Source organism: Falco cherrug, chromosome 7 (genome assembly GCF_023634085.1).
Source record: "Falco cherrug isolate bFalChe1 chromosome 7, bFalChe1.pri, whole genome shotgun sequence".
NCBI lineage: Eukaryota > Metazoa > Chordata > Aves > Falconiformes > Falconidae > Falco > Falco cherrug.
In genome coordinates, this window is record NC_073703.1 from 33,080,414 (window position 1) to 33,223,365 (window position 142,952).

General features: G+C 45.6%; 2 protein-coding genes across 4 annotated transcripts; one reads left to right on the forward strand and one right to left on the reverse strand.

Moving 5' to 3' along the window:
* Positions 1-5,599: 5,599 nt before the first annotated feature.
* On the reverse strand, positions 5,600-19,190 carry ACTR10 (actin related protein 10). The gene is made up of 13 exons (XM_055716607.1): positions 18,982-19,190; positions 16,715-16,787; positions 16,089-16,171; positions 14,940-15,048; positions 12,569-12,676; positions 12,138-12,205; positions 11,758-11,837; positions 11,316-11,351; positions 9,707-9,786; positions 9,543-9,616; positions 9,001-9,082; positions 7,371-7,572; positions 5,600-6,194 (listed from the first exon to the last, which is right to left on the reverse strand). The coding sequence occupies exons 1-13, from the start codon at positions 19,056-19,058 to the stop codon at positions 6,013-6,015; spliced, it is 1,254 nt and encodes a 417-aa protein (XP_055572582.1). The 5' UTR covers positions 19,059-19,190; the 3' UTR covers positions 5,600-6,012.
* Positions 19,191-30,087: 10,897 nt separating this feature from the next.
* Positions 30,088-103,789, forward strand: ARMH4 (armadillo like helical domain containing 4). 3 transcript variants are annotated; one of them, XM_055717231.1, is made up of 9 exons: positions 30,088-30,189; positions 36,387-37,770; positions 39,739-39,951; positions 41,167-41,382; positions 56,024-56,275; positions 93,701-93,732; positions 94,724-94,828; positions 98,316-98,450; positions 98,652-103,789. In XM_055717231.1, the coding sequence occupies exons 2-9, from the start codon at positions 36,444-36,446 to the stop codon at positions 98,718-98,720; spliced, it is 2,349 nt and encodes a 782-aa protein (XP_055573206.1). In that variant the 5' UTR covers positions 30,088-30,189; positions 36,387-36,443; the 3' UTR covers positions 98,721-103,789. The 3 variants fall into 3 exon arrangements, with proteins under 3 accessions (XP_055573206.1, XP_055573207.1, XP_055573208.1); XM_055717232.1 differs by having other exon boundaries at positions 98,655-103,789; XM_055717233.1 differs by lacking the exon at positions 94,724-94,828 and having other exon boundaries at positions 98,652-103,788.
* The last annotated feature ends 39,163 nt before the right edge of the window (positions 103,790-142,952 follow it).

Here is a 142,952-nt window from a genome sequence, read left to right on the forward strand (position 1 = left end):
GCTCCTTGCATCGGTCCCTTCCGCTGCATCGGGCCCCGCGCCCCACAGTGCGCTTTTGCTGTGGAGGAAAGGTGCGGCAGCAATTGCCGTTGCAAACAGAGCAGTGTGTTGTGCGTGTCCGATGCGCTCCGTTGTGCAGCACCAGCTCTCCGGGGAGTGTCTTGAGGACTGGCCCTGTGCATGAAGAACTGAACCTCTCCCATAGCACAGCTCTCTGGCTGCGTCCTGCTGCTGGCAACAGTGGCCTCTGCCTACCTGATGCTCAGGAAGATGTCCGTGTCATCCTGCTGCAACCCAAACATCATCTCAGTCAGGAGGGCAGCTTTGGAACCGGACATCAGCTGGACCTTGCAGGAGCGCCTGGAGGGCAGCACTGTCAGACTGCAGTGTTCCGACTTAGGCAAACGCTGCCAGGCTGCTTTTAGCAATATCTGGAACCAGCGGGTGGTTTTCTCCATGTCCAGGTAGGGGCCAGTGCAGAGGGTGCCTAGGAGGCTGGCACCCTGATTTTCCATCAGCTCCTCCTTGGGGTGGTGGATGAAGCACAGCGCGCCCGCCACCAGCTGCTCCTGCCCGCAGGTGCACTTCAGCTCTACGCGGAGCATGGGGTTCCTCAGCAGCTCCCCCTCTGTGGTGCCCCACTCCATATGGAAGGCATGTCCTTGGGGGGGCTCCAGGGGCACGAGCAAGCGGTAGACAGCGTAAGTCTTGTGGGGAATCGAGCCTTGTAAGGCAATGCCCACACTGATGGCTGGCTTCAGTCGTGGCATGAAACTGGTCCTGGGGAGTTCTTGGCAGACATAGAGCAGCTTATTCAACAGCTGCTGAAGCATCACAGACAGTTCTGACAGATCCGGGGGGCACTTGGTCGAAACTCTTGCCACATCCAGCGCAACACTGGGTTCCTCTTCTTGGTCCTCCTTACACGCCTTGTTTTGGGAGCTGCCCTCCTTGCTGCTGCTCTCTGGCTGATGGCTGCTTTTGCTGGGACAGCACCACAGCACTAAGCACAGGACCAGGGGTGCAGCAATGGCCCATAACCACCAGTGCTGCCGGGCAGCCGAGAGCAGGGCTCCCCAGGTAAAGCCGCTCTTCTGCTCCAGCTCCTGCAGCAGCCGAGACGTCTCCTGGTTCAGCTGCTGGGCACGCTGCTGCATGCGCTCATGTGTGGCATCATCCAGCTCATCACCAACCATCTGTTGTTGCTGGATGAGGTTTACTACCAACCAATAGCAGAACGTTGCAGCCATGGCCTGCAGGAGGAGAGAGAGAAGGGCTTCAGTGGGGCTGGGCAGGAGGGAGCTGGCTGTGGGAGCCGCAGGGAGCTGGGGGCAGGCAGGGGAGGGGGTGAGCCAGCTGGGCGGCAGCAAGGCCTGCGCCCAGCCCCAGCACCCGGGCGTCCCCATGCCCTGCCCAAGGCGCTCCCGCCAGTGGCTGGGCCCTCGATGCAGGGTGAAATAACTAAAACTTTGCACCCCGTAGTAGCAAACCCATATACGCTTTTAACAAAGTTGAGGATCACTTGATTTGGGTTACAGTGTTAGACTTAAAAGATGCCTTTTTCTGTCTACCCCGAGCTCAGGAAAGTCAAAAGCTTTTTGCTTTTGAATGGGAGTCTCTCAACAGAGGGAGAAAGGTGCAGCTAAGCTGGACGGTTTTACCACAGGGATTTAAAAATAGTCCCACTTTGTTTGGTAACCAACTAGCCAAAGAATCGGAACAATGGCAACAGCCACTGGGAGATGGCGTTCTTCTACAATCTGGAGATGACTTATTAATAGCGACCGAAACAGAAGAAGAATGTGTACAACGGACGATCTCTCTTGTAAACTTCTTGGGTTTAAGTGGCTATAGAGTCTCCCAACAGAAAGCACAGCTGGTGCAAGAAAAAGCGGCATACCTGGGATACGAAGTCTCCGCTGGGCAACGCTCCCTGGGAAGAACAAGGAAGGAGGCTGTCTGCCAGACACCCAGACTGGAAACGGTGAGAGATCTACGAACCTTTCTAGGAACGACAGGTTCGTGTCGTCTATGGCTATATCAGTATGGACTACCTGCAAAGCCTTTATCTGATCCGCTGAGCACAACCCGAATCAACGTAACATGGACTCCCGAGGCAGACAAAGCATTCAAGGCTGAAATGAGAAGGCAGGGTGAGAGCCCACCCGCGGGGGCCAGCCTTTCTCCCCCAGCCCTCGTCCAGCCCAGCCTCCCACCACGTGTGCACTCACGGTTGGCCCAGGCCTGCTGGCGCCCCTGGTAACTGTCCCCATTGTGACATCTGACATCCCAGGCCTGCTGGCGCCCCTGGTAACTGTCCCCATTGTGACATCTGACATCACCAGAGCGCATCACAGGCACGGCCACCGGCCAGCCCGGCCTTTGGCCCCAGCCCGCCTCAGCGGCTCACAGCTGCCCTGGTGTACTCCTTGAGGCTGGGCTAGAGTTAATTTCCTTCACAGCCGCTTGCCATGTGATACGCACGCTGCTATAGTTTGGACGTATTGTCATATAGAATCAGAGAGTCGTTTAGGTTGGAGAAGGCCTTTAAGATCACCGAGTCCAACCGCAAACCCAGCACTGCCAAGTCCACCAATAACCCATGCTGCGGTGCGCCACGTCTGCGCGTCTTTTAACTACCTCCAGGGATGGTGCCTCCACCACTTCCCTGGGCAGCCTCCTCCAGTGCTTGACAACCGTTTTGGTGAAGAAATCTTTCCCAGTATCAATCTAAACGTCCCCTGGTGCAACCTGGGGCCTTTTCCTCTTGTCCTAGCGCTTGTTACGTGGGACAAGAGACCGACATGCACCTCGCCACAACCTCCTTTCAGGCAGCTGCAGAGAGCGCTAAGGTCTCCCCTCAGCCTCCTTTTCTCCAGGCTCAACACCCCAGTTCCCTCAGCCGCTCCTCGTCAGACTTGAGCTCCAGAACCTTCACCAGCTCCGCTGCTCATCTTTGGACGCGCTCCAGCACCTCAGTATTTTTCTTGTAGTGAGGGGCCCAAAACTGATCGCGCTGCTCGAGGTGCGGCCTCAGCAGTGCCGAGCACAGGGGGACCATCATTCCCTAGCCCTGCTGGCCGCACTATTTCTGACACAGGCCAGGGCGCTCTTGGCCTTCCTGGCCACCTGGCCACACTGCTGGCTCATATGCAGCCGGCCGCTGACCAACACCCCCAGGGCCTTTTCCTCCAGGCAGCTTCCCAGCCACTCTGCCCCAGGCCTGTAGGGTGGCGTGGGGTTGCTGTGGCCCGAGTGCAGGGCCTGGCACTGAGCCTTGTTGAACCTCATGGAATTGGCTTTGGACATCAACCCAGCCTGTCCACACCCCCCTGCAGAGCCTTTCTGTCTTCAAGCAGATGAACGCTCCTGCCCAGCTTGCTGTCGCCTGCAAACTTACTGAGGGAGCACTCAAGGCCCCCGTCCAGATCGTCGAGAAAGAGATTAAACAGAACTGGCCCTGGGACTGAGCCCTGGGGAACACCGCTTGTGGCTGGCCACCAGCTGGATTTAACTCCTTTCGCTACCACTCCTTAGGCCTGGCCACCCAGCCAGCTTTTGGCCCCGCAAAGAGTGCAGCCGTCCAAGCCATAAGCAGCTCGTTTCTCAGCAGAATGCTGTGGGAAATGGCGTCAAAGGCTTGTCAGACGCTCACAGCTTTTGACCCAGGCGGCTCCCTTGGTGCTGACCACTGTGCTTGTGGTCGAGGGTGTGCTCTTGGTGCCTTTGGGACAGCAGCGGGTGCGGGGTGGTATATCTCCCGATATCCTGGTGGCGGGACGGGGCCTCTCCACGGCAGGATCTCTGTGCTGCTGTGCCACTGCGAGAGGACATTGCTTCCAAAGAGATGTTTCCCAAGGGGCATGACGGGGTGCGGGTGGACGTTTCCCAGCAGGCAACTCCCGCTGCCGAGAGAGCACCGTCTTCTCCATGTCCAGCATGTTCACTTCTGCGGTACCAGCTCCCTGGGGAGTGTCTGGCACGGGCAGATTCTCCAGCCGGACCCCAGTGAACACGTGGAGGCACATCAGCGGTGCCTCCCGCTTGGTCCCTGCCCAGCCGCAGCTGCCAGGGAGTTTCTGAGCCCGTGTGGCATTGCCACCGTGGCCGTGAAAGTGTGAAGGGGAAGCAGGGTGACTATCATCTTTGCAGCCACTGTGGTCTTCAGCGGCTATTGTATCCCATGTAATCCATGATTTAAGTTTCATGGTATAGGAATGACTCCAGCAGGAACTGCCTGAACCACTGGAGGACAAGCCTTACAAGAAGCAGCGCAGGTGTAGCAGTGATCTGACCTGAGCTGGCTTTGGTGCCTGATAACCCCATACCAACACAAAACCTCTCCTCTGCTGAATGACCACCATAATAGACTGTGTTCATTGACTAAATGAACCCAACGGATATTTTGTGGACATTTTTTAGACATTTTTACAGGGGTGGTCCATAGACTAGGGGAACGGTATCTGTGTATTTTATCAAAGGATGGGAAGGGTGATGGTGGTTAATGAGGTTGTATTGGAAAGTGTGGCATGATATAAATGGTATGGAATAATGGGTGGATACTGACCTGGCTTCAGCTACAATCAATTGGTTTTCTTCTTAGTAGCTAGTGCAGTGCTGTGTTGTGGACTTGGTGTGAGAGCAATGCTGATAAATGTCAGCATCCTTTAGTTGTTGCTTGACGTGGAAGGTTCAGATACAATCTGTCCTTCACAACAGCTGCAACTTGCTACAACTTTGGCCTGCTATTACAACACAGTTACTTGGTCTGGATTGCTCATAATATGCCCATTGTGTCTAGCCACTCCACAGTTGCTAGGTAACGTTTACACTAAATCTAGGACTTTTCAGTTCCTTGGGCTCTGCCAGCAAGAGGGCTGGATGGTCATGGAAAATTGGGAGGGGACACAGCTGGGACAGCTGACCCAAGCTAGCCATAGAGGTATTCCATACCATATGGCGCCATGCCCAGTGTATAAACTGGGGGAAGGAGGAGAAAGGCGGGGACATCTGGCATTATGGCGTTTGTCTTCCCGAGTAACTGTCAGGCGTGCTGGAGCCCTGCGCTCCCGGGGATGGCTGAACACCTGCCTGCCTGGGGGAAGCAGTGAATGAATTGTTTTGCTTTGCTTACATGTGTGGCTTTTGCTTTACCTATTAAATTGCTCTTATCTCAACCCTCAAGTTTCACATTCTGATTCTCCTGCCCATCCCTCTGAGTGAAGGCAGAGCGAGTGAGCGGCTGCATGGTGCTTGGCTGCTGGCTGGGGTTAAAACATGACAGAGCCAACAATTCCTAAATGTAGTGCTAATATCCAAATGTGTGACAATAAAGTTTAATATTTCTGATGGGGGGAAGGAGGGCAAAGAAGTGACTTCTGAAGTGGACATTTTAATAAGAGGTTAAAGATTTCCTCTTTATAAGTTTTACATGGTTGAAGTCTTGGAGGAGAGACACTGGGCGAGTTTCTAGCTTAGAACTGTGGGAATTACAGGCAGAAGAGTCCTCTGCTAAAACTCTAACAACAGGGCTGTGTCCAGGGGAAATATTGTTCCACCCCCTCTGCTAAAAAGCCCCAAAACATTTCCTCACACATGATTCAAGCTTGGAATATTTTAATATAGAACTTGGCAGAAAGAAGATCCATAGATGTTTCCCATAGTAGACTGCCCTTCATTCTTCTAAGCATATTTAAAATCAAAGTATCTTAAATTCCCCCAGCAATGCCATTTATTGTACACATAAATAAACAACTCAGTAGGCTACAACTCATGATGGTAAAGAATTTCTTCAGAACAGGACAAAACATCAGTTTCCAGAGTTAAGTTTTTAAACTGTAACTGGACATGGTTTTATATAGTGTTAGTAACCACCACCATACTGCCTGAAAACATTCACAGTGTTCATATTTAATAGTGTTACACACAAATTACTTTATTAATAAAATTCCCAAACCAATGCACATACACGTACTTGAAACAGAGGAGAATCCTTGTGTAGCATTTAGGTGCTTATTTCTCAGTAGAAAAGGCCCTCTTCATCAATGGTGGGGGTGCTTTTCCAACATCAAACATCATTTCCAGCAGAGGATTATTAAGGCAGCACCAGTCAGGTATGCGGCCTGTCTGGCTGTAATATTCTTTGGACACAGATCGACTCCCAAGTATGTCCTGAAGTGCTCCAAAAATGGCTCCTGCATTATTGGAGGTGGTGAGAAGTTGCATTAATTTGATGTACTGAATTTCTTTTTCTACTTCTTCCCACCAAGAATCCCAACAGTTTTTTTTCATTTCTGTCCCCAAAATTAAAGGAATGAAAGGATATAACCACTTTCCTTGTCAGTAGCCCAGCTAGTCCCAAATTGCTTCCATTTATGTCCCCGAAAGTAACTGAAAACAAAGAATCATGTAGTCTCTGCTGACAGCTAAACTGGCCTAGTTGACCTGCTTCTTATGACAAAGCTTCCTAGAAGTTTTTATTTTAAGCACTTCAAACAAACCACCTTGTGTTTAAGAAAACTTCCTCTCCCCAGAAAGTGCATCACACAATACGCATAAGAAGTTTACATGATTCAAGACTGCAGCAGCTGACTAGCACTGCCAGTAAAGAAAAGTATGAGAGAACTTGGTGCATAAGTCATTCTTGTTTGCTAATCTTAGAAGTGGACTCAAAAGGTTTTAAAACCAAAAGTTTATAAACATCTACCTTTCAAAGCATATAGAAATAAAATATCTACCTTTACAGTTAAGGTTAGTTTCTCACACATACCAGTTGGGCTCAACTTAGTAACCAAAAGCTTGGAAAAGCATGAATTCTTATCAACCTGAGAACATTTCTGAGGAGTTGCTAGCAATGCAAAGCCCTACCATTTCTCTGACTCACGAGTACAGCATCCAAAACCCATCACAGATGTGCTGTATTTGTTACTGGCACTTGCAAACAGCACAGGGAGTTAGCAGCCTCAGGTGTCTCCATAGCTCACAGCTCCTCAGTAATTAAACTTGCTTTTTCAATAGGCAGATCTTCCCACACGCAGAAGGTCTCTGGTCTAACTACTTTACTTGTGTCACAACATGGTGGTACCCCTGTACTGCACTTGAGTCAACACCTTATCTTCCACACCTCTTTCAAATTGCTCATCACCTATTTAAAGCTCCTATAACCTGCAGCACCATTCTGCGCTCCAAATGTCCCTGAGCGTGCTTTACTCCACACAATTTCTTTCAGAAGGGCGTAACGATTCCAAAGAGCTCCAGTGCAGCTTGATTTCAGTTCTACTAACTTTTACAGCTATTTATTCATTACAAATCTCACTTGGAAGGTCTGTTTTTCACTTTGTACCTTTGCTTAGTAGTGTTTTCATTCTTACCTCCCAGCCAGGCCACACAGTTGGGTTTTGCAGGTGGAGTATGAATTCTGAAGGTTTTAGTGGCAAGTGCTTCTTTGTATTTTGGTTTCTCTACCAGGTATCTAATTTCAGCCATAAGCCTGTGAAGGAATCCTGGCAACATAGCAGTGCCACCAGTAACTACCAAGTTCTCTGCCAGCTGCTTCCTGGTGTCTATTGGACACTAATGCAAAGAGGAATAATAATACAAAACCACACATTTTAACTCAAGTTGCACAAACCAGCATTCAGAGGTCTGTTAGAAATTCAGTCAGTCTTTCTGTGCACTTCCACTACCTGGCTGAAACATAACAAACATAATTTTTCCCCAGACTTCCCAAGAAAAGGCTTAGGAACTGCCCATCTGAGGCTTTCATGGGCACATTGCGAGTGCCTGTAAAGCCCTTCAGCTGAGAGAGGCCAAGACAACAGAGGACAGAGGTTATGGGTGCCAATAATTCCCAGAGTTCTGTGAGAAGATGTGTCAGAGAGAGGTGAAGCCTCAACCAGTGCTCTCAGAGAGGGAAAACACATACGAGACTGACCCTTTTTAGCTCCATGTCGGAAAAAGGTACTATAGAAGTCTCAGTGGCAGAAAAGGTTTCTGCTGGAGCTTGCTTTAGGCATCAGATAATCCAACCAGAAGACACAAAGGCATGAGAAGACCAAGCTTTGTCAGTTCTGCGCCTCACAAACAGATCTGCCCTATCCCTCTGAAAAATATTCCAGACTGCTGTGGTCCTCTTGTCCACAGGAAGTAACTGGATGCTATTTAACACTTTTTAATTTAACATTTCTCTCTGCCAAAGAGTGATGCAAGGTAAATGCCTAGAGGTACAGAGGTGAGGGGTCAAGGCACAGATTTAAACTATTTGTTTTCATAAGGATTTCTAATTGAAACGTTAGTTACATCATCCAAGCCTATGACTCTCCAACAAATTATATCTCAGCAAACTAATTTAAATGGCAGTGATAACTACAGGAAGTCAACTTTAATTAACACATGTACACCATCACATAATGAAAATTTCCATGTATAGTGTTTTCCTAATGCATTATTTTCCTAACAAGAAATGAAGTGTTTGTATATGCCAAGAACGAATCTAATATGCTGCCTGTAATAGAGATGTCCAAATTAATTTTATTCTGTCTTAGGAAAACCAGAAGTCTGCAGGACTCAGTCTAACTGAGGAAAACACCTTGAAAAAAGAAGAAAAAGAATTCCTGTGTCATTTCAGTTTAAGCAGCGTGATTCCTACAACACCAAGTATTAGTCACTCCATCATCATTACATATGTAGAGCCCCACCCCCAAACAAGCGCAAGCTAGGTTTTTACTTTTGCTGAGGAGTGAGCACTGCTTTCTTAGAAAACTGTCCTACACATGCTGCAGTACAACAAAGAGTAAGAAAACAATCACAGAGTGGATGACACATGGTGACTTACTACCCCGCAGAAATTCAAGTGGCAGAACGCTAGGAGTCATGCTGTGAAATGTTTTCAACCAACCGCAACCTGCAGTCAGAATGGTGTTACTCTAGAAAGAGTAATTTATAACAGCAGATTCTCTAAGGCTGAAGGCATTCAATAAATTGTTTATAATATATAGATACCTGAACAAGTGAATCTAAGATCAAAGTGGCAACAGATGTCTCTTCATTATCCTGTTCAAACAGTATTTCAACAACAGAGTCTCTGTTGAAGACAGGAAACAAGTGTTAATGAGAAGCAACACTACACTATGAGCTAACACTCATGAACAGCAGAGCTGGAAATAACCACAGACTTCCTGCTGACAAAACAACATCACCACATCTGTCATACAGTCCATGCACCAGGCAGTGCCAACAGGGAGGACACAATGAATGCCCCGTTCACTTCGTTAAACCTGTCTCATCATCATGCATTAAAACTCTGTTTCTGTTTCCCCCATCCCAGCAATCTGTTTACTCTCATCTTCAACTGTGAGCTCTCTGGAGAACCTGACACCTCTTGTCATGGGCTTGCACTGTGCCCAGCACAAACCCTTAATTTATGAGGCATTAAAAGCATATGCAAGTGTTTCATTGAAATTCAATTTTATGAAAATTAATGTGCTTTTAGAGTTGAAAACACACCCTCCTAAAAATAAATACTCTGCTACAGTATTTCTTACCTGATAGGGCCAACTACATGGAGAATCTTTTCTCCATCTAAAGGATAGTCCACATCTGGAGGTGGTGAAGGACGCTAGAAATAATAACATACGTGCATTATTTTAGAGGCCCAAAAGGCTACATCCACTTCAAAAGACCAGGATAAGCTTTATTTTCCACCCACCTCAGCACCGCCACCAATGTTGAACTTGGCTGCTTGGATTTTCAGTCCTCGTTGGAGATCACTCACAAAACAAGTGCGGACTTCATAAAAGAAAAGAAAGGGGCAGAAGACAGACTTTGCTGGATCCCTTCATTACCAATAAAGACAATAATTTTGCTTAATTTAGAGAACACACACCTTAGGCCCTTGCTGGTCCAAGACACCATCAGATAAATACAAAGAAAAAATGGTCTCTACACTTTAACAGAGTTCAGATGCTATCTAGACCATGAATTTAAATGAAGCCGACACTGAAACTATGCTAGGACAGGCAAGATTTCTTTCTCACACAAGGTACATAAGATTTTAAGACACAGCGATATTACTAATTGTGCTTTTGGCTACCACAATGTGCCAGGGTTTGTATTCTGCTGTCAAACATGCCACTGCAGGTCTTGCACCATGGCTTCAAATGAGACACTGCTCATTTTCTAAAGAAGCTGGAATCATACAATATTTTTCCTAAGGCAATTCTTCAGCACCCTAAGAATTCCAGAGGTTGGTTGTGGTGGGTTTTTTTCTTCAGGCAACACTGATAGAGCACAATTTAATTTGTATCCCAGCTGTTAGTGTTATTATATACTTATTTATTTGTATCTGGTCAAATAAGCATCTTCTTCATAAATGGATATCACAAAGAAACCACCCCTCAATACACAGACACTCACAATTCCAACCCTAGCATATTATATCTGGTTCCAAAAGACTGTGTAAAAGGACAACTGATCAGCAAATTGCGTTCAAGTCCAGGAATTAGAAATGCAACTTCCACTTGACATAGCACCAGCTTCATATTACTTATTTTGCATTTGACTGATGCATTTCTTCCTAATTTGGCCCAAGAGATACATACTCGTTGCTATTTCCTATGATTATATATATTTTTATATATGTTGCACATGAAACATTACATAGGAATTCATCCAAGTTCTGCCCAAAGATAGACTCTATTTTTTCTGGTGTAAATGTAGTCCTTGGCTCATCTTGCCTACCTGATTAACATGCCAAAATGTCTTTTCTACATAGGGTTTTTTTTTTTTCAAAATTGACTTTCAGGAAAATTGAGCCTTCCTAGTTAATTTATAAACAAACCTCACTTGAAATATTCTTGTGTCATGATGTTATGACTACTTAAATGCTGCGTTTGCAAACAAAACAGATTTATGGTAACAGGTTTTGAACATCTGCTAACTCTAAGTTCCATGTAGAGTACACACTGTACACATTCATATGCAAACAAAATGTCGGTAGTTAAAAAATGCAACACAACGTTAACCTGACCTCCTGGTCACAGGATACATACAATAGCGTAATACTCTTTCTGCACCGGTCTACCTAATGTGTCTGAGCTACATCTGAACAACACATAGGCTAAATGTGAAAGAGAAATTCAACATGATTTTGGTTTTGCTTTCAAAGAGGAAGAACACTGCAAGTTCTTCCAGTAGGTAAGAAACATGGTAAACAGAGAAGATAAAATAAATTCCTAAATATGAAGTATTGCACACTTGTTGTTATCACACCCTACTGAACAATATAAGAACTAGTTTCATGAAGCAGAAAATTTTACCTTTTATATCCTCTACTATGTCTTCTGGAACTGAGCCTGAAACAAAAAAAGTAAAAAGCTTTTGTTCTAGGTTGTTAAGTGTAGAAAGAGAACTTAAGAATGAAACTAAGTTTGAATTACATTTAATACATCAAAATTTCACTTTGACAAGAGCTTTTAAAGATTTCTAGGGAAGAAAGACTATTAAGAACAGAAATAAAAAGTATGTCTTCTCTCACAACAGGCTGAAAAATTACTACAGAACTTTTACCTCAGCCTTCATTCAAACCTGCTGCTATGAGTGGCTTATCATAAAAATAATATACCTGTTAAATACAGAGAAACAAATCCTGAAAGTAGATCACATAAGATGTGGTGAATACTAAAATAATTTTATTTACTGTTAATATTAACCCACTTTCCCCAGTGCAAGTTCACATATGCTACATCAAACAGACCTTACCCATCACGGATGGAAGGCTCTGTCCTTTGGCTAATCCTGTGTCAACTGTGCACTGCTCCAACAACTGATATTCCAGTTCCCTAAAACATGGCACGGGAAGTTAGTAGATAGTTATTAATTCAGGCTGATTCTCTGTATTATGCTTAAGGGACGTTATTTATTCCCTTCAGTTACATTCTTCTAAATATAAACTGAAACAGATTGATTTCTACAGCTTCTACTACATCAACAAAAGCCAAACAGCAGTAACTTTACAAATCAGACACTATCACAGTAACAGTTGTGATTTAAGTCAAGTTCAGCAGGAATCTTTGTTCATTAGTCAAAGATGAGCTTTCATAAATAAATCAGTAAAGTGGAATGTGTAACTGTGAACTTACTTGTGGATAGCCTTTCCTCCCAGGGGAAGAGAACCCCAGCAGCTCAGAATTGGAATTCCTTCATATATCTACATGACGCTCAGGAAATTCTCCTTTTTTGTTTAGGAGTTTTCAGTCTGCTGGAACTACATGTTTTTTCCTCTCAACAATCTCTTGCATTAGCTATTGGAAACACTTTCTAACTGCTTTTCTCTACAATTAATCTCTATTATATAAAGTCTGAAGTTATGAACCAGCCTTCCCAAGTTTTGAGGGAACACAGATTTAGCATGCCAGCTGTGAAAAGATTCCACACATCATGGTATCTTACAGTCAAAACCCAAACTGCCTGATCTGTTCCTATTACTTTTTAGCACACTTGAAGTCTATAAAAATATGTTGTCACAACAGCCCTACTGGTGAAAATTTTGTTTGCGTATTATGAAGGATACAGGCAGCACCAAGCTTTCTGCATATCCACAGTCTAGCACCATGGCAGAATTGATCCCAAGTGTCAGAAGAGACATTAGATGACTTGGAGCAAACAAAACGGAAGGTACCTACATGGAAACCAAAAGGACAATTAACAGAAGGGGGGAGTGGGGGGGAAGACAGAAACAAATCACCCAAAGCACTGATGTTTTCTCCAAATGTCATATTAAAAGAAAACCCAGGCAACTTTATCTTGAGGTAAGCATTTTTCATTTAGTTTTAAAGGTTGCATAATAACAAACAAAGCCCAACAGGATTCTACACTTGTCTGTGGTACGTACCAGTTACTTCACTAACAACGAACCTTGGAATGGGCTCGTAAGAAAAGTGTTAATTACTGAACTCATCTTAAGTCCTACACCAGGTTTCTTACTGCCATCGTCATTGAAAAGAAATCAAAGAAACTAAAAGAGCTACTTGAAATGTTGTAATAAGGACTTGAAGATGTGAACAAAGGTGCCAGAAAACCCATAAAAGCGTGCCTTTATGACAATGCACTGTTGCACACAAACTCACAGAAGAGGCCATTTTAAAACACTCTCCCAAAAGCAATGTGGAAACTCAAGTCCAAATTACACAAGAATTACTTTCTTCTCCCAGAATTCCATAAATCAAGTTTACTAGACAGAGACAGTTCCTTTAATGGAACACTTTGAAGCATGAATTAAACGAGCAGGTTCAGTAAATCTTGGATTTAAGGGCAACATCAACAATACTTAGCCCGAAGAAACAAGTTGTAATATTGAGGCTGTATTAATATGCCACCCTTATTATTTGCACCAAATGGAAATACTAGCCAGAGAGAACTAACCTCTGTCCTGGTTTCAGCTGGGATAGAGTTAATTTTCTTTTTAGTTGCTAGTGCAGTGCTGTGTTTTGGATTTGGTGTGAGAACAATGTTGATAACACACTGATGTTTTTGGTTGTTGCTGAGTGGTGTTTGTACTAGGTCAAGGACTCTGTAGTTTCTCAGACCTTGCCAGAGAGAGGGCTGAAGGAGCACGGGAAGTTGGGAGGAGACACAGCCAGGTCAGCTGACCTGAACTAGCCAAAAGGCCATTCCATAGGATGGCACATCATGCTTGGCATATAAACTAGGGGGGTTGGCCAGGGCCTGCCAATCATTGCTTGGGGACTGGGTGGGCATCAGTCAGCAGGTGGCAAGCAGCTGTACTATGTGTCACAAGTTTTCTTTTCTCCTTTCCCTTTGGATTTCATTCCTCTCTCCTTCTCCCTCCTCTTCATTCTGTTATTGTTATTACTATTATTATTGTTCCTTTGTTTTTATTTTATCTCAATTACTAAACTGTTCTTATCTCAACCCTCAAGTTTTACACTCTTTTCCAATTCTCCTCCTCACCCCCTTGGGTGAGTGGGCAATGAGCGAGCACTTAATTACCGGGTGACATTAAGCCACAACAACCTCACAGCAGTATTAGCTGGCTTAACAGGTTACGAAGTCTCTCCATCAAAATACAACTTTCCAAGTCACAAGTCATTTTCAACAACCAATTCTGCATGGGAGTGCTTTATCTGAGATGTGTTTTTTTCTTGTAAGGGGATTCGGAAAAAACCAATCCAAATCACTCAAATGTTTCAGCAATTTCAAGTCATCAGAAAACTTTATCTATAGTAGGAGAGAACTATGCAGAAGTTTAAGATTAGTTGGTAAACTGTGTTGTCGAAGCACAGTGAAGAAGTACTGCACACAAAGCAGTTTCACCACTTTTTACAGAAGAACCTTAATCTTTGTTCTACCTGAATTGAAGAATTATGGAATCATCTTCCAAAACATTTTCTGTTAGAACTAAGCAAGAATTAGGTTCAGACTTTTCTTCAAAAAGACCGATTAGCAGAAAAGAGAATGAATTTCAGGTAAGCTTTTATCTAAAAGGGTACAGCCAGGGGTTAGATCACATTAGGCAAAGACACTGACTCTGGTAGAAGTCATGAGATTTGCTGACGGAGCACCAACAAATGTTTAAATATATTCTGGCTTCAGGCAGTGCTCGATGGGGATTACTTGATCTGTCTGGAACAGTGCTATGTGAGCTGTATTTTTGTATGAACCAGAGAAACCTTTCAGATTCTTCTTAATAGCTCCTGTTTTGTGGCCTCATGAAGTCAGAATGGAACAAAAATGGCCTTCAGCTCAATTTCCAAGCCCTACCCCCCCAGATGACCACCTGCTTTTTTCCATCTTTTTTATGCCTCCCTCATTCTTTTGGCATTATTTTCATTTCTTTGTCTGCATCTGGTAGGGATTGTAAATAAAATTTCTACCAGCAAGTGCTATGCTGAGCATATACAGTAGTTAGGTAAAACACACACCTCAAAATGCTTGAAAAGAACTCTTGTGAGCGTGTCTCTGAAGTGTGAAGGGCACAAGACAGATTCTATGATCACAACACGCCGGTCTCTGGGATTCACCAGCAGATGTCTAAAACAGACAAGACACGTAAAACAAAACTGGTAAGATTAAGCACATATTATGACACCTACCTTGTTTTCATATTCCATTCTCCTCAAAAATCCTAAAAATATGCATTTAGGTAGCATTTCTACAGCAGATCCCCAAGTCTTTTTAATCTAAAAAACCTAACACTTTTCTAAAAGAAAGTTAGGAAGCTGAGTTACAGAAAGCAAGTTACAGAGCTATCTTCCAGCAGACTCTAGTTCTGAATACCTGTTATAACCTTCTAAATCAATATAAAGAAATGCAAAAATAGTCACGCATAATAGCCATTAATGCCTTGTCCAGTGTCATATAGTGTGCCTATAAAAGAGGAAGAATGACGATACAGATGTCCTCATTTCAGTGGAAGAAGATGGAATTGTCCTGATTTCAAATAGAAAGCAATGATCAAGGACAGGGGGAAAAAACCCCAAAACCAACCCTCACCAGAAGATCTGAGACACAGAAATTAAGTACTGGTTTCCCTGTGTCAAGTGATGATTCTTTACTGTGTGAAAATAAGGACTGGAAGTAAAGAGAAAAGACTAAGTCCAACTTCATTATTCATTAATCGTACTAAAAATACAAAAAAAAGAGGTAATGTTGGAGTAAAAACATTCCACGGGTTAAGATTCCTCCTTCCAAACCACTCTCACATGGAAAGAGCTCTGCACCAATATAAGATGAGCTTCAGCCCTACCAAAATCAGTGTAACTTCTTAGGTAATGACTCTTCTCTATCAAGTAGTTTATAAATGCCATAGTTAAAAGGCAACTTATAAAATACTTTCTATTTCTAGAGAGCAACTGATGCTGCAGAACATTAACTCTTTGTAATATAACCTGAATCTCAGCACCACTGAATTTCTCCTGCAAGAACACAGCCAGGCAGCCACCTGCAAAATCTTGTTTCTGTTTTCTTAATTCAACTAGACAGCAGCCTTCAGTCACGCTTCTAACACCTCCCAATTTACTCAGAAAAGAGCTGCAGAAGGCTTGCATAACTAACGTTCAAGTATCTGTTACCTGAAATACAGCATATGGATAAATTCCTTTAGATACGAATATAGCTCTTCCGTATTAATATTATACTGAACAACTTTGATAGGCTGTAAAGTAAAAATATCCACAGTTAGCTTAAATACTAGGCAGTGATTATACATAAATATATAAATGATATATAAATACATATATATGATAATATATATGAACGCATATAATCTGATACATACAAAGAAGTACTCACTCTTGCCTGATTTTGCTCTATGTCCTTAAAAATGCATCTCATAAACTCACGCTATAACTAAACTCCAGAATTTATTCATGCTAATTTTTCGTACTGGTATCTTATCTCAACATTAGTATTTCAAAGCTGCCATCCGCTACTAATGAAAAAAAACCCAAACACATAGCTAGGCAAAGAAATTTCTCAAGAAATGACCCAAACATAAGCTGCATGGGTGATGAGTATGTATTAACACCAGCACTGGTATCATGCTTACTTGTATCTAGTTATGATTTTTTAATAGCAGCAGTTACAAGATGATGAAAAATAGCCCACGATGGACAGAAAACATATCTGCAAATTCCTTCTATACCATAACATATATCAAACATTATAAAGGTAACACTGTTCAGGTAAAATAGTTTACCTTTGCAACATCAGGTTTCTTTATTTCACTAGGAATAATGCATCTTGGTCCTGTCTCTCCTGCAAAACCACACCTAAAAGAAAATATTGAAAACTTTATGATTTGGAGTCACTCTTTAATACACTGGGTCTAGCAATCAAAAGGCAATTAATTAGGGATATCTCTGTGACTGCAAAGAGGTGTCTTGTGTATTGCTTTTCTATCTAGCCTTTTTGAATGAGAAAGATTTTATATCTTTTTACTGACTCCCTCTCAGCTACATTAAACAAGTTTTCTTCACTTCTCTAAGGACTGTAATGCTCAGTTCTGATGCGCCTCCAAATTTCCACCGAGTAGTTTTCTGTTTATAACCATACACCTGCAACCTTCGTCATTGCCTATTAAATTTCCAAAGAACCATCTTCCTGTATCCCCCATACAGTCCCACAGTTTTCACTGAAACTCTCAGTAAGGCAAGATTAAGTTATCATGACATCTTTAAACCCTCATCTTCTATGACTCTTATTTCGAAGAAACAGAAGACAAAGACGTGATGATCACAATCATGCAGGTCCTATGGCCTATTTTGCTGCTGATCAGCAACATTTCACTGACACTTTTTTCCTACTTCCAGCACTGAAATGCATTACCTTCACAAGCATCCTGGGCGATACAAGGTATTACTGCCTCGAGATGACTGGTTAATACTCCAGGCCTCGACAAAACACGAGAGCTCTGCATCCAGCTTAGATGCAACATAATAAAAATAGCTGCAACCTCAAAACAAACTTTTCAGAAACCCATCCGGTTTTCATAAAGCAGTTGCACCTTAAATGGCACAAGAACCATGGACTGGAGAAGGCAAAACCAAAAGAAATTCAAGATTTGGTTTTAAGAAACTCAGTGCTTGACATTTGTTTCACCAGTGCCACCCCTATTAAGTACAAACCTCAGAAGAAAACTGCAGCAGAAAACACTAGTAGAAACCTACAAAGCTGCTGGACTTTGAGTATGTTTAATGTAAAAGGTCAATACTTTATTTTCATATTTGGCAACTATCAATGTGTTTCTTCAGGTCATTTCAGAAAAATAATCTGAAAATAGACACAAATCAGAATTTAATTTTTTAACTTAGTCTCCCAAAGACTTGTGTGGTCCCAGTATGTATAACTGTTGTCCCTGCCTGTCATCCTGACAACTTTTGAACTTTTGGTTAATTTCAGACTTATTTGGAAAAGAACAGACTTCTGTCATAATGAAGTTGATATCTCTTCTACAAGAATGAAGCCTGGAAACAGACCCTAAAAACAGACTATTCAGGGGAAATGCCTTTCCATGAGAGCATATTAATAGGCAAATAATGCCCATGGGATAAAACTTCACAAGTGCCCCAGATCTGAGAAAAGCCTGTGATCGACAATACGACATGAATCCACAAAAAGCCACTTCTGGAATTGCTCATGTCCATCCATGAAGGCTTTATTAAATCCTCTCCATAACCACACCATAGTGATTTCCAGGTAACAAAGCCTGCCTGCTGGTCTGCAATTACACAATCACTTGAAAGAAAGCAAGTACAACTTAATACAAAACAAAGTTTGACCAAGAAACCCTGTTCCTGCGACTCCTGCCTCTTTAGACAAGCAGAGAAATCCTCAGGGTTTCAAGGAGGTAAACACATCCACACCGCCACAGGCAGGGGCCTAGGATAGTAATATAGTACTATATTACTATATAGCAATATAGTATACATGTATATACATATGGTATACACCTGAATGTATGCTTTTGTTACAAGACAATCTTTTTTTCTGTATGCAGGTCACCTCTCCACACAGGCCACTGAAACCCTGGGAGCATTTCCACAGTATTTTAATTCCAGGCACTGGGCCGACTGCTTAAACAGCCCCTTTTTCACGAGGGCTGCACGGACCTTGGACACGAGTAAGGAGGTACCTGGAGGTTTCTAACATAACGGGGTATTTTAGCATTGGGCGGGCAGAGGCACGGCTACGTTTTTAGCCCACAACATAAATAACTAAAGACCGAGCACTTCTGCTTGCACCTCAAGTTTTACCCTTTCTTTATCTAAAACACGAGAGTACGAAAATAGGCATACTGTCGGCTTTGTACCACGCAGATCACCACAGAAAAGGGGCGAGGGGAAAAAAAGCCGCACAGTTATCCATCGCGACGGCAGGCCCGCCCCGCAGCCGCGACACTGGCTGCACGGCGAAGCCTGTCGCAACAGAAGGGGGGGGGGGGGCGGGAGGCGCAGCGCCACTCACTTGGTGAAGGCCTCGCCCAGGTCTATCACGACGGCGGTCTTCTCACCGCCGCTGCCTAGGCCCTCGTAGAGCGGCATCGCGGTCTCACTCCCCCTCAAACGGCGGCGCGGCGGGGCCTTCCTCCTCCCCGGCGCGGCGGGGCCTTCCTCCTCCCCGGCGCGGCGGGCTGTCCGCGGCGCCTGCTCGGACCCGCGCCGCCGCCCGCCCTGCAGCGCTCCGGGAGGGCCAGGCGCGCAGCGGTCTCCCCTCCGCTCCGGCGGCGGGCGGGGAGGGGCGGTTTTCCCGCCGGACGAGGTCCCTGAGGCACAGCCCGGGTGGCGCCGTTGCTGGCTTGAAGGCGGGGCGGGGGGAGCGGGCGGCCTCGCTGCGGTGAGGAGATCAGCGCTTGGGCTTGCCCTGCCCCAGGGAAATGGCTGTGGTGCTCGGAGCTGGTGGAGGGTAAAGGCACGCTGGGGCGGCCGTGCTGTAGGGGTGCGTTAATTTACACCGCACAGCTCATTTCAGAGGGACCAAGCATCGCCTGTCTGTGCCTTCCAGCCATACATCGAACCATTTCTTGTATTCTAAAGCCCTCGCGAAAACTTAAAGCTACCACGAGCCCTGCAGCGTGTGCTCTGGCTGCCGTCAGATTTAATGCAAGAGCCATTTACTACAAGGCCAAATGCATAGGTACCCTCAGGGTGTAGTGTCCTTCCTCTCAAACAGAAATGAATGTTGTCTCAGGGGAGCAAAAAAGCCCCATCTCTTTACTGGTCCGAGAGAGCAGTGGTTCAAGAGTGAAGAAAGAAGCCCACAAATACAGTGAGGATAGAAATGATAACCACCATGGTAACCCATGCTTTCAAGACTGGCTCACCTGCGTCTCATGATCAGAGAGAGAGGTAGATCAGCTGTGGTGGTAGCCAACTGGTGGGGCACAAGTGCTAAAAATCTAATTCAAATTGGCTCAATTTCACCCATTTTCATGAAAGTATCATCGTGCTGGTTCAGCTGCAGTTTGCCTTCACCTGTGTTTTTTAAAGAAGGGAATATTGCTGTCCAGGCTTTCAAGATCACAGAGCCCCACAACAAACCACATTTCACAAAGTTTGCGAGAACACTATTATTTCAAATCCTGACAAAATTACAGGCTCTCAAAACCAAGATCTTAGTCCTGGAGCAAAGAAAAAACTCTGTAGAAAAGCATGCATGTGCCCACATACTAAAATAAAAGACTTTGAGTCAATGCTGAGGTTTTAATTCCATCAGGCTTAGAAAATGTTAAGTTTTTCTGAATAATCTTCATCTCTGTATTATAAGTGAATGTGAGCTCTGCTGCAGGTAAGGTCAGTCACCACTTGTTCACAAGTTACTCAAACTGAAATGCACATCCTTGCTTAGATGGTATTGACATTTCTGGTTTGAAGTAGCTGTGTCATGAAAGCACCTTAGCATGAGTTTGTGGGAATGGGCTCTAGAAGCACCTCAGGGTGTGGACGGAGAGACAGTTATCCAAAGCCAGACTGAAGAGAGGAAAAGCACATGCCAAAAGGCAGCACATGAAAGTCTCCCAAGAATTAATAATCCCCACAGGCTAGTAGTCCTGCTGAATCTGCCGGTGATAAACTCAGGAGTCCAAGAGTTTGGTGCATTCGTGCAAGGCTCTCAGCGTCAGCAATGGGTTGTCTGACTCCAACTGCATCCACAAAGGCAGTGGCTGTGCTATGCTGACAGAGACAAAATGATTATCTATACACCCAAAAAAACCAAGGCACCCTTTGAGGGACTTGGTGAACACCCACCTAGAAGCATTGGCACGTCAGTACGAGCCTCTATTTCTGGGTAAATAGCTGGGGTTGGCCTTCCAACTGTCTCTCCAGCTGGAACACAGAAAGAACATCTGTATGTGACTGAAGTGTGCGATCAGTTATCTACTATTAATAATAACAGATGGACTCTATTAATAGTAAGAGCTTAATAAATAAAAGGTGTTCTAATTAATATTGTTTGTGATACGTGTCTCCCTGTGACTTGATCCCCTAGTGGGGAAAAGTGATTTTATAACAGATGTTGGCTAGTGTAATGACGATCTGGGATCACTTGAGAGGGATTTCTAATGTAGCGCTTATCCAACTCCTAACAACCAGCTACTTTCCCCTACCAGTCTTCTTCTTCTTCTTTCCTCACAATAACCACACCTGTGAAATCAGCTCTCTTCAGGCATTGTCAGTGCCTGCCCAGGTGTGCAACTGTGGCCCTAATCACGTCCCAAAAGATCTGTCACAGAGTGTCTATATCAGCTAAGTGCATGAGACTCATTTCTTCTTCAGGGAAGCAAAATGAATATTAAAAAAGCGATTAACTGGTGACTTGGGTCTAGACGTTTGCTTATTGCTAGACAGGCAAGCCAAAGAGACTGAGTGCAGGAGGGCAAGAGCACTAATGAAGCAACAGGATTTCAAAGTAGTCTGTCATGACACTGATGTGCTCTGTTGCCACTGAACCCAAACCACCTGAGCTGTGAGCCACTGTAGTAGTTCATAGATGCTGTGTTTTTCAGGTACTCTGCAGCAGTGCTGTTTGTCCCACATCCATACGTTCTATTTAGGATCTGTGAAGGTGGAGGAGTGTGCGAGAGTTGGATGATGAGTGAGAGTGATATCAGACACCGAAAGCTGTCGCTGCCACCATCTGCTCTGTCACCTGAGCAAACCTCTGCACTAGCCCACTGTTGGACTAGCAGCTCTGCATAACTGCTTTCTCCTTGGCTCCTGTCACAGCCTTGTCACCTCCCCCGCTTCTGGTTTCTCTAAAGTCACCTGGGTTACAACCTGGGGTCAAGAGTGCAGAGCTAAGATGAGAAGGTCCATATATGTGCGGAGCAGGAGTGCAGGCTAGAGGAGCTGAAGCAAATGGGCATCCTGGAAGGGCTCCGTATATCTGGAGGACACATGAGGAATCCAGGCAGTGCAGAGGGAGTGCAAGAAGGGTGTGAAGGGGAAATCTGCAGTGAAGTCGTCAGGGGAGACTCTTTGCAAAGCCCTTGCATCCCTCAAAAACCCTTATATCTCTCCTTCAGGTACTATCCCACAACTCAATATAAGTCCATGCACTCTCCGTACGACCCATCACCAGCTTCCCATCCTGTCAGCTACCTCTCCTTGGAGAGAAAAACTGAGGATCAGGAACAAGGCTGTAGTGGTGATGTGAGATGCAGAAGTAGTGATGGGACCAGCACACAACCAGTGAATTCTGGAGGAGGAGGAATCATTGCCAAGGCAGCAGTGGAGGGTGCCAACACACGAACAAATAAACAAACAAAAGCCTGTAGCAATTAAATATTCTAATAGAGATCAAATTGCCTTGTGATTTTGTGTGGGTTTATGTTTTTAATGTTTTTGTAATTTTTTATGGTTAGTATTTTATGCCCTTCCAGAATATGGAAATGCAGCTGAACTTTAAAACATATGCAAACAACAATGCCCAAAAATATGTTTAAATGTCATTCTCACAATAGAACCTTAACTCTGCCATAGTTGAGCCATACCCCAGTGTACCAAGGATATGTGCTCAGTTAGAATTAACACCTGACAGAGCTGGGACTTATATTCAAGGAAGTGTTCTCTATTTGGGCTTTCTTGCCCCAGAGTTCCCAAGTTTTCCTGGAGAGATAGCAACTGGACACAAAAGGAAAATTTTTCACAATGAGAACAATCAGCCATTGGAATGGTCTCCCTAGGGAAGTGGTGGATAGCCCAACACTGGACACTTTTAAGACTTAGCTGGACAAGGTGCTGGGCCATCTTGTCTAGTTTGTGCTTTTGCCAAGAAAAGTTGGACCAGATGATCCTTGAGGTCCTTTCCAATCTGCCATTCCATGATTCTATGATGAGTGACTAACTGGAGTGCTGTCTGCCATCACTGTTCAAGGACAGCAGGAGGAAAGTTGAGCAGTTTCTGTGCCTGGTGAGAATATGCTCTTGCCGGCATGTGAATTTTCATGCTTTAAAATTCTGTAAAATGCTCCCAAATCTCTCTGTGATAGGGGTCTTATAAAGACTAATATAAGATACTAAATTTTGTTGCTCTTGAAATACTTAAGGTCTAAAAATTGGAGTAAAGGTTTAGATATTATATGATTAAAGTACAATGTTTTCATCACCTGTTTTCATCCCAAATCTTACCTGTTTGTGATACCTTATCATGCCATAATTACATGCTTTCAGAACTGTGCTTATGTTTTAAATTAAATGTCTTATGTAAAAATAATTACTTAGATATGTTTTACAAAAATACTTGAAATACACAGCCCATCGCTTCCTCCTAATTATCACTGGGTTAGGAAAGATCATAGTTTACTGCTAATCACATCACCATCTTTATAGTCCATTGGAAATGTTTTCTTAAATGACATTAATCAATCAATCACAGTTAACATGAGTTCTGAAATGCAAGCTGCAGCTTAGAAGTGGCTTAATTTAATGGATGATCTTTCCAGAGCCTAGAATTTATTGATAATAGAAGCCAGAGACTTAGAAGTGTGCCAGCGTTTCATAACAAAATCCATCCATGCTGTGCTGGTTTAATCAAGGAAGCTGCTTGCATAATGGGAAAAGTGCTCACGCTCTCCCAGATATGCAACTGTTGAAGAAACAGATGGTAATGTTAACCTGTAAGAATCAGACTATAAACACATTCAAGATAACAATATAAATTAAGATAATTATTCACAGTCTAAGGAGATGGTAGGACAATTAAGCCAGCTAGTAAGCAGAAGGTTGAGGGGAGTAAGAAGCAGGATCTCCCTAATACAATAAAAAATTGTTCCCTGAATGCAGCCGGTTCCTTCAACTCTTGGGAGCGGTGGTGTCCTCTGACAAGCAAGGAAGAGGTCGCATAAGTATATAGAAATACAAGAAATAACAGTAGCCTGTTGAAATCAGTGAAGACTGTGATTTATATAGTATTTGTCGGACAGTTCCTTTCAGCTAATGCAGTCCTTTTCTTTTTTCCTTTTTTTTTTCAAGACCCTGTTGGTATTGAAGCCACTGGCAGCAAAAAATCTTTTCAAATCTCACGCAGACATGTTATTGTAACAGAGCAGCACTGTGCACTCATCTGCAAGGAGCGGTGGTGAAAGCAATGCTGGTGCCTCGAGGTGGCAGCTACAGAACTATCCTGGAGGGTTAAAAGGGAACATTTTTCATAAAGAAAATGACTTTTCTGTATGAGTCCTGAAATACGGCAGCTCTCAGTTGAATTAAACCCCACAGTGCACTTGCAAACATTGGAAACATAAAAGAATGTGTCCTGCAGCATAAACACTGCAGGCCCGAATGGGTACAGCAACGAGGCATCATGCCCAGCTAATATTCTGTTCCCTTTAATGCTGAAATGCCTGTCTGGACCCCTGCAGAGACTTAGATTTCAGCTGAACCCTATGCATATTTCAACAGCAAAGCATTATTTTTTCTTGGTCATAAAATAAACAGTCTTTTGTGTCCTTACATTGGATGGCTTAGTCTGTATACTCACTTTTAAGCCTCCTTAATCCCTATATACATGCTAACTGAGGCACGTACCCATTTTTTCTCACAAAATCAGGTACTTGCATACTTAGGGCCGGCTTTAGACATAATAAAAGAGCAATTGCTCGGAGATATGTTGTAGCTTCTGGAGCTCACAGTATCTCCTCATCTTTTTCCAGCATATGGATTCAAGGGGATCCACTTACTGGCTCTCCAAAAGGAGAAAGAGGAAGAAAGCCCATAGTTTTTCTACTGCATGAGGTTCTGTTAATAGCTGGACCTGGTGTCTGCTGTACAATTTCAGCTTAATTGATTTGAATATTTCCGACACAAAAATGTGCATTTGCTCATAACCATCCAAAAAGTTGTCTGTACTGTCCTAAAATCCCCCCAAAGGGGAATAATGAATCACTGGTGGTGTCTGGATAGAGAGCATTGCTGTTTCACACTAAAACACAGTCTGCCTCCCACCCAGACATCCTGATACCATGTGTTAGCCATGGTGAAGACCCCATTCAGCCCTGTGGTGGGGGGATTCAGACCCTTGGTGCTAGTTTTAGTAAAGGGCTATACTGTGAGTGATAGAGTGGCGGTGCTCAAACTGCACTTCTTTAAAACCTGGATTCAGGGATTTCATTTAACCTCAAGTTTTGAGAAGCAAATGAAAGCTGAAGTTTTTGGTCCCTCTGGGTATTATCTGAACAACTATATTTAAGATGATGGAGAAGCTGAGGGTTTAATGTCAGAACAATGCTTAGGGTTAGCTCGCTTTGGGGTGGTGTGTCAAGTGCTTTTTTTATTGTCAGCCTAATTTTGTAGTGGAGTATGTAGGACGGGGGGGAAAAATACCCAGGCGCTACAGGGAATTGACAGATGGTTCACGTTTTAGCTGAGACTTCAATATGTATGGGGATGGCTTCCTCAGCACTTTATTTCTGGGAAAATTGTAATATGTGGTGTACTTTGATGTTAACTGCATTGATTTTGTTAAAGGATATGAAGAAGAGTGAAGGCTGTAGCGTGATTCAGTTATGGAGGTGAACATTGGTCCTCCTGGGCTGTATTCCCAGAACAACTGCGACTGATTCCCATGACCTTGGAGCAGTCTGCAAAGCCTGGTTCTACTCTGAAAAGTGACTGTGTAAAAATGGCACTTTCCTACTCAGCAGATCTGGTTGCTGTGCACTTTCCAAGTCATATTTGCTGACTTTAGTGACAAAAATAAGTTTTCACAGCTTCCCTGCTCTGTGAGCCCTGCAGAATCATGAGAGCTGGGGAAGCAGAAGCTGGATCCTGTGCCTCCTTTTAGGACTAATTACTATAAATCACAGCCAGCAGCGGGGCTGGGCTGGCATCACTTGGCCTTGCAGAGCTTTTCTGTTAATGCCACCTTTTTCTGTTAGGTGAGGAATATGGAAGAAAGGAATCCAAGTTGATTATGTTAGGTGAGGAATATGGAAGAAAGGAATACAAGTTGATTCCAGGTTGAGTTTTAATTGCAAACGTCATTTATCAGGTTTGCAGTTGGAGGAAAAAGAAACCTGTTCATCTGTAACATGATTACATTTGAAATAATTCATTGGCTATAAACTTACTGATACCTTTTTCAGAGTGGACTTGTTTTAAACATACTTCTCTCTCTGTAACAGGGGATGCTGTTCTCACTTTCCCTGAATTAGACTCATTGCTACACCATTCCAATATTTGCTGTTTAATGGGAAAAACAGGATCCCTTAAAACAGATGCTACCAGCCGATGTAAAGGTGAATTGTGTGATGGAGATGTGCACTGTTTTATGTGCTGGATGTCCCCAATATTCAATTTGGGAAAGTTATTCAGCAGCGAAATTAATGGTAACTATTTTAAAATTACCTTTACCTTCTGTGGCATGTCCTGACATACTTAGGATAGCTGATATCATTGCAGATGCCAGGAGTAGCATCATAAGATACAGTATACTTATGTCAGAACATTGATTTTTTTAGTTAATTTTATGCATACAAAATGTGTCTTCATGTAAATTTTTAACTGACCCAGCCTCTTAATTAGGACATGTTATTTGTACTTTTTGGTTTGTGCCATGAGGCTGCAATGGGCATATCACCTTTTAAAGAAATCCACTGTATTGTATTATTACTTTATACAACAGTTTGCTGTTATAATAATACACAGATCTTATAAGGGACTCTTACAAAAATTAGGTATTGTTATTTCCATTTCACAGAATGGAAATGAAGGCAGAAAGTGGTGAAGTTTGGTTTTGAAAGTCACCTAACAAGTTAGAGCTGGGAATGGGACATGAGTCCCATGTTCTTTATCAGCTACGCTACCCGCATGGAAGAATAAACCAGTTTATATCTGAATTTAATTTCTGAATTTCACCTGAGGGGTGAGAAGACATTGAAGAACAAGACCAATAGAGGACTGCACTAAAATGTCTCAAATCAGAATGTTGGTAAGAAGGGAAAGGAATGGATGTTTCTCAACTTGCTGTGGAAATGGGGCCAGTTTTGCTTGTTAGTGCAAAGTATATGCTCTGTGACATACTGAACCAAGTTAAAAATCAGTATTTCCAACTGATAAATCATAGAAATGAATAACAAAACAGTGCACTCTGGTGATTGCTGATTTCTGCCTCTTTCATCATGCCTCCTTCCTTTCAGTCTGCAGATTTTTTTTGTTGATAATGCAGGAGGCCGTGATTTTGGCAGGTTATGCAGGGTAGAGAAACTTGCAGTGTATGGGGAATTTGCAACTTCAGACAGGGAAAAAACCATAGATAACTATTTTGGTTACGGTGATGATCAGTGAAATGTTTGACCTTGAGAGTATACAGTGCCAATCTGGGTTCAGAGTCAGTCAATGACAAGGGGGAAGTGAAAACCTCTCCAATCTATTAGTGCTCTGCATGCCTTAGAGAACAGTAGAGCAGCAGTTACACATGCTTTGCATTTTAAATAACTTTCCTGTTAATTTTAAAGGTTACATAGAAACAGAGTTGAAAACAATATCCCTCATTCCGAATCCCAGGTCAACCGTTAGGCGTGAATTTTGTAGCTACTACAGCCAAGCCTCTGGGTCAAGCCTGGTGGACTTATCACTGATGGCTCTGATTTCTGGCAGGGGAGGGTCTTTTTTCCTGCCCCTCTCCCCACACACGGATGACTGAGCAGCTTGGGAATCAATGCCTGATCTGCCACAATGTGCAGCACTGCACTGGAAAATAAGCCCGCATGTAGAAGAATGGCTGCAGAAGCATGGCCTTAGAATCTCTGAAGATCTGCACAATCCAGGCCTGGTATTAGAATAGGCCCGTAATCAGAACTGTACTGAAGTTGCTGTGCTGAAGTTAACAAGAACGGTAGCCTTGAGCTATCCTTGAATCCAGAGACCAAGTAATTATGTTGTGCCAACAGGCCGTGGCTGTAACAAGGTACAGCTGCTGGGCCAAGAAAGATAGGGACCGGTATGGGAAAATAGGGAGTAACAAACTACAAGGCTGAAGCACAGCAACACAATTAGCTACATGGATAGAATGCTTATTTTAGTCATGATAATTAGGGGTGTGAGAACCGCGCATGTTTAGAGACTACTAACCAATTATATTTCTGCTTTACGAATATGCATGTGTATCGGTTCTATATAAGTAGTGTTAGAAACTAATAAAGTTGAGCAAGATGCATAATTCATATTGAGCGTTGTCTTGGCTCTGGCGAAGCCTTCTTCCAACACCAGCATTGATTTCAATTTGCTGTAAAATCTGGCTACACCATTAATTTCAGAGGTGGCACCTACTCCATGGCTGAGCCATCCTCTCCTCTCAGTTAGAGCCCTCCACTGGAATGAAATGGGTGGAACAGAAGATGAACTTGCAGAGAGTTTTGGGTCCTTAATGTGGGAGCTAATGGTCTATTAAAATGGCCACAAAAATGCAGCTCTTATCTCTTCCCCGCCCCTGCCAACTCCCTTAAAGGAGAGAGTAAACATCCTTTCTTTTCACATATTTGTTGGTTTGTTGTTTGTTTGTTTGTTTTTGAAAGATGCTGCAGCACTAGGAATATAGATTCATGAATAATTTCTCAGATTTCACAATTCATAGATACAAAGCCAGAAGGGACTATTCCTGTTGTTTTGTCTGACAATTTGCTCCAACAAGCCTAACTGAAGTTCTTTCTGATGTCTTTTCCGAATGACTCTCTTTATTGCCGATACAGGCGCTTTTACATTTTATTTTCAACTTATGCAGAGGTTAGCAATATTACCCTGAAAGAAATTGCCCTGACCTACAACAAATCTGTCTTTTTTAATATTGGGTGCAGAATGCTACCAAAAATGAATTGGGTTGGTTCCAGTTTGGTTGAAATCCAGTGAGAAACACTCAATTCTCTAAAATCTGAGCAGTAGAACATTGGGCTGAGTATAGCAAAAAGAACAAAACAGTAATATAAATGTTATTTCCAGTAGCACAACAAAGAGAAAATAATTACGAACCATTTCGTGACAAGGAATATTTCTGTTTTATTCAATCAGTTATGTTATGTAAAGAGCTGAGTGTTTTGACACATACTAGCAGGTTAAATCTCACATTGTCTGAGGATTAAAAAAAACAAAAACAAAACTTTATTTTAAAGATTGTTATTATAACTGGAAGTACAGAGGGATTCACTGATGTGTTTTCACTTAATGTAGTAGAGCACATTCATAGCAAAGTCAAGATTTTGACTCTCCTGTCTCCTATATCATCCCTCCGTTCCCCCCTAGCAATTCCTCCCTAAATCTCTCAGCCCCAGCCATGCCCTCCTTTGAAAGAACATTATTTTTTGTCTCTTTTCACCATGAACACTTTGCATCTGCTGCAGCACCGCTCTGAGTAAGTCATTGCCTGAGACAGCATACAAAATGTGTGCAGCTGAGACACCGTGGTGACACCAGGCTGAACAGGGATGGATGCACCAAGCTGGCTTGGGTGGTAAGGTATGGGCTTCTGAGGGGCTCTGACAAAGTGAGTTGATGTGTATGCTGGGACCTGATGGCGTACAGGTTATCCGTTCCTGTTGTTAGGCTAGCTATGGGGTTCTCGGGGGGAAGGTAGGAGAAGAAAACCAAGAGTGAAATTGTTTATCTTGCTTTCTTCTGGACTGAATCAGTCTTTAAAGAAAACAAACAAACAATCAAACAAAAGAAACTGAAATAAGCTCTCCCAATAAGTGTGTAGGATACTATTTAAGAAGCTCTCCTTTGCAGTCAGAGTACTGGGAAGGTGATGTCTACAGCCACAAATACCGGAGGAGAATCTGTAACCGATGGAAAGCTAAGGGAGCTGTAGGCCTTGCTCCTACATCTTACAAGCGGAGAGGCGCCGGCTGGGTGGCAGGCTCCGGTCCCGGCTTGTGAGGAAGAGCTGGGTGCGAGGCCGCGGCTCTGACGGGTGCTGGAACTTCCTTTGGGAGAAGGACTAAATGAGACACGGGCCCGCGGGCGGCACCCCCCCCATCCCCCGCCGGTACGGCGCTGCCGAGCCCCGAGCCCGCCACGGGCAGGCGGGAGCCGGCGCCCGGGCGGAGCGGAGCGGGCCGGGCCGCCCCCGACACCGCCCCGACACCGCCCCGCGGGGCCGGCCCGCCCCGCCCGTGCGGCCGCGGGGCGCTGGGGGCGAGCGCGGCGCGCCGCCGAGGTGCCGGGCGGAGGCGGCGGGAGGCAGGTGAGGCCGGGGGTGCGCCCCTTTGCTGCAGCCCGGGGGGGGGGGAAGGCACGAGCAGCACCCCACCCCCAAGCCGAATGTGCCCCGTCTTTCTGCAGTTTGGGGTTTTTTTTTGGCCGTGATTCTTGGCTGCCCGCGGGGCAGCGCATCCTCGGCGCGGCTCTTTGTTCCCGGCCAGCGGGCTGCTGCTCCCTGCAGCCCCGGGGGATGGGGATCCCGGTGTGTGTGCCCTCTTGGAAAATCCTGGTGTGGGTGTGTTTATTTCCCCGTGGTGATGGAGAGAGGGTGACCGCTGCTGTCCCTCTGTCCTGCTGCGGGCCTGGGCTGGAGAAATCCCTGGGTGGTTGTTTGCACACGATGGGTTGTCGTGGTGGGTGGCTGCAGGGAAAGGATGCACTTGTGGGTCTCTGAGCTCACCTGTAAATATGACTAAGGACAGGGGGATGGATCTGTGCCCTGCAAGCAGGTGTGCTGGGTGTAATCAAACCTTGAGCCACCCCTAATCCCATTCTCTGGCCAACAAACAGGTTCTACCCAAGCTAAAAGGGCTGGGCAAGGTGTATTTAATCTGATTTTAAACCTTCATCTGTGGAGACTCATGATCCTCCAGGAGCTCCACTGTGTGGTATTGGTGTCTGTGTTAGGTGAGGCACTGAAATTTCTGTTTCTTGCTGATTGGAATCTGAAGGCTCTGTCTCTGCTCCCAGTCAGTCTGGAGAGCAGCATTTCCATCCTCTGGTGTTTGAAAACTGCTGCACGCTTTTGCCTCATTCTTAAATCCCCCCTCCTCCCAGTCTTTTTAATACCTTGGGGATTTGGTAGAATTCTGACTTCTGTGGTGCTGGGGACCTGGCACGGGTCAGAAGCCACGAAGAACTACAAGAACTACGTGGCTTTTACTTGCAAATCTGAGTAGGGATTTCCATAGGTGGTCTGTGCTGTTCTGAACAAAGCAAGTGATCGCTTAGTTGGGGAAATAATGCCTAAAGCATGTCTTGTCTCTCACTTCTCAAAGAACTGCTGCTGGAACACCAATGCTGGGAGTGAAGGTGATGTATTATGTATTAAGGTTCCTCACTAGGACTGGTAGGAAGCTGTCCTTACAGAATATTAAACCTTATTTGTTAGCTTGTAAGGATCTGTCCTCAAAGGTAGAGTAGGATGTGCCCCTCCAAAGTGTAGTTGTGTCTACACAGTTTTGCTTCTCGGACTTGGGCTGTACTGGTGGCTGGTGTAGAGTCGTGTAACTGTTGGGATTTCACGGTGAGCTGTTAGAGATGGCTTAACTGTTTGAGGTCTGTTTATCTGAAGTATGTGCTGTAAGAGCATCAGCTCTACAATTCACTTGAATGAACTGGGCAAGGACATAATGTAAGATAAAATGAAGGCATTTTTCTCAGCTTGTGTGCAAAAGTAGGAGTATACTCTGCAGTGTACTGTCAGCTGGCTTTTGTATTCACCACGAGTAATAAGGCTTGGGTAGCGTACATTAGCACTCTGGTAACATAGCATTTGATAGCTGGTAGTTGCTTGACTTGTATGTTTTGGCTAAATCTTCACATTAAAAGATTTGTAGCATTTTTGTCCATTTCCCTTATCAATCAGCGGATGAATTGCAGAGCTGAGCAATCCAGGACTGTTCAGCCAGTCAAAGCTGGCATAATCAAGCTTGTACTTGGAGGTGCAGAAAGCTCTGTTCTGCAAAGGCTAGACAGTGATTTTGTCTGAAGCTGACCTGTTAATCTCCTGTGCTCTCTGCTATATGATGCATGCAGCCACTTCAGCTTTGGAGTAAAAGTGTCCTCTCAGTGTGGGAGAAGGATTGTTAGAACAGGGTTATTAATTCAAGCGAGTTAAAAGCTTGATGCTTTTTTCTTGCTGTTTCAACAATTCAGGAAAAGCACAGCCAGAACTTGCCAAAGGCAGAAAATAACAGTAAATGGTTTTCTTCAGAGTTTTCTCTGAAGTAAACTGTGCAAAACTCTAAAAAGCCTTCCTCGGGAGTAGCTGCATACCACTGGGGCAGAGGGGAGAGCTTAATTCTTTGCAGCATGTGTCCACAAACTGCTGGTCCATGTAAGGAACAGCTACTGGAGAGAAATCTGGTCTGCTCTGTGCTTGTCCCCTTCAAGTATACCCTGTTGGAGTGACCATAGCTGGCTGGGGTTCTTTCTGAGCTGGCTTTTGTCAGACCTCCCAAGAGCTGACTCTTAAAACAGGTCTCCCAAATTCACAGAGGGTGTTAGTGGTTTAATAGCTATTACTAGTGCTAACTGTATGGCACAAGGAAGCAGCCTGGTTCAGAAAGATGCAACTGGGTCTGCGAGACTGCATCAGCTGGTGACCAGTTTTTATTTATTGTCCCTCAGCTTGCTGACTTGCCCACAGTAGTAGATGGTTCATATTCTGATGGGTGGCTCCTGGAGATGGCTGGTTTTGGCACCTGTTTTAAATCTAGCAGTCCTTTGTGCTTCTTTCCAGCCTAATAAGTGATAGGTGTTAAAAGAAAACTCCAAACCCCCCGCCCCCTGCCGTGCTAAAGATAAAGCTTCTTGGCTGTCTGCGGTTGTGCTGCCTTTGCAGCTGGGGGAACTGCATCCCTTGGGATTTGTTAAGTGGAGGGGAAGTTGCTGGTGTTGTCTCTCACCCTCTGTGTGTGCTTCCTATTTGAAGCAAGGATTAGTTTTCCAAGAGCCTGGCCAGTGCTTGGCAGCTGTTCTCCAGGGCTTTGGCTTGGAGAATGCCTGGTGAAATCTGGGGACAGGGATTTCCTGCGGCATGGAACAGGGTTATTCTACAGCTTCAAGCTAGTAATGAAAAAGCTTAGGCTTACTATATAGGAGGTGCTTGGTTGGAGCAGCATGCTACAGCTTGCTTTTATTGCTTGGCTAAGGCTGTAGAGCAGACTGCCTATAAAAGTAGCCAGATGGGGGGATAAATGTATAGCCCAATACAGCTTGAGTAACAAACTGCTCTGCAGCCAGCTACCTGCTAAAACCTGTGTCACTTTTGCATTAAGTGAAAGTGCTACAGCAAGGTGTCAAACTCTGCTTAAGAAGATAGACAGGTGTCTGCTGTTCATACACTGTCTAATCCAGCCTCTTCCTAAAGCTAAGTAGTTTTTAAGCTCTGACTAATCTTTTTTTGAAGCGTGAACTTGAGCCATTATCCTGCAGCAAGCTCCGTGCCGCTATCTCCAGCTTTCATTGAATGTAGAGGTCTAGGTTAGCTTAGATCTAGTTGTTGTGGATTTCCTGAGCAAATAACTCTCCGATGTTATTTTTGCCCTTTACAAATGTAGGACTATGGCCAAAGTGCTTTTCAGACTGGGGGAAACTGTATGAGGCTGCCCAAATTATCCTGGAAACTCTTTTTCAGGCTAGTACTGACTGCCCACATTATCTACTAGCCAGAAGGAGGAAAGCCTCTTCATACTTTTTTATACATTTTCATTAATGGGTCTCTAAAAGCCTATTAGGGAGCAGCTTTCCCTCATAGTCACTGACGCTCCTGATCCTAGTAAAGGTGGAGTAAGCTTGTTGGGAAAAGAGATGAATGTTTCACTACTACTGCTAACCACCTCCTGAATGTCTTAGGCTATTTGAGAACCTAGAGCTAGAAACCTACAAATGTATGTACATATGGATAATGTATATGACTGCAAAAGAAATACTATGGCTGTCTTTCAAGTGCAACTGGAGTTCTGGTTAGGTTTAACCACTGCTGCAACTACTTGCATAGCCTAAAAAGACTCCTGATGTCTAGAGAAACTGTATTTAAATAAAGAACAGTTTGGATCTAAAAAAACCCAAACCATCTTGATGTTTCAATACGTCTGGTCTTAACTGGTACTTGCTAAAGGGGCATGATGAGGTGAACTTAATTTAAATTCACCAACATGGCAAGGCAGATGCATGTCATCGGGGACTATCAATTTAACTTGTGTAATGCACACTTAGTGCTTTTTTTTGATTACAAAAGCACATGAAGGTTTAGCCTGGAAGAGTAGCTGAATACTGTCAGTTTTCAGCTATTTGTTTGGCAGGGAGGGTAGAGGAGATAGGCGGCTGGCCAGCTATCCTCCAGAGAAAGGCAATGCTAAAAATAAAGTGGAAGGTATCTAAGCTGTTGCTGGTGAATAGCTCTTTGGTGGCTTCTGTTTGTCCCTGAGCACCTGGTAGTGTGTGTGGCCTCTGACAGGGAATTATTCCAGCATCTCAAACTGCTGAGGGTCAGGGCTGCAGGGAGAGTGGAAAAAGTGACTCAGTGTGCCCTGAAGGCTCAAGCAGATAATGGAGCCTGCAGGAGCTGACTCTGACCTGTGTGTCCCTTCTTTTGCGTTACAGATAGCCCTGTGGATCTTAAGGGTCTTCAGCTAGAGAAATCTCTCTCCTGTGTGGAGTAAGAGTTATGTTTTACAATGGAAATACACAGTTGTGTGTGGCCAGACCAGATGTCATACAGGCTTTCTGACATCTTGGTTTTGTGTTTAGCTGGCTGGACAGATAACGCTTTTCCAAAAGGAGACAAATATACATGAGCAGCAGGACACAGAGGGTGTTTGAGTTAGATCAGGGGTCCTCACACTTTTTAACCAGGGGGCTGGCGCGTGGATGCAGTGGCAGGAGGTCATCTGCGGCTGCTTGGTTCCCCCCCCCAACCCCCAGTGTGGGGGGGCAGGGCGTTCTGTAAATACCGGGGGCCGGATTGAGGACCCTGGGGGGCTGTATCCGGCCCGTGGGCCGTAGTTTGAGGACCCCTGAGTTAGATGGACTAGCACAAATGTGGTGTTACTGAGATCCCGCTCTCCACAGCAGTGGTTACCTCTTGCACAGCATCACATGGGTGCATGATAAGACATGGAGGAGTGATACACCCTTGTATAAAACAAAGCGGTGCTAGACAGCTTGTTGCTGCACTCTGTGTGTACAAGTGCCAGTAATAGTTATCTACATGCTGCTTGGGTGGGAAAATGAGGTGTCTAGCAATCTGAGGGGGTCATCCTGGAGCCCATGGGCAGAGGGTCTTCTAGAGAGGACTGAGCAGTAGTTCTGATGACCCCAACCTCTTTCCTAACTAATATTGGTTAGTCCTGCTGCTCAAAGGTGAGAGCAGTTCACCTGTTAATCTGAACATACCAGCCAAAGCAAGTGAAGCTGTTGATGGTTGGAAGCTTCTTGCCATAGGGCTTGATGGTGCCACTGAGAAGCTGCCTCCTGGAACTGGGAGGAAGAGGACCTTACAAGATCTGCTGTGTGATGGAGGGCTGTTTGCCTCGTGCATGAGATCTGTGTAACCAGCAGTGCTGTATGTGAGTGGGCCCTTGGATGAGGTGGTCTTCTGTTGAGCAATGGTGCAACAAGCCCAGGACTGAGGCACCTGCCTGGAAGGAGGTGGCTGGGAGCAGGTGGTTGCTGCTTCTGAGAGGTCCTCTATCTGTCCTGCAGCCTTAGCTGTTACTGGAGGCAACAGAGCCTGCCAAGAGCAGGCTGTCAGCTGGTTGGATCACTGCTGGACTACTGGTTCAGTGTTCTCTTGGAAACTCTTGAAGCACACAATTATACGCATGAAACTTTCTGGAAGTGCCTCTATGGTGCAGTGCAGCGTAAACACTGTGCTAATGCAGCAGTGCTGCTGTCTGGGCTTAGCCTTTCTCTGTGGGGCCAAGGACCTCATACAGGACATGACACTAATGCAGCCCTAAAGCCTCTTGTTTCGGCTCTGGTCCTGTATTGCACCCTATAGAGCCACCTTGCTCTCCATGCAAGTTCTTTAGTTTCTTTCTGTGTCAAAGCACAGAATAGGGCTTGTCGGAACAGGCCTGAGACTTCAGTCTGGCCCTGACAAGTATCACTTGTGGACTTGGTAAAGGACAAACAGGTTGATCCTCATCATAGGCTTGCAAGTCTGATCTCTACTGGGTAAAGCACAGCACTCGCCCACTGGGGTGAGAGCTTGGCAAGCTCTGTCTTGGGCTTTAGATCAAGGTTTGCTTTTTTCTGGTGTGAAACTTCAGACTGGTAAGCTAGGAACAGTAAAATAAATGGAGGGATCCATTGCTTGGGACATGTAGGAGGGGTCTGCTCAGAACTGGCCATAGACTGGCATGCTTAGGACTTGTCACCCAGTTATTTAAGGCCCTGGGTCAACAGGTGGTTATGGGTATGTGTAATCTTGGTTCTTCTTTCCCTTTCTAGGTCTTGCACTCTGGACTTGTCAGTCTTGCAGGCTTCTGGGCAGATCTCTTCTCAGCTATGAGTAGATCAATAGGATTTAACATCTGCATAGTCACCTGCAGCATCCTGCTCTTGTCCTCCAGTCCATCATGCCTTGCGTCTCAGCCACTGGAGGAAGGGGACATGACAAAGATCCAGCATGGCCCCTGGGCAAGGAGTGGTGTGCAAGATGAAAGGACAAGCACACTGAATGTGAAAAATAACCCGGGCCCTTCTGAGCAGACTGTCTCTGAAAAGCCACTTGGAGTGTCAGCAAAGCCATCTGGGATGCCCTTAAATGAAGCTTTCACTGGAGAAGGAGAAATGCTGCCTGTAAGCCAGAGCCATGTCATCCCAGGCAGCCAGAGCGTGGCTGCTCACACCTCTGCTGCGGCAGTGGCTGCTGTGGGTGAGGAGCTTGGTCACACAGAGTCAGAGCTGGATGAGGGTGATGCATCCAGGGCCATGCTGACCACAGCTGTGACCACGCTGAACCCTGCTGTCCAGGAGGAGTCTGTCGGTGGTCTTGTTAGTGAGTCCACCACAGAGGGTGGTGTTGAAGTAAAGCACAGCTCTGCTGACCTCTCAGCAACCCCCCTTTCTGGGACAGCTGAGGAGGAGGCACAGGGCAGCTCTCACCCCTCAACTGTGCCCCAGTCCATGCTGTACCCCAACTCTCCCAGCTGGGAAACAGCTGGTATCCACCCTGTCATCCCAACTCCCCAGGCTCATGACGTGACCTCTGAGGTGGGAATGCCAAGAGCCCACACAGGGAGCCCTCTGAAGTTCCTGACTGTGCAAGCATCTGTGGCTGCAAAACAGCCCCTCATGGTGACTGAGGCCTCTCTCCACCTAGAAGCAGGGACAGATGTCAGGCAAGGAGAGCTGCCCACCACAGCTGGCACTGTCACTATCCACCCTGTGGACACTGTGCCGCCTGACTGGGATGACACGAAACTGGGGGATGTAAGTCAAGGGGGAAGCACATCTCACGAGGAGGTGACAGAGGACCTGGGGGTGACAGAACCATCCCAGACACTGCAGGGAGGTGTGAGGGAGGAAGAAGATGCAACAAGAATGCTGCCATCCCCAGCAGCCCCTCCACCAACTCCTGAGCTTGCCAAGGAGACCAACTGCACAGTGCTGGTGCAAGGGGAGGTGCTGCCAGCAGCTTCCACAGACAGTAGTGATGCTCTCCACACTGTGAACCTGACAGGCGTAGACATGGCTGATCTGGACTCACTGGAAAACATAAATGCAGTCACAGCAGAGGAGGGAAAAAGCATCCTGTTGTCACAGCCAGAGGCTGTTGTGGTGACAAATAAACAGTCCAATCTCTCTCCTACTCTGGAAAGCTCATGGAAAGGTAAAACTTGACTGTTACAGACACTTTCCTCTAAGTGTAAGAGGGGTGCTCCTGGGAATCTGTGCTTCCTTTCAGGGGGATAAAGTGTAGAAAGGTTGTGATACCTGCAATAGAGGGTAGGACACCTCTTCCTTGCCCCGTGCCCCCCCCCCCCCCCCCCCGAAAATCTGTGAGACCTTTGTGGAGGGGTACCAGCCTAAACCGATAATTTGCATCTATAAAGTACTGCCTCAGCTTGGCTGTTCCTGTATACGATGTCCCTGACTGTGGGTAGGACAGTCTGTTGGGTGGTACCCTGTCCTGAGTGTTACGTGAAGTATCTGTATTGAGCGGCCTCTTCTGTTCCTCATGCTGGGAGAGGGTGGCTATAGTAACAAACTGGAAAGGCTGCGGCAGCTGAGCTTGGGGTTGAAGCGTATGCTTAAGCATGGAGGTCTCTGTCGAGAAATAGTCTCATCAGCAGAGACTTGGTGCTGGCTAAAAATTTTTCTTTGTTAATGTTCTGCATGTGTGGGGTACTACCAAAGCAGAGGCTTTGGTTTTGGTGCTCGCATAGTGGTTGAGGGGGAAGGTTATAGTCTGGTTGTAGGTGTCTTGCCTTGACCAGATAAATATATGTAAATCTGCTTTGAATAACCCTCTGGCATGCCACCCCTGTGGCTAGGAAGGAGCCGAGCCTCTGACCCAGTGGTTAAATAGTTTATTTCAAGGAGGATAAAACTCCCCCAAGTGTCACTTTGATACGGCAAGTGCAAGGACCCAAAGGTCGTCCTTGCACTAGCTCACTCTCAAGCCCTGGAAAACAGAGCAGGGAAATAATTCCTGGGGGTTTAAATTAATTAGCATCTGGGATCACTTGGCTCTCATCTGCTAGCTATAGACACTTGCAGTTGATGCAGAAGGTGCAGAGACAATGGATGGCTGTAAATGCTTCCTAAATCCGGGAGCAGGCAAGCTGTACCGGTAGGCTGTAACTGGTATCTTCCATGATTTCTTAAGTATGCTCAGATCAAAAGATCTGTCTGGGGCTCTGTGCTGTCCTTTAACAAAAGCACCTGGTGTTGTCTCCCCCCCTAGAGTGAAGCTGTGACCAGACTCTTACTGTTCAGTGTTTGTGCCAACTCTGTTACCAGCAGGCAGAAATCTTCCTAGGCAGCCTGCCACAGGCTGATGGTGTCACCCTGTACTGTATTAACCTGCAGAGATGGCACCTTCAGCCTAATGATGATGTTTCTACTCAGTGTTTAAAATATAGGGGGAATGCTAAAAAAAGTCTGGTTAGGTGTTGGGCAATGATGTGTTCCTAGGCTGGAGGAGCATGAGCTGAAGTTTAGGACTTTGTTTTAATTGCTGGCTATCTTTAATCTTCCCTCTTATGTTACAGAGGCAAAAAGATAACTTCCCCTCGCTGCATCAAAAAGATCTAGCTTTTGCTGTAAAAGCAGGAAAGCTAATTGCATGTTGGTGCTGAAACCTGACTGATTAACTTCTAGATTAATTTATAAGCACTTGACTTGTCAGCAGGTTCCCTCTCTGCCATTACCCAGATGTTGGTGAAACAACACCATCAGTAAGATTTGTGCAACAAAAATAAACCCTTCTACAAAGCCCAAGTCTTACAGTAATGAGAGCTGGTCACTAAAAACACTGTTCTGGCAGCCTTACATGCTTCAAATGGTATTTCCTCCCACGAACCTTCAGTGCTGTAGTCATTGACATTGTTCCCCAGGGGTTCCATGTGTCCCTAAGGGGCAATTATGAAAATCAGGAATGATTCCGCTGCTTTCATTCCTGTTATGCACATTTTCATGTTTGTCTTTATGCTACGCTACCCTGATACTCGGCTGGACCCGCTACTTGCACTGTGGCTCTGGAAATGCTAATGCATGGAGTTATATTCCTTCAAATGTCTGTTCAGTTGCTGTCAGCTGTCCTGTGAGTTGGTACTGACATATGTTCTTGCTGTAGGTGTTACTCAGGAGGTGACAACAGTTGCCCGGGAGGCTGATGCTGCTCTGTCAGTTGTGACACTGGTGCCTGGTGCTACCCAGGGAGTGGGAGCTGCAAACTTTCCCCAGGAAAACAGTGGGGAGGACACCCAGATGCTGACTGTTCCTAGTGCTGTCCAGATGCTGGTGACAACTGGTACTTCCTCTATGGCAAACACTCCAGATATAGAAGGTAGGGTTCTGCTTCAAGGACTGGGTTTGTTTCCATGCAAGATGAGATAGTACGTCTGAAACAAATATCAGTGCTTGGGCACTGAAGTCTCAATGCACAGCATCCATATTCCAAGTGACCTTTTTTCTAGCCTTCTGCAGGCTGCCTCTAGCCCTGGGCTGCCACTGCTTTCTGCCCATGCTACCAGATCAATCACATTGAAATATGCCAGCATATGTTTTTGCCCCAAATAACAGTGGAGTAGAGGTTTTTAAAAAATAATCACCCCAAAACAAACTCACCACATGTATCCTTGCTAGAAAGCTGACTTTTAGCCTTAGACATTTAAGCCAGTTTTTATTTATGGAGGGAGAGCTCTTACTTCTGGAGCCAAAGGTAGTCACAGATTGCTGATCCTCTGTCTAAAAGGATGAAGATGTTTCATCAGGGTGTCATGGAAGCAGTGGTGGGGAGGTAGACTTGGGTATGGCAGCCTGCATGGATGTTCACTTCCATTTAGAAATGGTGAGTTCTTATCAGGTTGATGTAACTCATACAGAAATGCTTTAAGCAATTGTGTTCATCTAGTTGCTGTCTACTGGCTTGACGTCACCTTGGCAGGTACGTGTAGTCTTGACAGCCTGTAGTAGCAAGCCTGTAGGAGTGTAGCAAGGGTTCCCTTAGCACAAAGCTGATTTTGAGCTTCAGTGTATTTCTGGAGTAGTAGGTACCACTGTAATGAAACTGCTGCTGGGCAACTTTTCTGGTAATTCTTACATTGCAGGGCATCAAAAGAAAAAAACTATTTGCATTGTAGTTCTTAATTTAAGGTCCCTTTGTAGGGGGGAGAAGGCTCTTCCAGCAGTTTCCACTAATTAATTTGCTTCCGGGATTGAATTATGAATTCAACTAATTTTTATCTTTGCAATAAGCAATTAGATCTGTCCCTCAGTTCAGATCTCAGACAGTGTCTCAGTGCTCTGATCTTGCTTTGGCATGGTGACCAGCAGTCCTCAAAGCAATGGAAGTAAAACCTAGTTGAGTTCTCATTAAGGGAAACCTCCTGTGCTGTCTGTTCTGGAGGAGGAGCTTTCATTACAGCAGAGTTACTTACACATCTTGAAATAGCAAGAATTTAACTTACTTCACTCTAAGAACCAACTTTTAATGAAATCTTAAATAGTGGGGGTTTTAATACAGTTGTGCCAAACTGCTGCTGCCTCCTGTCTTCTGTAGATCTCGCAGAAGTGGTCCTGGTCACCAGTGAGAAGGCTGTTCCAGCTCCTGGTGGATTGTCTGCTACCCAGTCTGGACAGACAGAAGAGCCATCCAGCAGAACTGCAGTCCTGGTAACTCCAGCATCAATGGCTTCTGTCAGGAGGACAGCTCTTCCATCTGTGAGGAGGATCAGTACAGCTGTGACCTATGGGCTGGACCGCCTGGAGTCAGAAGGTACCACTGATCCCAAGGCTAAGAGGCAGGCAGTTTCATGTGGAGTGGCACATTTGCCTTGACACTGAGCCCTGGCTTGTCTGTTTGGCATACAACTATGTGCATATGTCATTGTTCCTAATATAGTTGTTGAACAGCCTGTCCCCTTTCAGGAGGTGCAGGAAGCAAGCAATGAACAGTGTCATGGAGGATGCCTGAAATTCAAGTGGCAGTGGTGGAAAGGGTGAAACTTTCCCTTGGGGAGAGAGCAGCAGTGATATTGCTGTTGCAGTAGAGTCTGGCTGTGCACCTGTAACTGCTGGGGTGTGTGTATCCACTGCAGAGCCCCTGTACCAGGTGACATTCATGAGAACATGTTCAGATCGCTGGAGAGCCCTTGCCACCCTACTACTAAAATTGTCACCACATGCAATGCAGGGGGATGTTCAGCATGAGATGGTGGTCTCAGCGTCCGGCTGGCTGAAACCCTGCCAGGACAAGTGATGCCCTATTTGTGCTCCCTGTGTGACACTGCTGGGAGAGATGAAGGATGCATACCCTTTGACGTGATCTTCCAATTCAAAGCTACCTGCTAAGCTGCTGTCCCATTACTGGCTTCTCTGGCCTTGCTTCACCCCCTGAACTTCCTTCTCCTGAGCTGCTTTTGCCCACTGCCAGTCTTGGAGTCTGCTCCCTCGCTGTCTTTGGACAGCTGAAACCTAGCGATGCAAATTCCACCTGGGAAAACACCCATCAAGAGAGGTTTAGGTGAAGTAGATCCTACTCTGGAGTTGGTCTGCAGCTCAGATCGGTTCTCTCTTCAGCTCAGCTGTGATTTTCCTGCAGAGAATTGTTTCACTTCTGCTTCTTGCGCTCTCCTACTTAAACCTCAGCTTGCTCATCCATCCAGTTTTGTACTCCAGTGTCTGGACTGACACCACCTGACAGGGATTAATCTTTCTTCCTGTTTTGCTCACCTTTCTTTATCTTGACCTTCTCTTGCTTTCGTATTTTACTGCAAAGGTTGGCAGCCCTCCAGGGGTGGCATGCCAGATGGTATTTTTCTTCTGTTTAGAGGTGGGGTGCCGTAGACAACAGCTAATCAGCATCTTTTCTCTGCATGAAGCAATAATTCTCACTCCTGTTAAGTTTAGAGGGCAGCAAAAGCTGGGAGCCCTCCCCACTGCATGTGAGAGGTGCTGCAGCTCCTGCTCTCTGTCAGGCTTGCTGCTTGCTTTGAAGCCTGCCATGAGCTCTCCCGGGCCTCCAGCTACAGCCCTCACCCCTTGCCAGGATTAATCTTGCATGTATCTGGCAATGCAAGGATGTGTTGGTGATGATGGGAGAGCGGCAGCAGGGGAAAAAGGCATGTGTAAGGGAAAACCTGATCTTTCAGACTGGGAAATAGGGTCTCTGCTTAGGAAAAGCAGTATGATTCAGGAGGCTAAACTGTTTCTGAGCCCTCTGGGATCTCCTTTAGCAGTCTGGTTTTCTGCACAGAAAGATAAGAGGGATTTCTCTTTCAACTGTGGATTGATCTCTCCTTATTTAATTAGACTTTCTGCATAGGCATTTAAAAAATGTCTTTCTGCTCTGACACAGGACTGCTGCAACTTTCTTGGGTTCTTACTCTGAGCTCTTATGTAACCATAGGCCTGTTTTCTCTGCTCCCAAGTATGGTCTGAGATCTTCAAAGGGCAAAGATGAGCTGTAGCTAGCACCAGCTTTCCCAAATTATGATGGCTCAACTAGAAGGCTGTGAGTTTCTTGGCTCTGTGGTATGGCTCTGCAGGTGCCTGTCATCCAAGTGACATAGTGCTCTCTGGTGTGCTGTGTGATTTTGATGACTGGCACAGCTTTTGTGGTCCAAATCTGTTCTGATCAACCTAGATGTTAGTGCAGTGAGCCAGAACTTTCCACGGTGGTAGGTATCACCAATCCGTATTTTGTAAAATGGGACAAATTCCATTTGAGGATAGGCTTTCTGCCTGGGGATGCTGCTGCCCCACTTAAGTACGAAGGAAACTTTTGAGCTGTGGCTCTGCTTTCTAGTATCTTTTTCTCTGTGTAATGGCAATTAGGGGATACCACATCCTCATGGTGAATGGGCATTTGGAAGCTTGGTTTCTGTTCCCCCAAAACTACAGTTCCTGGTGCTTACTCAGAATGTCTAGATGCTGCCAGATATGAGGCATTTGGGAGTGCTTTCCTACAAAACTATGTTGAGCTCCAGCACAGGGTGCTCAAGCTCTTGGGGGGTGCAAGGTCAAACATCACTGCTGTTGCAGGCATATGCTTGGATCCTTAATAAGGATCCTGGCCCTTGCTCACCAGTGGAAGAAGTGAAAGGAGCTGAGTGAGCTCAGCTGGTCTCCACTGCCTTCAGTGGGGTCTTGCTGACTTGCCTCACTGAGGGCCTGGCTCATTAAATATAACCCCCTGCTGTTCAGTTAGCTCTGTTTCTTGGGGACCTTCTGTGCCAAGCTGCCTGTGGTTACTTGCATCAGTATATTCACCTATCTGGCTTGGATGCAAAACTGCTTTAAAAATCAAATTGCACAGACAAACATGAGGTGCTTTGAATGTGTCTCTAGATGAGCTTATACTCTTCTCTAGCAGACTCTGGAGAGATTAGCTGGGTAAAGAATATCCTCCTACTTTGATTCTGTGGTGAGACTGGTTGTACTTGCCCTTCCCAGCCAGAGAAATCCTGTAAAGGGATTATAGGTTATGAGGACAGGACACAGCAGAGGATGAGGCTTACTTGCCTGGGAGACTTAATTGTATTTTTTTTTTCCTATGTCCAGAATTTTTGTGTCTCTAGCAAGCTAAACACTTTCTCTGCAGGGCTTCTAGGGTCCAAAGAGACACAATCTGATTCAACTTCCCTGTTCAAGACCATTGTGTAAGCCTCCCAACACACTTTGAAAAGTGGCTCTTCTGAAAAAACAAACCAAACCAAACCACATTCCTTTTTGACTAGATTCCTTTGCTGTAATGTCTGCTATGGTAGCTATTGGCAGAAATGGCTGCCCACCTTTAAGCATGGCAGCATTTGGCAGGTGTAACTTGCCAAAGTGGCAGGTAGCTTGCCATGTTTCCTCTTCTGCAAGATCCTTGCAGTCTTTAGTTAAAACATGGTGGACAAAGCACAACAGCAGCTGGTTCCCCTCAGCTGGTCCTAAAGTAGCTCCTGTCACTGTTCCGTTTGGAGTGTGATCTGGGAACGCACTGAGGCCAGTCAGGTCAGTTAGTGTACCTTCTGTGAGGACCCTGAAGGTCATGTTATCCTTGTGTGCTAATACTAAACCAGCAGTTAGTACAGAGCTAACCTGCTGCCGACAGTGATGTCTCACCCATCACAGCCTGGGTCACCAGCCAGTTCAGAGGGAACAGCTTACAGCACTATTGTCTGTGGCTGTTGGTGAGGGTGGGTCCATATTGACAGTATCTATCAATACCGACTCAAAGTTTGGTTTTCTTGTGTGCCACCACCCTGCCTGGACAGCAAAAATTCAGCTGAAATGGCTGGAGAAGGTGATTGTGGAGTGAGACGCATAGGATAGAGAATGGGAAGATGACGTGGTATTCATCAAACTATGCTGATTAACCTTCTCTGGCACGTAGAGCAGGTATTGCTGTGTTGCCTTCTTAGGTTGTCCAAATGCAGCAGTAACAGATGCTTCTTGATGTGCCTGTGTTTCAACCCTCAAGTCCATAGAAGCCCTTCAGCTGTTAGACCCCCACATGCTGCCCTTGCTGCATCCAAGATCATCAGGAAAACAGTTTGAGCTAAGTGCTGCCCACTCCCTGCAGCTCATCTCCAGCTTGGCCCACTTCAGCAACTTCAGCATTAACTTAGGATAAATCTGTTTACTTGTGGTGCTTCTGAGACGGAGAGAGAAACAAATAATCTGACTCTTGCTGCTCTCCCATAGGTGTTTTAAAGAGAGCTAAACAAGTATTATGCACTGGGGTTTATGGATACGCCTATCCTATTTTTTTTTTGTGTACCCCTTACCCCACAAAGTCCAAAACCACTCTGCAACAGTGTGTAAGCCCAAAGGCTGGTTCCTGTTTAGTCATCTAGGCTTATTTCAAGCTGTTGATGCTGGGGGTAAGCTGCTTGCACAGTTCAGCTGTCATGTAGGCTGCTGGATGTGGAGGGTGCTTGGAGCTTCTATAAAAGTAGGAGATGCTGTGGCTGCTGTATGGTGTCAGGAACAGTCAATAGCTCTGAAAATGGGCAACTTAAACTCAGCTGCTCTAGAGAGAGAGGTTCTTAACCATGTAGCTCTCATGTGAAGTGTTCCTGATCAATCAGGCTGGCTTTCAACAAGCAGCTGGTAGCATCCTGGTCTTTAGGGTGAAGGGATCGGAAACATTGTGTCTGAGTGTCTGCTCCCCAGGCCAGCATAGGGTCACTTCCAGTACTCTGCCTGATTAGCTGTTGTGTTCCCACCTAATGCAGTATTTGGCTGTGGAGAAGCCTTTCAACGATGCTGAAATACAGCTGGCACTGTCCTGGGGATCAGCAAATCCAGTGTCCTGCAGTCATGGGGCACCTCCACTCTGAACCTTGGCTGTGGGCTTCGCTGTGTTTGCTTCATCTGCTGTGTTAAAGGCTGTCCCAGAGCAGTGCTGGTATGAAACTTCAGGCTTTCTGACCTCAACATATTCATAGCATCTTACCAATGTGCACTTCTCTTCAGGTTTAAATAGTTCCTGTTGCTCTCTGCTGACCTGTGTACTCAAGTTTACCCTTCTAAGAAAGCTGTAGCTTAACTAATTTCGTAAGAAGAGCTCTCCTAGTCCTCTTCTCCGTTCTCTGCCAGCTTCGCCCGTATGTTGTTCTTTTTGTACACAGTCATCGAAGTTGTGTGTCATACTTCAGAAGTGAAGGTGATGGTTGCCTTTTTTTCAGAAGATACTTCAGAACCTGTAGCCAATTACATAGCTTCATAAAAGACCCTTCAAATTCTTACATTTTTCTTCTGAGCTGTGTCATAGTACAAGGAGCCTTGTTTTTTTTCTTTGGATGTGAAGAGTTTTTTTGCTGGAAATTAAGGCCCTGACTGAGATTGCTACTTGGACCCTGACTGTATGGATTAAGACCTGCCTAATTAAATCTCTGCAACCCCATTAAGAATGAGGTTGCAGGGGTGTAAATAAGACAGGCACTTAACCCGGCTTGGTTAACTAGCCTGATGCTATAATTCCTCACCAGCTCTTTAGATACCAGCTAAATTGTCAAGGAAGAGAAGATCTAAAACAAAGCACATGCAAAATGAGTTAATCATTAAATGTTCTTGGTACATGCTTTTGTCTTGCTTCTAGTTTATTGCTGCCATTAAAATGGGACCTGCTGTCTCTAGTGTAGGTCAACGTCCATGTTCTTCACAGTAGGTGGTAGTTCATCCCTGATTCTCTTCTGTAGCAGAAAACCACAGGAAAAAAAGTGACAATTTTGTATCAAAACCAAGCTTTTTTTTTTTCCCCTTTCTTTTCCTGAAAGTGTTTGACCCGACAACATATCTAGTCGTTACCTGTTTTGTTTCATGAAATCCATCTGAGAGTTGAGGAGGGAGGGGTATGGAGAGTGTTCAAGCCTTTAATGAGCTGGGAGCCTGTGGGTGGACAGCCAAGAGGGTGTTAGGCTAATTAAAGGCTCGCTAAGAAGAGGAGAAGGAACCTCTTGCTGCGTGCACTCGGTATGCTGCGCTCGGGCTTGTCTGTGCTTCCCTGTGCAGGGAGGCAGAACATGGGCTGGCCACCCTGCTCTGCTGTGGGTGCACTGGCAGCTCTGACCAAACTCAAACCGCACGATCTCTCAAGTGGCTGACTGTGCCAAATGGTGCACTCCAGGGCTTTATCTCTCAGATACCCTATCTGTTGTGCTTTACGGTCTCCAAGAGCAACTCCTGCAAGAATTTCTAGGAATGGTTTAAAACATCATTGCATTGTCTTTCTGGACGTCTGGGAAGTAGCATGTGCCTGCACAGCTGCTCTCTGGGCAGAGGTGAGCTGCACGGCTCTTTTGTTCCCCTCCCAAAACCCAAGAACAAAACTTCTCAAAGTAGTTGTTCTTTGTGATATTCTGGCACTGTTCTGCCTCCAGCAGGTTAGATGATATTTCTTAGTCTGACCCACCTTGGTTCCTGTTCTGGCCAGGCTATGCTTGAATGTTTAACTATCAGGCTACTCATTTGTCAAAAAAATGAGTTCATTTAAACATCATTGTAGCTCTCCTATGCTTATCTTCAAGCTTAAACACAAAACAACAGAAAACACCTACAGTTGCTTTTGAAAGGTAATTGAACTGTGCAGGTGAAAGTTTTTAATGAGGTTTTGTTTGTTTTAATCTGGGGATTAAACAGTTCATCTTTGCAGCTCTAGGGGGGTGGATTCAGATAAGCAGGTATGTGGCAGGTTCTTCTGAAGGCTCTGCAAGGAGTGTTTTCCTCCAGAGCTGCTGATGGTTGGGGTCCCTCAGCACGTGGAGGATAGTGTTGCTCCTGGGGCTTCTCTGGGGAGCTTTGGGCATTGGGACCAGGACAAGCCACACTACAAGTTGGTTTAGCTCTTTCATTTCTGCTTCCTGCCCTGTGCAGGTGGAACACTGTCTCTCTTGTTGATCTGACACAGGATGCAATGACCAAGAGTACTGGCTTCTTAGCGTGACTTCTGGGAAGTGTCATAGGCTGCTTTTTTAAAAAAAACTGCCTTTAAACAGGAGGTGGAGATCTGATGGCGTGTGTCCTCGTGGCCATGTGGGTGCACAGACAGGCCAGCAGTGTCATTCTGAACCTCTTCATGAAAATACCCAGAGAGGAAGCACTGCCCTTGATAAAGGACAGTGAAGGCTGCAGGAGGGTAATCAAGGACTCAGAAGCATAATCTCTGACTGGAAGTGAGCTGAGTGGGCTTGCAGTCATCTTCCCTTTTGGCACCTGATAGGACTTGAGCTAAAATCTCGGTACCTTGGAGACTGTTGCCCATAATAACAGATTCACCCCCTAATCTACATCATCTGTGATGGATCCATGCTAGGTTTGTCTAGAAAATGAAGCTTAAATCAAATGTTTTCCTAACTCTTGGGCTGTTGGTTGTTACTTTCCCAGGCAGTTTGGTTAAACTGGATACTTATGAAGAAATACCACCAAACAGCTTTTTGCAAGAGAAAATGGAAAAAACATCTCTGCTGGGGCTTATTTTTTGTGATTGGAAAAAAGTACCATTCCCACAGACTTTTTCTGTTCCTTTGGGTGGCGGGGGGAGTGAGTGAGTGGCTGTGTGGTACTTAATTACCAGCTGGGGTTAAAGCACGACGCATGTGAAAGCATTTTGTTGAGAGGAGTAAAATCTTTATCTGCCTTCGTCTGTCTTGTTCTGCCCTGTCCCCCTACAGGTCAAATGGACTGATTTGAATGGCCTCACTTGATAAATCACCTCATTCTTGTCTTGATTTTTATACTGGTTAGTTCAACAACTGCATACCTCAGGTTAGAAGAGCTGTTCTGCAGGAAACTAGGGAGAAAACTTGTTATAGTCCATACTGTGTATTCTGCAGCATTTGGGTTTTTTTCCCTTTAAAAAAGCCTTGTGTAGCTAAACTGACTTTCTAGCCTTGCTCAGTGTGAAAGCAATTTTGTGGTGAATGCTGCTGAAAGTGCAGCTCTTGCGAATGATTGTTTCTGATCTTAATACACAAGCAGACCATGGTTCCTGCTGGAATATCTTTTGCATTTTTCTCCATTCCACCCCCCCCACCCCCCCCACCCCCCGAAAAAAAAAAAAGCAAAGCTGTTTAGTGCCTGGGATCCCCTGTGATGAGCAATGAGCCAGGACTGTGAAAAAGCAAGTGTGAACCCCCTCAGGTCTCATTGGGGGGGGGGGAAGTAGGTTGGGATCAGAACCCGAATCTCTCCTTGTGCTGTCTTTGCAATGTTGAAAAGCTGTCTGCTGGGGAGTGGCTTCTGCAGCACTTGGGCTTTGGCGAGCAGAGGCTCCTAAAGAAGCATCAGCTCAGCTGCTGGCGATATGTTCCCTCTCCTAGATGCAGCAAGGATTTTCTTCTGTTACAGAAGAGCTTTGCATATGTAATTTCCTCCTCTCTGGGAACTTATATGGGTAGGGTTAGGTTATCTTGTTTTGTGTTGTGGGATCCCGAGTTCTTCCCAATAGTCTGTTTCCTTGGCTCTGTGCAATAAGCCAGATGCTGATATTTCCCAAGACAGACCATGCTTGATTTGGCTCCCGTTCCAGAGTAAAGTGTTTAAGACCATGTTTAAGTTACGTGGTCTGCAAATACCCCAAACAGCTTTGTAGTGAACATGGCTGGGCTTAGCTGAACTCATCAGTATAGGGGTTTTACTTTGATGATTTTGCATAGCTTCTGCGTCCACTGCTTGCGTGGGTATCTTGACCCACCATGAGTGGGTCTCTGTACTCTGCCCAGAAAGCTGTCTGTGCATGATGGGAGCCCATCTACATTCCTACCAGCTGTCTCCTTCCAAGCTGTCACAAATGATTGTTGTTGGCAGCATTTTGGAGATGTCGGATGGTGACATTATTACTGATCATGTGAAAGCAACAGATTAATAGGAGTTGTCCTAGAAAAGCCTTCCTGCCTTCACAGTCATCTGTGATCGTAAAAGCAATGTGGAAAATGAACCTCACTGGAAGAAAGCATTTGGCAGACTTCTTAATGCCTGTTCCTCGTGTTCTGGCAAGAGAAGGTAGTCATAGACTCCCATCCCTAATCCTGTTATTTACTCTTCTCTGCTTCCTATACTGTATGTGCATGTGGGTGACTGAGGCCCAGTGCTGCCATGTGGGTGTGAAGTGAATGGGAGTAGAAGATAAGCTCTGGGGTGCGTGGTGGACAAGACACTTGTCTGCCCCCACTGCCCTGTTCCCCTGTGAGTGGCTCCAGTACACACAGGAAGAAAAGAAACTTCTCAACAAGTAGAATTTTGCTCAGTGGTGTGTGTCCGCAGTGTGTGTCACAGCACAGGTGGGAGTTACTGTGCTCCATAGCTCTCTTTCCTTCAGGAGCATGTTATGCAGGTAGGTGCTAGATCTGTGCTTTCTGCAGCTGTCACTCAGGTCGCAGGAGCCTTTGCTCATTGATTGTATGGGAGAGGTCTTGGCATACTGCATCTCCCTGGAGTCATGCAAAGAGTGGGCTTGCCAGTGGAAACATATTAGTGCTGGCTGCTGATTAATCACAACTTACTTGGCACTCATCAGGTGCTCCTAGACAGGCAGGCCCTACAGTGCTGGGCACTGTGTAAAATTATAGCTTAGACTGTTATGAAGCATAAGGATCCTCTGTGGTACTGTCTAGACATCGTTGTTCTCTGAGTTTGGTGTGAGGGAGACTGGGAAGGGAAAGGGCAGAGAAAATGAGAACTCTGCGTTTCCTGGTTTTGTCCTGCAAGTTCCTTTTTAGTTTGCTTTTTTGGTTGGGTTTTTTTCCCCCAGTTTGAATTCGGTTTCTGACTGTAAGTGAATCTATCATCTTCTGATGACTCTGGGCACAAGAAGATATTTCTCTTGTGTGTTAAACCTGACAAATGATGTTTTCTGAGGAGTAAAATATTTGCAAACTTTAATGGAAAATATCTTAAGTTAGAAGCATCCCTCTTCAGTGAAGGTTTCCTCAACTGAAAATAGAGGCCTCAATGTAACTCCATTGCCTTCAAGGTTGTGACAACAGTGGCTTCAGCCCCAGTTCATGACAAGATGATATACCAAAAAGTCCTGTCCTCACTGCTGTTGCAGTCTATCTGTGGCATGTTCCTAATGGTGGTGTTTGCACCAAGCACTGTTCTGAGTGCCTTGCTGATGCTGCTTGCCCGTGGCGTGGACTTAGAGCTGCTGCCCTGTGCTAATAGCAGTGCTGCAAGTAATTCGGATTTCCTCCTGCTGGGGAGGAGTGTGGGTTTCTGCAGCTGTATGAAGCCTGTAGAAAAGCGCGAAGCCCAGCTGAAGTCATCTATGAGGAATGGGCTATCGGCGCTTGAGCTGCCAGCAGGAAGAGCTGTCCCTGTGATCCCCTTCCCTGCAGCACAGGATCATCTTGAGGGACCAAGCTGATTTGTGAGGGCTCTGCTGCCATTGTGAGCTGGGGCTTTTACTTGTGGGATGCTGGCTCTTGTCCAGCTGCTTCAGACACTGCTGGCTGTGGATGCCTGGTGGGCCAGCGAAATGCCTCACAAAGGAGGTGTGAGGTGGCCTTATTTCTCTCTGCTGAGCCACAGAAGTCATTGTGGCTATGTATAGTTATGTACTGTTTTGTGAAGCAAGCATAGGGAGCCTTTGCCACCCTGAAATGGCAAATCCTGTGGGTATCACCAAAGTTGCTAATGGATCAGTACGGAGTCCTGTGATAAAGTCCAACTGTGGCTGTTTCTGGTGACTATTAATAAAGGTGGGAACCCCCCAAAACTCTGCTAAAAATCTGTTATTTTGCACCAGGCATGTTTTCTTGGTGCTGTCCTATAGCTTGTCCAAACCTGAAGATTTGAATGCCTGTTACAAAGGTTGTCAGGTCCCTCAGAACTAAAACCTTTGACAGGTGAACTGGGAATCTCATTTTCCTGGGGGTTCCTGCTGCTTGCATCTTTCTTGGATTGTACCATTGTCACAACAGGGAGGTGTTACGTTTCTTGGGTTTTTTTGCTTACCTGTTTCAACGAAGGCAAAGCAGAGCCTACATTACAGAATATAGTGCTATTTAGTGTGTCAGAGTGGCAGATTGTGGATTTCTTAGCTCTTGGAATTGAGACTTAAAGTGTCCTAGACTACTCTTGCATTACCATAACTGCAGTAGAAAATATGAATGTCTGCACGGACTAGAGTGTTTCAGTGCTGAGATCTACTGGTGTCACCAGGAGGGCATGTCACAAGCAAGAATTAGGATTTGGTGCATGCAAACAGGATAACAGAATCTGCTTATATGTAACATATGAAGATCTATAGAGCAGGGATGGCTCACAGCAGAAACCGCTATATGTGCTGTGTACCTGTCTGCTTTGGTGAGCAAGGGGCACTTTTGAATACTGTCAGGTTTCCAGAAGTGTTCCTACAGCTGGGTTCTACATGAATGTCTGATTTAGATAAGTTTGTGTCTGTGGCCAAGAAAGCTTTATACTTGCATTTTACTTGGTTAGAGACTAATGTCCTGACTGCAAGGCACTAGTATAGCATCATCATCTCTCTCTCTCTTTCTCTGAACTTTAGCCAAAACTGAAGAGCATATACAGTTTAAGGGAACTGGGGTGTTGAGCCTGGAGAAAAGGAGACCTTAGCGCTCTCTGCAGCTGCCTGAAAGGAGGTTGTGGTGAGGTGCGTGTCGGTCTCTTGTCCCACGTAACAGGCAATAGGACAAGAGGAAGAGGCCCCAGGTTGCACCAGGGGACGTTTAGATTGATACTGGGAAAGATTTCTTCACCAAAACGGTTGTCAAGCACTGGAGGAGGCTGCCCAGGGAAGTGGTGGAGGCACCATCCCTGGAGGTAGTTAAAAGACGCACAGATGTGGCACTTAGGGACATGGTTTAGCGGTGGGCTCAATGATCTTAAAGATCCTTACCAACCCAAATGAATTCTGATACACAGAATAGTTCACAGTGGGCTGCAAATGCACATGAACATCTGAATGCCGTCTGAATCTGCTGGGCTGTGCACTTTCTGTCCTTGCTACTTTCAGTCTTTTCTGTTTCTTCTCTTTCAAGCTGCTGCTGAGACCTCTGAAGGGCCAAAAAGTGCCAGTTTAGGAGAGAAAACATGATTTTTGTAAAAGCCTCTTGTCTGAGACAAACCTCCAGCTGGAGGTTCAGCTGTGTGATGCTCACTTCCATTTTCCATCTTCTGAGACTACCAAGCTGTACGCGCGGCCTGCCGACAGTTGCCAGGTTTCTGTTGTGCCTATGCTTCTGAAATCCAACGTTTGTGAAGTCTGTGATTTATTTTTTTTTTTTAGTAGTGTAGCTTTCTCCTTGTGACCACCAAGTGGTGCTCTGCACTGCACCTTGCAGCAAGGCGTGCTGTTGGCATTTTTGGGATGGGGGGTTAAAAAGCTGTTTTCAGAAGTAGGAACGAGCTAGAGAGAAGGAGGAAACAAGAGCCTTTTCCTCTCACAGTGGTTGTGCTACAAGGACTACATTATTCACATCTTTGTGCTGTGGCTGTGTGATGATTGATGTAGCCTGGTGATGGTCAGATATAATAAGTAGTCTTGGCACTTTCAATTTGGGTGTTCAGCTTGGCTGCCTGCTAGACTTCAGAGGTACAGAGATGGCTATCTGCTGCGTCAAAAATAGATCCTGGCAGGTGTCTCTGATTTGGCTTGCTAAAATCGCAAGGAGCTTCTAAAAACCTCGTCCCAAACTAGTTTTTCAGAGATAAAAATCTGATGCTTGTTTCTCTTGGCTGCTTTTTTCACCCCATCCATCTAGGGAAAACCTCTATTCATGTTCCTCTTCTCTGGTGTGCTAGCTGTTTAGTGTCTTTGCTATTAAACTTTGGAAATGTTTATAGCTGTGTTGCTCCCAGCAGAGGCAAAATACCTACTTTAACTTGTCTTTGCAGGTTTCCTGCAAGTACTCTCCAGGTACCGCTCTCAGGTTTACAGAAGCTGTGCATTTTGTATGAAAACATGCAGTTTGATAGAGAAAATTTTTATGTTGATTTGAAATGACGGGTACATTGTAAGACAGAAACTACCTATAAAATGTAATGGGAATTTGAGTGGCTAACTACATCCCTGTAAGCTCCATTACATGCTCTGCATGGTATAACTGTTTGCAGGAGTGATCATTCCTTTCCAGGTACTGAAAGCCATGCTATAGCAGGATGATGCAGCTAAATTCAAATGGCAGCTCATTTGTATGAAATGCAGGGCTAGAATTGAAAGGTGGCAAGGGGGATTGTCTTATCTGGTGAGCTGGAAAAACATGCAGTGTTTTAAAGCAAATCCTTGAATCGGAAGGAAAGGAGATGCCATGGAGCAGCACAGTGAACGCTGTGGTTTTATAATGAACACTGATTTTTCTAGGTATTCCAGTCTATGAAGTAGAGGCCAAAGGAAGGATGCCAGCTTCCCCCATTCAATTCAGGTTGGATAGCCACCAACTAAATAGCTTCCTTAAAGCTCCCCAGTTTTTCTCCGGTGTTTTGTGGAGCAGCTGTGCTGGAGTGCCATTGCGTCCTGCAGCAGAAAGGAGAAGAGTGAAGCCTCACCTTCTTTACTTATAGCAGGTACAATATGTGCAACCCAACAGGTGTTCTATCGCAGCGTCTGTAACCTATACAAGGTACAACTCCAACAGAAATAAAGGGATATTTAGATAACAAGTGTTCATCTGGCTGGATTGTTAGTTTTTAACATGGTCTCAGGCTCCTGGCTAAACCAGCTGCTCAGATGCAGGGTGATAGGCTCTTCCAGTCTGACTACATCAGGAGGGAGTTTTTCTGCAGGGCTGAGCAGTGGGTCATGGAAATTAGATGAAGTCCATAAATATTATGTTTTAGTTCTCAGTGTTGAAAAAACTAATCATGAGAAATTCAAAGCATGTCATTATTCCAGATACTATCTTTTCATGGTGGGTGGCTCCGTTAGTAGCTATTAAATAGCTTGGATGCAAATTCTGGCTAGGGAAGTCCTTGAGTCTTTGATAACTAAAAGCTGGGAAGAGAGGCGGTGAGACGATGGGCTCTGTGTGGCCCTGCTCTGGTCTTTCTTCAGTATCTGCAGGTAGTTGTGGTCAGAAGTCGAGTGTGGGCAGAAAGGGCCTTTGGTTTGACCCAGTATGGTCATTCTTGTGTTGCCTTTACCCACTGTGGCTTCAGTATTTTTCTCTCTGTATGTTAACAGTGCAGTCAGCTTTGGAATAAGATAGGTGGGTATTTGCTTTAGTGGGAAATCCCCGGGGTTTTTCTCGGCATCGCATTTATCTGCTCCCACGTGAAGTGTTGGCTGTGCTGCCGCCTTTCCAATACTGAATTAAGTCTTCCTTGGTCATCCCTTTGTCTAGTGTAAATCCATTGCGACAGGAACGCCATTTTAAACCTACTGAGGATCCTGCTGAGGATCACTACCATCACTGCTGTTCTCCTGTGCCCAAGAGCTGGTCTGCCAGCACACATCAAAGTGAGATGCTTTTTTCTGGGGAAGGGGCCATATCAGTATAACTGGGCTGGAAGGCAGCGTCCTTTCCAGAGCTGTGAAAGGCTTAATAAAAGTTAAAAATAGAAACAACTTATTGCAGCCTCCAAGACTGGAAATCAGGGAAACAGTTCTAACTTGAGCTAAAATTAGTTGAGCAGAGAGCACTATTGGTACATATATTCAAGTATTTGTACACGTGCTTGTTTGTACTATGCTATTAGGAAGCAAAATAGCAGTATTTCCCACTAATGCATTGACAGGCTAAGACAATGTCTTGTTGTTACTTGGCAACTTAAAACAGTGGTGAGCTCTTCCAAATTAACCCCTTTGGGTGTTTTTCCTGCCAGGAAATGCACAAGCTTGTTCAGCTGGTCTGCCTTTGGAGAAATGGTATCAGCTGGCTGTCTTGCTGCTCACCTATAGAGATGTATGAACTTTCTGTCTTGTGGGATCTTTCCTGATGTTACTTTTGTGTCTCCCTGGCCAGAGGGGGAGGAGGAGGAAGAGGATGAAGAGGAAGAGGAAGAAGAAGAGGAGGAAGAGGAAGATGAGGAGGACAAAGACATAGATTTGATGGATGAAAGCGTGGAGGGTGACACCGAGCTGCCAGGTTTCACACTTCCAGGCGAGACCTCCCAGGAGCCCATAGCTGGCCTGGAAAACCCTGTGGCCCAGCTGGCCGGGTTGTCCTACCAGGTTCCTGACACCATTGAGTGGGAGCAGCAGAACCAGGGTCTGGGTAAGAAAAAAAGCCTCTTCTTCCTTTACCCTTACAGAGGACTTGTTTCCTGCTCTTCACTTTGCATGAGGCAGTCCCCCGTGCTGGGAAGTCTCACAAGTTGGCTCTCAAGCTAAACACAGAGCAGGTTCATTTCTGAGGAAACCCCATCTACCAGTGAACAACTGGTCAAACTGGGATGGGTCCCAGGCAGAGTGACCTGAATTTTCATTTTGGGGAGAGCTGCTCTGAACATTCCAGATATGCTCCTTCATTCTGAGAGCTTAGTGTTGTCTTGCTCCAGTGGTGGGCAAATAAATAACTTATCAGGAGAGATTCCTGGGGAGATTCCAGTTTTGTTTCTCCAAGGTGGGTTGGTGCAGGGATATATGTCCTCTGAGGACAGAGTGGGTAGGGTAGTTGAGTAGTTGCTAGTCAGCTCATTTGCTACTTCAGCAGCATTTTTGTAAGTGCCACTCTTCTGGAAATTTTAAGGGGTATATGGTCCAGCAATGGGACCCTATGCTGGCAGTGTTAAGCAAGACAAACCTGCAAAGCCCCTATAAAGCTTTGTCCATTTTATTCCCACTGTACACACAGGCCCTGTGTTTAATGACTGGGCTAATTTATTCCACCTATGAATAGCTTGTCAGTGTTCACATGTGTGTTGTCCATCTGATGCAAGTCAAAGCTGGTGTGGGACAAGGTAGAGATTAGAATGGAACTCGCCCGGCTTGGCTAAGGGCACTGGGATCGTGTGCCAGCATACTCAATTTCCAAGTAAAGTCCCATCAAAAGCTGTGGGAACCTTTCAGGTGAATTGGTGGGAGCTGAACCACATCTGTACGGAAGGTCTCTGTGTCTGACTATTAGAGAACTAGCTGCTTTGAGAAGCTCATCAAATAAAGAAACCCCAAACCTCTTGTATATGTTGTGTTGTGAGAACTGTCACTTTGCCTGGGTGTTTAATTCTGATTTAACAGTTTTCCCCCTGTAGTGTTGTTTCTAGCCTGCTTTAGTGTTGTTAGCTTCCTTGGAATTGAATCAAAGAGCGTATTTGAAGAACTCCATGGGAGGGTTGCTTTTTGAGGGCAGACTGAGTTTGCATCGAGTCTGGTATCTCCCTGTCCCCAGTAACTTGCTTGAAAAACATTGTATTGGATGGTTACCATATCAGATCTGTTTCACATGTCCTGTTATCCCAGCAGGCTGGACAGGAGCTGTGTGAGAAGGGTAATTCTAAGTCTTTAAGGCTTTCTGGTTGGCTTTGGCAAGCTGGATTAAAGAGGTAGGTGGCAGTGCTCGGAGGAAAAGTGTGTAAGAAACAGGGTTATGGTGGGAGTTGCATCAGCAGCTTTGTCTTATCTTACTCATTTCATTTGTGTGGGATCTTTGTGGTGCCTTGAGAGAAAATGCAAGAGGAGCAGCATATTATCTGCACTCAGGGGTGCAGTGGGCTGGCTTGGTGAGCTCTGTACCACTGCTAGCAATAGTGAGAAGGTAGCACTAAGCTGTTAACCGACTAAAGCTATTTGCCAGGTTCAGGATCATAAGTACTAGGACTGGCAGAGCTTTGCCTCTGGTTCAGTCAATCCTGGCTAAGGGTGCTAGTGCTTTGTAATGTGTTTGAGGGGCAGTTTTGCAAACTGAGGTGTGTCCCCACATGCCAGACATCACATTGTGCAGCATGGAGGAATATGGCCCTCATACCTCTTTAGGGACCTCGGTACCTTTAACCACCCCAGCTAAGGTGGCTGGTGCAGTGTCATCTGGCTTGGGTTCCTGGAGGGCTCTAATGGGAGTCCTGTTCACAGAGCAGGGTGCAGGGCAATGGTTAGTTTGTTTGGTGTCTAGAAACTACTGAAGATGATGTTGTATATGGCATAGGCTGTTGCCATGAACTTTGGGGCTGTGGAGGGGGTTGCTCTGCATAAGTCATCAGGCACTCCTCTGTACGTAGCCGATGCAGGTCTCAACTGGAGTCACAGCTATGTTTCCAGCCCTACCACCTTTGATGCTGGAGGAAGAGGATCAGGGTAGGAGGTGCTTGTCAGATACGTTGGTAAACAGGCAGGTGAGAAAACAGTGACCAGAGGCTGAAGCTGTCCCTGGTGTGCAGTAAACCTCTCTGTCTGGAGAGGTTGTAATAATTGTGCACAAAAAATAAGCAGGCTATGAAACAATATGTAGCTTTAACGCTCCTCATGTAATAGCATCTGTTATGAGGAGTCCTTGCCCTAGCACAGAGCCATGCTGGAGGATGCACTTTGCAGTATCTTTTCCGGAGATCTGCTTCTGAACATATGGGTCTGGTTCAGTTTCTGATGTTTAATACAACATTGTGCTGCAGTGTTCATCCTCCACCACCTTCTCTCTTTCTTAGATCTTGAAAAGGCTGTCTTTCCAAAAATTTCAGACATGGAATAAATTGACTGTGTGGCAAAAGGCAGGATTTTTCTCCCTCACTGATGTTTTATTGACCGTCAAACAAATTGGAGGAGCCCCCTGTGAAGTCTGTCAAGTTGGGTCAGCTGCAGAGCGCCAAGTCTGGGCACCTGAAGGACTGGACAGATGTGAATTTCTGTGTTCTCTGGAAGTGCTTGGCTGGGTTGTGTCTCACCAGATCCACATGGTTTGGATTGCCTTTTGTTTTTAAGCTGTTGCAGTCTATGCAAGCAGCTGTGAGGGAGAGAATGAGGCTGGCTGAGCCAAGTTCATCTTTAGGAGTTGGATGGGACTTCTGTGCAATGGTGGTGTAGGCAAGAAAAGAGAGGATGCGGTGGGATCAGTCTCTCTGCTTGTGACTCGCCCCTCTTATTCCACCAGGTAAACACTTATGTAAAGAGCCATTTAATCTTTCTCTGTCTAGATGACCTTAATGGCTCTTTGATATTGCTTCCTTTCCCATCTACAATGTGCCGATGCCCACAGTGCTTCTAAGAGGAAGGGAAATTGTTTATGTTTTAGAGGCACAAAGAAAACCAAGGACTTGCATGAGGTCACACTGAAAATCTGAGGCCAAGCAAGGAGCTGAACCCAGGTATTCCAAGGCCTGGTTTACTGGGAGTGCATGCAGGAGTCGGAGATGCTGTCTCATCTCTGTGGTGGTGCTGGGCTCCTTTTACCTAAGATGCTGCTGCAGTGGTGTAGCACGTCCCTTCTTCCCGGTTTGTGCCAGGTGGGAGTTTCTGGCCTGGTTCCCCAGCCCTGGGTGTACGTCCATGCCTGTTTCCATACCTGGTCCTGGTTATGTGTTTCTTTATGGGGTGTATTAGGGAGAGCAAGTAGGGTGGAAAAAGTGTATAGCTTGTGTCAGCAGGAAGTGGATTGTTAAGAAAAGAAAAAATCTCCCAAACCTGTCAGGAGCCCAGAAGAGCTGCTTGCATTGCTCTGTTGGAGCACCTAGAGAGACCAGACTCACGTGAAGGGCTCATAAAGCTTTAGTTCTGCTAGAGGTGTGCATGGGCTATTTGTCTTTGAAACCCTTTTTCTCTAAGTGAATTTCATCTAAAGCTACTTCGTTGAAACCCATTTCCACTTAAGTCCTTTTCTTCTAAAGCTAAAATTAACTTGATTTTAATTTTGAGATGGCTTCATAACGGCTGGACGTCCCCAGGTGCAGCCCCTGGTGGGGGGACCTGCACTTCTGAATGCAGTCATGTCAGGGGCACTGTGCACGCACATGCCTCAGGCCACATCACGCATCTTTGTCATCCTGGAGAAGAACTCTGCACTTCCCTTCCATTGCCAAGTAATGCTGAGATGTGAGGAATTTCCCATCCTGTGCGAGTGAAATACGGTTTAGAAGGGGAAGTTGTTCTGCTTGACCTGGGATTTCGCGTAGGAAAGGAAGACCTGAAGAAAGAGAATGGTACCCAACAATACAAGATGAGGGTACACCATCTAAGCACCAAAATTTTACAGGCGGCATTTTCAATTTTTAAAATACTTTGCATGGGTCCTTTTCCTGGGGATGCATCTGTCCTCTGGCCTTCAGAATTTTGATATTTAATGCTAAAATCTAGAGTACGGAAGAGCCCAGAAGTATTGTAGTAGCTATTCTCAGGTTAGTTAGTATTGACTTTGCTTGGTCTGATGACTGACACACTGCAAATCCCTAGAGAACCAGTAACTTGATCCACAAACAGCTTGGCAGAGCAAGAGACTGTTCGATTTTTTCGTAGTGGTAAATGAGAAAGTGCTGGAGAAACGGAATCATTAAAAATGTCAGTTCTGGGAAGTCGGATGGTCCTACATTAACTCCAGCTGAGCAAAACCAATTTATGAGTACTGATTATGAGGCTGTCAGTTTTACAGTCCATCAGCTGACACTAAACAGCAATATTTAGACAAAAAGTAAAGCAGAAGATGATGTCATCTGTGCCTTTGTAAAATAGAATTTGATCATCCAAAGGCTGTTCTGATGGCCTGCAGCTCTGGAGAATGAGGGTCTGAGTGTGCTTTGGGATCTCTTGGTGACCTGTTCAAATGGTTTAAGAGATTGCCAGTGAAGGACACAGCAGTACTTTGGGACCTCTCTGCATTGTGTGAGATGACTTTGACCTTTCTCTACTTGTTTCTTGATTTGTATGTAGGTGGTGTGTGGTGGGTGAACACTAACTGTTTGGAGAGCATTAGAGAGGCAGGAAATCCGGGCTTTCTGGGAATGAGTAAAATTACATATTTTTTTCCCTGCTACCTCTTCTGTGATTAAGTGTTTGTGTATTACAGGAAGAACTGCAGTTGGTTTAGATGACTTCACACCTAGTGAACAGTTTTGGGGTCCTTTAGTTATTCCACATGAATGTTAAAGTAGATGGTCTTTGTTGTACACCTCCATGGAGATCAAAGCCCTCTACTTCTGTGTTGCTGGTGGCTACTGTGACTGTGCTCTTCTCTTCTCCCACATCTTAAGATTATTTATTCTCCCAGTGTCAGTGAGAATTCTTAATTTACTGACCATGAGCCAAGACATAGCAACTTAGCTTGAACTGGTGTGGGAACTTTGTGTCGGAGCACAAAAAGGTTCCCAGGCTCCCAAGCTATTTGTTAGTGCCATAGTGCTTGTGTGTTGTCCACATCTGAAGACGAACTCCTGCTATCCATAGTAAGGTAGCAGCAGGAGGTCTAGGGCATTTTTTCTTAGACCTTTAGTGTTGCTGCTTTAGGGCATGCAGTAGTTTGCTTTGTGCATTCAAAATGTTTGGAGTGTCAGTGACATTTTCATCTTGAGGCATATAGGGTTTTGATGTTTTGAATGTATGGCTCGAGTTGTCTAAGCAGAGGTTGTGATGGTGGACTTTGGTTCTGCAAGAGGCTAATTGAAACCACCAATTGCTTATCCTAGGCCACTGCTAATATAACAGCACTAAACAGAGGACAGACTGATTTGAACCACAAACCTTAGCAGAGGCTCAAAATCTTGTTTTATGGGCAAAGAGAAGGCATACCTCATATATATGAGAAATGAGCACCCAAGAATTTATTGCTAATATAATTGAAATACTAAGTCTAATTCTAATCATTATTAGTCCAGATTTAATTATTAAAGGAAAAGAAGTAATAATGCAGTTGGGATTGTTACACACACTTTCCATGGTTTCTGTCTTTTATCCTGGTGTCGTGCTTCTTGCTTCTGGGGGTCCTAAAGGTGGTGGTTTCATTCAGGGGTTTGTGGTGTCATCAACATCTGGAGTCCTTTGCCAGGACTGTGTTCATATTGATGATTTCTTCCTTCTCACTTTAGGGTTCACTTGAAGTAATCTTTGTGTGTTTGCTAGCATGGTTTTGCATCTTTCTTCATTATCTGCAGTTCCATATTACATCTGAATTTACGATGTATCGTAGAATCATTTAGATTCAAAAAGACTTTTGAGATCATCAGGTCTAACCATTAGCCCAGGACTGCCAAGTCCACCACTAAAGCATGTCTCTAAGCTGATACAGTGTCTTTTATGTATGTTAGATACTATTTTTTGTTCTTCAGTTTACCCTAAACCCATATTTGTCCATGTCTATATTTTTTTAACTGACCATTGGTGTGTTGTTTATATCCTCTTGTTTGTAGTAATGGCAATACCATATTACAGGGCTACATGATTATGCTGTAGCTTATAAGAAGTCACCTGGGTTGCCTGGTTCCGTAGCATTCATTATGTATTTCCATCTACCCATGGAGGTATTGTACACAGTGGAGTATGGACCATCCTTGCAGATGGAAATTAAAGATGTAAAAAAATAAAATGACAGTTTAGAAAAGTTATGAAGCATAACAATGTAATTCTGAACATGTGGTTTCCAAGATATATATGTAGTGTCTGCATTTTGGGTAGTTCTGTGTGTAGCATCTCAGTCCTTACAATAATGTAAGGTCATATAACTCAGGTAATGACAAGGCACTTGCATGATAAATGTACATTTGGAATGTGATTTTTTAAATTTTTTTTAATGGTTAAAAAGTATTTACAGCTCTGAGTATTTCTACTTACATTATATTCTACTTACAGAGAAAATAGTTCTAGCTGTATTGCAGATCTGTGGTTGCAAATTATACTGCATAAACTATATAATGGATGCCACTGGTTAATGATGGTAAGGCGGAGTAGTGGAGAATGATGAATATTGGAAATGTTGTTTTTACAGGAAGATAGGATTAATGCTTTCATGGGCAAAAATAACCAGCATTAGGAAGGCAGAAGCTGAGACTTAGAAGTTAGTAGTATGTTCTTTAATTGCTGCCCAAGATGGATGTATTTTAAGTACTCTTAAAGCCTGCGTTACTGGAACATCAGAGTGCTTTTTAATCTTTAATGCATTTTTCTTCCTAATTATCCTGGAAAGGTATCCATGTTTTACAGCTGGTAAGCAAAAACACAGAGAGGCCAAGTGACCCCCACTGGTTTCACGAGGGAGCCGTTAGCAGAGTAGGGATGTGAACAAGGGGAATTAAATTAGCACTTGGGCATTTCCTTGCTCTTGCTGGAGGAGGGAGGTGCATACCTGTATTTCTCCCTGGAAAGTGAGAAAGGATCACACAAAAAGTCACCATCCCAACAGAAGGGACTGAGTTCATAGAAATCCCAGGTGAGAGATGATGGCAGGAGCCAGGATCAGGAGTGGAGCCAGCAAATTTTTCTTCCCAATGTGTTCAAAGTGCAGGTGCCTGCAGCAGTCCTGCTTTCTGTAGCTTTGCCCCTTATGTGTTTATGGGAGTTTTGTTGCATGAAGTGTTGGCCATGCGAGGTCTGAGTTCCAGAGGGCTGCAGACCTGAAATGAACAACCTCAGAAATATAGGTGATTATTTTTCCTGTCTTTCTGGGTGCTCCAAATAATTTGTACAGCTCCATATGTTCCTTGCTAGCTCCCCTTCCCTCTCCCAAGCAGTAATAAAGCTCCCATCATTAATCTGTGCCTAAATCAAGATTCTTTTTCTCGTGAGGGATGTATACTGTGTTTAGAATGACTTATTTTTTAACTGTTTTAAGAAATTGTTCATGGTTGTGTCTTAATCCTGGAACAAACTCATATTTAATCAGGTTTGCCTTGTCAAAGGAAATTTTGCATCCACATGCCTGTAAACCATAATGATCCTCTCTGCCAGCTTGGCATGACGTATGCAGTTGTAACAACAGTGCAACTCCCAGGAGGGACCAATTCACATCAGAGATGTCTTTTTCTTTTTGTTGGATTTTAGCTGAAGGTGTTTTGTGGGGACTGTGTCTCTTTTCCCTCTTTAATACTGTTTCTTTCTTCAACCTGACTTGCTCTTACTTCTCTTCTGAAGCCAACTGAGATAATGAGCCTTGCAGACCAGTCACACACATGCTCTGCAGTGTGGTGCTCAGTGGTGTGGCAAGAGGCAGCCCTGTGCCTTACACTGAGACCCTGGGCAATGGGACCTCCCAGGAGACGCAAAACTTGGACAAGTCTGAGTCCTGTGGTACTGACCTACCACCCTGCTCTTCCCTTTTTCCACCCAGCACAAGGCTGCTGTGCCCTTGCCAGTGAGGCCTGTGCATTTCAAATGGGAGAAGTTGACAGTGTGTCTGTTCTGCTGTGAACTGGGATGAGGAGTTTCCAGCCATGGAGCATGAACCACTAAATGGGTTGGAGCCACGTCCCTCCTCTCGAAAGCACCTCAGCTCTTGTCCTTGAAACAGAAATCAAGAGCAAGAGATGGGAATAGAGATGAGTAAAGTAGAGGAGTGGAGGGCGTTTTGGTGGTTCCCAGCTCTGAAAGCAAGCAGCTATCAGAAATAGGTAAAATAAAGCTGTTGCTTGCAATAAAAAAAATGTATGCTTGCAATTTATCATAAGGAAGGGGAAGAAGCAGGAGCCTTTCTACATGGAAACCTCCAGCAGGAAACTTGGGCTGATATTTTAGCCTGACATTTTTGGTGGGAGTATATTGAGAAACAGCAGCACTGAAACATCCTCAGATACATTACTTTGAAATAGCAGCCCTTCCACAAGGTTTATGCATCTAGTTAAACCTGTGACAGAGGATGACTGGCTAAGGGCATTTGTTACCAGCCCTTAAGTGCTGCCTCCACGAGCTGGGACGGATTTAGAGGTATTTGCTTCGATTTGGCTCTGCCTTCCTTCTCCCTGCCTGCAAAGAAGATGGGTTGCCATCAGACAAGGTGTTAAACGGGAGGTACTGGTTATTGCTAGGAGGGGAATGAAGAAGTCCTGTCCATCCACAGTGTTTCTGCCTCTTTTTCTTCAGTTTCGAGTGAGGTGTTGTGAAGCCGCAGAGTAATCCTCTGCTGGTTTGTGGGAGAAGAGAGGGGACATTGGCTACCATGGTTGACATGACAGATTGATGTATGAGAGGTCCCCGACGAGGTCTGGCTGAGCACAGGGTGTTTCTTACGGATGGGGGGAGGCATGGGTGAACCCAAGCCTGAGGGCTCTGTCACTCCTGCATGCCGTAGTCCTTGCTACCCTGCCATGCAAGTATCTCCTGCAATACTCACAAGGAGGGAGAGGTGGCTTCTGTGATGGAAACGGCTGTCTCCCTAGCTTGGGGCGGAGGAGCCTTGGGTGATGTTTGTGTGCAGAGAGCGTTAGGAAAGCTTTGCTGAAGGGAGCTGAAGTCTGGGCCACCGATCGGCTAGAGTTTGTCTGACAGGCCATAGCCAAGCAAATTCACCCTTCTCGGCTTGCTGGGGAGCACAGCAAGCAGCCTGCGGCAGCACCGAGCTCCTGGGCTTTCCCAGCACAGGAAGACTCACTCCTAACAGGCTTTCTGCCTGCAGCTCCGGTTGCCCTTGTCGGCCCAAGAAAGCAAAGCTGGAAAACTCAAGCACATGGCTGAGTGTTTTTGACCTTCTCCAGCTGTCTGGCTCTACCCATCTGTTTGCTACAGATTTTCGAGTCAGGATGTGTCTACCTTAGTGCACAGCTTGCCATTTGCTGCTCCAAGTAATTGATCTTGTTTTTTCGCCAGGATTAAAGGATAGGGTCCGTTAGCCAGTGCAGAACTCCGTGCTGTGAAGGCTGGACTGCATCTGCTAACCAGGCACCATCTGGGTTTCTGCACGGTGCATAGTGAGGCAGGCATCCTTCTAGGCTGTCAGCTGTCTAGGCACTGTCTGTCTGTCCCCTTGTCTGTCAGTCGTACTCTGTAATAGAAATGTTATGCCTTTGCTCTCTTTTTAATCTGCAGTAATCTTTCTTTCCCCTCCCCCCCCCCCCCCCCCCGCCCCATGTCTGTATTTTCAGCGAATACATGTATCACATCTCAGTGTGCTTTGCCTCTTCCATTTTTCAGTTTATATGTGTCAGAAAACTTGGCTCCATTTAGACAGAGGGGGTGGTTTTCAGCCCTCTCTCTCCCTTTGTATTTTCATAATCACTTAGCTTGATTGAAGAACACAGGCAGGGCAGTAACTCCCTGCTTGCAAATTATTAATTTTTCCTTTATGTGCTAGTCTGGGTGGCCTTTGCTGTGTAAAACGAGACTTGTCCTTACATTGGAATAATTACATTTATTTTCTGATAGTGATCTATACTACAGTGCAAAAGATCTGTGTGTTTTCATGATATTTAAGCCCTCAAAAAAAAAAAAAAAAAAGAGAGAGGGAATGTGAAGATTCATTGGCATTGAATTGCCTCTGTCCTTCTGGAGATTTGTAGACTTGTGTCAGAGACTGATCTTTTGGTTTAAAACGCTGGCTCCATTGCAGAGCTGGTAAGAGAAAAATAAATAAAGAAAAAGAGCTCTTTGTGATGAGTATCGGGGAGAGAGAGGGTAATTATTGAGAAAATGGTTTTAAAATATTCCTGTCTAATGAGAATGTAGATAGACTTTCTCTCTGCTTGAGCCATGCAAACCACAAATGACTGATGCTAAACCTGCCTCCCCTCTGGTGTTTGCTCAAATTAAGACCACTTGAGGATCAAAAGAGATCCAAGTTCCTTCCTGAAAGGATGCTCTTTTAATGCATGTATACAAGTCCTGCTTTGCCTGACAGTGAGTTAGGAACATATATTGGAAATAAGCACATTGCTCAGGTTTTGACTGACAATAAAATAATTACCTCAAACTTCCAGCAACTGTTGTTTTGCAAAAATGCTGGGTATCAGAGAGAGGGGTCGATACGATGAGAATTACTAGAGGCTTTTGCTTTTTTTTTTTTTGCCTTGCTTTTTAATAACTCTAATCACAGTCTCATCCAAGCCTGGGATGTAATAAAGGGTTTCAGCAAGGCTGTTCCACCATAGCCTATCATTTATTTTAATATACCAGCAATGCCATCTGTGCTTGAGGATTTATTAATATGAAGCAAGGCAAGGAGTTTCTCCAGTTCGGTTCCTTTTCTGGGTTACTTTGCCCACATCTGGCCCGTATCCCTCTGACTGCTCAGGCTGACTTTCTCGCTCAGGTATTTGCATGGTCCAGTTTTGCAGGAGTGGATGCTCAGCCTTCTGCTTGTTTTCAGCAAGGGGCTTGGTGCAGTCACAGGGGCTGAGCTCTGTACCCGTGCCACCCGTTCTGCAGTCACAATGTCTGTCCCTGGAGGAACCCCTGTTTTGTTTAGCAGTGTCATCTGCTACACTCCTGTTGCTGTCCCCTCAAGTTGGGCATGCTGTTTGCATCCATCGTACCAGCTTATGGGTGCCCATGCTGAGGTGATCAGGTTGCTGCTCCAAGGTCCCCGATGGGAGCCCAGCCCCGGCACGCTTGGCGTTGTGACGGCCCTTCTGTGGTTTTGCTGAGTGTGCAAGTTGCACTGGCATTTCTCTTTGCGTGCTTGAGAACAGGTCTGTCGCGAATTAGTGGTTTAGGTCACTTAAAGAATCTCCATCAAAGGTATTAGCAAAAATAGTTTTAATATGGTTTTGTTGGAGTGTGACTTCACAAAGTTTGATGGTGAGGTTCACTCTTACTTAATACGTGGATGAAACACACAAAGGAAAATTGAGTTAGAAAGATTTATACAGAGACTGGGGATGCAAAAGGGTAAGAGGGAGACCCTCCCATTGAGTCATGAGGTTCAGAGTAAACCCACTTTGCTTTCTAAACTCCTGATGGAGCTTTGGTGCGGCTACGTCCAATTGTAGTCTCAGACTTGGTCCACGGTTTATGTGTAATGACAGAAATATAATGAGTAAGGAAATTTTCCCATTGAGTCATGAGGTTCAGAATAGACCTCCTTGCTTTCTAAAGTCCTGAGAGAGTTTGTGCGTGGCTAGGTCCAATCTTAATCTCAGACTTGGAGAAGGGTTTATATCTCATACTTATTCACAGTTTAAAGATAGATCAAAAGATTTTAGCAGCACTCAATTATTGACTAATTTAATGCTTACAAAGGGAGACCAATAAGATTTACTTTAATTACAATAGTGACTTAGTATAAATGTTATCATCTCAGATCTCTATACTTGCTGTGCTATGAGGTATCTAAATCAATTCACACGCACATGCACACAGGCACAAAGAACAGATGTGTAGAGACAGGTATGTACAGCGGTGTACCTGTTAGATGTTCCCCTTGAGTTCAGTGAAACACACCAAATGCCTTGGTATTTCTCAATGGGCGAAGGGTTGAGCCTCGAGGAGTGGGGTTTCAGCCCAGGCCCTGTCGTCAGCTTTGTGATGGTCTTTCTAACTTTGTAAACTTGGAGTTTACAAGCTCTGAGCAGTGTCCCACTGGGAGAGAGGTGCTGGTTGCAGCCTGCTGCAGTCCAGGAGACCTCAAAGGGTCTCAGTTAAGACTGCTGTTCATAGGGTCACAAAACGTTTGGCTTCAGTTATCTGTAAATTTCCATCCTGGCCATAACCTGAGTCAGTAATTTTTTAAGATTCGAGTGACAACGGTACTGTTCCACTTGGGTCAGGCATGTTCCAAGGCTGTCAGAGGATGCCTGATTATCCCCTCTGTCCTTCCCCACCTTGGCCAGGCTTTGCTGGAGTTGCTGGTACGGCCAGTGCCATCCCCCACCTCAGCCATGCAAAAGCTGCTGGTACAGTGGAGGAGCACTTTACCACCCGACCCATTACCCAAAGGCCACGGCCTAACGGGGGTTCCTGAGATCGTAGAGCGGTCTATGGGAGGGGACACAATGCACCACCACGAGGTCTAACACTCGTGCAAGGTTTCAAAGGCCCTTCGATGGCTTCCCCATACCACCCCATTGACTTGGCATGTGACTGCCCCCGCTTTAGTTGTCCTGATTTTGTTCCCTTTCTACACAGCTGTCCCAAAACGCAGACTTAAGTGTGTGCTTTGGTTTAGGATTGAGGGGAGATCTTGGTGTCAAGCTGTTTCTTGCGGTGATTAAGGGGGTTTGCTTTGCCTTGCTACATCCTGGCTTTCCTTGCAACTGTCCATAAGCAAGTTCTGGAAAATGATAGGGTAGGGTTCAGTATAAATATCTTGTCAGGAAAGTGTCTTCCTCTTGGGTTTTGTTATTATCTCTCTCTGTAAGAACTGGTTAAATACAGTCTCATTCCATGTTTTGGTTGTAGGGAGGGTTTAGTAGAGGGTCACACATAATATTAGACCAAATGAATAACCTCAATAAAGCAAGGCTTTCTGGTTATGTGTGCTCTCCCGTAGCCAGAATGTGTTCCTGTGAGGGCTGTTTATGAAGGCTAGATTTTGTTAAGTGCAAATTATATACTGTTGATTTAGAAGATGTTTTGGGGTTTAGCATGCAAGCATATAGTCCTCCAACAGACATCTACTGCCTTCGATTGCGTACAGCTGTGTGATATCTAAGCTGGAGGTGATTTTCTTTGCCAGACAAAATGTAGCTTTATACATCTATACCCTTTGCTGTCTTTATTGTAGTCAGCAAATGTGTTCCTGATTGCATCCTTCCTGGGAGACTCGTGTGGTCTTGTGCTTCAGGTTTATGTCAAGTTACAGAGCATCGGCTGAAGCACAGTAGCTGCTTGTCCGTGTGGGCTTAGTTTGCAGCAACATCAAGGTGACGTGCCATTCCCTGGCCACAGCAAGATGAGCTGAGCTAGGTCAGGGAACCTGATGTTTCCCATGGGTTGGGAATGTGGCTTGGCTGCTCTGTGTGGCTCAGGTGTTTTGCAATGACCTCTTAAGTCACAGTCTGCAGTGACTCCACGGTGAGCCAACCCTTTTCAGCCACACACTGCATGCTGCAGGAGAGGCAGAGAGTTAATTTAACTACTGCTAGACAGAGGCAAGCCAGGAGCATTTTTTACTAAGGTGCATAGCTTAATGAAGCAGATAAAGTCAGAATCTCAGCTAGCAAAACTGAGCATCGTTGTGGTGACTGCTCTGGTGCCACAGCCTTGGAGCTGCTATGAGGTCTGTGAAGACCGTTCTCTGGGACTGTGTGGCATTTTGCTTCATTCTTAAGCAGGGCTGCGTCACTGGCCCCTTGTGTTTGACTTCACTTGACTTTGCATCCTGATAAGCTCAGAGCAAAAGCCACAGCAGTTAAGTGTGGCCCAGGTTTAATGTCTCAAACCATGCTAGATCACCTCTGTGCAAGAGGTGGTATTGGCCTCGCTGCAGGCAGGCTCTGACAGCATCAAGCAGACAGAAATACCTTCAGGGGCAGCACGGGGCTTGGGATGCAGCTGCACAGCTCTTTCCCAGGGTCCTGCAGGGGATCCTGTCCCTGGGAATGTCTCCTGGGGCAGTCAGTGCAGCTGGTGGGAGCTCCTGGGACAATGCATGAACACAAACTGGCACAGGTGCTGCAACACCATCCTTCTGATCCAGAGTGGGCATCCCTGAATCAGTCATCTGCTGTAGGGAAAGTACACTTCAATGGTACTAATGGACAGCAGCAATGATTAGTTATTAAGCTTTGATTAGTCAGTACTGCGTGAGCTCTGAAGCTGAATATGAGGATTTAAAAAACAGTGGGACTCTTAATTCTTAATATGTTCTGAATGTGCTTCAAGTTCCTGCCAGCAGTGACACTGGATGTATTACATAGTGTGGGGTGTGCAGAAGGGTCCCCTTGTCCTCATCTCCTTGGGACGAGTTAGGAGAGGTCTGCAGCTACCCAGAGTGCTCCTGAGGGTGCTGGAGTCCCTCTGCATGGCCTGCCTGCTCAGTTGCTTCCCTCACGTGCTCTGCACTGATTAAAACCAGTCTTTACTAATAGAGTTCCCAGGTGGTGAATGCTGGACCCATTCTACCCTGTGCCAGGCCCAGGGTAGCAATGCAGAAGTTTTCTCCATAGTCACTCTCGTCTCAGGATGGGTGGGTGTTAATGCTCAGAGTAAATATCCCTGCTGAGTCACGGAAGAAAATAAAACTTACTTATGCCTAGGTGAGCAGGAAAGCATAGATAATGTTTCTGAAAGAGATCATGAAGAAAATGCTAGGGACAGTCAAGTTCCAGAGAGAAATTTAGGTTGGGAGTTATTTTTATTGTTAGTCCTATCACCACAAGGGAGTGAGTTTGGATAGTGAACTGGGGACTCTTGGCAAAGAGTAGAAATTAAAGCAGATCCTGTGCTCCAAATCCTTATGAGAGGAAGGGGAGGATGACACAGTAGGAGCACTGGCCTGGTGGGATGCAGGGGAACAAAGGAACAGACAGGAAAGTAACAAACATCATTCTGATCAGTGCTGTTCTGCCCCTCTGCCCATCTGGAATAGGATACAGCAGAGCTGGAAAAGGTATGTGGATGAAGGAAGGATAACCAAAGAATAATCAAAAGAATAACCAGAGGATAAATGGGATCTGTGCAAGGAATGACTACACAGACCTTGAGCAAGTTTGGTAAAGTCACAAGGGGTGTTGAGCGGGGAGCAGCGAGTGACTGTTGCCTGATACCAGACATGGGGAGCATCACATGAAACAGGCAGGAGGCAGGTTCATAAGTTACATGAGACTTAGCTCAGTGTGTTGCTTACTGTGGGAGAATGCCTATCCACAGGCGTCTGAGGATGCTCACAGTTTGTGGGTTTGCTTTTCCATTTGGGTAGGCAATTTTGCAGAGAAAAATCCATCTGTATCTCTCAAATGCAGAAACCCTGTGTCTGGCTCCGTGGGTCTCTGAGCTGCAAAGCACTGAGTGCCAGGAGGCTGTGTAAGGGCTGTGTGATCATCCCATTCATAAGCTTTTCCTAGACAAATGCTGTTGGTTGCTGTCAGCCTTGCTAAGCCAGCCAGACTTTTGGTCTGACCTAGGTTGGCTGTATGTGGAACCTGGTCTCCTCATCTGTTTAATTACCAGCAGCGCTGCTTTTTTTAATACATTCTTGAGCAAATCACATACTTGTCCTGCGCCCGAGTCCTGTTGTTCATAGCTGGGACAGTATCAGTGCTTCTTTCAGGTTCTTTGGTTCTTTCAGGCAGATAGTGTCTCTCTTTACATGTTGGTAGAGCGTTTATTGCATGAGTGCGTCGTCTCAGATGGCCTTTCAGCTGTCACAGTAATAGAAATAATTAACAAGGAATTCTGTCCCTTCCTCCCTGTATTACATTTTGCTCATAAACAAAATGTTGACAGCTGGTGAGACAAAAATACATATTGAAGCCTGCTAAAGAGGAAAGCCATGGCCCCTGGATCAGCAGTAAGTTGCCGCAGGCTGGAGCGTGAGGCAGGGAAGTATCATCAGCTTGTGTTTGTTGGGTATTTAGGCTTTCCTGTGAGCATCCGCCTTCAGCCATGGGATGTGGGGCTAAGCTGATCCGGTAGAGCCGTTCTTAACATTCTTCCTCCTTTGGCACGAGCTTCCCCCTGCAGCCCTTAACCATATGCCAGGGACAGAAATCCCAGAAACTGTCTGGTTTGGCATACCGGCAGGGAGATGTGACTCAGTAAGTAAAGGTGCCTTCCAAGGGGCTTGTCTGTGCAGTGTCTTTCAGATTCACCAGGCTCCACATAAAACATTTTTATACTGAAATCAGAAGTGTGACCTTGTCAACAATTTAACTTGGGGTCCAAAGACATGCAGCTGAGTGCAGACACCAATGGAAGTTTGCCATCCCCTTCCCTTGCTGAGGACTTTGCACATTTTCTTTTGTGGCCTGTCTGCCTTGCAGTTGTCGCTGTTGGGCTGAGTTAATTTCCTGCCTGCAGCACTTGCAGGATCTTATCTCGAATCTTCAATGCAGAAAAGCTGGTGCAATAGCATAGAAAGTAATGGCATTTTCAGCAAGGCACCAGGTAGGTTTGCTTTGCTTTCTTTCACAGGGTCTTGTTCACTGCTCACAGATACCAGAATGGAAATTTTCTTAGAAATGAGCTTTGAAAGTGAAATTTAAGCTCCTGTGTCCCTTCAAGTTCAAGTAAATGTGGACAAATAGCATTTCTCAGTCAAGGGACAGATTTATAAATCAGGATGTTGTGATGAACTGGTTTAAGTCAACAGTTCTTCTGGTCCAACGATCGAACTCCTGACTAGGCTTGAGCAGTAATTGCCTAAATCTGTCAACCGATTCACAACGTTATAGGATAAGGCCAGTAATTTATCTTTCATGTTTAGGACTAAATTTCAGAAGTGCTCTGCAGTTTCGTTGTTCTCCGTACCTACAGAGAACTGAAGATTTTAGGTGGCCCATCGAGGTTTTGTTTGTACTGTGGAAAAGGCAGGCTTTTCCCTGGGAATTCCTTGTGCAGGATGTTTGCAGTTATAAACCAAAAAATTGTATCTTATTCAGGCACTGCGCTCTCCTGACCAATGGACTGTGATACTTTTGAAACAGCCAAAAGAAACTTCTGCTTCCCAGCCTTTTCTTGGCTTTGTGTATTTCTATTAACATTGCCTTTGAGATTAGAGCTTGCTTACTGACCTGTTTGCAGGATTTTGCAAGACCTGTTGCAAGATAAGCAACCAGTCCCTTGCCTGAAGTCTGATGAGGTGCCTGTGTCTTTCTCCAGGCTGATTACTTTTAGCATGTTATATGGAGATTTATCTGCACAGTGGGAGATATAAAATCCTGGCAAAGGTCTCTGAATATTTCATAGTGCCTTCTCCCACTGCTGCTGCTTGTCTTTTTTTGACCTTTGTTGCATCTTCTTACGTGGGTGATGCAGTGTCCTACAAACCTTCCAGACTGGAGGTGAGAGTCATCCACAGCGAGCTTGGACAAAGATCTCTCATCTCCCCATTTGCTTGGGGTGCAAACGAGTCTCTTTCTGATGGAGTATGTAGCCTGGTACATCCCATCATCTGACAAGAAGCTGGAGACCTCAGGAGGTGTGGCTGCCCCACAGCTGGGCGTGGACCCAGCTCCCTTTGAGCTCTGACCCTGTTGCATGTCTCACCTGGTGGGCATGAAGCAGCTGGTCAATACGGGTTGAATGACCTGCCTGGGGCATGGGGCCACGCAGGAGGAGAGAGCCCGCAGCATTGATCTGCTGACATGTAAGGATCGAGTCATGCTGGGGAGGTGGTCATCAAGAAGAAATCAGGTTGCATACGGTTGGAAAGCCTGTACATGTGAATTCAGTTCTTCAGGGTATCTGCTGTCCCTTAAAACTGCAGTGCAAATCAGTCACTACAAAACTGAGTTTTAAAAGTGTCCTCTGCTTATTCCTTCCTTCGAGCTTCTCAGTGCCTTCTTTACATGTCTGTCTCTGCAGTTTGTCTTCCTGGAGGACTTGATACAACATTTGTCAAGTCAAGAGAAAACTTTCTGGCCCATTTGGGGGCTTTGGAAGCTAAGCCGTATAGAGTGGCCATCAGCATTTTGATAATAATGAGATTTGGTGCTACTTTGAAAGCAGTTTAAGCTCTGAAGCTTTATCGAGATAATTTTATGAAGGTTCTCAACACATCAAATCATTTCTTCATTATTTGAACAGGTGATGGCAGCAAAATCAGGACTTCATTCAGGGATATATTCCAAAATGTCTTAGAGCCACATCATATCATTGTCCTAATTCGAGAGTGGTCTCTGACCAGTTCCAATCAGAGTAATGACCTTTCAGTGTAAGTAAATTGTTGCAGATTATCTTAATCTGCTTGGAGAAACACCAGAACTATTCATTTCTGAGCAGAAGGGTTGGGGTGGAGAATTCCACAGCACTGGGTGCGGGTGCCTGGGGGCAGCAGCAAACCCCACGGAGACTGAAGTCACACAGACATTAATCTAGCAGGAACAGTGCTCTGTGACATTAAGTGAAATACATGGAAAATGCAGATACCATCCAATCTGAGGATAAATTAACCCTTTCACTCCCAGCATTGTCTGGGAGGTGATAATGATTTTATAAGGTTCAGTGGGTGGCAGCATACTTCACCACGATTTTGGGATATTGATTTGTCTGCAAAGCCTGACTCATAACTGTTAATAGGTGCTGCAGAGAAAAGAGAGGTTTTGCTTCAGTGAAGTTCCTGGAACAGCCACTCCACAGCATTTAAACTTAATATATGAGGACCTAAGTTGAAGGTTCAAGTGCAGAGGGACGTGGAGGTAGGGTTGGTGCTTGGTTTGGAGCTTACTCTCTCAAGCCAGGGCACCTCTCCAGGGCGAAATTTGACGGGGGGTCAGGAGCTACAGGGTCCAAGCGGTGGCCAGGCACTGTACCAGGTTGCTGCACAGTGCTGCATCCTACCAGTGTGGTTTTCCACCCCCAGCTCCATGAAACCAGGCTTGCTTGTCTGGGGGGTGAATTTGGCCTTGTGTGGTTTTGAAATGCAAGACAAGAAAAGCCAGGTCCTGACCAAAGTTGCTCCTCTCCTTCAAAGCGTTTCCCTTCTGAGTTTTTTCAGCATTAAAGTGTTTGAGTTCAGCCATTTCCTCCTACACAAGCTGAAAAGGGAGCTGCCTTCTCCCCCTTTTGTCTACCAAACATATTTGTGGCTCCTTCATTTGGAGAGCCCTGCATCAGACTGTCGTGTTCTGCCTCGTAGGAGAGGTTTTTGTCTGTCAAACTTGATTTCCCCTCAGCCAGGACAGGCTCAGTGAAACCATTTTGGGTTGATTGCCATCAGGTGTCTGAGTCATTATTACTGAGAAATACCCACTGGCTTTGAAGCCTCATTGCCACACGGCCCAGGTTTCATTAAGAGGCTTTGCTAGTAACTGGGTGGGAAGTGTCATTGAGATAATTTTTGTTATGACAGTAAAATAGGACTTTGGGTGAGGTTGGCAGAATTGCTCAGGACTGGTCTGAACCTCTTTGTGATGAAATGCAAATTACTTTTCTCAGCTGTAACAATGACATCTGTGCTGAGGATATTTGCAGATTTTGCCCCCGCTTTCTTCACTGGCTTTGGGTCTTCGTGCCTCCATTTGGCTGTAAATAGATCCTGTTGGTGCCTTCAGGTTTGGATTCCCACTCAATAGATGAAGATAACACTGCTTGCTTGTATTAGAGAACTGTTGTGAGTGCAATTAATAAAGCTGCAAAGCTGAAAAGTAGTAGAAGAGCTTAATATCATTACATAATGAGACCTCATTCACAGTAAATGATATGAAAAATGATTTCTTGCAAAGAATAACAAATTGCCATGGCTTTTTAGCCTAATTGTAGATGCTTGATTCTAATTTGTTATTTGTCATTTCCATGTTAATGAAGAGTTTTAGATATAATTACCGCATTTATGGCAAACAACACATTATCATTTTTCATTGCTTGCAGAGTACCAGCTTCTTTAGAAATAGAAGAGCTAAATAATTATCCTCATTGTGCAGCTCCGGGGAGGGCTGTACAAGTCCAGTTCCCTCTGCAGAACAGGTCTTGTGCAAGATGCTTCTCAAAGGTGGCTGATCTCATTAACCCTCTTCTGCATTTGGGGAGCTGAGACTCAGAGACATGAAGTAACTTCACCAGGGAGTGCCCTGTTTAGCAGTGTTCCTGGCGCCCGGATCCCTTCTGGGACAGCATCTTCTCTTTGTAAGTCTCATAATGCAAAAGACAGGCAGAGCCACCATTTTGGTTGTCACCAAGTTTCCCAGTTGTGCTAGTTATCACAGTCAGGGAAATGATCCTCAAGCCCCATTCACTGGCATATTGCAGAGATTTTGCTTGATCAAGGCTGGGTTTGACTCCCATTGGTGGTGATGGGAGAGTTTCATGGGTTTCTCATCTCAGGCCTGGAAAGTCCTGGTATGATAGGAAGCCCATAACCGCTGTTTTGGAAAAAAGCAGTATAATATTTGTGAGTTCCCTTGCCCTCTGTGATTGTGCTTTTCTGTTGCATTGATAGGTCTGATAGTTCCTGATCCTGCATTTTAGCTACATCCCCTCTTGTTGTCATACCCCATCCAATGACAGAGGTAGCCCAACCTGAGCTTCTCTCTGTGGGGTGGCAAAAGGCAATTTTGAGCAGCTTTGACGTATAGCAGCAGGGGGCAAGGTCCTAGCCCATCGACCTGAGACACTGGTGAACATGTTGCTTCTCTGTGATGGGCAGCTATACCATACCGTCCTCTTCCACCAACAGGCTCAATTTCAGAGCTGCTTTGAAGTTTAGCCAATGTTATGGGAGAACCCTTGTTGCTCTGATAATGAGAAGCCTTTGGCTTTCCAGTCTCAAGTGTCTATGGTCCCTTTGTGCCTGGAACACTATGGTTATTTAGCTTAGCTGCCTCCTCCTTGTAGCTTTTCTTCCTGTCCTGTTGCTTGCACACCAGGATTTACTTAGAGTGCAATGCTGCTCCCTTTCAGCCTTCGCAGTAGCTGAATGAGCCAAACATTTTTTGCTTTTCCTTTCAAGATAGTTTCTGCTTTTGCGTCGTAGCACCGAGACAGTCTGAGCATGTGTGTTATGAACATCTCCGATATGTGGCTTTTCATTACCCATTAGGGAAGGTGGATGCAACTCAGAGAAAGATGTTGGGACACCAACCACACACAGGGAGGTGCTTTACAAATATCTTAAGGGTCTGGTAAGTAGCGTGGGCCAGAGGCATGTGCCAAGTGTTGGAGGCAGACAGATGCTCCAGTGCCGAGTATGAGACTATGGTCCTCTGTGTTAGGGCATATCATGAACTGGAGATTCACCTCCCTCCAACCCCTCAAAATGGGGCAAACTGTTTTCTTTTCGTTCCTCTCCATGCTCTGAGTTCACCCCTTTCATAGACCAGGCTCAGGACCCAGGAGATGGCATGTAGTGTGAAGTGGAATAAATCAGCCGGCACTGCTTTCAATTATCCCAGCGCAAGCTTGTTCACTGCACAAGGCAGCCTGTGAAATATGGCAGGACTGACAAGCCGTGAGTGCTGCCAGAGCGTGCGCACTGATCTGCAGACAGACATCAGCACAGTGCCTGCCATAAGCAGCAATTGCTGCCTGTGCTGCCTGTGACAGGTCCAGCTACCCTGACTCCTGAAGGGAGCTTCTGTCAGTGTGCCATTGCTGAAATCCTCCAGTAGCTTCTGCAGCTAATGCTTAGAGCCACTTCAGCCTTCTCAGCCATACACAAGATGGCCTGGGCTGCTAGTTTCAAGCTGACAAAATTGAAAGCATTGCCACTCATCTCACTGTGGTGAGAAAAACACTGCCCCAGGGTAGTAATGCCGTTACTGAGGCTCACGAACACAAAATGGGGTAGAGAACCTTGCTCCTGCTCACATCCCAGACCTGTCTGGTTGATGGCTGTGAGTTAGTTACATCTCCATGGCGTCCATTGGTTTCCCTGTCTGTCTTGCAGACCTAGATACCCAAGTTAGGATTGAGCAAGGTGACACAGGTGTAGGGCGGGCCAGTGGGAAGCGGCGCATGCAGAAGTTGGCACTGGCCAAATCTTAGGCAGAGGTGTTGTTTGTTAACACACACCAGCTCCTAGAGGAAGAGGGCTGAGAACAGACTTTTGTATTATTAAAGGGTCCCTAAGAGCTCGGCACGAGCTTCTGTGTGACTTTGTGACAGCAACAGAGAAGAAGGTGCTTTCTCTGTTGTGTTCGTACCGAGACATTCTCCTGTGTCACCATGTGAATCTCCAGCTTCTTACAATGCAATAAACAGGAAGGAATGGCCCACAGAAGCGAAGCACTGGAGCAGGAGGGACTTGGTTAACTTGAGCCTGACTCAGCTTGTTTCCTTCAGTGTGAGACAGGAATAAGTCACTGCCATTCAAGTAATACAGTGACTTCTGCTCAGCTTAGATCGGTATAAGTGAATTTATACTGGTACAAGTGCACAGTTGCAGTGCCAGAACAATTGCAACTTGTCTCAGAAATGAGCATAGAAAGACTGTGTTTAGAGGGTTTCATCCTCCCTGCGACCAAGTCTTTCCTCACATCTCCATAGTCTTGGATGGGAACATCCCGATGTGCCTTGGTGGACTTGACCAGCAAGGAGACCTATCCGATGGCCAGCCTAGCCTGGAGGGGAACAGGAAGAAGTCTTCTCCCTTTTTACTCTGGCAGTGTGGTAGCAGCTGGAGCCAGCTGAGAGTGGGACTTCACCGTACCACTGCCAGTGTAGCTAAAGAAAAATACATTGAATTAATCAGTCACAGACACAAAAAGGCTGGGGAAGAGTTACAGCCAAGCAGATGAGATGTGAAAGAGACAGATCTCTAGAGAAAGAACCTTGGATACAGTCCGAACAGGATAGTTAAGTTAGGGACAAGGCAACTTCTCACCAGCAGATGCGAGAAACAAGTAGTGAGCAGTGGTGTCTGTAGAGATCCCACAAAAAAAGATGAGGAAAGGAAATTCAAAGGTGTCTCTCTGCTTTGTTTGCTTTGACAAGACATCTAGATATCTGGAGGGACATGCCAGAGACACGTGGAGTTTTTAACTGACGTACTGCTTGGGAACAAGCAGCCTCTTCCCTCTCTGCACCATGTCCCTGTAGACCCCCATGCTGTCACTAGCAGTGTTTTCTCCCCGTTGCAGGTTCTTCTTCCTTACCACATCATCCTCTTGACACACTTGTGAGTTTGCATTCACCAGCAAACCACAGGGTGGTCAAGACCCTTGATGGAGAAGTGCTGTCTGCTTTTCCCTGTGCTTACTCCACTGCTGGCCATGGGTTGTGCGACCCTGAGAAACAGGAGGGACGCACAGATTCACCTCTAGCAGTGCAGCACATCAGTATTATATTTTCAAGCACTCTATGAAAGGGCAACAATAAAAATATAGTGCAGAAGAAGGAAAGCTAGACACGGCCATGTCTGAAACACCGCCCTGCCAGCGTGCTATTGCTTCACTGTTCCTGGACTTGTTTGGCTGATAGGATCTTCCAAACAGCTTGCAAGCTTACTGCTGAGGAGTAGGAGATGTGCCTGCTGCTCATTCAGAGCCTGTGGATCTTGGGGGAAAGCGGGTAATGGATCAAACCAGGATTTGCTATCACTTCACTACGGATCCCTGATACTTAACTCCAGCTTTACAATGTGAATGACAAATGCAATCCATCCTAAATGACCGGGTGTCTTGAGCTAAGATTCGGATCAGAGAGCTGCTAAACAAAACTGCTTTACTTGCAGTGGGCGACCTATACCAGGTGTGTGTTGGGGTTCACTGAATATGTGCATGCCCAGAGGGACTGTCCGTGCAGCTGGCTCGATGTGCATCTCCCCGAGTGCACTGTGGTGTGCCAAAGGTGGCTTCTCAAGCCTGTGGTGTTTGCAGCTCTCCTCCGGCCCAAAGACGGCATCTAAAGGGGAGGTGGTGATACGACGCACATGGCTCAGGCACTTTTGGCCTGAATGAGGCTGCTGATGTTGGCTCTAATGAAAGCTCAGCCAGCCTTCGTCATCCTCCCACAATACTGTTCTGTGCCTTGGCCTCTTGGAACAGTGATGTGATTTCTCTTATAATATGGTGGCACTTTCTAAATGTATCTCACTGCTGCCAAGCACTTCGTCTCCAAGCAAGTCAGGCCTCAGCTATCCCAGGAGATGCCTTTTCCCTTGCAGTTTCTAAGATCTGGAGTTGTAAATCAGAACACAGCAGTTTCTGACCAGAGGAAGCTGCGGAGCATCTGGTCAGACACCACACCACTGGCATGGCAAGGCCATGTTGTGACAAAAAGACCAAAGAGCTTAGCATCCCATGGAGACAGCAGTCGCTAGTCAGAAAAGAGCTACAAGATGTCACAATGTAGAAAAAAAAAAAAAAAGAGGGGGACACGCACGGATGGACTTGTAGTGCTGCCCTTCATCCCATCCCAGGCACTCTGCTCCTCTGACGCTGAGGAACATTGGGCATGTGCATGCTGTTGGGGACAGTATATAACGAGGCACAAAGCCTTTGCCCGGGAGGTGACTGTTCAACTCTGAAATCACCTCAAAATGTTCCTTAACCTGAGCCCGTTCCCCTGGGAAATCATTTTAAGACAGCTGCCAGACTCCATGTGAGACTTGCCGGCGGTGGGGAGCGGAGCACGTTCCCTCTGGAGGGGCTGATTGCTGCTGCACATGGATCCATGACCCTGGTTCCTGTGGGTGGATGGTTGCCCAAGGTCACTGTGATTCCCATAGGCACCAAGCAGCCTGGTACGATGAGAATTATGTTACTGATTTACATTTCGATTTAGTGAGTGCTGTAGTAACACTTTCTGACGCATCAGATCCTGTCGTTTGGCTTCTATTTTAGCCTGGTCTTATGTGACTTCATGGGATGTACACAGAGGACTTCTCCCCCACGTCATGTGCTATAAATTTAGCGTGGTGGTGTTCATTCAAAATGCATTACAGCAAGTAGAAGGCATCATTCATGCTGCCTTGGTGTGATGCTGTGTGCCATTATCTCCCTGTCTGCCTCACTTCCAGGCATGAAGTATTTTTGTGCCATCGCTTTCCTGGAGCTCAGAGGCTAATCAGCAGTCTCCTGGTACCCGGCTCTCCTGTGACCTTCTGAGTGACCTGCCCTCTGAAGAGTACTGTAATTTCTGGAGTTTTTCTGGGTTTTAGGGGATAAAATCTGTCAGTGACAGAGGCCATTTGTAGACAGCAGGCATAAGTCACTGGGAAGTATAAGCACACTGGAAAATCGCTGTACTACTAGTAAGATCCTACCATTTCCGTGTTTTCTCCCCACAGGTTTGCTTTGCTCTTTGCTCATTCCCTTTACCCTCTTTGTGATTTCCCTAAAGCCTGTTCCCATAGGTCTACTTTGAACATTACAAGTAGTTGGGAGAGGTTTTGGGGAAATGTGTTCACTTTCTTCACCTGCCTAATGAAACTATTTTGTTTTTCTTCTCTTTTTCCTTGGCTGGGTAAGGATGCTTTGCTCCACAGATTTTCAGCCTTCACAGTTGTGAATTTTACTGTAAGTAAAAATGGGTATCAACCATTTTGAGCTTAATATATAGTGTGTCTGAGTTTTTGGTCAGGTTTATGCTGACCTTAGTGGACAGTAGATAGAGCCTTATATGAACGAAATGGAACAGCATCTTTTCATGGACTCTTCATTAGCACCAAGTATGGAGTCCAGGCAGGCACAGATTGTTGAGTAGCAGTTGGGTATCACCTCCTCCCTGGAGCTGGGCTCCTCCTAGCAGCATGCACGATTTTCCTTACATTGTTGAAGGTATCAGAAGACACTAAAGGCATGTAATGTGACAGCATGCCTGGGCAGGACACGTTCTCTGGTGGAAATGGTGCAACTCTGCTGAAGTGAGCGGAGTTTCACTGCATAGTGAAAGCCTGGGTTTGGTTTGTTGCCCCACGTTTCATGTTCCTTCCTGGAGTACGAGTAAGATCAGGTTCAATTTCTGTCACAAATACACGGTCAGAGCAGCTTTCTGAACAGCAGAATTCTTCCCTCTTTGGTTCTGTATTTATTTGACAATTTGCTTCTCCTTGCAAGTATTAGTTAAAACTTTTCTGTGTGTTCGATTTTCAAGAATAGGTAATAGTCTGAGTGGGTGCTCATGAGGGTAGGGAAAGGAGAATATATTTGTTTTTCTTTAGCACGCTGTATACCTTAACACATTAAATAATGGCCTCCTAAAGAGCATTTGTTTCTGAATAAGACCATTTTACTGTGATTTAATGTTTGTACTGTATTAGCTTCTGGAACGTCACATCCAGGTGGAGGTGTTACAGTAGGGACTCTTAAAATATGTAGGAAGAGGCTCTTACACAAGCAACTTGCAACAGAAACAGAAAAGACCTACTAAATATTGTATATTATACCCTTGATATTCCCATGGTAAGGATGGGAAATGGAATAACAGAGATTAATTTACTTGCCTGTGGTAATTCAAGAAGACAATTGCAAGGCTATTGAACCAGTGTCAGGAACTTTAAGCTTCCATTTGGTATTTCATCACAAGAGCATCGAATCATAGTGGGAATCGATGGTCAGTTCTTGATGCAAGAGGAATGTGGGATCAGACTTCTTCTGCTAGCAAATGTAAAGCAAGTGCATTTTCCTTTTGTGACTAACACTGGACAGTGCTCATTTTCCTAAGTATTTACATGAAATGAGTCTCTGAGATAATCAGATTTTATTTCTAGCATCTAATCGATGCTCAGGGCTTTGTGGTTTAATTACTAGAGTAATTGTTTGCTGAAGATACAGTTCAGTATCTATTTTTTCCATTAAAGGTCAACTCCATCATTTTCAATTCCAACCATTTAGTGCTTTATTGATCTCTATGTCATTTCATGAAGAGTGCTGCATCTTGCCGGCTGAAATAAAGGCAAAAACTTGAAATAAGAAAAATACTTTCGTTTTCTTAAATACAAAAATGGAAAATACACATTTCAGCCTTGCTTGCTGCAGGCAAATCCTTCATACAGTGTCCCCAGGAAAAATTATTCTGAAAAACACATTTGCTCTTTATGGAAGGAAAAAACAAACTAGGAATCCTTTCTGAACCTGATTAATATCAGACATAAACTGAAGCACAGAAAGAAATTTTGCAGTTTAGCTGCTGGTCCTTTAAAGTAGATAAGGATGCAGGCTCCATCATGAGGACAGGGAAGTCTGTGTGGCTTGCATTTAGAGAGGGAGGAATGAGTGGCTTGAGAGCTGCATGGAGAAATGCCCTCTCCACTCTGTAGAGGGGAAAATCACGTGGCTTCAGCTGGAGATTTGGAAGGTATTTAGTCGAGTAACAGCAGCCATTGTGTTGCTACTGTCCTGCAGCAGAAATTAGATACTGTTAGAGCGGAGGGATGCGTGAGGCGCTTTCCATCTGCAGCCTCTCTGGTTCTTTTGTTACCCCCATCACGGCATCTTGACATTTAGTTTTAATTTGCAAAAATGTATCTGTCTTTCCCAGATTATGGGAAAGGGTTCTGGGTTATAGAGCGGAAAATAGGCTTGTTGAAAAATGGGCATTAAAAGGTAGCATGGGACCAATTTCCATTTCATGTTCTTTTTCTACAAATATACGGGGTCAAATCCTACAGTCATAGCTCAGGCAAAACCACTGGCTATTTCAGGGGGACTGGCTACCAGAAAGAGCTAAAAAAATGGGCTTAATTTAAGTACAAAGATCCTTGAACCATTTCTGCAGCTTGGCTCTCTGCATCGGTGGATCAGATGGCACAGCTTCCCACTGCCGCAGAGCAGCTCCATGCTGTTATTTATTGCACTTTGTTTTCTCTGATCCCCAAGATGACTTGGGCAGATTGCAAACACAACACAGAGCCTGTTGAGGTAGGAAGAATTCATACTTTAGGCCCACATCCTCGGGTGCTGTAAATCAGGAAACAGCCAACTAAGGAACTCAGTGTACCTTAAAGCGTTTTAAAAAATCTATCACTAATGTTGAGTTGTATTTACTATGGAAGGGTAATGCTTCCCCCGTAAAGCATTGCCCTGTACATCTGCACATGCCTGTGGCTTGCCTGGCAGTAACAGTCATGCCTATCATTAAATTTGTTGGATTTATATTCTGTTGTATTCTAGTTCTTGGTAACTTTACTGAATTTTAACTATTTGGGCCCAAATTTTTCCATGGTGCTTGTCCCAGACTTTTAAAGAAAATTTTAGTAGAAGTTCACCCACTCCAGTGTATTAAGAGATGGGAAAAATAAACCATCAATAACCTTTTTACTGGAGACCTCTGAGAAAAAAACAATGGGCAATTAGAAGTGGTGTCATGCTGAACATGCAAAATGAGGTGTTTCTTTACATATGGGTCCTGACTTTGTGGCTTTAATAACCTTTTTAAGATAGCTTTTGTATGCTGTTTATCTACATACCACTATCCAAATATTACTACATAAAAGCAGCAGTTGAAGAGCCGTGTGTCCTACTAAGGAAAGCCTTCATGGGCTTTTTCAGTGCTTTTTTCAGGGCGCTGATGTATCTCTTCCAGAGTTTGTGCTAATTCCTGTACTCTGAATTCTTATAAAATTTTGTGCTACAGATGTTGTACTCTGCCATCCAACTGAAGTCCCTCTTCAGCTCCCTCTCCCCCTGCTCAAATCACGCTGTGCTGGGATGGACTTGTGCAAGTGCCCTCATTGCTCACTGCAAGGACCAGATCAGTGGTATTAACCTGGACTCCCATAACCCAAAGAATGTGTTAAAAATCTCCAAAGAGCAACAAGGTGAACCCAAAAATGCCATGAAAACACTACCTGGCTTTGTGCCTGCTGCCTCTCTTGGGAGAGGAGCTGTAGAAGAAATGTAGCATGAAGACCTTCTGGCAGGCTTGGAAGCCCTTGAGACCCAAATTGGGGTTTGCTGTCTCAGCCAAGGGAACCCAGAGGTCGGAGTTTTGAACAGAGATTTTCACCATTGCCTATGAGTCCACACTATATTTGCTTTTAGCCTCAGGATGTTAGATCTTGCAATCATGGCACATTTATGTTGTAGAGCGGCCATTGAGTTTTAGGTCTTCTTAGGAGTTTTTAAGGTATTTCTTATTGTCTCCTTGGTTCAGTAAGACTCATGGTACAGAGGCTGGACTACAGAGGGAGGGACAGAAGGTAGAATCACAGTCAGAGCAGGAATCAGGCAGCGTCTGTGTGCAATAAATCACAATGTGTGTCAGTAGTGGTATTGTGTTTGCTCCCCTCCAGGTCCTCTAGCTTCACCGCCTTTGTACTTCCTCCTTGTCTCCATGCTTTGCACTTCTCCCGAATGAAACTTTCTGTTTGAAAACATTCAGGCAATTTGATGCAGGAGCCTCCCCTCTAAGTGAAGCACCAGAGTTGCTCTCAGCAGAAGAGAAAGGCTACTTCAGAGGAAAAATCAGACCTTGAGTGAGGTGAATGACATTGGGCAGGTGGCATCTCTCCCTCAGTGGCTCTTAGATAGATTTTTAATTTGTGCATCTTAGTTGAGTACCTGAAGTCTGAGCGGATATACCTTAAGTCTTGCAAACAGTTTTTGCCTTTTGAGTGATGACATACATTTTACAGAGGAGGAGGGCTAGCTACAAGTGGGAGAGCCAATTGGCTGTTAAGGCGTTCCATTCCACTTCAATTTTTAGGAATGCTTTGTGTTCCAAACATGGACGCTGTGGCTGTGTCATGAATGAAAGCTGGTGAATATGAACATTTTCAGGATGCAAGTAAACCCATTAGCTAAAGCAGGGTGGATTCTTGCCGCTGGTAAGTCTGTGTGTTGCTCTAGGAGCTGTGCCAGGGCAGAGCTGTGGAGAACTTGGTCCAGCGTGTGCTCCATCAGAGGCGTTGCTGTTTCCATAAGCAAGGTTTGCATTTCCTCTCCCAGAGCGTACACAGCTTTTGGACATGGTGCAATCCAGTAAATGTTTAATTGTACAATAAATTGCGGCAGCCAATTCACAGCAATGTCCTGCTGATGCCTTTTACGATACCAAGAGGTTTTCTACCTTGGCTTTTTTAACGTCTTGCACCTGTCTGGGGTCACATAGGGAGAAACAAATAGTTTGTCTATGCCAACAAGCATTTTGAATGCACCACAGGAGAACTGAGTTTACAAAGAAATGCAAAGGCAGAAGGGCAGTGCCTTTGCCAGCCCCAGCAAGTGGCTACTCTGTGCAGGCAGTCAGGGTGCAAAACAGCTTGGAAGAAAAAACTGCAGGAAACTGCAAGGGAAAAGGAAAATGAGAAATCTGACCTAATGCCACAGGGAAGGCAGCATCAAAAGGATTGATAAGGTTGGGGAAGGAGTTAGGAAGCCCATTTTACTTTCTGCTTTCTGGATGAGCATGGCAAGTTGTCCTCCCCATCTCCCTTTCTCTCTGAAGAGGTTTGGGTAGGTCGTGGCAGACGATAGTAGGCAGCCAGGCTTGGGCTGTAGCTGGGAGGACAGGGAAAAGGTTGGAGTCAGTACAGTTAATAAACCAGACAGTTGAATGGTAACTGTTAAAGTACCCTTTGTTAATTCGGAGTTCACTCAGCAAAATTTTTTTTCTGAAATCATAAATGGTAATTGTCAGTTTGACGTTTGTTAGATTATCTGGCCATTCAGATCTTCTTGAGTTAGGCATGGGGGGAAATGCATTCATTAAAATTCCCATCAAGTAGGTATACTTCTGTTCTGGAATTAAAAATACGCTGCCTTCCAGCCAAATGCCATTTTTTGTATTATTTATTTGTGCAAGTAAGTAAATTAGCAATTGTGGTTTTAAAGGAAAAGGAGCCGATGCAGCCTTGTGCCATTAACTTGTTGGAGCTGAGCAGATGATGTACAGAGCATTTCAGCAAAACTATTCTCACTAGTCTCATCTAAAAGAAAGTCTCACCTGCAAGAGACAGGGGTGAAATCTGTAATGTAATAGGGCAGATTGCTTGGTCTATAAAGACTGATTTAAGATAAATAATCTTTTCTTTGTTTTTTTTACATTTTAACCAGCTCTCCTTTGCTGGAATGAGGAATACAGTTTGGAAATTGTGTGTGAGGGAGGGAGGAGTAGTAACTGTAGCAGGTAGTTTGCCCTAATGTATGTAACGGAGATTGAACAGGTGCTTTAGAGGACAGTAACGCCCCATTTTCTCACTGCAGAGGCTTACACAGGTAGCTGCTCTGGCAGCGAGGTCTCTAGCAAAGACTGAATATCAAGGATGAGGTTTACTCCGCCTGACTACCACCAGTTGTTAGCTCCAACGAGAAGCAACGCCAAACCCCAGCCATTTCATGTCGGGGAACAGGGAGAGCAGGGTAGCAGGCCGGCATGGAAGGGGGGAGTGAATTTGTCCTAGGGAGAACTGCAATGGCAAAGCTGTGCTGAGCTGAGTCAGCTGCAGAGTGCAGTTACATTTCATAGTACCATGACCTACACAAAGCCTCCTCACTATGTATTTACAGTTTTCACACTCTTGCAAATATGCTAAGCCAGTCTTTTCTTGCCTTGCAACTGCGGCCATGGGTGGGACAAAAGACCTTGTCCTGGCCAGAGGAAGGCAGAGCAAACGCAACATCCACAGCAGGCATAGCCCGTGCTCAAAAAGAGCTGCTTTTCTTGCTCCTTGGCTCCATCTTGTTGCTCCTTGGCATCCATCCATCCACCTCCTGCATCTTGTCTGATGCACAGACCACTTGCAGTGGGGACCGTCATCTGCTGCAGTGGGGGCCTTGTCCTTAAACAGCTTCTCCAGTTCCTGAGATAGGGATGTCTCTGGTTTCAGACAGACGTGAAAGCAATTAACAGTAGCTGTTAGATCAAAATCTTCTCATACCCTGAGCTTATTGGGGCGACTGATATTTTCTGATTTCTCAGAATGAAGTTTGGTGCAGCTTTTTCAGCCTATTGCGTTTAAAGAATTGCAGATGTAACGGTTGGGTCAGATTACCTGAGCTGCAGGTTAGTTCTTAACCATAAAACCATCCTTCAGTCCATTTCTCGGCCCTTTGGAGAGTGTGTAGGAGCTTGGGTGCCACATTTTCACCACAGGTCTGGCAGTTGCAGTGGAGGTTTATTAAAAGAGGAGGTGCAGGATGTACCTTCATCAGTGGCAAGATGAAGTTCTGGAGTGAAGGTGTGAATGCTGGATTTGGAAGTACAGCGAGATGCACAGGACAGGGGGATAATGTGCTGGGTTTAACATGGAAAACCAGAATTGCTTTAGCTGATGATTAAAATAGGGAATATGATTAAAACCAGCTCATGAGGTGAAAATAAAGTGACAAGGTAAATCAGCAGGGCATCCAAGAGGGGAAGGGAGAGATGGAACTGATGGCAGGAGGGCATGAATTATTGATTGAAATCTCTACCAGAAGGTAAAGTCTTTGCATTTTCTTATCTGGGAAGGGAGAGAATGAATGAGAAGTGAACAGAATTATTAAGCAGCTTTATCATTGAATTGGAGTGGATAATTAGGCAATTAGGATTACTAAAAGTTGGCAAAGCATGAAGCCCGGAGGATCTGTGCTCCTGGTTTCAGAGCGGGTGGTGAGGGAAGCAGGAAAAAGCCTTTGGCAAGAGATTTGATGGTGCATTATGGTGAGGTTTAAAGGCAGAGCCTAGCTCTGGCACCCATTACCCTGCAGCTTCCAGAGCAAAACGGGGTTCAAGAGACTTGACTAATAAAAAAGAACTTATTTGAAGATGGGCAGTCCTCGGAGCAGCAACAAGAAGTGAGATCATGAGTGAAGGCCACTGATAAGGGTGTGGGGAAGGAGGACATGGGGAGCTGGACTCAGTGATCCTTACGTGTCCCTTCCAACTTGAGGTAATCTATATTCTATGATTCTAATAATGGTACATGTGGACCCACTTTTCTCCACGTTGGGGATGCACAGTAGCCGTGGGTGTTACTATGTAGTAAATGTTTTGTGTACTTTTTCCGTATCTTTGCCCTCAGTTAACATCCCCTCTCAGGTGAGTTGTTTGTAGCGAGACTTTGCAGGGCTGTAAGCTGAGGGTGCTGTGAGATCCCTGAGCAGAGCATCAAGAGGTCAGACTCTTCCCTAGGAGGAAGGTGTCAGACTGTGGTTTAGACTTGCAGTCAATATGGTCTGTCATGCTACCTTAATTTCATTGTCTTTGGTCAGAAGTGACAAATACTGGATTTTCCCTTGATGTAAGTCATGCAAACGCTTCATTGTCAGAAGATCTTTCCAGCTGAACTTGGAGGCAGCTTCCAAACCTCTTACACTTTGATTCTCTGTTGTAAATCACATCTAATCACCCCCTTTGTAAAGAGGAGCTCCACAAAGAACAAATGAGCAGGCTGGGTAAGCTGGCTGAATGTGTTCTTGTAGAGGATGCAAAGCTATTGGACACAGTGGAAAGGAGAGGGGTGAGGACACAAGAGCCATCTCCCACGAGGCTCTGTTTGGGTTTATAGCATTGAAGAGTTCATTGGTGGAAGGAGATGTTGAGCCATGCAGTGCCATATACCGCAGACCCTTAAATGTCACCTATTGTCCCTCTGCTGAGCCTTCAGCCTGCATCTGGCAGAACCTGAACTTTCAGAAGGGTTTTGCTCATGGGGCTTTTTGACGGGTTCCAGGTTTTGGACCTGGTTCCTCCAAGGAAGGGCCAGGCAAGCACCGCAGGCTGCTGCTTACCTCTGCAAATTAGCCTAATTTCTTTAGTTGGCAGCATAGCTTTTTAATAGCTGGCTGCACATTTTGAAGGGGAAAGCTGGGTAAAAATGACTAAAAATAGCATGGTGCATCTGTAACTGTCTGAAATCATCCTGGGCTGCTCAGACACCAGTGTCACACAACTGTGCTCCTCCTCCGTGCTCCTGACCTGCTTAGTCTTAAGCTATATGTTATTTAAAATCCATTTGCAGAGATGCAGACATTATATAAATCACTGAGGAAATGTCAGATCATGTATGTAATTTTCAGAAGTGCTCCACACTCATCTAACTTAGCTTTCCGTAAAACCAAGGGATCAAAATTAAGCCGAGGCCGAGCGTTTGGACTAGTCACTGTCCTTAAAATACCATAGAAGACGAGCCAGCACTGTAGACACTTGTTATAATTTCACACCCAGGGACTGTTGTCATTTGTTCAGGACATTCAGTGATCAGGGGAGGGAAAAAAAAAGGGAATGATGAAAAATACATTGACTAGAGAATTTGTTACTAATTATTTGCTTGTCCTCATTGGCAAGTCACCTAGTGTTCTCAGAGAGCGTTGCATTTTTATGAGAAGATGCCATCCATAATGTTCCTCTTCCAAGACCAAGTTTAGAATATTAATTATGAATAATGATGCATAATTAGAGTCTGAAGTCCGGAATTAATTGATGGTAGCCATTTAGCATAGATATCAATTCTAACTTGAAAAAAAGCTTCATCTCCTACCCATACCCTATAGTTTCTACATATGGGTAAATAATTGGAGCAGTAAGTGCTTGGTTTTAATGACACAATACCTTGTCATTTCATCAAAGGTATTAAAACAGTTTTGTGCATTAGTGACATTAAAAGTGTTTGTAATTCATGGTAATCCAGGGCTCCTCGACTTGTCATGGCCCCAGCCTGACCAGCTAAAGAGCTGAGGGGCCCAGGCCCATGGCTGCAGCTGCTCCGCACTGGCCACTCCTGCCCAGGGGAGCTGGATCTGCTGCTGCCACACTGGTGGGGTCCTACTGGGACGCTGAAGGGCCAGCCAGGCTTCTGACCTCCTGCTGCCATAACCTCCTGAATGTGGGACCGGAGTTTTCCTCTAGCACAGGTCAGAGGCTGTCACCCAGCCAGCCAGCTGGTGGTTGCATTAGAGCATCTTGGAAGGTCTGGGAGAAATCCTGTTGTGTTGTTTTCCCTGTGGCTTGGGTTGATTCACAAAGGCATCTGACATGTGTTCTACATGGCTGAAAACAAAGTTGGTTTTAATAATAAGCAGTTGTATAAAGAGCAATTAAAGATTTGTACTATAGAGTCCATAGGTCCCAACGGATGTGCTGTTGTTGTTTTGTGCAGCAGAGGGGAATGAAACCAGAATTTGTGTTCATTGAAAATAGGTAGTAGAATATTATTAGATCAGCCCCTGCCTCTGACTTGTCAGAAGTGCTCCAGAGTTAATGCAGTGCTTTAGAGGCACCGTTGTTCAGCTGCAAGAAAGTGGGTCATCTATTGATGAGATCACTGGTCCCATATTATTATTGTGAAAGACATGTAAAAATAGGCCTCGTGCTTAGCTTGAGTTGGGGCCAACTGAGCATCGTAGCAGCTTTAACCGGCTGTGGGCCTGCAGCGTGTGTACACGTGTAGCTGTCTGAATGTGCATGGAGAACATCAGTCCAAAGCTTAAAAATGTGCACTGTGGTTTTGAAGCTGCAGCTATTATTGTGTGACTCCGAGTCACTGTCACCGCTCCTCCTGGCAGCCTGGAGCAAAACACAATAGCATCTTTATATGTGAGAGTCATGAGAAGACTCTTTTGGGGATTAATTTCTTTGGTTTGCAATATTTTATGTTTTCAAGTAGAATTTTCCCAGTGTTTGGCGTCTCCCGTGCCTGTCAGCAAGCCCACAGTGTAGGGGCTCTCCTTGAAAGTCTGAGTGACATCTACACCCAGTGTTTGTTTTAGTGTTATATCTAGAAACCCAGCTGAGAAACCTAGCCCAGGGGAGCCGTGTGTTTCCTTCCTCTCTGGTACTCCACTGGGAGTGATGTTCAGGGCATGCAGGCTCAGACTGGCAGAAGATGATGATGATGATGACACCTTCATAAATTGCAGTTTATGAAGAAAGATAAAGTTTACTTTGATTTAGTCCGTGCAGGTCAGGACTAATGGTGGGGAGAGCTGACAAAAGTAGACCTCTTGTCCTCTTCTAGTGCTCTGGGTGATTGTCTCCTGGATAATTTTTTTTTAATTTTTTTTAGCTGCCTGTCAGAGATAAGTGAGTTTGCATGTATGTGCCTGTGCCTGTTTCAGACTTTTTCACCTGTAGGTCATTCAGGATCCTTTTTTTTGGAAAGTGTTTCTGTTTGGAAAGTAATATTTTAAAAGGGAGTGAGTATTCAGATCACTTGTAACATGTTAAAATGATGCAGATTAATTCAGTGATGCTGATGTCCGGGCTGAGTCTTATTACTTCCTAGCTGCTGTGCTTCTCTGGATTGTATCTGAGAGAGAAGAACGTCATTTACTCGTGGCCCACTGCTGCACCCTCCCCACTCACAGTTAGGCTCTCATTTCAGAAGGATGGTTACCCTGAGTGCCATATGTGCGTGTGCAGGCTGTAATACTGCTAATGCAAGCTTCGAAGGGAACTTCTATAAGAAAGCAGGCTTGGAAATAGAGTCTCGCTCCATACACTTGGGATTTAACGCATCCTGGGAAAAATATTCCTCAGAAGGACTTCAGTGCATCTAAGAGTCCCTTTGCGCCTGTATCTTTGTGCTTCTGGAGAAATGGGTATCCTTGAGCAAGACGTAAAACACAGTTGCCAAACCCTGAAAAAAACCCTTAACTATTTACTCGCTTCTTACCTATGGGCAGGAATTCGTTAAAATATTAGTGGATCTCTCCAAGGCTGAGCATTTTGTCTTCGGTGCAGTGCAGACAAATCCAGTCACCTGTGGAGTTAATGAGTCGTGCACCCGCTGCTAAGCACTTGCAGTTCTTTGAGATTAGCTGAATATTTCATCCCAAAGTACATGCCATTAAAGACTTTTAATTCTTGGGTCTCATATTTCATGGGACTTATATTAACTGTTAGGAAATTAAAGTCTCTGTGATAGCAGTATAAATGTACTTGGTTTAGTAATTTAGCACCTCCAGTGCTATCCCAGTTCTCTGACAACTTCCCAGAGCAGGCAGTGGCTGCTTCCAGAAAAACAGGGGAATAAAAGACAGGGAATAATACTTTTTTAGGCCTCATTACAGGCTATGCCAAATAGAGGGAAGAATATCTATGTGGAGGAGGCCAGTGGAAGAGGATAGCCACACTGTAAGGTTTTCTCCTTGTCAGACATCCCAGTGTGTACATGAGAAGTGCTGGTTAAAACCCCACAACTTGAAATTCATCTTCCTTTTTTGATCACTCTGAAGATACGAATCGCACAGGCAAAAGCAAGCTTCCTGCCTGCCAACTCACTTGAAGAGTTTCTCATGTTGATTTGCTGCATATGCTTTTTTCATGAATGAGAAAGGAGGAAATCTAATGAACAGTGTTATCAGCTTGTCAAGTTAATTAGTGTCTACTTTAATACTATCATTATCATTTGTTACTAATTAATATAGCATAAGTAACATGATTACAGCTTTTTTGTCTTACTTTTCAGTGAGAAGCTGGATGGAGAAGCTGAAAGATAAGGTAAGAGTCTCAGTGTTTCAATTACTTTAAGAGCAAAAACATTTTTACTTGCAGGAGTTAATAAACTCTTGTCAGTGTAGTTTTTATTTCTACAAAGACAACTGAGAAAGGGCTTAAATTTTTCTCTTGGAGGCAAATGAACCAAATGCTGCTATTATATATAGTGGCGTACAGCCACAGTACATCCCTGATGAGTAGTAACTAAGAGCAGAAGGAGGGACAGGGGTATTTGAAAGACTTCTCTGCACTCGAAAGCAACCTTCTCTTCAGACTACCCCAGTAACTTTTTTTATGGCCTCTAACTTACCTCCACCCCTTTCCTCTAAGTCCTAAGCTTGATTGTGGATCCAAATCAAGAGGATCTGGTGTTTGCCGTGCCACCACCTCTGGATGAGACCTTTCCTGCCTCCACATGCAAGAAGAGCTGCAAATCCCTGGAAGAAAAACGAGCAAACACAGGAAGAGTGAAATGATAAGAGCCTGATCTTTTCTCCCTGGTGTTACAGGGCGGTGGTACATGGAATCAAGAGTGGTGTCAGACATGGGCAGTGATGGCTTTTTAGGCTCTGCTGCCCTCGAGCAAATATTAGTATTTTGAAACGGTTGTGAAGCCTTCCAAATGCTGTGTTGATGATGGCAAAGCCATGAAGCTAGAAATGAGACGACAGTAGTGTTTTAAGACAGGAACATTCTGTGACTCAACAGGGCTTGGAAATTCTTGAAAAGGATCAGAGTCAATAGGCAAAAAATCCACCACATGGAATAATGACTCCATAGGAAATTCCAGCCCCTGAAAATACATCTCTGAGCTCAAGCAGATTGTCACCCAATGAGCCCAGCCATGCCACATGATCCCCACCAAATTTCGGTAGCATCAAGTGTGAATGGAGAGACGAGGTCTGGGTGTCTGTTTTCCGGGACTGGGGAGTGGAAAGGTTTTGAGGTGGGTCCCTGCCCAGCCCTTGTTGAGTTGCTTTTCTGCCTACAATAGGAAGGAGGCATGTCTAGTACCATCTATGCTTATAGCAGAGCACCTTGGCCTGGGATTCAGCCAGAGCAAATGCTGAAAGGACAGAGAATGGTTTTCCCGACGAAGGTAAAAAGTGAATGCCAAGACTGGTTGAGTGCCTGGAGTGAATGTAGCATGCATGGGTCACCTGCTCATGCCAGACCTACCCCAGTCAGCACAACACAAGCTTGGGGGCATCAGGTGTCTTTTCACTGAAGCTGTAGCTTTCACTTCTTTCCTCTTGGCACCTTGTTGGCTACCTCTGTCTTTCCTCATTGAAGGGCAGGGGCGCGTGTTCCAGTCTCCAACAGAGTTGCTCTGTAGACTCTGAACCTCTTGCAGGGAGATGTTGGAATGTGTGGCAGTGACCAGTGCAAGCATTGGTATAACTGAGGGTCAGCTAGTGTCCACTTAAAAGAGAGACTTGGCCTTGAGCCATCTCCCTCCTTTGGGGAATGGCAGATGTGTGGAGGCAGATCTTTCACCTTGCTCGCATTTTCCCTTAGAAAAGTCCAACAAAAACCACTTGCCCACCCCCAGCCAAATGCTGGTGTAGCAAATCACTTGCAAATAAACCTGCTCACCCCATTTCCTCCTCTTCCTTGTTGAGTTAATCAGCACCAGTCATACATGCCCCTCTCATTTGCTGTTGGCAGAGCTCTGTCCTCTCTGTTTTACAATCCCTCCATCCAGAAGAGGATCCTGGCACGATGGCCCCATCCCTGAGAGATGCATCCTTCTGTGTCCATCAGGGCTGCCCTGCTGGGAGAGGGAAGGGTCTGGGGAGCGCGGGACCAGCAGCATGGGTCAGTGACAGGTTTAAGTCTGGTCTCCTGCAGACACTGTGCCAGTGTTACATTTGGTATGCCAAACAATGGACACGGGGTTCCTCTGAGGTCCTCTGATGCTGTTATCTCAAAGTCCAGCAGAGCCAGGAAGATTGGGGTCAGGGATCAGGTATATTAAAAGCATCCCTAGGATCGGTAAAGCAGCTGCATCTTCCCCATGGACGAGGGGTAGAAACATGGCTTTGGAGCTGCCTATGACATGGGGGTTTTCATCAAGCAAGTGCAGAAACCTTCGTGAGTTGGGCTGCGTGACACAGAAGGGCTGGGAGAACAGGTCCTGGATCTGCTTCACATTGCAGGCTTTTGGGGTCCAGCTGTTGGGGGAAGTCTGTAAAAAGGCATAGGCTGGCCAGGCATGATAAAGGCTCACAGGTGGGCGAGGGAGTTCATTATATTAAAACTAGTGATTTCTGATATAGAAACTCAACTGGGCAGCAGCTAAAAAGCCATTTCCAATCTCCCTTCTGCCCAAGCCAGCAGCAGAGTTCCAGAAATAGAAAAACCCACGCTACACTAATTAGGTCACCCCATTAAGGCACCTTAATTGCCTCGCAGAGATACAGTCTTTTAGCTGCGTTCTCACTAACCTCCTTTTTTTGGGAACTGGGGTGCAGGCACGCAGCCCCCCTCCAAGCGGATTTTCTGGGAGGGCATTCAGAGGACCTGCATAATGCAGCTGCAGATTCCTCAAGCCTTGGGATCCAGACACAAAGGTGTTACTATTTAAAACACTGAGCAGGATCTGGAAGGGTTTGGGAGAGCAAAACAGCCTATGTTAGCATCATATCTGCCCTAGATGAAAGCAGGTTTTTTCATTCTCCAGGTAAGCGTATGAAGCCAGGGCAGAGCACGCTGAATGGCTTTGTATTTCCCCCCACTCAGTGGAAGAAAAGCAATTGCGGTGTAAGCATGTGTTGTTAGGCTGTGTTGCAGTTTGGGAATGCAGAAGAAGATGAGTGGTTGTAAGCAATGGGCTTGCTAAGATGAGGCTTGCTGAGAGCTGCCTGATAGTCCCCTGAACTGGGCATGTATCCCTTGGCAGGTGCAAAATCCATTTCGGGGGGTGCAGGTGGCGAAGGGTAGAGCTGTAAGCGTCACAGCAGAGGACTCTGTTGCTGCAGCATGAACAAAGGCAGCACTAACGAGGGAGGGAGCCAGGCCCTGCCTGCCTTCCTTACTCCATTGAGCCCCCCAGCCCAAATTAGGTGAGGATGCTGAAGCAGTCTGCTACTTTGAAACTTAGGTTAATTGTCATTTTAAACAGTAAAATGTAAAATAAAAAGCACTTGGGAATATTGTCTGAAGTATTTTACATGTTTAAATGTGTAATTTTAAATTAGTCATGCTATCTATTTTTTTTTTTTTAGTAGGCAATGCAAACATATGGATCACAGCAATTGAATTAGAGCTGGCTTACGTTTGCTGTGCTTCCCTTAAGAGTAGCTGAAGGTGTGCGTGCCTCCCTCAGCGTCATTGTCCTGCTCATGCAAGTGACCCCTTCCTTTGCAAAGTGAAAGCACGTGCTTCAAAGGTTTTGAGTATGAAGCTGAGGAGGCTCAGGCTGTATGGACAGGGAGAGAGCAAACTGCTTCCACTTCCCGCAAAAGTGAGCACAGCCTGGCTTGGCACTTCAGCTCCTTCAGAGACACAGCTGCGAGCGTTGGGAGCAGCTTCTGCTGTCCCCATGCTGAGATATGACATTAGTGTCCCAGGGCCCTTGCTTTCCCATGCCAACGTGTCTCTGGGAAGCATGGGAGCTGTGTAATACTCTTTACTGGAGGTATTGCATGATTCTGTGATTCTCTAATTAGCAGTTTGGCCACAGTAAGACACATTCCAGCAATCGGAGCTGACCCAGAGGATGTTGGGTCCCTTTCCCATCCACCTCCCACAATGGAGGTCAGAGTCCCTGCTTCACAGTGCAGCTGTTCTCCAAAACCAGCTCCTCGCCCGTTCTGCTCGCTCCCCAGATGGTGCCTGCCATCTCACCTGGGGCTCTTACACACGGGCTCTTCAGCCTGCTCCACGTGCTCCTCTGCCTGCTCCTGCCACCCCGAGGGCTGCGGGGCGGGGGGCTGCAGGCGGCAGGCTGCCAAGGCGCTCAGCACCGCACCACTCAGCACCACTCTTTTAGTCCGGATTCATGCCAAAAAGTGTAACCACAGCTCTCGGCTGTCCAGATTGAGCTCTGTTGAACATGGGCAGACATATACCTGTGCCTTGATTTATTCTGGCAGTACCTGGGGAGCTCAGAGCAGCACTCAGCCCACTTTACATAGCATGTAGGGAAGCTCTTTGGGTGGTCACAGGTCTTTGTTGTGGCTCAAGATTGCCTGCCCTTGGCAGTCAAGGTTTTCCGTCACACGTGCGCCTGTATTAACGGACACTTCACCCCAGCACTTGCAACTCTGCACCAAAATTGTTTCCTCTCCTAAAGGCAGGCAAACACTGCAGTGCTTCAGCTATCACAAGGAAGTATCTGTTAGCAAAAGCTGACAGTGGGTGAGCCATGGTGGTTACTAGCTTGGTCCCGGGGCGAGCTGGTTGGGGGCTTGCTTAGCAATCCTGGAAGTAGGGCTCATCCTATGCAGGCAGCTGATAGGGACTCAAAATACAATAAACTTTGACAAAAGCAGCATAGGGATATATTGCAGTCCTGGACTGGTGAAAACCAACTCTGAAAGGATGGTCTTGTGAGTGCTGCTCTGCTTCTCTTTTCCACGTAGGCCGGATACATGTCAGGAATGCTGGTTCCTGTAGGAGTTGGAATAGCAGGAGCCCTCTTTATCTTAGGAGCACTCTACAGCATTAAGATTATGAATCGCCGAAGGAGAAACGGCTCGAAGAGACATAAAAGAAAGGTATGGCAACTGCAGAGGAAAACCCCAATCCCACTCCCTCTTCTATTAATCATTTTGGCTGTAAAGTGAGCACAGCCTGGTTATGGTCATGGTTTGTCTGGGTTGAAGTGCCGGGGACCTCTTGGTTCATGGTGGGGATCTGAATGCCCTTCATTTCCTTTTCGCATGTGGAGCTCTTTCATGTTTTTTTTCTTCCCCTAGCAGAGGGAATTTAACAGCATGCAAGACCGAGTCATGCTCTTAGCCGACAGCTCTGAAGATGAATTTTGAATTGAACTGCAGTGCCGTTGTGATAGCCTGTGACTTTTAAAAAGAGGGAGTGGGAGAAAAAGAACAAGCGACTTTCTGCTGCATCGCTGCTCTCCGCCGCCCCAAGCCACTGAGCAGTGGTCAGTACCACCCCGGCGAAATGGCATGCTACGCTCTATGTGTATCGCGCAGTGATGTTTGTTTTGAAACAGTAGTGAGATTTCACATTCGCACCCGGCACCTCCTTCAGATCCACAGCGTGTCTTGTTACAGCTGGAGCTGATCCGTATGGATGATTATTTTCCTATTACCCTGGTGTACTGTTTTGGTCCTGGCTGGCAGTAATCTAATCATAACAATAGCTCTCACCTAACCCGGGAATGGAAATCTTTACTGTGAATGACTTCTGTCCAATTAATTTTAAATGTTACATTACCTGAGCTAGAGTTCATTAGTGCTAAGATTAGCTGCTCTGCTTAATTAATGAGTTATACACTTGAACTGTATCCCTTGCCACCTGAAAAGTGCCCATGTACAGTGTTGTTGATACAGTTTGAAGCACATTTCTGCACTCGGGTCCCCAACTCTCACCCCTTCTTTCTTCCTTCAGCTCTGCTCCACGCTTCTTGGAGACACACAGGAATGGCCTCAACACCTGATTTACAACAAAAATTCTAATCCATTTTCAACCAGCACTGTCTGTTACAGCACAATAAATACCAGCACTCACCTACTGATGGATAGCCTTGCATGGATCTCTTTAAGTTTTGTTCAGTGTGCAAGTAGGTAACAGAAGAGGCAGGTCAGAGGTTTCGTCAGCTTCTGCCTCCTGTTTGAAGGACACCAGTTACAGGTTCATCTCTTTCACAAGGCTGCATTCACATAGAGGTGAAAGTGGAGCATCTGTCTCCTTTACCCACTGGAAATTGCATTTTCAGCCCCTGAAAGCTGCATGAACAGCAGCACCTTTGGGGGATCTGGCTAGGTCTTGCCTCCAGACCAACGAATGCAGAAAGGTACCAAAGGCTGTGGAGTGGGTGACTGTCACTGTTGAGGGATTTGTGGTTAGTAGTCAGAAAGCAGCTGCAGCCACAGCTGGAGAGATGTCTGCTATGGGGAGGTGAAATGGGACACTGGGAACCCTGGGCCATGGGGGAAAAGGTGAAGCTGTGGGACAGATGACTGCACAGATTTGTGGAGGTGAAGCCCAAGGGTGGCACTGGGTGAGAGCAAGCTGCTGTGCTGCCTGGGCTGCTAGCACTGGGTTGCACAGGGAGACAGCCAGTGTCTGAGACGTTACAGGGACCAAGCAGGGGAAACTCATGTTGCTTTGCTCAGAAATGCTGTCAAAATAGCTAGAAAAAGGGCTGCGTTGCTTTATCTCTGCTTCCAGTTGTGAAATTACTTCAATCTGACGTTTATGCAAAACATCCATGTTTCATAGGTGGGAATCACTGTTCTGTGGGGAATCATCCTTCATACAAGGAGCAGCAACTGCTGTCAGAGGAGACCTGGCTAGACAAATAAGGCCAGACCACACATCTACTGAGATTAAATCCCACTGAGTCTTTGAAGAAGTGGAGGAGAGGAGAGTTTGAGGAGGGGCAAATGCAGGATTTCATTCCTTGTAAAGGTGAAAAGGCCTGTCAGACTGTCAAGGGTGGATATCAGTGGTGCTAAGCACATGTCTCACAGGCATGTGAATGGGTGTGGAAGGTAGAGAGGACATTCAGAATACCCTCTTGAAGCTGAGTTCTCTCTGGAGAGAGGCAGGGCCTCCTCTGGACATTAAATCATCAAGCGTGATGTTTAGCTCCAAACAAGCAGTGCTCTTCAGAGCCCAGGTACTTTCCTGTAGGCCTTATCTACACATCTACTGAGTCACCTGGAGAAGGACAGGCAGGACAACCTGGTTTCAGAATGCTGCTACTAATGCTAGTCTTCCAGATGAAGAGCTGTGTGTGGTCCCTCACACGCTGATCCTGCTGAGTGTGTGGGAAGCAGGCTGGGGGAGACACAGTAAAACCCAGTCCATCAACATGCTGGGGAATCTTCATACCCCAGTCCCTCTAGGACAGGCTTTCCCAGCCAGGGCTCCACAGTGCTTGCAGCTCTCCCTTTTTGTTCCTGAAACTTTGACCAGGAAAATTTTTCCTTGCTAAATGCAGCCCCACATCTTTAACAGGCACTGTTAAGTCCAGGGGCCCCTACCCCAAATAAATGCCTCTTTCTTCCATAAGTTATTAGTCCAAGCTAAGAAGTTTTCCTTCCAGACTGGTCTCTCCATATTTCCTTCTCATTGCAAAGTCTCTTGGAGTTTGTAGATGGTCAGGAGGTGTTAACAGTCCAGTTGAGTGTTGCTGGCTGTCTTGCTGGGGAATCAGGAAACGTTGTCCCCAGGGCTCTTTGATGATTTGTTCCTGGCAAGGTGAGATGGAAGTGTGATGCAAGGTGGAATGACTTCTCCTCCGTCCCAGTTTGCTGGAGACCATCTCCAGAAAGGCTTGTCTTTCAGGTACAGCACCAGGCAGGCTGGAAACAAGACTGCATAGGCAGCTGTGGGATGTTCTTGAAGTGCTTTACCCTCATCCAGCCAGGGAGGCATGGAGAATAAGCAGTGACAAAGGGCATTGGCCTCTCTGCAAGAGGGTTTCTGTCTTGGAGAGCAGAAAGGATGGTAGCTGGGGTGGTGGAGTCCTTCGCATGCAACTGTAGCCTGAAAGAGAGACCCAAAATAGCACTGGAAAAGAGGAGCAGCCAGCGATACTGCAGAACAAGAGCAGATGCACCAGCAAGACCCAGGCAGCTGGAGACCAGCAGGGGTTTGTGCAACAACAGCCCGTGAAGGACAGTCTCCTCTTGCTTTCCTGTTAGTGGTAGTGCCGTGCGGCATGTGCTCACAGCACCAGCTGTGCTAGGTAGCCGGTAGAACACAGAGCTGCTGGGCCAGTCACACGGAGGAGGGATGGCTGAGCTAGGCTGCTGCTCTGAGCGTCAGTATCCCAGCTCCGGCAGCACAGGAGGAGCTTTATGGATGGGATGTTGCTTTGATGGATTGGGAGGGCTGGTGAGGAGGTGCTGTGGCCTTTCATTGTGCTAATAAATCCACAGTTTGGGAAACACTGACTTTCTACAGTGGCAATCAGTTTTATTGTATCTCTTCTTCTCCCTCCCCAAAATAATGAACTTAAGAAATTAAAGGCAATGCTGCCAGTCAGAATGACAAAGGTGGTGTTTTAGCGCATCAGCTGAGTGCCCTGGTGTCCTCAAGAACCAGGCTTCACTCCGTGCAGGCACGGTAGGGGTTGCTGGGGTGCTGGAAATGAGCGATGCCACAAGTGGAGCTGACAAATAGTTGCAAATATCAAAGCGGTTATATGGCAAGTATGGTAGGATAAGCTGGGCGAGCGGGAGAGTTGTAGCCAAAAGGGGTGTCCAGCTGCATCCACAGTTCAGTGCTGGAGCCAGACTTACAGGCTAGAAGGGCTGCCCAAAAATTTTGCTTGTGGTTCATCTTCACTCCCAGGCCTGTCTCTGGCTCTGAACACCATCAGCCAAGGTGTCTCGGTTGAGAGCTGCTCATTGGCAGAAGGCAACTGTTGGCCAACTTTCTGAGCTGCTCAGCAGTGCAGAGGGATCCCAAGCAATGCCCATTTGAAGTGGAGGTGTTTGTTGAATAGTTGGTTTTGGTCAGGCACCTGCCCCAAAGCCTGGAGGCCCTCGTATCTTCAGCTTAGCTGTGCTTAACGTGGAGGCAAGAGAGAGTCAAAAGCAGCCTCGGGTCCCGGTGAAGCTTGGCAGAGCCTTTAGAGCACAGACAGTGTTTTCTGCAATGCTCCTCGTGTCAGTGCAGTTTCTGCAGGTCATTAAAGCACAAACATCATTCAGCTCCTTCCCTTCTCATCCAAGGCCAATAGACTTTGGATTGGGCTCTACACAACTCCTGGAATTTGACTCACATCAGACTACAGGCAGGGAGGTGAGGAGGGTGTCAGGTGGGAGCTCTACTTCTTACTGCTCTACTGATTTCATCTATAATTCTGCATTTCCAAACATGCAGATTCTTTTGAAAGAGACAGGACAAGAAAAACAGTCAAGAAGGGCCCTCCTCATCCTCCCTGCTGGCTAAACTGCAAGCCCCTGAATGTAGAGGTGCGTCATGACACTGCTAACACAGCCTTGGCCCCATGCAAAGGCATGGCTGTGACAGTGACTTTGCTGCAGCAATAATCTCTCAACTCGACACAAGATGAGTCACTCACCTCTGTTTTGGGTTTTCCTGATAGCACAAGCCAGAATTTATTATACACATCGCACAACTGCTTTGGCATCTACAGCCCCGTTTCCAACGGGAGGAACCAGCCTGCCTGATGTGCAGCTCTTGCCCTGATGAAATGCACCTGCACCATCCAGCTGCTGATTTTTAAAGGTGTCTCTAATGCCAGATGTTTACCTAGCTGAGGTTCCTCTGGACTGCGCTGCTTCCATAGAGTGATATTAGCAGTCCTTGTGCTTTCTTGTGTTTTTCTATTTCAGACAAGAACAACAACTCATACTGTAGCTATGGAATGTAGCACTTTGTTAAATTAAAACATTGGGAAATAAAAAGCTGTCCACCATATCTGACTTTAAGCGCCTTGTCTCCCTGATCTGTGTTCATGGCATTCACTGTCTCAGGAAAAGCTGTGAAGTGCTTGTGTGGAAGACTTGGGTGTTGCGTTTCTTTCTCGGTGCTGCATGGTCAGTGCAAGGACTCAGGCTGATCTTGCAGGGGCAACGCAAGCCATGGGGAGGCTCAGCCTGGGACTTTCTGGGTAAGATTTACCTGGAGGTAGGTGTCGGCCATAGGCTGTGATGAGTAACACCCCAAATTCCCTTGGCTGGGTTTCCAGTAGCTCTAAGGAGCCCCAGTGCTGATACGCTTACACCATTGGTGTTTGCATATGGCTAGGTGTCCTTGTGCATACCAGGACATTTGTCCTTTCTCTTTTGCCCTGTGAGCAAGGGCCTGTGCCAAAATCTTTCAAGACCCCAGTAATATGGCACTGGTGAGCCTTGAGTTTCAGTTGTAGGTGCTGCAAATGTTTCATAAAAGAGCAGTCTTATTGCAGGTGAATATTATTGCACACACCTCGATGGACCTGTGATCGAGCAGGAGAGTTTATAATTGCCTTTCCAGTCCTGTTTGCTGATGTCCTTGAATGCATCGTGTTATTGCATGCAACTACATGGGCTGGGTACGCATCCTTCTGCTGTATTGTGTATAGGTGGAGGTCCCAGGGTGGGGATGTGAGCCAGCAGGGCACATGGCCAGCCTGCGGCGGTGGCTGCCGGCTCCTCTCCACTCTTCCTCTACTAATAAAAGCCAGCAAGAACTATTTGTCCAAGTGTGTATATTTTCTCAAATGAAAAATGTCTTGTTCAAAACAAGAAATTCCCAGGGAAATAGCTGTTTGGGGATTACATGAACACATTCTTTGCTAATTGGTAGTTGCCAAAAGCAATCTGTATATTCATGAAGCTGTTTGCTGCATTGCTGACTTTTTCCAATGAAAAAACAAAACCTGCTGAAAGAAGATAAACAATGACAATGGTTTTTTTTCCATAGGTTTATTTTCTAAGGAAAGTGCTCTCTCTGATCATGCTGCCTCACTGTGAGCCTCTGTCCATCAGCTGGTCTCCTCCTAATGTCCCTGACTGCCAATGAAGCCGTGGGTTTGTGAACACAGCGGAGAGGAGAGGGGCCATATTAAAACCCCCACAAGAAAAGCATGTGTGGAGCTGTTCTGAGGCTGCAGAAAACCTGTGTGAGCAAAGAAGGTTCTAAGCGCCCTGACAGCAGGGACAAGCTGGATGTCCCAAACACCCATCAGGATTGCTGCCCTGCGTGGGTCCCCTGGGGCTGAGCAAAGCACGAGATCAGTTTGGCAAGGGGTTCAGCCTAATTCAATTACAAGCAAGCTGTTGACCATGAGGCACCAATCCATGCAGAGCAGTGCAGACAGCCCAGCTTGAGGTTGTTTTCGTCAATGTGTTTTGGAAGGACAAACCAAAAGGCATTCCCTGCTTCCTCTGGTGGTAAAGCCACCCGTGGGCAGTCGTTGCTGCTGTGCCTGAGCTGACCAGGGTTCTGCGCTTGAGCTGAAGGCCTGAGGCCAGGCATGGAAAGCTCCTTTACTTTGATGCAAGTCTCACCCTCCACCTGTGAAACCCCCAGTGTGTGTGGGTTGTAAGTGCTTTAAGGTTGGACCTCAATGGGCAGAAATTTAATGCACAAGGATGTTGACTGTCAGCTTATTCAAGGCTTGCAGCCACGCACGCAGTGGTTTGCTCCTTCTTTTCCTCAACAGTGATGCTCTCCCAAGGGCTCAGGAGCAGGACAGCCCCTGCCTACAAGGAAAGGGTTTGGGTCTCAGCCAGTAGCAGGGAGTCAGCAGAGGTGATGGTGGCATTTCCCAGAAGAAACTTTTCCACCAGTGAGTACCTTTTTAATGGTAACTGCTGAGCACCCTGTGCTCCACTGTATGAATGACCAAATGCATACATGTGAGCGCACTACATTATTAGCATGCATATATGCTAAGATATATGCACGAGTAGAAGTTTAAGCAGCGGGTTGTGTATACACAGAACCACATGATATTTGCAACACAAGTATTCCACCTGCCAAGCACAGTGGGTTTTTTCTGATTTACCCTAAATCTCTTCAAATTCTATCTTTTCTCAGTCTGATTTCCTGCAGATTTACCCCATGTCTAACATAAGGCTTATTGCCTGCAGAAATCTGCTGAAGGAGACACAGGAGGGATCCAAAACAGGCCCTGGCTGAAATTTGCAACTAAAGGAGAAGATAAGCTGCTGGGGAGGGAAGAGGAGGCTGTGGCTAGCTCTCTATGGGGCTCTGCATGCAAAGCCTCTGAAGCATAACCCAAAGGTAGGATGGTTAATGTTGAAAATCTCTTCCCAGAGCAGTAGAAATGTGCCACGCTCTCTGTCCAGCTAAAAGGCTTCTTAGCAGCTGGATCGTGGGAAAAATCTCCTCAAGCTACTTGTAGGAGTAGGCTGAGTTACAGTTCTGGTGTTCCTGCTTTTACCACCAACGCAGTCAGAGCAGCACACAAACCCCCTCGGCAGATTAGCCGTGACCGCTAAGCTGTACCTGCCTGCATCACCTGTAGGATGCTTTGGCACTGCCTTCTGTGAGGCTTCCCGGCAGCACTGAGCCGGGCTCCTGCCTGGAGGGGAGGGGGCCAGTGCTATGGGTGTGGGAGGTGGGGAGCTCACCATGGGCTAGCTAGTCCTTGGTGGGGACAGCCCTGTGAGAGACAAGGTGTGAGACCAGCTCCGTGTCTTGGTAGGAATTGGTGGACCCAGGTGCTGCCTTCGGCTGACACCGACAATTTCATGCCGAGGCTAACAGGCCACCTTCAGCAGAGCCTTCGTGTCCAGGCAGGCATATTCATGGGTAGGGTCACACTTCGTGTTGGCAAGTGCATTTTGGCCAAAACCATGCGAATGTTGTAAAGTGACACTGACACTAAAAGGTTGCCAGAGACCTAAGCAACTGCTGGCATTGCCTGCTTGCTGATGCAGCTTTAACACAGAGCTCTATGGAGGGACACAGATGGAGCTGAATAGCAGCTCTTGAGTGTCCCTTTCAAAAAAATATCTCCAGAAAGATCCTGTGTCATGCACATTGTGCAAGAAGAGAAGTGTTAACCTCTGTGTTGGAGCCAGTGCTCAGGAGTGGAGGTTTATTCACCCTTCCTGGAGGCTTCCAGGAGCTCCTGGCAAAGTATTTATTTCTGTATGATGTATAATGAAGGCACTGGAAGGACAGCAATGTAAGTTTTGCTCCACGTTCAGTGCTCGGGAGCTAAACCTGACACCCAGGGAAGAACGCCAGGTCCATTGCGTGGTAATAAACGCCACTGCATGGGTGTCTCCAGCTCTTGCTCACAGCATCTTCATCATGAAGGCCATGGGTTTGGCAAGAAATAAATCCCCAGTGGTTGGTTGGAAAGGGACCTGTGTGGTGCCTGGCAAAGCTGTCCGGGTGCTACTGCCAGCAGCACATATGCCAGCACCACCCGGACAAGCAGGAGTTCACTGAAGCAAGATGAATTTTCCAAGTCTTACATACAAAATGACTCGAAGGATAAACTGTAGTCGTCGAGGCTCTTCACTAATGAATTCATTTCATCTGAAGCAGAGGAAATGGAACTGGGCAACAAGAAAGAGGCTAATGTTAACAGAGGTATACTGCACTTCAGTTTTAATCTTTTTTTTTCTTCAATGGAGAACAAATAGGTAATGTGATAAAAAGAGAAAAGAAAATCCGTGCAAAACGTGACCTTATTCATATAAAAGGATATTCAGAAATAAATCAAGAATTTATACAGTAAAATTAAAACATCTGCTGTTACACAAGCATTAGATAATGAGTCATTTGCCAGCATCAGGGTGTAATTTGACCTGGGATTTTGCAGTCAAAATATTTAAATCACTGGGTTTAATCATACTTTATATCAGGAATCTGAGAAAATCTTTATTTTAAATAATTGATCAACTAGCTATTTTTCCATTTTTAGCTATTTTCCCAAGATTCATTCCTACTGGTCAATATGCCCTTTAAAAGTTATTGATTTGCCTCTGGAGACTGTCTGCCACGGAATTGTGCTGCTTTTTTTTTGCCATAACTGACTCTGCACTTATGTGCACTTACTTAAGCAATTTCAAGTCTTCTGATATATTTTGTTCAGATTATTTACATTTTGCATTTTTTAACACTAAAAAATAGCAAATAACATCCTTCCAATCCACTGGCTGGTTGGTTTTGCATGGCATTCCGGTCTGGTTAAACCTCACTTGGATACAGACTGAAATTCAACTGAAATACCCAGAAATTGGGCTGCTGCGGGTGGGACCTGTGCTACTGTGCAAACATTCAAGACCAGTTTGTGTTGACAAACCCTTGTCTATGGGCACAAGGGGCTGTGGAGTTTGCTGATGGTATTGTGATTTGTGAGTAAGTAACACACCACCAGCCTCAGTCCCTGCATCCCAGGGGAGCTCGGAACTGCCACCACTTCAGCATGGTTGGACATGAAGGGCTAAATAGAGAGAAGATTGATATTATATTTGAGGCACAACTGTGGCCAAGGAGACCTACATAAAAGATACACTCGTCTTGGGTTGAAAATGAAAAGGAGGGAAGTAGTAAAACGCATCATTGAATCAAGACTGGAATGAGAGAAGGCTGCGCTGTGCATTAGTGCCGGGTATGTGAAAGTTATTTATGGGCAGGAGGGTGTTGGGTCTCCAGCTCCTCTGGACTGTGCCTGCATGCGGATTGCATCAAACACAGCCGTGGAGGTTTGTCAAGGTGTTTTGTTCTTGCTCTAAGTGATGGAAAGAGTTTCCAAAATTACTGTTGCTCACAGCTTCTGGCTGTTGGACAGGAGGTTGCTGCCACGGGGCTGGAGGAGGGGACGCTGTGCACCCCTTCGCCAGCAACCTGCCCCTGGCTGCGGTGTCTCCTCCCTGCTGGCTCTGCCTCCATTCACCAGGGGCCAACATCAGCAGCTGGGTCTGCTCACCCCAATCTCACGTGGCCTTCACTGCTGCTAAAGTAGCTACCTGTTTGGATGTGTCCTTATGGAAGGCAGACATTTTCATAAGAGACAAAAGAAGCTTTGCTGATGGATTTTTCCTCTAATAGCTGGTGCTGCTGAGCTTCCCAGCCTGATTGGGAAGCACCTGTCCCATCAAGTGCAACAGAGCACACAAAGCAGCCCTTGCTAGGAAATACAGCTGTGGTACTGGACACCAAGCTCAGGAAATGCTCAGCAGGTGCCACGGGACCTTGTCCCACCAGAGCACTGGGTCCATGCACCTCTGAGCATGGGGAGGTGAAGGCAGTGAAAGCAGCCGCCAGCTGGTAGTAGTTTCCATCGCTCACCAAACTCCCTGCTCAGTTTTATCGGCTGTGTGTCAACGTGGGACAAAAGCACTTTTTAAGCTGTGGTGCCAAAATTAATTGGTTTTAATGTCAAACTTAATCCAGAAGATGACACTTAATCTCCCCCATAGGGGGTAATGTACTTAGGTGCTAAATGAATTCCTGGAGATGGCTGCTTAACAGCTCCAGGGTGCCTTAGGTGAGAAGAAATTACAGAGACGACACACCCATATGCTTTCATGTCAGGCATTTTGGTACGCTGATGAATGAGCTGTGCTCCCCATGTAACACTGGGGCGATGCATCAGCTACCTGATCTCTGCACAGGGACCTTTGGGCTGAGCTCTTGGGGCAGAGCAGAAGGCGGGATCTGTCTACAGCAATGCCTTGGGAGGTGTCATCACATAAGCATCACCTTCACCATTCCTGTAACCTTCATAAAATTGGCAGCAAAGCCAAGGTGTTCAAGCGGGGGACCTGGTGGTGGCCCTGATGCTGCATGCATGGAGGCTGGCTCATGCATGGAGACCACGTCTCCTTAGCAGCACAGGGGTTGCTGTGCTTTTAACTGCTCCAGATGGTTTGACAGAATAGGAACTCTGGGATGTGCAGGAGTGAATGTGCATGTTAGCTCTAAGTCAGAGGTGACTTTTATAACTGTATTTGTCTTCTGTAAAAAACCCCAAACAACCACAAACAAACCCAACAGAAATAACCCAAGTCCATCCTTATTTCCAGAAAAGCAGGGCAGAGGGCAGTGAATTGTTAAAGGCTCAGTAGCAGTGGATGAGCTGGCAAGCATATGCTACAGAAGACCTTCCTCTAAAATGGAAACTGAAGAATGTGGTTTAATAGCATTAAAAATAAAAAGCTAATAAAGGGATCTGGCTGCATGCAAACTGTACAGCATCTATTAAAAATGAGTTTTTAATTGGATATTTGTTTTGCAAGTCAGCCTGCTGGGCTTAAAAATACATGCTATTGCCTTGAAACATTTGAATGATCATACCTGGGTGTAGAAAGGGAATGAGGCTGTGGAAACACTAAGCCAGAAGATGCACACTTTTTCTGGATGGCAGAGTACAGACTTTGAGGAGACAGGAAACAAGAAAATCATCTTGTTATTTAACATTTACCTTATAAAAAAGCAAAGTGCTCTGAGCCACACTGGGGCTTGCAGTGTTGGATAACAACTACAGGCCTGCAATGTCGCAGACCGCTTAAAGTGTAGAGTCAAATCTGCAGATGTGCCATGGTCCAGAGAGGGCTTTAAGCATGTGTGGTTTGGGAAATTCATATGGGCCAAGCAGTGTTAGAGCCTGAGAGTCTGCACAGAGGATCTCTTCTAGATACCCCCGTCTGACAGAAATCTGGAGTAAAATCTTAGCATGAATTGCTTGTGAGCTCCGCTGCCATAACAAACCCTGTGCCCTTACGCTGGTGCTCACAGAGCTGCACGTGGGAAAACCACAATTTGGGGGATTTTCTGCAAAGAGGGATCTCAGCTGACGCTATAGGAATAAAATGTTAGTTCTATTTTATGGAATGAACATTTGATCTGAAGAACAATGAAGCTGAAGGAAAGGCTTTTGCTTGCCTAACCATTCTTGAGGTGACACACCTATGGCCACTGCTTGTAAAACAGCCTTGAAGCAATATATGTAATTTTGGATCTAGTCAGCAGTAAATAACTATATATGTCATCAGGAATTGGTACGGTGGAGAAGGGAAGCCGTGCAATAGACAGCCTAGATTTTGCAAGTGAACATAAGCACTGGAAATATTGCCAATCCTGCTGGCTGAAGTCTGCATCCAGCAGAACCTAAGATGTCGTAATGGAGCTGGCTGGACCTGCAGCATTTTAGACAGTGATGGAAACATTTGCATGACCATGTAACTACAAGGGGCGCTACCAGTGCTAAGTGCTTGAAACCCACCACTATGTAGCAGACTGCCGCTGCGCGGCCACTAAGTGTGTGGTGGAGCTAATACTTGGCTTGGGCCAAGCCAGCTTTTGCCCAGATTCATTGTATGGATCTAAAAGATGTGGAGGACACGTCCTTGATAGTACAAGTGCCTGATAGTAATTAGCTTCATGGCTGATCATCCTGGCAGGTCTTGCGCTGCGTGGGAGGAGGGAAACCCATTTCAGGATGGAGTGTTGGCAAAGGGATATCTCCACTTGTAGGCGAACAGCAGGGTGTGACAGGCCAAGCCCTGGCTGGGATGCTGGAGACTGAAGTTCACATGCTACAAGGTTCCTGGGTGATCCACTAGCGAATTCATTTCATCAGCTTTGGGTTCCCCTTTGTAAGAGGGCAAATGGCCCCACCGTGTGCATGGCCATCTGCTGATGACAGTCACTGCTGCAGGGGCAGGTGTTTTTCCTAAGTGGAAGTTCAATGTCAGAATACAAAAAATTTTTTCTCTGCCATTTGATTCTTCCTCTGATATATTGAAGTGTCCAATGAACAAATTGACCACAGATTTGTTTGTTTGTTTGTTTGTTTTTTTCCTAAAGCTAATGACCAGCTCATCACAGAGAGTGTGAGGTGCAAAAAGCAGCACTTCAGTCCCACACCTTCTGCACTGCGCTTCCTCCTCTGGAAGTAGCTAAAGAAATAGATGAGACCAGGGCACGGCAGAGCCCATGATAATTTCTCCAAGTCCCTTTCCCCATCTGGCTCCACTCTGCGGATCATTTAGTATGAAGAGAGCAATATTTTGCCTTTGATACTGAAAGCAGCAAGGAGGGTAATTGGAGCCTGGAAGGCGCAGTAGCTACCAACCCATCTCAGCCCTCACAGACCTCTGATGTACTGTAAAACTCAAAGGGGAGTTACAATTACTACCCATTGCCCTGGATGATGATTTATCTTGTAGCCACATGAAAGACAAATCTCTCTGATCAGGTCCCCATCCATCATCATCCACCACCCCCACCCCCCACCCCCCCATCAGGATGTGTCATATCACAGATTAAAGGGCCTTTCTTTTCAATTGCTGCAAGGAAAACTTATGTGTGACATTTGTTTATTCTGCCCTTTAAAATAATATCCCCAAAGAGAAGGATGTTGTTGCAGTGCTGTTGTTCTGAGAAATTGGATGCTGAAGTGGAAACTTGGAGTATCTAATAAAGGGCCACAAAGCAAATGGTTTAATGTATCTTTTTTAAGCTCCTTTTGAGGGGGAATGACGATTCAGTAGGTGAGAAGTGAACTGGAATGCAGGAAATGAGGCTTCAGTGCTTCATGTTGCCGCAGATGCAACAGGAAAATGAGAGGTTAAATAAGGGAGAGCAAATTCAGCAGCTTGGGTGGTGGCTTGAGTTGCAGTAAAGCCCTGGGAGCAAGCACCCATGGAAGGTGCTGAGTGCACAACAGCTTGATGATCAAATGTATCTTCCCAAGAGACGGCACTGGGCAAGCAGTGTGAGCAAGCAGGAAGTTGCTCTCAGGATCCTTTTGCCTAAAGAACTGCCCGGGGTTTCAGTGGAAGCTGCTCAGTTCACAGCGGAGGAGGCTGCCCTGTGGCATCTTGCATTTGGGATGCCAGTGTGTTGGACCTGTCACACGAGATCAGAGCCCTTCACCATCCCCTCCTGGTCCAAACATCCCACACCGTGGTCTGAGCAGCGACTGGCTCTTCAAGGTGGGATCTGGGGAGCCCTGATGGACAAAATGAGCCAAATGGGGAGCTTCTGCCTTAGTCTGGGATTGGTTTTATTTTGTCTCAGATGGCTTATCAAAGGGCAGCTTGGGAGCAGGCAGCAGTCTCTGCTGCACATCATCTCAGAGCCATAATAGCATTAATCCTCTGGAAATAGCTAAGACATTCTAAACTTGACATTTTCCCTTCTTTTCATAAAACATAATAGCACATCACAAGCGTAGGCTGCATGAGAAACCCTCCTGGCAAGTGGCAGTTCCACTGCCAGGGAGGATCATGCTTGTGATGTCTCTTTGATGCTCCTCCAAAGTCCTTTCTATTAACAGATGCTTTTTAGGGGAAAAAGAGAGGCTGTACATAACCCAAACTCCCACCGCTTCAAGGCAAGTGAGACCCCTTTCTTTGCTCAGCAGCACGTTGGAAGTGCAAGTCACAGACTTGCCGGGTGTCACATACAGAGCAGGGAGAGCAGATCTGCCTCTCACTCCTCCACCTGGCTCACTGGGCATCCCCCACTCCACTGCAGATGCAGTTGATCTGGGATCCACCGCAGTATCAAGGCAGTGAGGAGGTGATGGCCACAGGTGCTTGATGGTTTCCTCTCATGAAACAGCTTTGGATGGTGACACGGTATCCCCCAATACACATCATGGGGGCAGAGAAACTGGAGAGATCTTGACTGAATGCAGCTAAAAACCATCTAGATCTGGGTGGTTAAATTGGTGAGTAAATCCACCAGACTCAGTGAATAAACCGAGCCTTGGTTAGCTTAGCTCTACCATTTAGTTGCAGCCTATGCCACCCATTTTGGACCCTTTTGCTGGTAACCAGCACCCAGTAGGGAGACACCCCTGAAATGGGGTCCTTTGCTTAGCACATGGGAGCTGGTCAGCCAATTGATTTCCATCTTTCTTCGAGAGCCTTCTTGGGCTGAGAACTACTGAGGAACAAACTGCTTGGTCCAGCATCTGCTAGTTATTGGCCTTCCACCAAAGGAGGATGGAAGCCCTAGTGACACTGGCATATTCGGGTGATGATCGTAACAAGAAAGTGATGGTCTCTGCTTGTGAGATGCTTAAGATGATCTGTGGGATGTAGGGCAAGGGGAAAGGCCCAGTCTGGTGTTTATGTGCTATCCTAGGATAGCTTCAGCTGTGGACCTGGAGGCTTTTGATGTTGTTGAGGCTGTGAGTGCTGGATGCTGGCTGTTCATGTTTCAGGGCACAAAAAGCACCCTGGCTCTGAACACAGATGAGAAAATGCTGCTGAGGACCTGAGGGCAGCTTGTCTCAATCAGTGATGCTCTGGTGCTCTCTCGGAGAGGCTCTCAGTTAGGATGGGGACACTGCAGCAGGATGTCACCACGTGCTGTCATGGCTCTGGGCAACGATAGAGCCTGTTCCTACTGTCTTTGCAGCCCATCTCTCCATTTGTGATGGCTCTTGGTAGAGCTAGAGCCTGAATAATTATTTTAATGGTTTATTTAAAAGCAGGGAGTCCTTAAAAATAATAATGGCTGCAAGTGCAATCATCTGCTCGATACAGACAAAAACAGGCATGTAACTGCCTGCAAAGAATACAATGTCCACCATTGGCTTTAGAGTCTACGGATCAAATGCTGCTCTCATCTGCTCTGCACTGACAACTGAATGTTTCCCTGAGAAGGTGAGTATTAATTTTTTTAAGTAAATATGGTTGTTCCTTCTCTGAAGGCAACTGGACTTTTGCCTTGGTTTTGTCAAATGTAAGATGTTCTCTGCCCGTAACTCATTGCAGAAAGTGTATAACCCATGAGGTGTCACGTGGATGGCAGGAATGATGCACTGGCTGCTGGCACTAACCTGACCCTGAGACAGGGCTGTATGTTGCCTGCAGTCTGTGTGGGATCAAAGATAATTTGCACATTAGCCATTTGTCTCCGTGACCCATGAATATGAATACATTTATTCAGCAGTCCTGGACTCTTCTCCATGATTTCCAAGTGCTGGGTTGACACTGGTGTCCCCTCTGATTCCTGGCATCACAGCTTCAGCTGGGGGAGGTACTGATGGCAGCCCAGCCAGAAGCAGACATGGATTTACTATGGTGCTCTCCTTTCCTGCCCATTCCCACCTCCTAAGAGAGCACTCACAGCAGTGGCAGTGCATGGCCTTTTCCAATACCCTCAGGTGGTTTCCACATCTGGCTATGAAAAGTCCAATGAACACCAGCTGATGGCTGCTTTGATACCCTTCAACACACATATCTTGTTGCACCTTGGATCCCATCCCAGAGGCATCATCCCATAGGAAAAAAAACCCACTAAGTTCACCAGAGCTAAGACTCCTTGATACCTTCACACAGTATTAATCAGCACAGCTTCATCAGCTGTGATGGAGTTGACCCACTTCACACTAGCAAAGATCCAGCTGTGTTTAATTATCCCACCTGCCTTATGGGCAGATAGTTCTGCCTTCATGCCAGTAAGCCCACTGCCCTCTGAGCCATCCCTTTACTTTCACCTAGGTTATTTGTGCAGGAAGGTGGTACCTGGGGTGGGTTAGAGAGGCACAGATTGGCCCGTATACCACCATGGGTCTCCTCTACCATAGATGGGTTCATGGACAGTGAAAGCTTCTGATGGAAAAGAGTCTCAACAGTGCTTGGTTATGCAAAAGGAGGCTTAAAGAAGTGTATGACTTCAAGGCTAACACAGCTAGTGCTTGTTCCTCCATGAAAAGGAGTTATATTTATCCTAATATCCAATCTAAACTTCACCTGGCACGACTTGAGGCCATTGTCTTGTCCTAAAGTCTTGAGCTTAAGGGGTAGAAATTATGTCAGTTATTAAAATGGCAAAGTCCTTAGCATAGGACCTATTTTGCAATTTGATCTTTGAGCATGCTCAGCACTGGGTACACTTCCAGTGTTTTTTGGCATTATAGTTATTTGTTGATTTTTTAAAAAGGTCGCCTAATGGGCACAAAAAGTGATTCAGTCTAATAAGAAGGGATCTATTCAAAATATTCCTTAAAATCTTTTAACAATTATTTGATTAAGAGCCCAAGACTGCAACCCTGAAGTATGAATGCTGGCACTCAAATGCAAGCCTTTAATGGGTGGGTTATGTATGTTGCAAAACAAAAGCTCTGTTGATAAGAGAGGATCATTTAATTTTTTTTTGAGCTTGTGCTCGCTCCTGTTGTGAGTTTAAGCTCTTGCAGCCAATGTAAGAGCAAGAGACATCTCTGAGAAGACACCGAAGCCAGCTGAAGTTCTCAGCTGATGACAGGACTGCAGGAGCTGCTGCTCTCAGAAGCCTGCCAAGAATCAGGAGAGGCACCACAATCCTCTGAGCAGCAGCACCAGCTTTCTCTGAGGCTAGTAAGTAGCAAGTAAGTTTCATGCCTTTATTTAACTGTATCCATGAAACACCTTTGTGCAAAAGAGGATCCACACAGTTTTCCATAATTTTCAGATAATTTGGGGGCAGTCTATAGATGATACATGGGAGAAGTATTGAAGGCAGCAACTGTTGATCTATGAAACGACTTTCTGGTTTACGTGCAGTAAGTAGTAAACACATTTTTTAATGAGACGCTTTTCCTCTTCCTTTCAATTTTCTTTTTAGTATAGGACTGAAAATTTTGCAAAAGATACATGCAAACTTTCCAGCAATGAACAACAGAAAAAGCCATAGCACATGAGAGGGCAAGTAGCTGTTGACCTCGGCTACCGCCATATTTGCTCAAAGCCCATGGCTGTCACTCCCCAGGCTGCTGGCACTGCTCTGCAGCGAAACGGGTAACTCACCAGGCATCCAGTCCAGTTCCTAATCTAAGAGGTTATTGGTGGTAGCTGGTGCTATGTTACTGGGGCAGCTGTGGCACAGCAGCACTGCTAAATATTGCAGATGGCACTCTGTCAATGAAGCTGCAGCTCTGTATCAAAAATTAATACCCTTCTCCAAAGCTGTAAAGATCCATGCATGCATGTGCTGGCACAGTGATTTAATAAAATAGCTAGCTTAACTAAGTGTATTTGGGGGATGATTCAAAGCCTATTTGAATTAGTGCAACCTCCTCTCTCACATGCACACGCATCACTGCTCCTAGCACTTCCAAGTGGCCGCTGGCTCAAGCGTTTATGACCAGCAGTAAGAGGAAGGTCATCTATAAATCTCTGTAGCTGGGCACAGAGCTCAGTTAATGCAGTTTAAATCAGAATGTCTTGTGTGCGTGGCCCAGGGGCTCATCAGTGATGAAGATACTTTTCAATTAAACATTAAAGGCTGTTCTGCTTAAAGATTTTACCTGAGCTGCACTCTGAAGAACAGTCCCAGGTGACAAACTTCTGTTTCACTTGGTATAAGTAGGCTCTGCATTATTAGCCATCCTTGTGCCGTTACTGTTCAGGGCAAATGTGCCAAACCACCCTGCCCACCCCTATGAATAAGTGCTGCATGGTGTGGCAGCAAAACAAAGCTGATTCCTTGTTTTCTGAAGTTAATAGTGTCTTTCATATAGACGTTTCTTGGTTGTGATCAAACCGCTAGTGAACATCTCCATCACTGCAGCGGTTAGCTTGGGATCAAGGAAGATCTGCCATGCCTAGGAATGCTTCAGTCCACTTAGGTCCAGTTTTAAATCATCTGAACAGTTTCCAGGTTTCTCCCAAGAACAAAGGACCATCTCCAACGCTGCCAGCTAACAAGTGTCTGGTGGAGGCAATGGACCCGCCACTGCTGTGTGTTTAGATTAGGGAATTATCTGGGTAAGAAATAAGCCATCAGCCAACCTGAGAGAACTGGGTTTGTAGATTTTTTCCCTTGGCTTGCATCTATTGCTAATCCTTGGATTGAGTGTTGATGGTGATGGCAGGAGGAAAGGGGGTAAAAAAAGGAAGGTAAGGTTTGGTTCTGCTAAGGGGAGCAGTTTCATGCAGTATATGTGGAGAGAGAAAAGTTGAAGGGTCTGCTCAAGCCCTTAGAGTGATTCAACAGGACAATTCAGGTGAATAAGGACTACTCTAGGCTGTCCTGCAATACCTGAGTTGGAGCAGTGTCCTGCGGATTGTAAACCTATTTCTTATTCAGGGTCTGCACCTTCCCCTATTGGTCTCACCTCTGGTCTGTGCCATGCTCCTGGTGCTGGGAGTACCTGTTGGAGGGTCATCCACAGCAGCGCTGCTCACTGTGCAGCCTGGTTTGGGGCAAGGGCAGCCCATGGTCTCCGTGAGCGAAATAATAGCTCTGCTTTGCACCGAGAGCTCAGTCAACACGTGCATTTTCCAAATGCACAGGGCATGGAGCCTAGAAACATTTGGTTCATCTCTCTAAAAGAGCAACTGGTGCAGACTTTCTCCCTGAATAAGGTTTCATAACACCAATTGTTACTAGGCTTTAGCGATTATTTTTCTCTCTCTTTTTTTTTTTTTTTTCTCCCTAGATGATTGCTGAATAGGCCTAGAGAGGAAACTTGTGGGGAGGGGTACTTTGATTGATATTTCCAAAGTAAATGCAGTGCTGGAATCAAAATGTCTCAAGCAAACGCTTCCACTGCAGCTCCTCAAATTCTCATCACACAGTCCTCAAAGGTTATCCTGTCTGCTCAGTGATTAACAGCTCCTCTCTGTAATTGCCTTGGGTGGAGACTGTCTGAGTTTAAAATGCTCCTACTGTGGGAATTTTTGCTTTAGTACTTCTCCTGATTTATGAATGGAGCTGGGTATGAAGAGAAGTCCAGACCTGCTCTCTCAGACTGCAGCTGCCTCGCAGGGCTGGCTGTGCTGCAGGGGCTGGTCCCAGCCCTGCCCTGGGCATGGTGAGAGGCTGCTGTGTCCTTGTGCCCAGAGCCTCCTCTCGCTCCCCGTGGGACCCATCACTGCTCCTTGCAACAGAGATGCAGCTCTTGGTGAGGGCCTGGGAAGCTGCCAGGGAGGTGGCAGTGTTGGCCTCAGCATCCTTGCCCATCACCAGAGCTAGGAGGGGGAGCAAGGACAGATAGTCCTTTTCCAGCACTGATTTCACTCCAGCTGGAGGCAGCATTCATTTTTGTCTGGGAGGCAGGCAGTGGCAGCTTTTCAAACAGGACTTGCACCAAGTGTTTCACTGGCTGGTTTCTTGTACAGCCAGTGTTCCCCCACTTTCAGCTGCTGTTTCTGCTTTCTGCAGTTTTGCAGGTCCTCAGTCACACCAAGGCTGCCCCTCCTCATACAAATTCCTGGGAACTGCAGTTTCTGCAGGTTTCTTTGGGGTAAGGGAACCAGCACATGCCAGGGCTACACACCTCAGGAGGGCTTTGGAAATACAAGGTGGTCTTATGAATGGTTGCCAGTGTCTCAGTATCTTTTGGAAGCATATCTTGTGATTTCTACTTAAAGACACTTCTGACTGCTTGGGATAATGTGATCTTGAACAGAAAGGAGAGGAGAAGGTTATGTTTTCCAGGGGAACTTATGGGAAAATTCAGTTTAGCCAGGGTTGTGAATGGTTTGGCTGGCGGGAGCGCCAGAGTACATAAGTACTTGTCAGTGTGCAGCTTCATCCAGTGTGAGAGAAAAGACCGATCTGTGGCTGCGAGGGCAGTTCAGTTAGTTGAACTGTATTTTGAAACTGCCTTGAAGTCGTTATCCCGGTTGGAGCTGTGCGTGGAGCAGGTTCCTCCTTGCGGGACTAAGGCAGAGCGTGTTTTTCTGTCCCTGTGGTGGAGGAGGGAGTCTGAAGAATGACAAGATGTTGAGTGAATGTGTTGTAATTTCAAATCCGCACTGTGGATCCTAAACTTGATTATCATAGTTAAGACAGAGCAGGCAGCAATTTTTGAAACAGGATTGTTTTCTGTAAGCTGCAATAATATTCTTGATGCTTTTTTTTCTTTAGAAGAATTGGAGATAGAGTCTTCTCTTGTGCTGGGACTTTACCATAATAATTTCAACAAGCTTGTGGCATTACTCGTGACTACTTTAGGTTATGTAAAAGGAGAAGTGGCTACGGTACTACCAATGCATTTCCATTAAATGGCGTTAGGTCTCCAGTCAATTCATAATGAAAAGCAATGACGTTATCCAGATTTTATAGATGGAGAAAATGAATAAAAATTTGGTGAAAATCTTATCAAAGATCATTTGGCATTGGTGGAAATACTCTGGTGGTCTAGCTACGACACTGCAACAGTTAATATAAGGATCAAGAATATCAAAATGATAGACTAGCATTAGGTAGTATTTCTGTACTGAAATTCAAGGAGCCATTAGCAGTTAAAATCAGTCAAAGATCAGCTTTGTTCATATAGTAACTAGAACAGACATAAAAATACAAACAGGTTTTTAGAAATGTTGTCCAGGGGGTGGTTACGTGCTGTGATGATTGATGGATTGTATTCTTAAAAGTCCCTTTGGGTTTACTGTAAGCTGTTCATATTTATTACAGATCTACTATACTTAATTTTGTTACCAAGTTAATTGTATTTTCCCTAAGAGCTCCAGCAGCCTGCTGTGTATTACTGTGTCTTTGCCAATGAACTGCTCCACTTATTGGTGAATAACTGACTGTAAGAATTTTCTTTATAAATGCAGTCTCCTTAAATGTCTCTGATAACATGGCCTGTGTAAGTAGTATCCTGGCTTCTCTTTCTGTTTGCCTTCCTCTAAGCACAGCAATATTTTGAGTTACTTAAAGGTTTACTGTCCTTTGTCATATTTACTATCAGTATCTGAACTATAAAGATAAAAACTGCTAGTTTGTGAAAGCCGCTGTAATTGCTCCCAAATCTCCCTCAGTGCAAGTGAATCTTGAAACGGAGGCTTAGAAAGATTGGCTTTGCCAAACTGTGCAGTGTGGCTAGGGAATAAATGTAGAGACTTTAATTTTTTAATTAAAATTATTTTTAGGCCTTTATTAGACAGTCAACAATGTTTTTTTCAGCATTTCAGAAATTCTGAGCATTTTATTCATAACTTCATTGTAGTATGTATACCAAGCACTCCTGACATATGAACAAGCTGTACATTTTCTGTGACCAGTTTGATATGATAAAGGTGTACCTGCAGGGCTCCCTGGCATAGCAAAAGTACACAGTTGCCGGGTAAGAAGAGGGTGTTGGGGTCCACTTCAGCTGTCCAGCCTGTTGCCTTAACTACCTCATTCAACTACGACTAATGTTTTCAGTGTAACTTCATTTTCTTGTGCTAGTAGAAGTTTTGATGCTGATTCAAGACAGACTCACAAATTCCCTTTATGTGCTTTCCTATAATATAGTGCTTTCTTATTACTTTTATTTTTTTCTGTCATCCCCCCAAACAGTGCTGGGATGTTTTCTTTCAGTTATATGCTAAATTCTTTAACTTCGCACAGATAGTTTCTGTGGTGGATTTAATTTGGCAGACTCACTGTTGCAGAAGCAAGAGGAACAATAAACTGGTGCTGACCACCCTCTACATGGAATTACTCCTCCCTTCTCTTAAAAGCAGTAGTCATCATTTTTATGTCTATTAACAAACAATTTCTAGATAAAGTCTTTTAGTTCATATCAGAGACACACCAAAGCTGGGGTGCTGTAAACATTTACTAATCAATACAGAAGAGCTCCAAGAGAAGAGACTGGCCAAGAGTCATATCACTGTCCTGGTGGTCAGGATGCTCTTCTTTGGACATGGGAGATGGAAGTGTAAGTCCCCACACCACATCAAGGAGATTACTTCCAAGTCCAAGCCCATTTATCTAGCCTGTTGCCTCCTCTTCGTATAGAGTTTATTCTCTGTTGGAAGCAACAGGTTAATCCCAGGCAGGCAAAGGTCATGTCCTAAAAACCTACATGGATTATGGTTTACCTTTGATCAGACCAGTTGCTTAATTCCTTTAAATCAACCTATCATTTCTCTTTTCCTTTCTGACTGGTGGAGGTCCTTTGATTTGTCCATACATGAAGTATACTGCAAAGACATTAAGTGGGGCTAGCTCAGACACTGGATGCAGCCATACAATAACTTGGGTTAACTAGAGTGAGTAAAGCACTGACCTAATGTGTTTGTTCTGCTTCCAAGACTCAAGCTCGCTCAGTCTCTGCACACCCTCGCAACATACATCTGGTTTCTGAGCATCCAATCTCTCAGCACCAGCTCTCCCTGTGCAATGTGTAGTCACCCTTGGGGCTTCACACCACAACAAGGATTTTGTGTGGTGGCAGCACAGCTAGGAGTAAGGCACTGATGGGTCTTTGAGGATCTACCTCCCACCCCCCCCACCCCCCCCCACCCAAGTCCAGAGAGCTGCTGGAGCAGAGGCAGGACTCACTGTCTGGTTGTAGCAAAGAAAACTGGTTGTGTCCCAGCTCCCTGGGTGCCTTTTTCTGGCATGATCCTGTGATCATCCCTCTTCTCATCACACTGTCTTCCAGGTAAGAAGCACAGCCTCATATCAGTGCCTTGCTGTCTGCGTATCACCTGATGCAGACAAAACAGCGAGCCGCTCCTACTTGCAGTATGACAAGGAAGCTTTGATCACGCAGACAAAATCAGGGTTACAGTGGAGCTCAAAGTCCCTTTCTCCTTCCCTTGTACGGAGGTACTGTCTTCACCAGCGCTGTCACTGTCTAGTATTTGAGGCTGTTGTGCCTTCGGCTGCTGGTTTTGATCACCTTATGCTGCTGTTCATCTACTGCTCTCGGGGCACATTCCGTGGCCAGCAGACTGGAACTGACAGTCTCTGGCTGCTGCTGTTAATGCTGCTGTGTGGATCAGCTGCTAGAAGCCTCGGTGGTGGTTGGCACAAGCAAACTTCTTGGGCAAAACCAAGTGCCAGCTAGACGAGGATCCTCATTGGAGCTGGCCTGGAGATCCAGTGGTCTCTACTGCCTTCATGTCTCCTCTGTTCACATAGCATCGCTCTTTGCTGTCCAGGCTACTGGAGTAGGCAGCTTACTCCTTGTAGGACTGAAATGAAAACGTATAATGAATATAAACAATTCTCTGCCTGGCAATCTTTGCCCTCTAACAACCCAAACTAAACTCTTCTGAATGTAGTGGGGTGGAGTGTCTTGCCTTTATTGTAGGACAGAGCTATGAATGGAGGGTTCACAAATGATGAGATACCTCTTCAGGAGGCTCTGGATAAAAAAACTTGGACATGTTTATAGAGGAAATGTGGGTTTAATTTTTTTTACAGGTAGCTAAGCAGTGATGCTTTGTTCTGGTATTGCCTGTAACACATTGGGGATCAGGCTGGAGGGAGTATTTGCCTACAGGGAAAGCTGATTAACCTTTGTTGTGCCATGCTTCAGATCATTTAAAAAGATCTTCAGACCTACAAGCTACTTACAAAGGAGAATAAACTTCTAAGGAAATTTATGAACTGAGGATTTATATAATGAGAGTACAGTGAGAGTAGCTGTCTGTTTGGATAAGTCACTTCGGTATTCTCCATCAGGAGAAATCTCAGGGAGACAGGGTGTCATCCTAAGAACACGCATGAGCTCTGCCAGCCTGTGAGGCTGAGTGTGGAAATGGCTGGGAGAAGTTTTCTAGGCTCTGCCATACACTATAAAAGCATCTTTGTTTTATAGCTGAGGAAGCCTGAGGCAAGAGGAGTTGAAATTTGGCTTAAAGTCACACTGGCAGCCAGACGTTTCCCCTGAGTCACAAGTCATGGAAATTATTGTGTTGCTTTCAGAGATTTTTGTTTGGAAGGTTTTTTTGTTTAATCAAGTGCCTGTTAGGATAGGGTCTTAAAAAGTAGGCATCTGTTAAGGGTGACATCAAGGCTTCTCCTCTTCAGGGTGGTAAAAATGCAAAGCAAATGTAAATGGTAAATAAAGGATCTTTAAGTACTAATGAGGTGGTACAATGATAGATGATGTTTAAAGGTAGAAAATTCAGAGGAATATATTGTTACAAAACATTCATAAAGAGAAACTCTGTTAGCTGCTACCATCCAGAAAAGAGATCTTCAAACTGTGGCAACATCTTTGAAAACACTTCCAGTCTCAGCAGTGCTCAAAAAGGAAAACAGCAGGGGAAGAATTATTAGGTAGGAATAAACAACAAATCAGAAACTACCACTTGGCTTTTTCTGCAGATCCACAGCATGTCTGCAGTAATGCCATCTCAAAAAGGACAGGCAGAACTAGCAAAAGGCACAGTGAAATCAGAGATGGCCAAAGATACGGAACAACTTCTGTATGAGGAAAAGTGCAATGAATGAGACCCTTCAGCCTGGAAGAGAGATTAACAGAAAGAGAATACGATGGAGTTTTGTAAAAGCAGCAGTAGCATGGAGAAGATTTAACTGAGCAGTTAAACATTGTTTCTCATAATGAAGAGACTAAGGGGCACTAACAAGTGGTCAAGTGGTAGGTTTTAAAGTAACAAAACAATTTTCCTTTCACCATACGCATTTTAATGCTAGGAACTTGTTGTAAGTCACTGTTTATAGAAAAGCCTACAGACATTCAAAAAAATCAGGGAAGACAAGTCTTTTTACATGCAGCTTAGCAATCACATGAAAAAAAAATGTCATGCCAGCTGTCTGAGGCATTTGGACTAGGATGGGATGAAGCACCCTCTGAAACTGGTTATCTTTCTCCATTGATTACAGGAGGAACATAAAGGTTCAGTTTAGGCTAAATGTGTACATCGTGGACAGCTAAAGGAAGGCGTGATAATTCCTCTCACCCATTCTGACAAGTTCTCCTTGGAACTGACTTGCACAAGGCTTGTAGGAAGATAAATTCTTTCAGGTACAAGGCAATGAGCCCAACTTGTGATCAAGTCAGCAAAAAGCTGGATTCTTTGTCTCAATGTTGGAAAAGCACAGGAACAGCAGTCGGTGTCCTGAAAAGATAAGAAGCAGATTTGTAAGGGAACGGAGCAAGATGGAGTGGCTCAGAGTGGAGAAGGGGCAGGAGGAGAGATGGTCCAGACCTTTGGTACACATTTATCATTGCTTGCACTGAAAGGGAATTAAAAGTGCTGAATGCCATGAGTGTTTCCTCAGCTGCGATAATAATTCTGCATATTACAGATTCAACTGGATTTGTTTTGATGTTTTTGTAATCTCTTAAGTCATATATTGCAGATGCTTTCCAAAGTGGTTGCTTGTGTGTCTGGTTTGGTTGGTTTTAAACATGGTCATGATTGTCTATGCCTGTAGACTATGATTTTGCCTCTGGTTTTCCAGTGAATAGGACGGTACATGCACTAAGCACCAGCCTGCAATTCTGTTAAGGAGATTGAGATTTGCTCTAAGAAAGCAAAACCTTTGTTAGTGTTTCATTGCCAAGCCACAGCAAAGTGACCAAAGCAGAAGGAGGAATGATGAGCAAGTTACTTATCCCATGTGGTTAGTGATATATCAGTGGTTTTTTGTGAGGTCCACTCAAACACCTCTGGGCCTGATTTGTGGATGTCTTGAGATCTCCGAGCTACAACTGAAGCCCTTGGGAACTGTGCCTTGAACACATAAAGTGCTAAACCACAGTTAAATATCTGGAAGATTGGTGCCTTTGTCTCTGCACCTACTTCCCTGTGTGTAAAAGGAGGGCAGCGAGGCCTTTTGACGTTGGCAGTGTGTTGTGAAGATGAAGTCAAAAAAGTGACTTTTGCACTTTGTTTGCAAAACTCTCAGTTTCTCCTGTGATGAGTGTCCCAGAAAAGTCCCACAGGGAATTATTCATGTTCTATTCAGTGCAGAGGTTTGGTGCTGTACAGAAAATAGGGGCTCAGCTCTCACACAGACTAATGAGTGTGGAAAAACAGTGACCTGGTGTCTTGTCCCCACTGTGTCAGCACCTCCAGGAGGTAAGAGACTTGCAGGAAAAATAACATGCAGTCATGTCATGGAATATGGGCTTGAATGCAAGGGCATAAGTAAAAGCTAGCTCTGAGGTTGTGCTACTTAATAAGTCCTAGAGATGTGAGGGGAGGTGTGTGATAGGAAGAATGGGGATGGCTCTGTGTCCAAGTCAAGAGGTGAGGAGAGGAAGAGTCATGCTTTGAACCAGACAAAAATAATAAGCTTTTGGAAGTGGGGCAGCTGTACAGGGAAGGGGGGCTTGCCAGAGCCATTTCATAACAGCCAGTTTGGGTGTGGGGCATGATTTCAACAGGTAGGTAAAACCCATTCAGCACAGTCCCAATGGCACAGGCAGCCTCCTGTCTGGTGTTTCTGAATTTTTTAGTGCTTGACTTTGTAACCTTAACATTAATGGTCTCTGTTTTCAATGTAATTGAGAGGTAGCAACAGAAGTTTCAGATACACATGACATCTTGAAATGGAAACTTTTGATTTATACCACAACCAAATAGCTAGCAGGGAGGTAATTTATTGCAAACAAAGGAAAATGACTGAAAGGCCTTATTCTTCACACCTAATAATAGGAAATGGTTATTACTGCTCTAAATTTCAGTAGTATAATAGTCACAGCCCTGGGATTAGTAGATTTATTTCTTGTAGAGATTATGCTAACAAATGTGTCAGTTCCATGCTACACTTCAAACAGAAACCCAGCACTGCCCTGACTGTGACAGGAGAAGGTTTCCTGCCCTGCAGTGTGACTTCTACCAGGTATCATTCGGTTATTACATAAAATAAAATAAAACGCCCTTCTGCAGAGCCAGTGCTTTGCGGCATTCTCAAGTAGATCTCAGTGCCACCCCAGGTACCATTTTTGGCTTTGAAAACTGAAGCTGCCAGCAATGTTTGATATGAATAGAGCTTTTTTTTTTTTTAGTAAAGAAAAATACTGGGTTCTCATAAAGATAAAGATTCAAATAGTGCAAGAGGGAACAGCAGAAAATTAATCACTACCAGACACTGAAAACATTGTTCATGGCAAGTTGCAGTACATTAGAAAACAGAAAAAAAGTACTACAATTTAAAAAGAATATATTTAGCTAAAGACATTAACAGCTGGCTCTGTTCCTGATGAAAGATTTAATAATTTATGTGATGAATAGCAAGTAGTTTTGATGTTATCTGGGTCAGTATTTCAATATGACAGCTTGTTCTGTCTGCAGAATATGTTGGTCTGTGCTGATATTTGACAAGCCCCATTAGACACACAAGCCAAACTCTGATGATGTAAACACCAAAGAACATATTTAAATGACTTCAATATGTAGGATTGTTAAAGGAAGAACCATATTGCCATTTTCCTTCTGGCCCTAGAGGTCACATTTACTTACATCTTGCAATCTTCAGCAAAACTGAAGTAACTAGAATTGGAATGGAGTACTGTGGTAAAGAGGGAGAAAGGAAATTAGTTTTTTAACAACACGGCATCTAGGACTGATTCCCTGCTGCTCTGGGTTGGATGGACTCTCTGTTGTGGAAGTCTTTTTAGCTACAGTGAGTACAGGTGGGAGATGATTGTGCAACCCATGAGGAAGACTTGTCTGCAATGATCTCTTGAGCTGCTGTTTCAGGTGCAGCTTTCAATGATTTTATGATCCCCGGGGCTCTTAAGGATGTGAGTCATTCTCTGGCACACTAGAATCTGGAGATGCACAACTGATCCAGATTTTTGGAAGGGACATCCTTGCTTGTGCATAGCGGTAACAGGCAATTGACCTCATTTTCTACCTGATTTTAAGCAGATGTGTGGCATTTGACAAATAAGAGGTTTTGTTGTACATAAGGACATCAGACTGAAAGGATTGCCCAGTAATTGTTAGTAGTCTGGAAGGCTTTTTAAATACAAAGTCAATGAGGGGAGAATGTGTACACTGGGATCTTATCTGTAGTGGCTGAAGCACTAAAATAATGTAAAGACAGGCTAGGTGATCTTGAAGGAAGAGATGTGGTGATACGTGAGAATTTCGAAATGCTTATGGAAGCAGAAAAAAATACTAGCAGAAGAGTTTGGGTTGCAGCAGTTCTCTCTCTCTATGGACAAAGAAATAAATCTCCAAATAGCAGCGCTCGAGCAGAAAGCTCAGAGGCAGCCATAAAACATGCAGTGCCATCTGGGAACAACCTGCATTTAATTAGAAAACTGTTTGCAAAAGAGATCTGCTGTCCTTCCCAGGCTTTCTCCTTGGACACAGTGATAGTTCTCCAAATAGCAGAGCCAGGTCAGGCACTGGAAAACAGAGCACTGAACAGCTTTGCCTCCGGTACAAAGTAATGGCCGAAAAATTGCACCAGCAGAGGGAGCGGGACACCAGATTTCTTTTTCCTATGTACATATCTAATTCATAGAGTTGCCAGAGAGAAACCAGATGTTTAAAACCAGACTTCACCCGCTGATCCTGTAGAGAACGTGTTAGTTGATGTACGTTTTTTTCCCACGGCTAAGAAGTAGCTGCAAAGGCAGAAAAATAAAGTCCCTAAATATGCATTGCAGCAAGTATTATGGAAAAAGCTCACAATGTTTTTAGGGTACTGCCCAGACCCTTCCAGTTTTGTTTTTAATGTCCTGTCATGAGAGATCCCAGATTTGAGGCACATGACAGAAACAGGAGTGAATACGCCAGGTAATGGGGCTGCAATATGCAATGAGACCTGAGTAAGGAGGCTGGGTCAAGTTCACTGCGTTCTTTGGGGGAAGGTGGCTGGGTTCCTTTGGCAGACTCTTTGGGTGTGATGCAGTGCTGCTGCAGAGACTATATATGCAGCATCAGCAGCAAATCACAAGTGCTATGCATCTACTTGTGGGACAGAAGAGAGTTCGCAGTGCTGGGCTACAAATGTGGCAGATATGAGCCCAGAGAGGACAGTGTGTGGAGCTCCAGCTAGATCTGTCACACACAAAGGTGCAAAACCACAACAAATTTGACTGAGGAAAATCCAGGGAATCTGAATTCATGAGGTCCTTCTGGAGGGGGGTCAGGGATGTCACTGTTGCTTGGTGATATGACAAAGTCAGCAGGCATTCTGAGGCCGGGCAGGGAAAACCAGTTGCAATCTGCTTGACTTAGTGCAGCACAGTAAACAGATGGAAAGAAAAGGATAAAAATCAACCTTACCTTCACAGACAGTTTGCAGCATAAAAACCTCATTCCCAAAAGCAAAAAGGCTCAGCTTGCAGTTGTACTCCTCCAAAGGGTAGGCTAGCAGGAAAAGCAGAGCACAGTTAAAGGTACTGTCCCAAGCCTGGGATGCCTTGCTTTCTCCACATAATTTATCTTTCTGACTGGCCAGCATGCTTTCTAGGGAGATATGTATACACGCACGCACTTAACTGAGCTAATCTGAGTGCTTGCTGTTTGTTTCTGTTGAGTTGTGCTGCCCTATATCCTCCCAGGTGCAATTCAGATAATTCAGATTATGCAGTCAGCAAATCTGACAGCCTTGGGACAATGTAACAGCCTGCTCTTCCGCCTCCTGGAAGTATACATGACTCAGGATGAAACATGTCTGCCTTTAGAAGCATCAGGATCTGTGTGACCCGATCCCCAAGTCAGGTCACACAGTTATTTAGGGGTGACACTGATGGCTTGATTCACACAAAACTTCAAAGCCGTTTGGGATGTGCTGGGAAACACTTCACGGCCCCCAGCCACCAGCACAGGAACATAGCGTCTCCTTAGATCCTCTGTTATTACAGCTGCCAGTGCTCTGCAGTTTTCTTAGATGCCCCATGGCATATTAAATGACACCAGATATTGATGTTCAGGTCAATGGACTGAGCCCTGACTCACTTTAAGAAGTGGAGTGGAATCATATTAAAGGAGTGTTCTGGAGTGAAAGTGCAGCTTGTGTGATGGGAAACTGGGTGCAAATGGTCCTTGGCAAGTTAGCTTCGAGCTCTTCTCTGGAGAGCTGGAACTGGAGAGTCCTAGGGGCACACGTGGCCATATCGTCCAGCTGCTTATTCCTGAACAGGAGATGATCAGTGAGGCTACTCCTCTCTTTACACACCAGGTACAGATTCAGTCTAGGACATCAGAAGGAGCCGAACCTCCATCTTCTATAGCATATTGATTGAAAGGACCGGTGAAAGCCAGGGGACAGGGCTAATTTTATTGCTGGGGCTAAGTCACATTGCTTGTTTTAATCTCCATGCTTTGGGGCACGAGCTCAGAGAGGAAATCACATTCTCCAACAGCACAAGGTAAGTCAAAAGGAAGGAGGCAGAGGAGGAGATCTTCCGTCTTGGCTTAACTAGTCAGAATGTGGAGAAGCCTACAGGAATTGATTTGATGTAGGCAGGGAGAAGTGTGGGAAGGAAGAGTTGAGGATAGACTGGACAGCTGCTGCTCAGGTAGTACCTTACCTATCACTGGGAGTTTTAAGGGGTTACAGAACTGATCTGAAGACACCAAAATCTTTACAGTGATGTCAGATGATCAGGCCTCATTCCATCAGCATCTTTTCTGTGTACACAGAGAGCAAATGTCTGCCACCAGGAGGGAGTAGAGATTTTTGAGTTTTTCATGCCGCTTTTCATGAACTCTTACTTCTGCAGAACACCATCTGGGAAACTTCATAGATGCAGATATACTGAAAGAGCAAGGACTTTATTATCCACAAGAAAGCTCCTTTGAAAAATTGCCCAGGGTTACAGATTTTTTGTGTGTTTTACACAGTATTGCTTGTTGTGGGTCCTGCTGATTGCTGGTCAAAAGCAATTGAAAAACTGGCATAGACGATTGCAGGCCAGGAGAGATTTCTGACACTGCATCATAAGCTCGGCTGTCCTGACCACCAGCCACCTGGACATATCAGTGCATCAGCCTGTTCACTTTCAAATTACACCAGCCTCCAAATCCCGGGACAGGGAGAAGTATATGAAATCTTACCAGATGCTCAAGAAACCAGTGTGGATGTCATCACAGCTGAGTCCTGAGTCACAGTGTACAAGTCCAACTCCTCCATGCCTCCTGAATGCTGCAGGCTGTTCAGAGACCAAATCCTGGTTTGAATGAGGAAGGGCAGGCGTTAGCAGGAAAGTGGTTCCTTGCAAATACCATATAGATTTATTAAAAAAAATACCTTGTTTTCTCTACAAATAACAATTTCCTTTCCCTATCCCTACTACTGCAGTCGGAATGGAATCTGAAGGTCCAGGCAGACTTTGTCCACCCCAACTCTCACTGCTCCCAGGAAAGATCTTCTGCTGGTACACATGGTCACAGCTCTACTGAAAACAGCACAAGAACCTAGTTGTGGCTGTTCATCATTCTCAGAGCTTGCTGAAGAAGTGGGTGTTGAAGAAGCAGAGCAATGGGTATAAACCAGTCTATCAGCTGAACTCTAGCCATCAAAGCAGGAGGGCTAAAGGCATGGTCAGTACTTTACAAAAACAGGTCTCAGTCCATCTTAAGTGACATAGAACACAGTAGCCATGTGCTATTTGCACTGGATGGAGTTCTGTAACTGCTGTTCTTTTGTCATTTAGACTGAGCTGAGGTGCCTTGAATAATGACCCTTGGAGAGCAAATACTTGCAACAACCAGTTGCAATTTGGACTGAGTTTCTTCTGTGTTTCCCCTGTCTTTGAAACAGGCATCAATAGACTGGCAGTGCTACTGCTAACTAAATGTTTCCAGGAAACATTTGAGAGTGTAGGCTCAAAGGAGTAACTACTGCCCTTTGCTATTTGGAAACAAAAATGATGAATGCCCTGAAAGCTCCTTTCTTGCTAGCTTTAGTTAGAACAAATGTACAGAGCTGGGGGCTTGAATTTTTATACATCTTGGGGGAAAATGCTAACTACCCCTCTGTCTCCTAGTGCCCCAAATGGATCAGAGCATGGTCATACTCAGACAAATTACTTTGTAGCATGGGGACTGTTTAAAGCTGCACTGTTGTCTGGACTACAGGTACACAGGAAGAAAAAACGTGCATAAGCCCTTTCTTCAGGCATTGCCTATGGAATGGGTATGTTCAGCCCTGGCACTGTGCCCTCTCACCTCCTGTCCCGCTGCAGGCTCGGAGCACGGTTGAGCTTTCAGGGCTGGGATTAAGCTGTTCCCCTTCCAGGGATGAAAACTGCAGTCTGGTTTGGGATCAGGAAGGCAGTTTTTTTCTAGTTCAGATTGTCACTGTTCTGGTGTCCATCTCTCTTGACAGCCGCCTCCTTTTTCAAAATTTCTATTTCCTTCTGTTCTTTGCTTTCCTGCTCGTTCCCATGTCTCTTCCTTGTTCTTCAACATGCCTTTTGTTATTTTTCTGGCATCTTTCTCCTCCATCCTTAATACCATCTTTGTGTCTTAGTTTCAGAAAGAATTGATTGTTTCTTGTTCTGCCTCCCGTCAATGAAATCAACTGGCATTAAAAAGGCTGCCTAGCTCATTGCCAAATCAAAACCTTTTAATATCTGGTAATGCTCTGAAATATTTTGGAACTGGACTTCAAATTTTGTTCCAAGCTGGAATCTCTCCAGTTTTCAGAGGGGAAAAGCTCTTAAAACCAAGCTGCCAGCTTCAGGCATCTTTACCCTAAATGGTTTCATACTGTCAATGAGTCCTTTTTGACCTTGATGTCAATGGAGAGGAGTCCATCTTTTATCGTTGCTGTGTGTGATGCAGAGCAGCTATGGAACTGGCTATGCTCCAGTGACTTTCATGGGTACCACTTAAGAGGACAATCAGTGGAACTTTTAATGCTACAAACTTTCTTGTCCCTGTCTCTGGATTCAGCTTTTTCATGTTTATGACAGTTTTACACCAGCATGACTGGTCTGAGAGGAGAACTGGGCCCATAGCATACAAAATATTTTTTTCCAAATGAGATGAGAGAAGTCCTGTTCGCCATGACTTTTTAGATTCTCTGTTAAGTGCAGGCCAAGCCAAAGTGACAAAGTCTTGTTTTTTTTTTTAAAAAAAAAGTATCTTGGAATCAAAACAGTTAATTTGGAATGATCAACTTGTAATTAATTTTTCACTTCAAAGAGTTGCTTGGCTTCAAACATTCCTTGCTGTGGCAGGTTTTTTTTCTTTTTTCACCTGTTCACAGGCTCATAGGTTAGCTGCATTCAGGAAATAACGGGCACTGGCAGACCAAAGCTGTCTGTATTTTTTATAGCTCACTCCTGCTAAGAGCTTAGGTCAGAACCTCCTCAAAGAGATAGGATGGCAGGATTGGCAGTAACCTCTGCTCATGGACAGAGATCACAACTTCTCTCACCTCAGGTAGACTGAAGAGGTGTGTGGAAGCGGATGAAATAATGAAGGAGAAGGATAGGGAACTGGCATGGGAAACAGAACTGGCTTATATTCCTCAAAGCCTGTGGTTGATCTGCTTCAGGGTCTCAGGCAATCACTTCAGCTCTAAGCATTTTCACTACCACTCTTGCCCCGTGTCTTTCCCTAAATCCTTTGGGCTGTTTGTCCAGCATGGGGACCTACTGAGCTATCACTGTTGGGTCTTTAGGATATCTTGCAGCATAAATAAGGAACTGGAAAGTAAGAAATGCCTTTTGCCTCACAGAGAAAGAACCAGAGTTGATGTGATCAGAAAACAGGCAGGTAAGGAAAGGTCTGCTTCTTCAGGCCCTGCTCATGTGAGGATACTTGCTGTTTCATGACAGCACCATCCAGTGGGATTTGAAAGGCAGCTGTGAAATACACCCAGACTCTTGTTACTTTCTATTCGAGGCTGTCTGGGAAAGCTGTGAGCAGCAAAAAAGACACTGGGACTGTCTGTCTGCAGAATCAGCAAGATGATCAGGAGACATTTACATTGTTCTCTCACTTGAGAGGTTATTTTTGCAAGCATATGGCCTGGAGTTGAAATACGTTTTTTTGAAAAACTGCGGTCAAATTCTGTGGCTGTTAATGGTCTAAGTCTCTTTCTCTAGAGAAAGACACCCATTTGTAGAGTCTGGGGGAAATTCAACCTGTACAACAAGCTCCAAGTTAAATTGATGCTTTTAAAGCTCTTTTCTAGATCAACCTTTAGGTTTTAGTCACAGAGCAGTAAATACACAAATCTCTCTGCAAAATCACTTTAGTGTATTTATGCAACTAGTGACTTTGATGGGCCTGTTAGCTTGAAAAGATGAAACAAATAAGTCCTCATGTGTTTTTTCCTTGGTAATAAATGGTTCATACATCTTACTCAGCTAGGTTTCCTCTGCACTCTTTAACCATAACTTACAGAAAGCATAATTGCAGAAAAAACAGTCTGCTTGGTTGTTCTTAAAAGAAAAACTGTCAGCATAGTAAGAATTCAGAAAAAAATAGGAAGCTGCAATTCATTATAAGCTTTCAAAGAGACAGAGGGTACCACTATGCATCTATCGCATAGAGCGATGTTGGAAGGGAACCATAGTCAGGAGCAATTTCAAGAATGGCTTTGCTTATAATATCAACTAGTGATGTTTAAACATGCACAGCATGTCCTTCAAAGCCCAGGGATAAAAGGAAGAGAGGAGATGAAAAATTAAGCCAGAACTAAGGCGTCTGGAAAAAATTTGAAGCTTAGAATTGTTTCTGGGCACATTGGTTTAACCTTCAAATGAACCAGTCATTTCTTTCCTTCTCTTCAAAGTAACACTTTTAAGTCCCAAAATTTGACTTTGAAGCTGAGATCAATGCTGGTAATGTTCTCACAACACCAACTCCCACTGGAGCTGAAATTGGGAAGGGGGGGACTTGCGGTTTATTCAGAGATTCCACACAACACACCAGGCAAGTGATTTTTGCATCAACTGTGCTTCCCTAACTAGGACAGAGAATTTTAATCTTGCAGAGGGGGTTAGAGCCTTACCAGCTCCTACTGACCCAGCACCTCTCAAAGCCAACTAATACATGGCCTGGCTCTCAGCCATTTCTGTCCCACAGTCTGTGAAATCGTGTAAGGGTGCGGATTGCTTGTAACACTCCACAGCTCGGAAGTAAAAAAAAAAACTTAGTTGTCATTTGGTGTAAATTCACCATGCAGGAGTCTGTGCTTCTGTCGGACAAATTCAAAAAAACTCTATATTGAAAAATGTTAAAAGTCACTAATCTTGTTTCATAGCTAGCCTAAAAGGGGATGAAGAAGCTGTGAAATGAGCTATGCCTTGAATTTCTGAGTTATAGGTGATTGATTTATCACTGATTTGTAACTGCCCTTGGTATTACATTTTGTATTATGTTTTGTCCAGAGCAGCTGTGGATGCCCCATCCCTGGGAGTGCTCAGGGCCAGGCTGGATGGGGCTGGGAGCAACCTGGGCTGGTGGGAGGTGTCCTTGCCCGTGGCTGGGGGTTGGAACTGGATGGTCTTTAAGGTCCCTCCCAACCCAAACCATTCTACAATGCTGTGATTACCTAACAACATGGCAGGAGACAGGAAATCAAGATCAAAAGAGTATTTAATGCCTGATGTGCATTTATTGTATCTGCATTCATACACCAGAAAATGTTGATCTTCAAAGCGCCGTACAAACACTAACCAGCTAATGACTCCCCATGCAAAGCCACAGCAACAGCTATTTTTAATACATCTATTATTTGTTTGTGCTCATAAAAGGCTGTTTTGTGCCATCAGCTTATTTAGCCAGGCACAGAAGGGAGAAGAATGAATGTGAACCGGGGAGGATGGAAGGGATATAAAATGTCTTTGACTGGGTTTCCCATGCATCAGTTAATTGAAATGGTTGGGTAAAAAAGGAGCAGGTGAAGATAAGGTATGACAGAGCCACAAAACAATGGAAGGGCTGGAAAAAAAGTGAGTTGATTACTAGACAGAAGTAAGTCTTGGAGGAAAAAAGGCTGGTTACTAATGGCCTTTTCTGTCTAGCACAGAGAAGTGTAACAAGGACCAGCAGCAGAAAAAGTCAAGAAATTCAAAGGCTGACTGTTACCAAAGACAGAATTAGTCTTTGGAATGAGTAACAAAGCCAAACAGTGATTTTCTCGCCTCTTTTTTCAATAGCAGGCAAGGATTTAGAGGACACCCTATGGGCAGATCTTAGAGCAGGTGTACAACCTGCCTGGGGGGCAGAGGGCAGATACCCCTCCTCCTGCTCTGAACTCCCCAGCAGTGGGGGACAGCATGGCTGGCCCAGCCGGGGTGGCATGCCTCCCAGTGGCTCTTCTGGAGGGACATGGGCAGCACCCAGCAGTGAAGGCTCCCCCCTCACCCCGCTCGGGTCCGCTGAGGCCAAATTTGCCCTCTCTCTTTTCTGTGCGGCCTGTGGGCAGCCCCCGGGGGGACAGGTCTGAGGATGTGGACCTGCCGCCATTTCAGGGCGCCTTCCTCAGCCGTGCCAAGCCCCCAGCTACCAGTGTGCGGGGACGCCAACCACCCCACAAGCCCAAGTAACCCCTCAACTCCACAGACCACCACGCCTCTCTGGCAGCCACCGGCATGGGGAGGATTTTGGGGAGCTTGGCTCTAACAGAGTGACACAGGCGTTTCTTTGCACACACCACAGAGCTGGGGCCCCTGCTCCGAGGGACCCCCTCAGCATGCCAGGGCCCCCTGCTCTGAGGAGAGACCCCTCAGCGTGCCGGGGCCCCCTGCTCTGAGGAGAAACTCCCTCAGCGTGCCGAGGCCACGCTGCCGGCCCTCACACCTCCTTCCCGCCTTAGCCGCGGCCCTAGAGCCAGCCAGCTCATCATCCCCACCTACTCGCGCCCCCCCCCCTCGCCTTTAAATAACGGCTGAACTACCGTCCCCCTCCCCCCCGCGTCGCCGCTTCCCGCCCGGGGCTGGGCGGGGGGGGCCGGGCTGGGTGCGGGCCGCCGCGCTGCGGAGCCCGTCCTGCACCAGGCGGCGGAGTCAGAGGAGCGCCCCGGCGGCTCCGCAAGCTGCGGCGGCCGTGCCCGCGCCGCCTTCCTCCCCCTCCTCCTGCTGCCAGCCCGGCTCGGCTCCGCTCGGCGTCCCGGCCGGCCGCCCCGCGCGCGGCTCCCGCCCTCCATGGATGGGAAGGCAGCACCCAACGGCGTGGCCACCATCGAGGACAGGATCTTGCGGATCACGGGCTACTATGGATATTACCCGGGCTACTCCAGCCAAAAAAGTAAGGCGCCCTCCCGCCTCTCCCGGCCCTTGGGGTGTGTGTGTGTGCGTGAGGGAGGCGGCAGAGCCCTGGGGGTGCCCGTGCCCCCCCAAAATGCCGCCCCCACCCTCTGGGCGGCTGCGTGTTGGGGGCTGAGGGCGGCTCCCTCCCCGCCTGTCCCCTGAGGAGACGCGGCGGGCCGGGCGAGCCGTTGGGTCTGCGGCCGGGGGCGGGGGTCGGCGGTGGCTGGAGAGGGGGCGACGGCGGCGTTGTGCCTCCTAACTTAGGCGTCCGCGGCTCCATCCCGCAGCCGGCGCGCAGGGGAGGTGCGGGCACCTTTCGCTGTTATGTTGAGGTTTATTTATGCTTCCCCCCCCCGGCTGCCCACCTCCGCGGGGGAGGTTTGCTCACCGGGTGCTCCGCGCCGCACCGGGAAAGTTTCGGTCCCGGTGGGTCCCCCCAGGTGGCCGCTTCGGCGTGGGGCTCCTGCGTTATTCATCTTCCTCACAAAACTAATTAGATTTTTCCAGAAAAGTGGGGACTTACCGAGGGGTTTTCCTTCGTGCCATCTAAGACACTTGTGGTTTAGGGGTTTGGTGTTGGTTTGTTTGTTTTTTTAATATATTTTGTTTGGTTTTTTTGTTATTGTTGTGTTGTTTTGGGTTTTTTTTTTCCTTAAAAGAAACAACTGAAATTAAAGCAGTTGGTCCTTGCAGAAATTCGCTATTTTTGTTTTTGAAGTTTTTAATTAGGAACAGCGGGTTTCTGGCAGCTGGGAGAACCTTAGTGGGTTTCTCTGAAATTGTGGCTGTCCCAGTGCTCTGTAGAGCTATTTAATGGGGAAAGTTAGGCTAATGAAAGACATGATTCATTTTGTGCTACCGAGGAAATAGATGCATTAGGGGTTTATTGTCTTAATAGTTGCTTTGCAGTTTGCAAAAGCCACGACATGCCGCCGCTTACAAATATAATAAAAGGGGAATGGAGGCAAAGGGAGGTGAGGAAGGCAAAACCTCCTCCTTAGTGAGCAGAGCACTAAGCAGCAGACTTTCTTCTGCATATTTAAACTCCCCTTGGAATCTGAGGAGGTGAACTGCTTTCCAGAACAGGCAGTGCAGTATTTTCCAGCTCTAATACAACAGTAAACCAAAGCACAATTAACAAACTGCTAATATCAGACAGATTTGTCTGTGGGCTTTTTATGACAGAGCAAAACTGTGGATTAAAACCACTTTAAATAAAACAAAACAAAAAATTAAAAATTCCTTTGTGTAATGGTCAGCTGAAAAAGCAAACAGTCAAGCCCAGTGGTTTTATTCAGCTGTTATTTGTAGCATGCTAACAGCATGGCAGGTGTTTTGATCATTTGGTGAGGTCAGTTGGTTTGTCTGTAGTCAGAGGAGTTGGGAAGAAGCTCAGAACAATCTGGAGGCATGGCTGTGTGACAATCCAGGGACTATTTAAGTGTGAGCCAGGTGGGACCTGTGTCCCAAATTCTGCAGCGCTCCAGAGGATCTCTACAGTGTGTGATTTACTGGAGGAGGATGAGGGTACTGGCTTAATACTTTGTCATAAGTTTGTTTCGGTGCCAGAATGCAATTTTTTCAGTCTGCAGCAACACTCCCACTCTCCATCAAGGTGTAGACCTGAATTCAGCGTTGGCAATGCAAGGGGCTCTGCACTGGTGCATCAGGGAGGCCAGGAGAGGACTGCCTGGACAAAGAAAAGCTTTCTTAGCCCAGCATCAGGTTCTGCAGATACTACAAATTGCATCTGCTTAAAATTAGATAAGGCATGCTGTGAGAGGCTTTCAAAAGTGCTGACTCTTAGAATTTTATTGCAAGTCCCCTAGCCTTTTGTACCTTTGAGTGGGTGCTGAGGCAAAACAAAAGTGATGCGCATCTCTGGTTTTGCTGTTTGAAGACAATAAGCCAAATTAGTGGTTGTCATGCTTAAAGAGGAAAACTGGAAGTGTGTAACCCAGAAGGTATCCCAATATGTAAATGCCCTCAGGTAAATGAAAAGCATGTACCCCCTTCTAATCTATGAACACTTTTTAAAGCACTATCATAAGTTTTGGAATCATCACCGTAATTTTTGGAGTTGATGAACAACTACTTTATCCTTGTAGCTCTGTGTTCTGGGTTTGTAAAGTGCTTTAATGTGTTACAAATTTCACGAAGATGTTCTGCCCCTTCCAGGGGAAAAAAAAGAGGCATCCTTCAGGTACCTTGAACATACAGCCTCTTGGCATCTAGGCAGCAAGTCACTCTTGGAGATTTTTGGCTTGGGAGTTCTTACTCTGCTCCATCTATGCTGAAGTAGCACCTTCAAGTGGTGTCGTTTCAAAGTGCTGTTGACTGGCAGTTCTTTCCGTAGCTGATTGTTCAGTACATCTGCAGCACTGTTGAAATGTAAACACTCAAGGTGCGGAGTTTGTACAACTAATTATTAATGTACTTGATATCTCTGTGTTTATTTTGGTGAGGGCATGATTTTTGTCGCTGCTATCCAAATACAGTTCTAGTGCAGCTGAGCAATGCCAGTGCCTTTTGCTGGACAGCAGCATGCCGGTGGCATGCAGCGTGCTCAGAATTTCAGGTAGGTTGCATCTCTGCCCTCCCCAGTGGCAGAGGAGCCATTGTCCTGTCATATGCCTGAACCTGTAGCATGTGCCATCATTTACTTTCTCTGTCACCTTGCTCCTGCTTGGGTCTGAAAGGTGCCTGAGGAACATGGCAGCTGAGGATGAGCTGTTGCTCCCAGGATGGCTTTGTGCCATCTTCTTCTTGGGTACCCCTCTGGTCTGATCAAAGAGCTGGCCAGGCACTAGATGGGGATGCTGTTTGGATGATGGCAGCCTGCTGGTGGTCACCACCTTCCTTGAGGCTCCTTTTTGTCCCCAGCCTGTGGTTCTCAGCTAGGGACCTGAAGATTTCTCTCATAGAGGAAAGGTGAAGGCAGTGGGTGGGTGTCTACTGTTCTGCCCACTCTTTGTGTGGGGTGTGGTCCTGGAAAATAACAAAAAAAGGCCAGGGCTCTGTGAATTGTGCCGGTGATTTCATATCCCTCCTTCGGTGGATTGACATGTATTCCATGGTTTAACAGGAGATCATGCCTAGGTTTCTGTGTGTGAAGGCTAAAGACTGGTGACAAATGGTCGTGATATCCAGCGTCAGAGGACTGTAGTGTTCAAGAGCTGTTATTACGAAGAACTGCAGTATTTTCTGGTGACTTTTTGTTTCAACTTCTATATTTGTGTGTACTAACCTACTTCAGACTTGGGAGTGTGGATATGATGTGGATATGTAATTTTATTTATCCCTAAAAATGGCTGTTAGAGAAGGGAAACACCTTCTTTATTTCTCTGTTTTTGCTCAATCAGAGGATTTACATGTATTTTGGTCTGGTATTTACCTCTATGTATATTGCAAAAACCCCATATCCCACATAATACGTCACAGAATATAGAGCAAGAAATTATGGGTTTTTACCCCACCTGTTCCTGAGATGAAAATGGCTTTTTCTGATCCCAGTCACCCCGTGCCTTTGAATGCATGGCTTGATCCCTCAACTCCTGCATTTAAAAGGTACAGAGTATGTATGAAGTCTCCGGCTTCTGTGGGAAAGAGGAGGGACTGTATTTCTTCATTCAGTGACTTTCTTCAAAGTTGCTCTGTAATTTCCCAGGGCATGGTGCTGGTGTAGGTCAGATGCTCCAGGCTTTGACCTGGGGCTCTAGATAGTGCTCCCATGTTAGTGACCCGCTGGCTTCATGTTTCAGTGCGTGCATTTTCATTTGGTATGATCTAGCTCTTCCATCTATATAAACAGTGAGAAACCCTTTTCCCTCTCCTGATCTTTGCCATAACTTACTCCTCTCTGACTTCTCACTGGTAATACAATCATGTTAGTGTCTCCAGTCTTAAGAGTATGTATGGGGTTTGGGTTTTTTTCCTTTCTTTTTTCACTCTGTCCAACTGCCACCCCATCTGCCTTTCATCTCAATACTGAAAGCTGCTTTACTTTCGCACTACAAAGTTCCTCTCCTTCAAATCTGTCCTAACACCTTTTCTGTGCCTTCCACTGAATTAAAACTGCTCTAGACAAAGTTTCTTATCTCTAATCTTCATCACCTTCACCAAGTCCACCTCCAAGTCAAGCAGTTTCAGCCTGTATAATGTCTTTTTTTGCTGGGAGCTCTTTCCACCATCCACAAAGTCTTGTCCTGGTTGTCAGCATCACAGATCTGCATTTCTGTAATACTGTTTTCTCAGGCCTGGACAAGCACAGCATAACTGTACTGAAAATGCAGTGGCTGCACTTGTTCTCCTTGCTTTTCACATGGGCCATCAGCTTCTCTTTTTCATCATGCTTGGAGAGCTTCTCTTAATATGATATCATGCCTAGAGGGTTTGATTCCCACCACAGCAGGTCATGAATCCCAATCTGCAGCAGGCATTTGCTAGATTTTTAAAATCCAGTTCCTTTGTACGTTTTCCCATGCTGCTTCAAGCTGTCCTTCAGACCTGCATTGAAACCTTGGACTTGTATAAGCTTCAAGAAGCAGAGGGTGCTGTCTCATGTCTACATAGCAGTGGGGCTGTTGGCTGTCTTACTGGACACCCAGTGTGATACTGGGTGGCCATCCTGGTGCAGCTGCATGGGCAGCTGTGTCTACCAGGGAGCTGGAAAGCCCTTACTTACACCAGGCTGTGTGTCCTTAGAGGTGCTCAGCACCTGGGAAGAAATGCTGAACCTGTCCTTAATGTTAGCACAGTTGCTGTAGAGAATAAGCTTTGTGTTTTCTTACTTCCCTAGAACAGCTCAAGCAAGGTTTTGTGGTTTAATTTGGCAAGTTAAGCCTCAAGTCAGCAATCTGAACTTAAGCATCTACTAAAGTCTGAATTTGCAGTAAGCCACTGGGCTTTGACGATGTGTTTAAAGTTAAGTCCATGCTTAATCGCTGTGCTTAATAAGACTGAGTTTACAGGCATGCTGAGCCAGCATCAGTGGCTTGGCAATCTGGCTGTCTTGCTCTCCAAGCAGAATAAAAGGCTGTAGAGGGGAAATCTAACTCTGAAACACTGGAGGGAATTTTCTTCTGGTTATGACAGCAGCTGTGCCAGCAGCTCTGCTGCAGTACGAATCACATGGCAAACCCAGATCATCTCTGTGCTTACAGAGCACTGTGCCCTCCTGGTGGCTTGTCACTTCCATCCAGAGGAACAAAATCTCGGTCTCTTTACGGGAGGTACCCAGCTGCTTCTCCAGCAGTTTGCCAAGCCCTCTGTTTCTCTGTGCAGAGCACACAAATGGGAGAGACTGGGAAAGGAGCAGCGAGGAAAGCTGCTTTGAAATTTCTGGTGGATGAGGCTGGTTGCAAACTGTGTTTGAGGGGGTCTGGGAGGGAGGCAGTGGAGTCTGAATCCAGCCATGTGTGAGTTAAAGTCTCGGGGCTGCTTTGGCTTGTTACCAGTTGTGGCGCCTGCCCCTGTGCCACCTGATAGCATCTGGTTTGTAAGGACTCCAGATGCAGGCCTGGGCTGGGATAAGCTTTATTTCAAAGATCTCGCTTTATGTACTGGACAGGAATTTTCTACACAAGAGTTATTTCTGGCTCCTCTTGTAGGGAGGGTGTGTGCAGTAGAGGCTGGGCTGCAAGCTGTAGGTTTAACAATCTTTTTCCCGACTGGCCTTGGGGGCACAAGTGGATGTCATGGCATAGAATGCAGTCCTGCTGTAGTTGCTTCTCCTTGCAGGCTTATGTCTCTGTTCAGGGGAAAAAAAAACCAGTATGGCTTTGTGTCAGCACTGGTAGCAACAACTTACGAAGTAATTCTTTCAGCAAACCAGATTTTATAAATACTCCTTTGCCTACTGATTTTGGCAACACCAGGTATGTAATGGAGCAGGGCCATAGTTTGTGTGGATTTCTGTTTGCCCTGGGAGGGAGAGTATGGCAGCCTTGGACTTGCGGCTGGAATGTGGGACTTTCACCTGGGGATTCAAAGTGTTTTGAAAGATGAGGCATTTCATTAGCTGGGGGGAAAGGAAACTGGTGCAGTCCTTGGCCTTTTGTCAGGGACTGATTTGCTCGCTTTGGGCTAAATCTCTGAGGAGCTGAGCCATGAAACTGGTACCTGAATATGCCATGGCATATGGGTACAGTTCTGAACAACTCTGCAGAAGGGATGAATTTAAATGGGGAAGGACACCATGGTGACCAGGACAATGAGGAGCATAACTGTGCATGATGGGACTGGTAGAGCTTGGATTGCATAGGCTAGCCAAGATGGGAACACTGCTGCTGCTCCAAATACATTTTGAGAGGATGAACAGGGAAACATAGGAAAGAAGAGTTATTTAAACTGAAACGGCATGTTGGCGCACAGACCAATGGGTATGAACAGGCCATAAATGAATGAAGGCTGGAAAATAGCAGAAGGCTGAGATTAATGGGCAAAAAGTCTCTCCCAGTCTTGCGTATTTAAATAAGAATTATTTCCCAAGCTTTAAAGATGCCTCAAAGAAGTTTGCCAAGATTTTGAGAAAAATTACTCTTATTTGTCAAGGAGAACTGAGACAGTAACGTATGGGGAAGGGACGTTAATTTGCGTGAGATTGAGCAGAACAAGCCATAATGTTTGGTGGAGTGATCTTTTCCTCCACTGGTGACTGCACAACAGTTCTTGTGCTGAATCTGGCCTGGTGCTAAGGTTAGTAGAGCTGCTTCAGTAACTTGGTAGCTTTCTATGTGTGTGCTCTGCCTGCTTT

Excerpts from the sequence above, each read along its gene's own strand:
- ACTR10 (XM_055716607.1), bottom strand. The coding sequence starts at position 19,058 with ATGCCGCTCTACGAGGGCCTAGGCAGCGGCGGTGAGAAGACCGCCGTC. Across the intron at positions 12,677-14,939 it reads TTCTTTTCAAGCATTTTGAG|GTACCTTCCGTTTTGTTTGC; the intron begins GTGTGTGTTTTA and ends GTTTCCATGTAG. Across the intron at positions 11,352-11,757 it reads GAGCCTTCCATCCGTGATGG|GCTCAGTTCCAGAAGACATA; the intron begins GTAAGGTCTGTT and ends TTTTTGTTTCAG.
- ARMH4 (XM_055717231.1), top strand. The coding sequence starts at position 36,444 with ATGAGTAGATCAATAGGATTTAACATCTGCATAGTCACCTGCAGCATC. Across the intron at positions 93,733-94,723 it reads TGGAGAAGCTGAAAGATAAG|GAAGGAGGCATGTCTAGTAC; the intron begins GTAAGAGTCTCA and ends TGCCTACAATAG. Across the intron at positions 98,451-98,651 it reads CGAAGAGACATAAAAGAAAG|CAGAGGGAATTTAACAGCAT; the intron begins GTATGGCAACTG and ends TTCTTCCCCTAG.